Source organism: Saccopteryx bilineata, chromosome 5 (assembly GCF_036850765.1).
Source record: "Saccopteryx bilineata isolate mSacBil1 chromosome 5, mSacBil1_pri_phased_curated, whole genome shotgun sequence".
In the NCBI taxonomy this organism is placed as follows: domain Eukaryota; kingdom Metazoa; phylum Chordata; class Mammalia; order Chiroptera; family Emballonuridae; genus Saccopteryx; species Saccopteryx bilineata.
Window position 1 is genome coordinate 60,116,868 of NC_089494.1, and position 114,941 is coordinate 60,231,808.

At 51.2% G+C, this 114,941-nt stretch overlaps 10 protein-coding genes across 13 annotated transcripts; 1 reads left to right on the plus strand and 9 right to left on the minus strand.

Annotated features, from left to right (window-relative positions):
• Positions 1 to 3,066: 3,066 nt before the first annotated feature.
• HOXD1 (homeobox D1) lies at positions 3,067 to 4,798 on the minus strand. Its single transcript, XM_066280307.1, has 2 exons — positions 4,083 to 4,798; positions 3,067 to 3,707 (listed from the first exon to the last, which is right to left on the minus strand). Exons 1-2 carry the CDS (start codon positions 4,714 to 4,716, stop codon positions 3,394 to 3,396), a joined length of 948 nt encoding a protein of 315 aa, XP_066136404.1. The 5' UTR covers positions 4,717 to 4,798; the 3' UTR covers positions 3,067 to 3,393.
• Positions 4,799 to 19,326: 14,528 nt separating this feature from the next.
• Positions 19,327 to 30,340, minus strand: HOXD3 (homeobox D3). The gene is made up of 4 exons (XM_066279089.1): positions 30,026 to 30,340; positions 25,267 to 25,374; positions 24,091 to 24,714; positions 19,327 to 22,277 (listed from the first exon to the last, which is right to left on the minus strand). Exons 3-4 carry the CDS (start codon positions 24,629 to 24,631, stop codon positions 21,520 to 21,522), a joined length of 1,299 nt encoding a protein of 432 aa, XP_066135186.1. The 5' UTR covers positions 24,632 to 24,714; positions 25,267 to 25,374; positions 30,026 to 30,340; the 3' UTR covers positions 19,327 to 21,519.
• On the minus strand, positions 25,281 to 42,495 carry HOXD4 (homeobox D4). 2 transcript variants are annotated; one of them, XR_010731860.1, is made up of 3 exons: positions 41,049 to 42,495; positions 40,116 to 40,542; positions 25,281 to 25,374 (listed from the first exon to the last, which is right to left on the minus strand). XR_010731860.1 is itself a non-coding variant. In XM_066279097.1 (2 exons), exons 1-2 carry the CDS (start codon positions 41,467 to 41,469, stop codon positions 40,211 to 40,213), a joined length of 753 nt encoding a protein of 250 aa, XP_066135194.1. In that variant the 5' UTR covers positions 41,470 to 42,495; the 3' UTR covers positions 36,961 to 40,210. The 2 variants fall into 2 exon arrangements, 1 of the variants encoding a protein (XP_066135194.1); XM_066279097.1 differs by lacking the exon at positions 25,281 to 25,374 and having other exon boundaries at positions 36,961 to 40,542.
• A 16,978-nt stretch (positions 42,496 to 59,473) lies between these two features.
• HOXD8 (homeobox D8) lies at positions 59,474 to 65,246 on the minus strand. Of its 2 annotated transcripts, none has more exons than XM_066279096.1 (2): positions 62,724 to 65,246; positions 59,474 to 62,337 (listed from the first exon to the last, which is right to left on the minus strand). In XM_066279096.1, exons 1-2 carry the CDS (start codon positions 63,274 to 63,276, stop codon positions 62,045 to 62,047), a joined length of 846 nt encoding a protein of 281 aa, XP_066135193.1. In that variant the 5' UTR covers positions 63,277 to 65,246; the 3' UTR covers positions 59,474 to 62,044. The 2 variants fall into 2 exon arrangements, with proteins under 2 accessions (XP_066135193.1, XP_066135192.1); XM_066279095.1 differs by having other exon boundaries at positions 59,474 to 62,340; positions 62,724 to 65,223.
• Positions 65,247 to 68,617: 3,371 nt separating this feature from the next.
• Positions 68,618 to 71,697, minus strand: HOXD9 (homeobox D9). Its single transcript, XM_066279092.1, is given in 3 exon segments — positions 68,618 to 69,563; positions 69,901 to 70,703; positions 70,705 to 71,697. Coding segments are annotated over 3 exon segments (1,131 nt in total). The 5' UTR covers positions 70,791 to 71,697; the 3' UTR covers positions 68,618 to 69,321.
• HOXD11 (homeobox D11) lies at positions 70,035 to 86,501 on the minus strand. 2 transcript variants are annotated; one of them, XM_066279093.1, is made up of 3 exons: positions 85,415 to 86,501; positions 84,230 to 84,684; positions 70,035 to 70,147 (listed from the first exon to the last, which is right to left on the minus strand). In XM_066279093.1, exons 1-2 carry the CDS (start codon positions 86,208 to 86,210, stop codon positions 84,449 to 84,451), a joined length of 1,032 nt encoding a protein of 343 aa, XP_066135190.1. In that variant the 5' UTR covers positions 86,211 to 86,501; the 3' UTR covers positions 70,035 to 70,147; positions 84,230 to 84,448. The 2 variants fall into 2 exon arrangements, with proteins under 2 accessions (XP_066135190.1, XP_066135191.1); XM_066279094.1 differs by lacking the exon at positions 70,035 to 70,147 and adding an exon at positions 74,421 to 74,535.
• On the minus strand, positions 73,531 to 76,669 carry HOXD10 (homeobox D10). Its single transcript, XM_066279091.1, has 2 exons — positions 75,860 to 76,669; positions 73,531 to 74,535 (listed from the first exon to the last, which is right to left on the minus strand). Exons 1-2 carry the CDS (start codon positions 76,602 to 76,604, stop codon positions 74,258 to 74,260), a joined length of 1,023 nt encoding a protein of 340 aa, XP_066135188.1. The 5' UTR covers positions 76,605 to 76,669; the 3' UTR covers positions 73,531 to 74,257.
• A 6,134-nt stretch (positions 86,502 to 92,635) lies between the features above and the next one.
• On the minus strand, positions 92,636 to 93,594 carry HOXD12 (homeobox D12). Its single transcript, XM_066233449.1, has 2 exons — positions 93,021 to 93,594; positions 92,636 to 92,874 (listed from the first exon to the last, which is right to left on the minus strand). The coding sequence occupies exons 1-2, from the start codon at positions 93,592 to 93,594 to the stop codon at positions 92,636 to 92,638; spliced, it is 813 nt and encodes a 270-aa protein (XP_066089546.1).
• A 5,010-nt stretch (positions 93,595 to 98,604) lies between these two features.
• HOXD13 (homeobox D13) lies at positions 98,605 to 100,365 on the minus strand. The gene is made up of 2 exons (XM_066232537.1): positions 99,591 to 100,365; positions 98,605 to 98,855 (listed from the first exon to the last, which is right to left on the minus strand). Exons 1-2 carry the CDS (start codon positions 100,363 to 100,365, stop codon positions 98,605 to 98,607), a joined length of 1,026 nt encoding a protein of 341 aa, XP_066088634.1.
• A 9,247-nt stretch (positions 100,366 to 109,612) lies between these two features.
• Positions 109,613 to 113,509, plus strand: EVX2 (even-skipped homeobox 2). Its single transcript, XM_066278733.1, has 3 exons — positions 109,613 to 110,039; positions 110,907 to 111,175; positions 112,790 to 113,509. Exons 1-3 carry the CDS (start codon positions 109,613 to 109,615, stop codon positions 113,507 to 113,509), a joined length of 1,416 nt encoding a protein of 471 aa, XP_066134830.1.
• The last annotated feature ends 1,432 nt before the right edge of the window (positions 113,510 to 114,941 follow it).

Genomic DNA, 114,941 nt, shown 5'->3' on the forward strand with positions numbered 1-114,941 from the left:
CTTTGTAAACACAGTATCACTGTAATTCTGAGGGACAGTATTTGCTTTTTTTAGAACTGAATTCTCTTTCTTTCAATGATGGGCCTAAAAATAAAATTTGCAGAAGTCATTGAATTATTTCTGTAGCATTTTCATGTGGAAAGGGACCTCCAGAGGTCATCTAGTTCTTCCCGATCTCCAGCCAGGACTCTGCCTAATACTGAATATAGCTGTATAGTGATCTGCATTAAGAAAGCTTTTAAAGATCCCTAGGGTTGGTCAAAAAATAGCTAATATTGGCCTGATTCATAGAATAGCATTATACACATGTCAAAATGGCCACCTTCATAAAGGAAGACATCCATCAGAGCTAAGTGCTAGTAGTAGCTTTAAAAAAAAAAAAAAAGCTTTATTTTTTTTTAATTTTATTTATTCATTTTTAGAGAGGAGAGAGAGAGGGAGAGAGAGGAGAGAGAGACAGAGAGAGAGAAGGGGGAGGAGCTGGAAGCATCAACTCCCATATGTGCCTTGACCAGGCAAGTCCAGGGTTTTGAACCAACGACCTCAGCATTTCCAGGTCGACGAAAAAAAGCTTTATTTTTTCAAAGAAAAGGGTAGCAGATTAAGGAAATGTCCCAGTGTGTTGGTATTATGTTGTTGTTGTTTAGATGTACAAGTGAATGCTTATCAAAAAGGAAACATTGTCTTGTCAAAGACCACTACAGGGGAAACCCTGAGGTGGCCACAGGCAAGCTGATCACATTTCCTTTAACAAGTCCTTTCAAAACGCTACAGAGCTCAGAGGGAGGCTGTTGTTTCAAACAAGATCTGATCAGTAACAAGTTTGTGAAAGGCAGATGGTAAAATTTAAGAATAATACTGACAGATCTATTTTTTAAATGATATCCTTTCCCCCTTATCAACTGAGTTTGTGAAGGCTGATAATTTTATTTCTTAGACTCCATTAAACTGTGAATGCAAAGGACAGGAATTTCATTATAATGTCAACCTTCTGAGACAATTAATCACATTACTGTTTTGTATGGAAAGTAATCCTCCACAATCATCAGATCTCTGAATTATTGGATTTGAGGCATTACTCTAGAATCTAGAAATCCTAGCTAAAAGAAGAGCTGAGGTTTTTATCTGAATTATTTGGGCTTTTAATCATTTCAGTTGAATTATACAGAGAACTTAAAGATATAGCTATAGGTAGCTAGCTATATAGTGAGGAAAATGATTTTGTGTATGAACATTGCATTTTTTCAAATAGCATTTCTGTAAGATTACATAAAAGTTTGGTCAAGCACAGGTGCCTGCAGAATTGGGAGCTTGGGAGTTGGGAAGCTGGGTGGAAACAAGGTTAGAGAAGAGGCTTTTTACCATCCACATACCCTCATGCCAACTTTCCGACTGTGTGCTTGTACTTCTTCCTACAACTTTTTCCTGTACTTTCTTCCTACACAGAAAGATACCCCTGTGCTATCTCTTACAAGGCCAGATACTCAATCTGGGTTACAGGAAAGCAGGAAGCTTGAAATCATAGGCCAACCCACTCCTGTCTAGACTTAATAGCTGTACCAGCCTCTGTATAATACTTGATTTTGGAAATGAGAATTTAACCATTAAGAACTTGAATGTGCAGCTGCCTTTCTCAGAGAATATTACTCAACTAGCAAAGTCTTCACGTCACTTTTCCTCTTCCTTTTGTAAGATCAGGACACAAAAGAACAAGACCTCCTTGCAGTGTTCCCTCTGCTTTACAGCATTCCCACATGAGCGCCTGAGCTATAAGTTAATGTGCAGTCTACATATATGCCATAAAACTAGGGTATTTATGGTAAGTAATTCCTAGGTTACTTGGATATGTAGCTGGATAGTTTTTTTTCTCCCTTAACTGCTCAGATAATTGTCCCTAATTTGTTTGTGTACACAATATCTAGGAAGTGTTATTTTTAAAAGTCATCAAACTAAACAAATTCCCACAGCAGAATCAAGAAATATCAAAAAGCCTGACCTGTGGTGGCGCAGTGGATAAAGTGTTGACCTAGAATGCTGAGGTCACTGTTTAAAACGCTGGGCTTGCCTGACCAGGCAGTGGCGCAGTGGCTAGAGCGTCAGACTGGGATGCGGAGGACCCAGGTTCTAGACCCTGAAGTTGCCAGCTTGAGCGCAGGCTCATCTGATTTGAGCAAAAGCTCGCCAGCTTGGACCCAAGGTTGCTGGCTTGAGCAAGGGGTTACTCGGTCTGCTGAAGGCCTGCAGTCAAGGCACATATGAGAAAGCAATCAGTGAACAACTAAGGTGTCGCAATGAAAAACTAATGATTGATGCTTCTCATCTCTCCATTCCTGTCTGTCTGTCCCTGTCTATCCCTCTCCCTGACTCTCTCTCTGTCTCTGTAAAAAAAAACACAACAATAAAAAACAAAAAACTCTGGGCTTGCCTGTCAAGGCACATATGGGGAGTTGATGCTTCCTGCTCCTCCCCTCCCTTTTCTCTCTCTCTCTCTCTCTCTCTCTCTCCCCTACCTAAAATAAATAAATAAAATAGTAAAAAAAAAAAAAGTCAGTGATTCCCTTTAAAAAAAAAAAAGAAATACCAAATAGAAGAAATTGAATCAGCTTGAAAGAAAATCAAAATGAGAGGAAGAGAGTAGCATATTCTTTAACTTTTACTATAAAAAGGTCAAACCTTTTACATGCTATGACATTAAATGTCACATATATTCCTTTCAAGCAAACCTTTTAAAAAATATACATACTGTATATATTTACATTACAGTTTGAGTGGTGTCAAGGCGTAGTTCAGGTTCTAATTTTTACCCATCCAGTGGATTTCTTCGTCTAACTAAACAGCAATTGCATCTTTATTCAGGCACATGGAGAGGTAGAAACTGCTTCTTAAAGAAAAAGAAAACTGGAGTGCAAATGTGAAGCTCATCACTGAAGCAGCTTAGCTACATCAAGGAGGCCCTAACTAGCTTTGGTCATCTCTAGAAGCTGAATACACATAGCCTTGTCCTTTAAATTAAGACCAGAAAAACTTTGGGTAGATGCTCTTTTGAGCAAATCAGAGAGTTCGCAGAGCTCTGCAGCTAATGCACTGCCACTCTGCACCCAGGAATTGCATATGACTAAGGCAACATAGCAGCAAGGTTGGGCTGGCAGCTGGGCACCTTTTCCCTGATAAGACACATATCATACACATATGAGTGGCTTAGGAGATTTCAAGTTAATATCTGTACACCCACCGCCTGGAGAAACTCAGAAGTCCACTATGATGCTTCCTTTCCCAGGTGAAACCTGTTTCTAGCCAGGCCCACCTCCATCCCAAACTGGGCTAGTAAGTCTACAGTGGTGGGCTGACCTCTGACTTCTGCAGGCCAAGTGTCCTCAGCCTCAAGACTGAACCTCATGAGGACTCTTGGGCCTGAGAAGGGCTCCCCGGGTTCTTGCCTGAGAGGGAAAGTTGGAGGGAAGCCACAGGGGGGGCTGGGGGCAGAAGCCCTTCTCGTTCCCTTTTCTTCTGTTTCATCCTGCGGTTCTGGAACCAGATTTTGACTTGGGTGTCATTCAACTGCAAGGAGCTGGCTATCTCGATGCGTCGGGCTCGAGTTAAGTACTTGTTGAAATGAAACTCCTTCTCCAGTTCTGTCAGTTGCTTGGTGCTGAAATTCGTGCGAATTGCGCTGGAGTGGCTAGCGACTCCATACTCCGCGAGTTTGCCTGCAACAGAAAGACGGAGCGTCAGCGAGTCGAGACGACGCCGAGACAGAGCACTGGCGAGCAGTGAGGTTACAGTTAGAATCAAAGTCACACCGCAGCCCTCCTGGGTCTCTACTAACACAGTTGTGCCTGGAGAAATACTCTACGGAGAGAGTCCCTACCGCAATTTTCTCCATGCCTAGCATACTTTCCGAGCGTGTGTTCCGGGCACGCTCACTGGGATTCGTCTGCTTAGTAACACCTTGCAATGCGTTTCATCCATAAAACCCAAACTGCGGTCTAGAAGGACAGCTGCAAGGTGCTCCTAGCGCAGTTCCGCGCAAGGGGCCTCTGTCCTCAAGCCCAGGAGCGTCCGTCCCAGGCTCGAGCACTTACTTTTCTTAGGGCCGTTCCTTTTCACTTTCATCCACTCGAACGTGCTGAAAGCGGCGGGGAGGCCAGAGGCTGGGGAGGCGGACTTGGGGTAAGCGCCAGGGGCCGGGGACGCGGTTTGGAAGGCGCCGGAGTGGCCGTCGGCGGGCTCTTTGAGACAGGCTGGGAAGGGGCCAGGCTCGCCAACGGCCGCGTAATTCACCTGGCCTCTGAGAAGCAAGGAGCTGCCGTGGGAAAACACTGCTGAGGTGGCATAGTGGACGTGCGCTCCGCCGTCGTCGGCCGGCCGCCCGAGCGCGCACGGGAAGTCGTAAGGGGACCCGGCCCCCAGGAAGGCGTAGTCTGCACCCCCCGCCGCCGCAGGTGCGTCGTCCCGCTCGTAGGCACCCTCCAGGGTACACGGCGCGTACGACCGAGCGGCAGGGGGCGGCGCGGGGGTGGCCGGGGGCGAAGGCGCAGGTCGGGCAGCGGCCAGGGGCCGGCAGCTGACGAAGGCGCCGTCGCCGCTGCCCAGAGGAAAGGTGGGCTGCAGGGCCACCCGCCCGGCGTCGGCAGGGCGGAACTTGGGGGCGAAGCTGAGCAAGTCGCCGCCACCCCCGGTGCTGCCGCAAGACACGTACTCCAGGTAGGAACTCATGGTACTGACCCTCCCACCTGAGCGCGCAGTCCAGGTCTGGGTTGCGGGGACCTCAGGACCACCGCGCTGTGCGCTGCACCGCTTTTCTCCCCTAACAGAGGTGCCCTTGCCAAGCCATGGCGAGCAAGCCCGAGGTAAATAGTGGTCTAATATAGAGGCCGGGGTGGCCACGTGGCGTGGGCCGGCCAATGGGCGCATTCCCCGCACGGCCCCGGACTCTGCGCGCCTGCCCCAGCGCCAACTTTGTCGAACCTGCGGGAGGCCGCCACCCAGTGGACCCCGGCCCCAGGGAGAGCAGGCAAGGCCCAGGCGCGGCCTGGGAAAAGCGGAGTGAGGGCGCAGCGCAGGAGTCTAGGAGTCCTGCTCCCCGGATTAGTATTGGGCGAGGTGTGGGGAGTAAGGCAGGACTGGGCTCTCAGGTGAGGGGGCGAGAACTTGTTCTGGGTCGTGGGTGGCTACTCTCTAAGGTGCGGGTGTGGGCGTGGCGGTGTGGAAGGGGTTAAAAGGGAGCACAGATCTCGCCGGTGGGGACTGCTCCTAGCCTTTCTCCGGGGAAGATAGTTGTTCCTGTTCTTTTTGTTCCTCAGGACCTGTGCGCTTTTGGCTTTCTTGTCACTGGTGTTATTTCTCTCCTAAACCCAGAGCAGAGGTTTCATTCCCCGCCCCCCCCCCCCCTCCAATTTACGGGACTAAATTTTGTGCTCTAGGTTCTAGGTACCTCGGGAGGCACAGCCTTTTCACTTTAGACCTGATTTTCACGTTACTTTGCAGCATTCCTTTCAGCTTCTTCACTTCTTCCATTTGTGGCGGCCTCAGTGTGAGTGTTGGAGTGCCAGGTTTTGATTTGGAGAGAAGGTGAAGTTTCTGCCTTGTTCAGAAGTTTAGCTGATTTTCTCCTCTGACTAGGTTGACAAAATAAAGAATTTGCCCTTGTGATGGAGCCCTTGTCGTGCTTCTGTCTGGGAGGCTGGCACACACACTGGTGCTGGGCAGGCTTTCTCCCAGGCGCTTTCAGGGACTGGTCAGATTGCAACGGTTTGGACAGGCTTGTACCTCGAAGCAATTAAAGCTTCTGTTCCATCAGATAAGTGCTGCGTTGTCTCTTGCGAGTGAAATCTGAGGGCTTACAATGTTAATGGACTCACGTCTTTCCCTTGATAATATGGTTCTGTTTACTGAGTGTGGAGAGACGGGAAATAAAAGTGCAGTTGGCACAGGAAATAAAGAGTAGAAGGGTTACAAAGACACTATTTACATTGACAAACTTTCCAGCTTCCTTGAATATTCCTTTTAATGTTTCCCGCTTTGGGACTTAGGAAAATAACAAATTAAACATATAAATGTTATTTGCACACAGCAATAATGAAAGAGGGTGGTTTCCTAAAACTCTGTGAATAGAGTCTACTCTTGGCTTTTCAAGTGCCCTTGAGAACTTGATCTATTACAGCCTCTGAGTTATGGTGACCGAGGTTTTATTATTGTTTTACTGATCCACTTGTCATGAAAGAGCGATTGAGTCCTTGCCTAAAATTCCACTCTGAGGAAGTCTGGAAAATAGGAACCATTGCAGTCCAGCGAGCCAGTTCCTTACAGGGATATGAACTTGTGACTAAGCAAAGCCACACCAAAGTGTTACTGCTGGTGAGGCTGAAGTTGAGCCAAGATGGGGGAGGGTTGAGCCATGGTGGGGAGGGTGTAGGTAGAGAGGAACTAGCACCAAAGCTAAAAGGATCTGGATTTCCTGCACTGCTGTCACGCTTGTTGGATTTCACCGGGAAATAGAAATCTATGCTGAAAATAGCACTTCAAACTTGATGTTGCTGCTTCAGTTTTCTCCTGAAACCAATTAAATGACAAACATCCTAGTGTTTTAAAAGAGAAAAATAAAGTTCTGTCAGGAAATTATAGAGCTCTTCAAAGCTAACTCAGGCTTCAAAGGTAGACTCATTTCTTCATTGTCCTGCCTTTGTACCCTTAGTGCAAAAAAAGTATCAGCAAATCAGATGCTGCTGAGGTCCTAGTGTCCTCATAGCCACCCCTGGCTAGACATTAATAGCCAGTTTTAACCAGCATAATGTCCCAGATCTTACACTCCTATCATAAAACCCTAAGGCCCTCTCTCAAAAGATACTCATCAAATGGCAACTCTAGGTCCAGAGGCCCCAGGGGGGTCAAGAAGGAAGGGTGGCCTTGTAAACCTCTCTGAAGATGTCCAGCTGGCTGCGACCCAGGATATAGAACAGAAAACCCAGCCCAACTGTCTGGCAAGTCAGACAAAATCTATCAAATTTAGGACCCTTCTCTGTAAGGCTTCAGGAAATACAGACTGCTTGAGTGCCTTGGCAACCTCCATTGCAACAAGGACCAGGTTTTTGCTGCTAAGCATTTGGGACAAAGTTGGGTCCTTTGTATCACAATTAAACATTAACTTTGATGTGGTCATGAGCTGTCCACACTACACTGAAGCAAAATTCTGGAGATTAAGCTTTTGCTGATGGAAAAAATATCCCCAAAAAGAATGCTGTTTTTAAAAATTGAGTTATTTTGAGTCCTGGCTGGGTAGCTCAGTTAGTTAGAGCATCGTCCTGACATACCAAGGTTGTGGGTTTGATCCCTAGTTAAGGCACGTACAAGAATCAATTAATGAATGCATAAATAAGTGAAACAAATTAAAATTTCTCTCCGCCTCCCTTCCTCCTTTCCTTTCTGTCTAAAATCAGGGGTTTTTTAAGTTATAAAATTGGTTTGTTTTGTTTTCACAACTGTGGGTGAGGTGTTCACTACTTGAAAAGACTCCCTGATCATTGCACACACAGGGATACATTCTGTTCGATCTTCCCTCCCTCCCAGTCTTTGGCGCATCCTCCACCTTGGAATTCAGAGTTGTCGTCTCTCCTGGATAGTTCTTGACTTGCTCAGGTTGGCAGTCCAGACGCTGGTCATCTCAGACTCGGATGCAGCACATGTTTACTAAGTTCCTACCATGTTAGCGTATTTTATTAGGGGAGGGTTAGGCCGGGGGAGAAATAGTCACGAACCAAAGGAACAAGAGATTCATTTCTGGCACAGATGTTAGCTCTACTATAAATACATTCCAGAATAATCTGTGTCTGTAGTTTTCTAAGGGGAAAATGGAAAATATTGAGGGAGGTGTGTGTAGAAAGATGTGAATATAGGGTATTTTGAGTAACTTTAAAGTTTGTTTCCTGTATGTTCACAGGGTATGGAAGAAATGTCTTACTGATTTTATTGCTTGTTTAAGTCATGAATTCCTGAGGGTTACTTGCCCTGCTGGGCCCTGGTGCTGAGAGTTCTCAGCCGGAGGTGATAGCAGAGGGGCTGGATTGCCAGGTTGTGTTTGATGTAGGAATGCTTTGAAATCTTTCCCATTCTGATCACCACAGCAGCTACCCCCTACCCATTCCTCATGACTACTTTTCTTCTCCATTTCAATAACAAGCTTCTTTTCTCAAGACAGAAGTGATGGAGAGTGGCAATCTGGTCTGCTGTATGTTTACATTTGTTCCTAAGAAGCCTCTTGGCAACCCCTCTCCACAAGCCCCGCCGTGTTATCCTTTGAGACACTTGTACCCAAGCAGACCACAGCTCCAAAGCATGGAAAGGCCATTGCTTGTTGGAGTAAAAGGAATTGAGGGAGGAGGGCTCCCAGCATAGAATGAAAGGGATTCTAAGGACAAGAATTCTACACCCATCAGGAGTCTCATAACATGACCTTCCCTCTGGAAAACGGTTTAGATTTTTGTGCCATTCCCCAAGAGCTTCATGAATGAAAGATTCATGGGTCAAGCTCATGCCTAGCACACAGTAGGCATTCAGTAAGTGTCTGTTGTACAGAAACAAAGAACAGGCAGAATGTTTGTGTCTTCACTGTATCTAATATTAGCTGAAGGGTAGCCTTAGACTATTTGCTCCCGGAACTACTTCATGTGGGTAGGAATCACCATGGAAGTTTGTTTAAAGGTGCAAGTTCCTCAGCCCAACCTCAGAGATTTTAATCCAATAGGTCTGACTCAGGTGTCTATTTCTCTTTTTTTTTTTTTTTTATGAGTAATTTTTTTTTAATTTTTTTTTATTTATTTATTCATTTTAGAGAGGAGAGAGAGAGAGAGAGAGAGAGAGGAGAGAGAGATGGGGGGAGGAGCTGGAAGCATCAACTCCCATATGTGCCTTGACCAGGCAAGCCCAGGGCTTCGAACCAGCGACCTCGGCATTTCCAGGTCGACGCTTTATCCACTGCGCCACCACAGGTCAGGCCAGGTGTCTATTTCTTAGTAAACCTCTTAGGTGATTCTAAAGCAAGATTCTTTGAAACCACATTTTGAGAAATTCTGCTTTACGAGCCGGTTTGAGGGAGCAGTGTGGAAAGAGAAAGGGTATTCTGTGAAAGGAGCCCTAGAACCAGCAAGAGAAAAACTCCTGGCCAGTTGGAGCGTGAGTATACCTGAAAATGTCCATAGCCTGTCGGATAGTAGAAGCAGAGAGGTCAATGTCAAGGTCAAATTTAAGTCTAGTTGGGCCGAAGTTCTAGAAAATATTCTAAGAAGTAGTCAGGCCTGACCTGTGGTGGCACAGTGAATAAAGCATCCACCTAGAATGCTGAGGTGGCAGATTTGAAACCCCAGGCTTGCCTGGTCAGGGCACATCCGAGAAGCAACTACTGAGAGTTGATGCTTCCCGCACCTTCCCCCTTCTCTCTCTCTCTAAAAATTAATAAATAAAATCCTTAAAAAAGAAGAGGAGGAGAAGGAGGAAGGAGAAGGAAAGAGGAGAAGAAAAGAAAGGGTAGAAGAAAAAGAAGGAAGAAGAAAGAAGTCAGTAGGGGTTTCTCAAGTTTTGCTGACAAAATAGTGCTTTGCGTACTGCGCTCAATTCTGCTCCTTGCCACCTCTCTAATGTGGCTTTGATGATGCCAGTGGGATTTTTCTCTTCTAATCTCTCTCTCTCCCTCCCTTCCTCTCTCTCTCTCTCTCTCTAGTGAGAGAGACAGAGTCAGAGAGAGGGACAGACATACAGAAAGGGAGAGAGATGAGAAGCATCAATTCTTCATTGCAGCGTCTTAGTTGTTCATTGATTGCTCTCTCATATGTGCCTTGACCCGGGGGCTACAGCCAAGCCAGTGACCCTTGCTCAAGCCAGTGACCTTGGGCTCAAGCCAGCACCCATGAGGTTATGTCTATGATCCTATGCTCAAGTCAGCAACCCCGTTCTCAAACTGGATGCACCCACGCTCAAGCCATTGACTTAGGGGTTTCAAACCTGGATCTTCTGCATCCCAAGCTGATGATGCTCTATCCACTGCATCACCACCTGGTCAGGAATCTCCTAATCTCTTCAGAGAAAATGTAGAGTGGTTCTGAGGCAGTGAGAAGAGGGAAGGAATGGGGATGATGGTCTCAAGGGGAAGGAGCCAACCCTTATTTCTTTCCACCTTTCCCAAGTTGTCTGGAATGAGCATTTGAGCCTCAGGAATCCAGAGAGGGTAAAATGTCCCTTGGCCTAGGCTGTCACTCTTCCTCTGGCTAAAGGCTGGCCTTCCATAGATATTCTAGATATCAATGCTATAAGGCCCCTTAGAGGTAAGTGACATCAAACCCCTCATTTTAGAGAGAAGGGCACTTTACTCAGGTTAGAAGTCAAAAACCGTCCTGCAAAAATGCGGGAATCAACTTGGGTCTCTGACTCTCCACAGTCTGTTGCCTTCCCACAGTCTGCAAAACACAGAGAGTACGGCATCTCCTTCTTTGCACGGTGACGGCCTTGATGCTGAGCAAGCAGCCCGGTGATCAAGGAGGCACTCTCATTTCTGGAAGACCACACAGGCAGTGTGGCTGACGGGCAGGCCTACTGTCCTTTTGCTAAACCTGCGCCCTACTCTTCTGAGGTCCTACCTTGAGATACTCCTGCAGGAGAGGCCAGTGATGGGCCTGGGTCTCTAACCACTGTATCGCCAAGCCAGGGTCAAGATCCACTCATTTCCTGCTGAGCTTGATTAGCATCAGGGTGCCAGGGAGACAAAACAAGAAGTGCCCCCAAATTAATGTAGCTGGATAGAGCAAGTACAAATAAAGATGTTTGTAAACACACAAGGTACACCCAGGTCGGTTACACTTGTACTGATTATTTTTTCTTCTCATTTTTTTTTTCAAAAACTAGGTAATTCATTCAAATTTACATGGTTTGAGAGTTGCAAAAGGTACAAAAGAGTATGCAGTGAAAGTCTCCCACTCCTGTTCTCCTTCACATAGGAAACCAATTTTATATATAAAAACTAGTTTATTATATATCTTTCTAGAAATACTTTAGTCTGGAACCTTAGACCACTTAAGCATCCTGACAAGGACACGAGAGATATTTTACACACACACACATTCACCACATGCATCCACATTTTTTACACAAACAATAGCATATTAGACTTTTGAACCATGCTTTTCTCCCTATTATATCGTTTTTTGTTTTTTGTTTTTTTCTGAAGCTGGAAACGGGGAGAGACAGTCAGACAGACTCCCACATGCGCCCGACCGGGATCCACCCGGCATGCCCACCAGGGGCGACGCTCTGCCCACCAGGGGGCAATGCTCTGCCATGACCAGAGCCACTCTAGTGCCTGGGGCAGAGGCCAAGGAGCCATCCCCAGCGCCCGGGCCATCTTTGCTCCAATGGAGCCTTGGCTGCGGGAGGGGAAGAGAGAGACAGAGAGGAAGGAGGGGGGGTGGAGAAGCAAATGGGCGCTTCTTCTATGTGCCCTGGCCGGGAATCGAACCTGGGTCCCCCGCACGCCAGGTCGACGCTCTACCGCTGAGCCAGCTGGCCAGGGCCTCCCTATTATATCTTGATGGTCATTTCATTTAAATGCACTCAGAACTTCTGGCTCATTTTTACAACTTCATCCGTTCTACTGTATCCACCTGCCACAATGTATTTAGCCAGTCCCTTATTATTGGGCATTGAGCTTATTTTCAGTCTGTTGCTATCACAAACACACGTTCAAGTTTTTACCTATTAGAAAAATTCCTAGATGTGAAATTAGTCAAAAGTATGTGTGCTGGCAATTTTGATACATAGTGCCAAGCTGCTCTCCATAGAAGTGAAGCAGTTTCTAGTTCTAGCAGCAATAAATGAGAATTCCTGTTTCCTCACACATTTGCCAACTCAGTGGGAATTAGTTTTTTATTTGCCAATTTGATAAGTGAAAAATATCTTTTATTTAGCCTTATAGCATTTCCAGAAACGTCATTCTACTTGTCTTATTTAATCCTTCCATAATTCTGTTTAATGAATGGTAATACTGACGCTGAGAAGATAAGCAGCTTGCTGTAGTCACAGCCAACGTGAACGGCCAAGGTCAAACGTTCAGTGCTCTCTCCTATACTGCACTGTGCCGTAAGAAAGCGTAGGAGGTTCAAAAAGAGTGGGTGGCTTAGAGCGCTCCCTGAAAGATACATGATGTAAAAAAGCACAGATGCTTTTCTGACATCTGCTAAGAGGCCCCCTCTTTAGTGGTCTCATACCAAGACCGTACTTCTGCATGTATCCCCTGGAGAGTACCCTCCGGAAGCAGAGGGGCTCTGGTTAGCAATTTGATCTGACCTAGTCTTAAATATTAGCTTGGATTCAATATCTGGGAAGCAGTGGGATGTTGTTTTTAATTTTCCCGAGACTTACTTTTCACTGGCCACTCAGGACCCACATATTGATCAGCATGGATGGGTAAGAGGATGTTTTCCCTAGGTTTTAGCTTTATATAATAGGACACTCACTTGGACCTAGTGAAGATAATAACACAGGCCCTGGCTGGTTGGCTCAGCAATACAATAGAGCATCAGCCCTGGCGTGTGGAAGTTCTGGGTTCGATTCCTGGTCAGGGCACACAGGAGAAGTGACTATCTGCTTCTCTGCCCCTCCCCTCTCCCCCTCCCTCTCTCCCCCTCTGGAAGCTATGGCTAAACGGATTGAGCAAAGTTGTCCCCCCCCCTTGTGGCCTCCCCTCAGGCTAAAATAGCTCAGTTGCAGTTTGCAGGATAGATCTTGGGGGTGCACATCTGGGAGTCTGTCTCTGCCTCCCTGTCTCTCAATTAATTAAAAAAAGAAAGATACACACACACACACACACACACACACACACTGCTCTAATGATAAACTTATGAGGTAGATATCTTTATTGACTGTTTCGTTGATAATGAAATTGAAGGCCTGAAAGATTAAATGAATTGCTAAGGGTCATGCAGTATATCAGTTAACAAAGCAGAGAACATAAGGTAGACCTAAAATTGAACTATTTTCCTCTGCAAAGTCTTCCCTTCCCCTTCCACTATGCATTTTGGTGAATGACCTGACTACCCACTCAGGCCCTCAAAATAGAAACCTAGGAAATAACATCCATGACTCTTTCACTGGTTGCCCAGTCCTGTGAATTCTTCCTCCTCAATGTTTCTCCTCTTAACCCGTATTACATTAGTTCCTCCCGAGGCTGGATTATTGCAGCAGCCTCTTTCTTCTTCTTGCCTCCTATCTCTCCTTTCCCTAATCAGTCACAGTACCCCCAAGAGTTAGCCTTCCGAACAGACAACCTCACATTCCAGCTGCTACAGATTGAAATGCAGACTCATTTCCATGGACCTTCTACAACCTCTCTTTTCAGCCAGGTGCCCCACTCCAAACCACTCTCCTTGTTATAGGTCCAGACTTTGTTCTTTCTTCCCTCCCTGTTTTTGTGTGCACTGTTCTCTCCACCTAGTATGTCCCTATTTCCTGGGCCCAAAAGCCTTCTATACTTCAGGCACCCAAATTCACCTCCTCTGAGAAGGCTTTTTTGACACTACAGAACTGGTAGGGGTGCCTTCCCCCTTTTTCAGGAACATTTTAGCCACGCCTCTAGTACAGCCTTTGTCACATTATTTTAGCATGGGTTCTTTTTCTCCCCCAGTAGATAGAAGAGCACTTAGCATTAGTGACTCGTTTCTGTACCCCAGAGCCCAGAAAAGTGCATACAGGAGCTGTTCAGTCAGTATTGGTGAAAAGACAAGGACAGAGGGACAAGTTGTGAACCGAGGACATCAGGACCAAATATTTTAATTGCTCAATGAGTTCGGGACACTGTACAAGGCTCAATGTTTTAACATATCTATCTGAAACAAAATGATAGTAAACACTTCTCCAAAGCAAGTTTACAACCAAGGGGATGATAAGAGAAGAGGATTGAGGGAAGGGAGGAGAAAGCTAGGACTTTCTGTCCTTCAGAGACTATGGGCTGAGATAACACATTTACCCGGCTTCAGAAAATTCTCACCTGATGTCACTGAGAAAAAAGATAAAAGAGGGGATTGTAAAAGAGGGGTAACCTGGAACTTTCTTAGACTCTACAAAGAAGACAGTTATGTACCATTCAAGAGGGGGTAGAAGAATGCTTCACCACCCACTCACCCAAGTCTCCTGCTCTAAATAGCTCTAATGCTAATGACTACTGCCCCAAACTTGGAGTCTGTCCTTTTATGATGTTTCAAAAATGAACCTAAAAGAGCTGAAGTAAAAATGCTCATCAGCATGGTAACAATGGTTAATAATACTGAATTGTGTATTTGAAAGTTGCTAACAGACTAAATCTTAAAAGTTCTCATCAAGAAAAATTTGTAGTGTTAACTAAACTTATTGCGGTGATCATTTTGTGGTGTATACAAATATCGAATCATTATGTTGTACTCTTGAAACTAATACAATGTTATCAATTATACTTCAGTTTTAAACTTTTATATTATTAGAGTCCTGACCTCACATCAAAAAAGAGAGCCTGACCAGGTGGTGGCACAGTGGATAAAGCGTCAGACTGGGATGCGGAAGGACCCAGGTTCGAGACTTTGAGGTCGCCAGCTTGAGCGCTGGCTCATCTGGTTTGAGCAAAGCTCACCAGCTTGGACGCAAGGTCGCTGGCTCGAGCAAGGGGTTACTTGGTCTGCTGAAGACCCGCGGTCAAGGCACGTATGAGAAAGCAATCAATGAACAACTAAGGTGTCGCAACGAAGAACTGATGATTGATGCTTCTCATCTCTCTTCGTTCCTGTCTGTCTGTCCCTATCTCTCTCTCTCTCTCTGTCCCTGAAAAAAAAAAGAGAGAAAAAAAAAATAGGAGAAGCATATCATTGTGGTTAGTGTTTTGAGTATGTTTTTATTGTCATTTTGAAGGGCATTCAAGTTTAGTTCCATGCTCAACCGGAGTCTTATCCTACTTCCTTCCATATAAATACTCCTGCAGATAAATAGAACTAAAATAGTTCAGACTCGCCCTTGAATTCTAGTCCCTGGCAACATCTTTTTTAAAACTCTTTAAAGTGTCTGCAAGAACCTTCTGACCTATTAGGATTTTTCTTGTCTTGTCATCTGAGATGAATTTGGCCCTTTCTTGGGGTATTACAGTGTTTAAGAGTGCCACTTGGACAAGCAGAAGTGGGGGTGGGGGTGAAGAGGGTACAGAATCACTGAGGGTTCTGGGCAGGGTCCTGGGCACCTTGAGTTGTCTGAGGGCAGAGCTGGCTACTATGTGAGGAGGTCACTGGACAGTGCTCCCCTCGAGACTGACACAGCAGCGTGCTGGCCAGGCTGTGAGGATCCTGTGGGCAGCTCAGGATGGCCGCTCTCACCCTCGTGGCATTCATTCAGTGTGCCTGTGTCTCATCCACTTGCGGTTTCTGGTCGGTTACCAGCTGGCCCAGACTTGCTCTGAATAAGGAGGAACCTCTGTCTAGCGAAAAAAGTGCACAGCGGGTGATTGATGAACTTTTAATAGGACTAACCTTTCCTGCCCCCCCCACCCCCACCCTAGACACACACACTGAGAAATCCTTCAACCCAGCCTCCTCCCCAGACCTCCTGGCCAGTGAGATGGGACTCAGGCCGCCAGCCGCCAGCCGGTTGGGTGATTAACTCACCGTTTGTCTTTCCAAAGTGTTCCAGGTGGATTCAGGAACACCACCCACCCCTAGCCACAGCACCCTGCCGCGCAGGCAGCCAGCTGGAGCAAGCAAGCTTGCGTTGCGTGTCACTTGGTGGCGCAGCCCAAAACAAGTCTTTGTGCAGCGTGATGACTGACCGCCTGACCGCCCCGGGGGAAGTCTGGGCTATTGTTCCCCACGAGGAAGGGAGGTGCTCAGACTCAGGGTCCACGAGGAAGGGAGGTGCTCAGACTCAGGGTCCACGCCAGCCTCCTCCCCAGAGTGTCTCCAGGTCCGAGGACAGTTGGTAGCTTCCTTTGTTGTGTGTTCTCTGCCTGCCGTGGGGATGGAGTCGTTGCTGCCCCAAGGGGCAATAGACTGGGGGGGGGCAGCCTGCTGCTGCCTGGAGCTCAGTTCAACCGACCTAGTTTCCCCACTCAGCCCTTGCAGAGGGGGCAGGGAAGAATGTGGTATTTGTAGAGCAACATTCTTTGAACAATAGACCCATTAAAAGGCCTTCTCCCTGTCTCCTAATAAGCCAGGGATGCTCTTCCCTCCCTCAAAAAGGTCCTGGCCCAACAGGTCCTCCCTCCAGGCCTGGTTTGAGGCATGATTTCCCAGCAAAATAAATAAATAAATAAATAAAATAAAATAAAAACAACTTCATTTGTACCAGGTTTCTCTATAAATGCTGATTTAAATTAAGATCTCCTTAAAACCCTATTTTCATGATTTTCCAGGTATTATTCTTCCGTTAAAATGATCCAGACTAACTATAGTAACCAGCTGAGATATATTGCCACAAGATCTGCTAGAGGACTTTTGCAATATCTCCCACCTTGCAGATCTCCTGGGGACCCTTCACCTGGGTCTGCTACTACAAATGGTGGGACATTCATTTATCTTGTTTTTTCTTCATGTCTGGAAACCTTTTGTTCACCGTGAATCAGGCTGGACCTGGCCTGAAAGTAGGCCTTTGTAGGACTGTTTTTGTACCTTTCCAATTTGCCAATGAGATCTGATGGAAGTATTTAGGTATATAGGCTTTAGGCCAAATATTTAAGTCCATTTGGCACCAACTTTGGGTTCAATGATAAGGGCATTTGTAGCTGGAGTAAAAGACAAAGGAACAATGAGAACTGAGAACTAAGGTTTCATTATCTGTGATGATCCTCCGCACTACCAACTAGCACCACCAATGCAGTAAGTGCAAAGAATTCATCAACCCACCTTTTTTTTCTCTCTTCCAGGCTTTCTGTAAGAGAAATCTAAATAAGCCAAGCCTCAAGAGGTGGCAAGGGTGTGGCTGGTGATTCAGTCTCAGCTCCCTGTGCCCAAAGTGTCTAGAGATAGGTGTGTTCATCCTCTCTGGAAACTGGCATTGCTCTGAAGTGATCAAGCTATAGACCTGTGGGAAACTGGAGATTTCTGCGCCTCTTTATTTTTACTTGATACTCACAAACTTCTGTTCATCCTATTTTTTTTTTCTTACAGTTTATGAAAGAAGGGCCAAAGTAATGCCAAGAACTTCCAGATGAAGAGGACCTTTCTGGATCTGTAACTAGGATTAACCTATTCTTAACTTCAGGAAGAAGTTTCAACTAATTCTCATGATAAGACAAAACAGGCTTGTGACTATCCTTTGAATACTGAAGGTATAAGCAAGTGGCTGGCTTCCCCAGGTCCAGCGGAGAAACACTTTTTATTAGAAGTTGGGTTCCTTCTTTGTTATTCAGACATACACCCACACACATCCTAGTCACCCTCCCTAATGAAAAACCTCAACAGATGGAAAGCCCAGGCTCCTGAGCCTGCTGGCTGAGAAGATGCACTCCACTCAAGGGTCAGTCAGCTGGTACAGACTGGGGGAGGGAGAAGGGAGGAACTGGCACAGGTATAATTACTAGCTTTTAAAACTCTGATCAGCAAGGCTAGCGGCCCCTGGGGCCCAGGAAACCAATTTGGCTGACAGGTCTGATAGGGACTAGGCTTGGGGCTGTACCAAGAGAAAGTACTAGCTGTAGATTCTCTCCCTCCCTCTCATTTGAAAGCCTGTACAAAGAAATGGTACAAACGGATTGTTAACTTAATGATTCCATCAGAGGCGGATTTTTCTGTCAGGTCCTTGGATGAAGCTGAGGTCTGAAAGCTGAGGCAGACTGACTATGGACTTAAGTGCCCTTTCTTACTGCCTTTCCTGGGGCCAGCACCCTCTTCAGGCCCTTACTCTGCCATTTCCCCACCCCCATCGCTAGCTCAGTTGGGTCTCCCATCACTCCAGCTGGGTGCTGGCTTTCTCCTGGTAACCAGGGCAAGCTCCCAGTCTGCCTAAATCTTTTCCTACTGTCACCTCCCATTTTGCAGTGGGCTATTCCTGCTGGCTCACCTCTACCTTGCTTTAATTCACATTTGATCCTCTGAACAGAAGGACCGCCACTCCCCATCCATGAGGTAGGACTTGAGGCCCTACCCCCTTCTTCAGGCCTCAGGAGGATCCCCCACAACCTCCCTGATCTTCACCTCCCCCAAAGTGAGGTCTCTACAAGGAAAAAGTCAGAGCTAGTCAAGGCCTGAGCCAAAGAGCCATTTCCTCAAGGTGAGCTAATGAGGTGAACCTCCCAAAGACCAAGGCCCGTAGCTAGGTCAGGCCCTTCCCCACTTCCAGGGGTCGGCTCAACATTGCCTTTGTGTGGTCTTCCCGGCCTCCACGGAGCTCGTGGGGACACTGCGCACACTGTGGTACAGCAGATCCCAGAGGACAGGCGGCTCTGGGCGCCCTCAACCCCGAGGGCCGAGGGCCGAGGGCAGGCAGCCTCCAGGCCGTGGTGCGTTCCCTGTTTTCACGGCCTAGGTGGGAGGTTTGCTTCCCTTCCAACCTGCCCCTTCCCGCTGCAGCTCCTCCTAGAGAGAAGAGGCCTGGGCTCCGAGCGCCATTGCCGGGCCCGGGCTCCCCTCCCCCACTGCTCTTTCTCTGTTTCTCGGGGGAGTGGGGGCGGGCGCCTCCTCCGATAGAGCGGCTATTGTGACCTTCCCTGCAAGAGCAGGAACCCAGCCGAGTGTGTACCGCCTGCGGTGGCGGGGGAGGAGCCGGCTGTGTGTGCAAACCTCGGTTCGGAGGGGAAATAAATAAAACTTTGCAACCTCGGGCAGTAGGGCCCTTCAGAGGGCGTTTGGTTGTGTTTAGACTACGGTGTTTCCTAACACTAATTGCAGGCTCAAAAGGAGCAGAATTTATGGCGAAAGCCAAGGCGGCTTGTTTATAATTTATGAAGTTTTAAATGGCTGTGTGGCGGCCCCGCTCTCGCCCTCCCCAGACGCCCCACCCGCGCCAGGAGCGGCTCAGTGTGGCCCATCCAAGGCGTTCTCAGAGGCCTCGGGAAACCTTTCTCCAAAAAGCAGAGAGCAAGCCACAGATTGGGCCCAGAAGAACTCCTCCACCCAACTAGAGAGGGTGCCTAGAGGGCCGAGGGCGGCTGCGGCTGCCTGGATAGGGAGCCCCTACCCCCGCACTTCTTTCGAGCCTGAGTGTGAGAGGAAGCTGATGTCAGCCGGCCTAGACACCGTTTAAAGTATAATCCATGGAACCCCAAGCCGCAGATGACACTTGGGACCTTGCAGACACCCGCAGACTCAGCAGATACTCCTGCGGTAACAAACCGCGCTGGAAAACGCCTGGAGCCATGATGCATTATGTATGTTTATTATTACTTATGGTAGGAAGAGGAGGTGAGGGAAAACCGGGCTGAATCGAAACAGCCTAACAATTCATCTATTTAATATTTAGCCAGTTAAGAAAAGTTGTTATCCCTGCAAGGCAGCAAGCTCTTCTTTGATGTCCCTAACAGTTTAAAAAATAATTCCTTACAAGACAATTAGAAATTCTGCCTATGGACACAAATTTCATAGAAAACAATTTTAAGCCTTGAAAGTGGGTAAACTATCCCTCCGGTTGAAGTCATTTATTCCGCTGATACACCTCTACAACATTTATACTTTAAACCTGCTCAGAAAAAGGTGAAATTTAGCAAAAAGATAACCCCCTCCCACCCCCAATCTAACATGCCATTTAAAAAACAGCACAAAGGAACAAGGAAAACTAAATATTTTTGAGCGTCGTTATTTAGCAAAACACAAACATCCAAATAGAAACTATTGTTCCACCAGAAGATTAGAAGTTAAATTATTTCCACACAATAGAAATTTCACCTCGTGTCACTGGGGATGTAGTAGGGGTTGCATTATTTGTCAAACCAAATAAAGATGTGTGGGCCGACTTTGCAGAAATACAAAGAATTGAACCTTATCTGAAGGCGTTTTCCAAGTGCCTCCTCCCAGAGAAGGGGGTGGAAGTTGTCCAACCCTAGCTAAAGCCACGCAGTTATTTACAAAATGGTTATAAATCCTTGGAGACATTTTTTTGCCCGTTTAGTAAAAAGGAACAGGAGTAAACAAGGTCTTTATACTTATGTTCCATTAATGAAACTTTTATTATTTTACATTACAGGGAATGTTTGTTTTCTTTAGAAATTAACCACCAACCACTATAAAGGAAAAAGTCGTGACAGCACTTCCTAGAGAAAAGGCTTAGGTGCGTGTCTCCAAATGATCATTTCTTTTTCTGCACCTTAGCTTTTTCGTAGCTCAATTCTTCTTAGGATTTCTTGTGTCTTTTTGATTGTCAGTTTTCTTTCAAAGTTTACTTTTTATTACTTAACACAGAAAAGTGAGCTCTAGCCTTCCCAGTGTAAATGAAATCTAAAAAGGTCGACTTGGTGTCTCGAAAGAGAAGGGTAGAAATAGCAAAGCAGGAACAGCGCAAAGCACTACCCAAATCAGCTTTCTAGGTTTGCATCCTCAGACTTTTCCCCCACTAATGTCAATAGCTGGGATGTGATCAAGTATCTCTAGAACCAGTGTGTGCACTAGATTCCAAACACATGGAAAGAAATATTTAAAAGGGTCAGCGTATTTGGGGGCCTTCCACTGAGATTGTAGGAAAGATAAAGGCAGTGATCTACTTGCAAGTGTGTGTTAACACAGATACTGTTCCGACTGAGAAAAAAAAATTTTTATTCTAAATATTTGTTCAAATAGTACCAGACAATTTGAAATCAATAAACTGTGTCGAGTTGGAGGGCTACGGCTGTTAAGAAATGAGTAACGGGCGTCGTCTGACTACCCATGAAGAACAATTCGCGGTCTTAATCCTTTACATCAACTACAAACACCAGCCACGGTTACAACTGTTCAAAACTACTCTCTCAACTAGTTCAGACCAACGGGCCTGAAGAGATGAAATGTGGCCCCTGCGGCCTGGGAGCGCGTTCCTAAGCTGGCCGGAGAATTCTACAGATATACACATAAATACATTAAGACGAGGATAAATAATCAGAGAAACGAAATGACTCGCTTCAAATAATAAATACAGATTGTTGAGTCCGATGCAATCCTTACGGACGGGAAGGAGCTCATAAATTAAGGTCTCCGCAGCTAGGCTAGACACGGGCCGGGCCCGGAGCTCCCCCAGCTCCGGTCCCTGCGCGGAGAGCGCTGCCGAGGGATCTGACTTACCTTCGGGACCCCACTACCAGATAGAGGCCCTCGGCTCGCAGTCTATGGTACTGTCAGGCTTACCGAGGAGAATCCTTGCAGTTGATTTATGGCAAGTTACCCAAAGGAGGAAGCGCCTGGAGGGGAGACCCAGCGCAGAGCCTCGGGCGCCGCTGGCCCGAAGCTAGGGAGGCTGCGACCCGGCCGGGACGAGGGAGGGGTCGCCCTGCCCCGCGGGCCCCGCCCGCCACCCCGCCACCCAAGCAAAGGAGGTAATTGCGCCACGAGTTCGGGCCGTCGGCAGCCGCTACAGATGTGTCAGTTTGGGGGCCTCGGGCAGGCGTCCCTGAGACGAGTGGTGGGCCGAGAGATCTGTGTAGGTGGGGTGCGGGTCGCACGGTCCGTGGTGGTGGTTGCCGGGAATCTGCGCGGCGCAACTGTAGTCCACGCTCGCCGAAGACGGGTGCGAGAGGTGGCCGAGGTTGAAGACCGGCCCGGACGCGGGCGCCATGGAGTCGACGAAGTTGCCGCCCACGTACACCGGGCTGCCCTGCAGGTTGGCGCTGGCGAAGCCGCCGCTGTTGCTCGCCATGGGGTGGGGCTCGAACTCGGGCGCCGCGTAGCGCTTCTGCTGCGGCAGGCAGCTGCTGAGCGGCGCCGTGTAGGCGGCCAGGCCGTACATGTTGGGCTGGGACTTCGCGAAGGCGGGAGGCGAGGGCGCGTCGTAGGCGAGGCCCGGCACGGGCGGCAGCTGGCCCGAGTAGGCCACGTGGCCCGCGGAGCCGCCGAGCGGCGGGCTGCGTTCCGGGGACTGACCTGCTGGCGAGTGCAGGATGCCCTTGGCCTTCTGGTCCTTCTTGTACTTCATGCGTCGGTTCTGGAACCAAATCTTGATCTGGCGCTCGGTGAGGTTCAGCAGGTTGGCCATCTCCACACGGCGTGGCCGGCACAAGTAGCGGTTGAAGTGAAATTCTTTCTCCAGTTCCACCAGCTGCGCGCTTGTGTATGCGGTGCGCACCCGCTTGGACGCTGGGCCCGGCGGGCTCTTGTCCTCGCAGCTCTCTCCTGGACAAGGAGGGAGAGAGGGGACGCTGAGAGGGAGAGTTGGGGACACCCAGGGCTGGAAAGGGGTGCTTCCCTGGTTCCCTCCTCTTCCTTCTCCTCCCACTTTAATCCTGGGTGAAGTGGGGGAGGGACGTTTGAGAAGTGAGACTAAGGAGAAATTCACCGGCCACAGGCCTACCAATCAGTCGCACCTGAAACCGCCATCAGCCGGTCTGAGGTTCGATTCCCTCCGCTTAACCCCTCCCCTCCAGCCTAGTCCATCATCCCGTCCCAAAGGCCGCGGTGGAATTTAATGGGAGACTAGTAGCAGCTGGTAAGGCCCCACCTCTGTCACAGAGGGCCAGACTTCTTTGAACTCTCCTTCTAGCCTCTGCCGGGGGAGGGGGCTGTGGGGGATCAGACCCAGCCTGCCTTGCTCCGGGGCAGGTTCCTGGGCAAAGCACTTAGGGAGCCAGGCCTGAGGATGGAGATCCTAGCACCTCATTCCAGCCCAGCTTCACCCAAGAGCTCTGCGTCCAAATGCCCGAAGGTGGTAAACCATGAAAATACTGCCCTGGGGTTTTAGGGAATCTGAGGCCAGGCTGGGAGCATTTTGAATATTGCAGTGCTAGGACCAACAGCCTCAACACTGGTTTCCACCACCCCTGCCTGCCACTTCTCTCAGCAGCTTGTCCACTCCCTCTCTGGGAAGACAAATGGATTTCTCCTGAGAGGGAGGGCCTGCGCCTGCAGCTGGGAAGAAGGGGCTGGAAAAGGAGCTCACAGGCTGTGGAAGATACTCTCCCCTAGGAGCAGCATCCCCGGAGAGCAGCAGGCAACCCAGAGACCTGATAACAAGCTAGCTACATCCCAGGCTTCAAAACAGCCCTCAACCTGCAAGCAAGTACATCTACCTGAAGATAAACCACAACACAGAACACAAGGCTAGAAAATTTCAGAAACCAAGCAGGCTGAGAAGAGAGAGGTCGTGGGCCTCTGAGCTCCTGGCCCTGCCCATCTTCTTCCACAAATCTGAATGAACCCACAGAAGATCTTCTCAATTCTAGAGTCGCCCTTTCCAGGAAGAGAAAAACAAAACTGCTCCTGTTTCAGAGCATACTACTCTTCCCCTAGGATTTGCCCCTCCATGTAGTAGAGTTGGTAGGATGGGGAGAATTGGGCTGGGGTGGGTCAAATGTAGTTCCATAGTTATGCTCTGGTTGGTTTCAAATGCACCATTCTGTTATTTTATGGTGTTGGGCAAGTGACTTAATATCCCTCACAGTTAGTTTTCTTATCTATAAAATGAGGATGTTATCATAATACCTGCTTCAAATTTTTCTTTGAAAAATTAAATTAGATAATGCTTGTAAAGCACTTAGCATCGTTCTTAACATAGCAATCTATAGACTTTACTTATTAATTTAAGAGACTAGTATTCATGTGGTATGTACTACATAACCATCTGGGCTTAGGGGTCATACTTGTCTTCAGGTCTTAAAGAGACATTGGATGGAAAAAAAGAGCTAAGTTATGACCGGCAGCACAGGAAAGCAGATGTTAGGTCAGTATAAGGAAGAGCTGTCTATTAGTAACTATAAGACTTGCTCAGCACAAGCACCAACAGCCTGAAATGGAAGTGAGCCCCCTGTCACTGTAAGGGTAGGACCCCCAACCAGGGACACTAAAATGGGACATTTTTGTCTCTGTAGAAGTTTAGGCATATGCCCTTCTAGACATCCAGCCCTGAGTCTCTTGGTTCCTAGGTGAGCTAGCTTCTTGGGGTCAGTGCGGAGGGGACTTAGGCCAGGGATAAGCTCACTCAGAGAGCTACCTGCAGTGGCACAGCTGTTCTTCTGCTTGGAGTTCTGTCGGGACTCTTTCATCCAGGGGAAGATCTGCTTGCTGATGGTGGCTGAAGAGCCAGAAGCATTGGGTCCACCCTTGGTCTTCTTGGCAGGCACTCCACCTCCAGGATTGGGGGGTGAGGATGGGGGCAGAGTCGGTGGTGGAGGAGGGGGCTGTGGTGGCTGCTGCTCTGAGTTCAGACCAGGAGGCTGGCTGCCACCCCCCCCACCCTGGCTGTTTCCAGTGCCAGGCCTCATGCAGCTGCCATTGAGTTCAGCCCCCTTGTGGGCTGGCACTCGTAGAGGTGCAGAGCTCTGTATGGAGCAGGCAGAACCTGGGTAATCAGTGTCCAAGGAGTTGGCAGCAGCAGGGGGTGGATAACGCTGATGGGAGGTACTGTAGCCATAAGTGTCAGTGGCTTTGCTGTAGCCATAGCCTCCAAAGAGTCCTGGGTTTTCATAGTAAGCAGCCTTCTGCATCGTGCACTCAGGAAACTCCAGGGCCTGCTGACCCTGCTCAAATAACATTGACCACTACTGTCTCCTTCACTGCCACCTCCAATGTCTGCCAAATCCTGAGAGAGCTGGGGCAGCCCCAAGCTCCAGGTGACCTGCAGAGAAGAAAAGTGAGAGGCCCCAGCAGGACTGTCATTGGCGAGACCAATCAATACAGAGGGACTAGTTTAGACTCTCTGCTTCTCACTTAATAGTAAGTGATCTGGAGTTCTATGAAGTTCAATTTATTTGAACCTTTGGAAAAGTCTGAAAGAATTTCTTATAAGCATAAGGAAAGATTGGTACTTCTCTTTAGCTACATCCAAGGGAAGGGACTCTTCTCTTTTTTCAGATACAATTTTCTTTCTCCAAGAGTGTCAATTAAGCATTTGAAACTGCATGGAAAAGCACTTATGACCTCATACATATTAATGGCTGATTATCTCCCTTGACTTTGAGCTCCTTGAAGGCAGGGACTGACTGTGTCTTACATTCCAAACATCTAGCCAGTGCCCCATATGTAGTAAGTGCAATAAATGCTTGTTGAATGAGTGAATGAAAGAATGGGTTAATCAACCATTGGGTCATCTCAGGGTTTTGATAGGCAAAAGAAAGCCATACAACACATGCAGAACAGTCAAAGCTCTCAAAAAAGTTTCTTCCCCCACCTGGTTTCAAAATCACAGCATCCTTCATGAAGACCCAGATAGTCCACTTTCCGGTGACAGGGTGAGAATCAGCACAGTTAACTCTGTGGGTTAGCACTGTGAAATCCACTAGGAGATAAAAAACAAGAAGAGGACTTAAAGACTCCCAGAGTAATACTGAGGCTAGAAAAATGTTTCTTCTCTTTCACATGTTTTTCTAGACTCTTAACTTTTTCCTCCACTACTTTTACACGGATACCACTGAAATGGGTGAAGAGATTTAGAATTTCAAATGTATGGAGTATGATTGATTGAAGAATGCTTTATATTATGACTATCATTTTTATCCTGTATCTATTGTATAGATATTATTGACCTCTGCTCTGGATTGTCCATTCCATCACCACCACCACCAAACTCACAACCAGTGAGAGAGCCTCTTTTGGCATGATGAATGGACCCAGAATAAGAAGGGGGGGGAATAAGAAAATTCTATGCCTTTTGTATCTTCTGATTCTTGATGGGGGGAGAGGAGTTTTGTTCTCACTCACCCAAACCTTCTCCTGAAAGGCTCCTAAGGAGTTAAAGTATAACTAATACCATTCAACTACTTTTGTCTGCTTGATAAAGAAAACTCAGGTCAGCTTCCTGGTCTTACTTTTTTATTTCTGCTTTCAGGCAACTTTTCTACCCTACAACTCTCTGGTTTACATCATGGTCATTATGATGGACCACATTATCTAGACAACTGATGTGGCCTAACAAATTTGACCACTAGTACCAAAATTGCTCCTCCAGTCACTCCTTTACCCTCCACTGTCACAAAAAAGCCTAACCTGATTTTCTAAAAATTATTTATATTATAGCCTTTGTTTGGTAGTATTATTGCCCATTTTTGTTTTAAAATATAAGTGAATACGTCATTTATCTTTTTTATTATTAAAGATTTTACTTATTCATTTTATAGAGAAGAGCAAGAGTGAGAGAAAGAGAGCTAGAAGGAGAGCGGAGCAGGAAGCATCAACTCCCATATGTGCCTTGACCAGGCAAGCCCAGGGTTTCGAACCAGCAACCTCAGCATTCCAGGTCAATGTTTTATCCACTGTGCCACCATAGGCCAGGCCGCCATTTTATCTGGATAAGAAGAGATAGGCCCTTCTCAGTAGGATAACAGAATACTAGAATGTTGTATTTTAGTAGTATTTTCTATGCTGTTATTAAATGTATGCAATTAGGATATCTACCCAATAAAACTGGTCTTAATCTTTCTTTCAATTCATTTTCTATATCATCCTCTGACTCTTAAAGTTACTGAATATCAAATGGACAGCTACCTCCTCATCCTGTGATTAATATTTATATATATCTGTCCCTAGGCAAAAGCACCAGGAACTCTGGGTTTGGTTAAATTTCTGTACTTTTCTGGGATTCTGCTTCCAGTCTTTGGGCCCTCTGGATGTCAAAATGGTCGTATTTGACACTGAGACCACCATAACTCACTGCTGCTTCTGTCATTCCATTTACAACTATGGAAGCAAAACATCCATGCCCTCTTGCCTCCCAGGATGACCAAGTTTATCTCGATAGGTGGACCAGTCACATTAAAAAGCTTATGTATTTAGGAACTGACCAGGTATTTAAAACACATGGCTTTACATACATATTTGTTGCTATAGCATATTCCTAGAAAACACTCTGTGTGCAAATGTCAAAGGTGCAAATGCTGGACAGCTTCATGAGTAACCACAGAGTGTGTTTTCTGTTCTCATTGTATTAAAGAATTTCAAGGCACACATAATGATGATTCACCACCCCAATATCCACTCCCAGAAACCAGGGCAGTGTCCCTCTCCTAAAATTGGAAGGATTTTGCAACCTCTCCTCCTAAAAATATATAGTGCCCTAAAGAAGCCACCCCTCCTGCAACAGAAAAACAGAACCTGAGGATATTGTTACAGAACTGGTTTAAAAAAGAAAAAAGAAAAAAACACCGCTTTTTTCTTTCCAGAAATCCCTACTCCTTGTGAACTCTGCTTGAACCTAAAAAGCTGGAATGGGTCATAAATCACTTGGACAATGGTCAACTGTTCAGTGGCTCATCTTTTCGATCACCTCCCCCCCTTCTTTAAGGCTTTCTTTTTTCGCCCTCTGGTACCTCTGCTCATGTGGGCTCTGGGACCCAAATGCCTTGGGGTGAAGACAAGCTCCTATAGGGGGAGGGGCAGTCTTCCAAGTCCTCAGCTGCCCTGTCCTCTCACTCCTCCTCTCCTCCACCCCCCAGACTGGGGAACCGGTGGGACAGCCTCCCCAGAACCCTGCCGGCGCCATTCCCAGCTCTTTCTTGAGAAGGGGCGCCAAACGGAGGTCTGGGCCGTCCTTTCTCGAGGTCCCAGGAAGTTGCCCAACTTAGCTCAGAGGCCCAACCACAGTCAGGGCCCAACAGTGCCCAGCTGGGAGGAAAGCTGCCTGGCCTCTGAGCAACCACCACCCGCGCCCCTGGCTGCGTTGGCCCGCCGCGCCCACCGCGCCTCCCAGCCGCTGAATCCAGATACTTGCTACTGCACTTAATTCTGCCCGGGATCAATACCTAATATGATACCGAATAAATAAAAGGCGCTCACAGCGGCCAGGGGACGGGGTTATTAAGCAGCTGGAGCTCTCACGGTGCATATCAATGCACCTGTCATTGTGGTTTGTAACAAAATTTATGACTGCGAGCCACGGAGGCAGTAAACGCTTCAGTAAGGAATGAAAAGAAAAACACTTCCCCAGGCCCGGCATTTTCAGAAGTGGAAAACAGGCTCAGCGTAGGAGGAAGCGCTGCAAAAGAAAGCCCTACTCCGCACTTTTCCCGGGCGCGCGCCCCCGGAGCCGGGGAATTATATAAAGTGGCCGAGGCCGCCTCTTGGAGCTGCTCTGGGCCGCCAGACGCTGGAAGGGAAGCGCGCAGCCTCGCCAGGACCGAAGGCCCGCCAAGTCCTGGGAACGACGGGAGGCCCGCTGGACGCTCGGAGCCGGACCAGAGCTTGCCAGCCCGCGGTGGTCGTGGAAAGGCGGAGAGGCTTGGGGAGGGAGGGGGCGGCCCTCTCCCGTCTGCGACTAGCACTCAGTGGTCGTAAATCACGGATGGGTAGTCAGTCTGTGCAAGTTGAAAGAAAAGGGGGAGGCGATGGTACTCTGGTTGCTTCTGTTAGTCTCAGATTTTTCTGAGGTTTGAGTTGCCCTCGTCTTCTCTCCGTTTTGCCTCAACCAGGGCATTAGAAACCCACAGATCTCTTTCTGGCAGACACGGCTCATGTTGGGTATTCTCTTTAATTCACTGGACTGAACAATGATTCTTCCTCCTGTTGGCTTTGCTACTTTGGGGTTTTGTAACTGCTTTTTTTTCAGGTTTGCTTGAAAGGGGATATATTTACCCCATAGCTTTCTGCCCAACTCCAGATCTCTCAGCCTCAGCCTCTTCTGCCCTATGGGAGCCCTGAATGGGCCTTCTAAATCACTATTTTAGCCCAGATAACTCAGTAGGTAATACATCCTGCATTTAAGGCACTAGGATCACCCCATTAAAGAGTCATAAATTTGAAGGCCGATGATCGGTTATCATGTAACAACAGGCAGCAGTTCACACTAAGGTGATCCACTTCAAAGCCGCCCTTTGTTTTATGTCTTGATGTATGAATCCTGATATGGCTTACTCTGAGTTGCAAAACAGATGTAAACGTAGTGGAAATTATTTTTTTTTAAATCATGTCACCTACCACAACTGTCTATGAGTCTGTATATAAGCATTTTCTCAAATTTTGTCTCTAACTCTTTTTGTAGGCTCTTTGGGTTTCTTTAGAAATTCTGTTCAGGCGGATGTGGAACAAAATGGAAAACTCCATGGCAGCCGGTTCTTACCAACACTCACAGGTCAAGAGGCTTTACCTCCTTCAAAGGTGTCAATAATCAATGCGACTCTTATAAAATGTGCCTGCAGCCTCAGGGTGTCTTCTCTCAGGCAGAATAGAGACTCGGTTAGCTCCTGGGGAGCGAGTGGCCTTTAACACCGAAATCCTCAGCTGGATAGGGGAAGGGTGTGTCAGACCTGAGGAAAGGATAAGACCCGTGGTCTTGGGATGGGCCACATGGGTCAGAGGTACAGGGAAACCAGTCCCTATCCTCCTGTTCCAACCAAACTCTAAATGCTCCAGGTTCCCTAGTCCCCCAGGCCAATCTCAGTCTTCTCAGAGCACAAGAGAGGGATTGTGTAGAATTAGAGTGAGAGGGGGGCTACAGCTACAGCGCACCAGAAAAGGATGGTGAACATATAGACAGGCCTGCATGAGTCCCAGTGAATGGCTGCCCAGGCAGCTCAGGCAGACCCAGAGAAGAGGAAATTGGGCGCTATTTCCCGGTTTGTACATTATATATGGATAATTTTCCTGAGTTTATTTTATTCCAGTAAGTATCCACCACACTCCTCATCTGAGTTTCCCACACACCTTGTTAGAAATCAGGCTGCAAACCGCCTAAGAAACATCTCTTCCACCCTCACCCCCAAACAGTCCGAGCTGCCCACTAATGCCGGTGTTCAGTGGGTACCCGCCCTTGTCAGGTGAAAGTAGAGACACAATCCTCTCTCTTGCATCTGCCCTGTGCAATTTGTTGACTCAGTAGTTTGTAAACACTAAACCGCGCTGGGAAAGCCCCATACAACGCATTCCGGGCCCTTCGAAAGAACAGTGCGGGCAGCCATAAGCCTTTGAAGTGACCTTTGGCTCACGCAGCAATAACTCACCCTTAATGAACACCCAACGGAAGCGCCTCGGAGAGATCCCGGCTCGGTAGAGATCCTAACATCACGCCTCAACTTCAGCTTCCCAGCCGGCCGGGATCCAGGGGGTCCACTCCGCTGAGCCAGCCCCAAGGATTTCGCGATGGAGGCGCTGGCGATGTACCCGGGCCAACGGCCTCGACCGGTGAATCCCGAAGCTGCTTTATATGATACATTCACGTGGGCGGACGTCAACTTTCGCTGCTTGATTTTTATTTTATTATTATTATCTTAAAAGGTTCTTTAAAAGTAGGAGCTTCCCCTCAGAAGAAGGGCTAAATTTTCACCCAGGGCCACGATTCCTGATTCCCGGATGAAGGTAGCTAGATTTTGTTTTCCCAGCCACAGAGGAACAGGGTAAGTTTGCGCCTGGTCTTTCCGGGGTGTGCGGTGCGCTCTGTGTGCAAGAGGCTTGGGGAAAGAAAAGTGAACCCCAGAGTAGACAAAGGTGGGCCGTCCAGAGCCCTCACAGCCTTCCTCTGAGCTCCCTCCCCAACCCACCCACCATCCAGCACCGGCAGACTTCAGCCTCCTGCATGTCCAGAATCCAAGGTTTAACCAGGCTGGCTCTGAGCCACCAACTCAAGTACCATTTCCACAGCCAAAAACTGGGGAAACTGGAGGGAATCCCGTCTGAGAGCTGTCAATGAGGAACTAGGTCCGGATAGGCCCGACCCTACACCCCGTCTCTCACCAGTACCCTGGAAAAGTCTTTAGGGTAGGAAGCCTTTAGGATAGGGTGCGGATTATTGAAATTTTCAAGAAGTTATAAGTGAGTGCTCCATGGGGCCAAATGAAATGCTGCTCGTAGTAATTGGATTCAGCTGACTAAGTTGGCAGGCGCGCAGCTCCAAGGCAGCAAGCGAAGAAAAATGTCCACTGACTTTAAGTTCTGATGGAGCCAACCACAGGCGATTGACAAAACAACTTTACTGCTCTCCTTTGATGGCGACGCCCCTGGCAGTGGGTTCCTCTCTTGCTGATGCCCGGTCCCAACCAAGGATAAGTCAATGCTCCTTGCTTTCTGGGTCCCTTCACCACAGAGGCCCAATCTGACCCAGCCTGTGGCATTCCCATGAGCTTGGAGCCCTTCACTTGGACTCAGGTTGCTGCCTACTGGGGCTTTGCCCCCCCCCTTAAAAGACTTGGGATAGATTGTCCTGCCCCCCCCCCCCCCGCCAGCAGCCATAGTACATAGTAAACAAAAGGACGGATAGGATGCAGAAGTCAAAATACAATTTAGCTTTTATTCCTGGTTCTTGGAGAGAACCCAGAAACCCTACACCTTTTCTCTGCCACTCTTGCTGTCAAAACCCTAGATTAGTGAGGAGGAGTGTGGAGGAGCCTCCCAAACTATTCTGTGGAGTTTAGGGGTTCTCTTGAATTTGGGGAGAGAATCTTGAGTGGCACTTTAACCTTCCAGGAAAAAAAAATTAAGCCAAGAGCAAGAGATAAAGGCGTACCTATGTGGAACTAGCTCCCAGAACAATGCAGGGAGCTGGATGGCCACAGAGTTTATTTTAAATACATATAAATCAACCTGCCTGCGCCCAGCCGTGCAGCCCAAGACACAGAATTAATATGACGCTCCATCTTACTTTGGCAATGACAGTGTAAAAAAAGTTTTTTTTTAATTCATTTTCAGCCCATTCTCATAACTGCACATTTACCCCCAAACACTTCCTTCAAACCCCTACCACTCACTGACCCTCTCCTCAAACTGCCACCTTCTTCTCCCCAACCCATGCCACCCGCCACCTTCCAAGCCTGGCAAGGTAGTGTGTCCTTCCAACCTTTGAGTAGGCGGAGAGCATTCCCACAAAGCGCGCCTTGTTACGATTAATCACAGTCCTCGATGTATATGTAGAAGTGTATCTAGGTCTTTGCCGGCTTCCTCACCAATTGGCAATAATCAAGATCACAGATTACACAAAATGAATCATATTTAGTATCCCGTTCAGGGCAGCAAGCCGTCCCGTGCCCAAAGATTTCCATTTTGTCATGCAATTGCTTACCTGGATCCCAATTTATCATAAACCTGGTGTCCTCGGCCTCAGAGTGGACGCCAGTGGGGGGTAGAGCTAGCCTTCCCCCTTTGTCTGCAGACAACACTGTCCCAACCCTGGTCTTGCGTGCTCGCTGACGCGGCCATATACCCGAGCACACGGAATTCCCGGTAGAACGGAACCAGGCTGAGGTTCAACTACCAATAGACGCAGGAGGAACGAGTTAGTCCCCGAGCTGGCTTCGCCGGCACCGCGAGCCCCTCGGTCCACCCGGCCGCCTGTCTGCTCCCGGGCCCAGACTGGTGGCTACCGCGCCCCCACCCACTCCTGGGTTCCTGCCCAGTCCTCCCAGACCCCCCAGAGCTCAGGGTTTGTTTTGCTTTTGGAATGTGGTCCTTTCTGGATTTGGAGAGAGCCCCGGAAACCCCCTCATAGTCAGGAAATACAGACGCTGCCTTCAAATGCGAGCATATTTGTTCACGTGACCCCGAGGGAAGATTGTACTGATTGAGGCTGAAACTTTCACACCATCCAGCCCCCGAACACAGCCAGGCCTGGGGGCTGGGAGGAGGGGCGGGAGGCGTGGGATCCGGGCACCTTCTCAGCGGCAGACTTGAGCGGTTAGGATGAAGGAAAGCTCCCATCTCGCTGCTGGGGACAGACCTAGTGCCAGCCTGGCCGCGGACAGCGGGTTGGGGGCGCTGGGGATCTTCCCTCCTGTGAACTCTGACCCTGGCCTAGCCTTCCACGAGACTGGGCCCGGGATGGAAATTTTAAAGCCCGCCTGACTTAGAGGCTTCTCTGCAGGCGGCTGTGGAGCACCAGCTGCTTAGGGTTCTCTTTGCTCCCCGCCTGCGCCCAGCTCTGCGCCCTCACGCACCGGGGCGAGGCGCCGCCTCGGCGGACCCACTGCGCTCCCCGGTCCCCCGCGAGGCGGTTACCTTGTGGCACAGTGCAAGCTCCGGCCCTAAGGGGGGGGCCTCCCGCTCACAGACCAGGCCGGGTGCCCCACTACAGTCACGTTGCCACCACTTGGGGCCTTGGCTCGGCCCGCGGACGCGGCAGAGAAGCGGCCACTTGTGGTAGCCAGGACCGGGCGCATACACAGCCCCCAGGATCCAGAACGGCTTCCCTGCTCTGCACCTTGCTGACCCCGCCGGGCTCTGCCAGCCTGGAGCAGCCGGGGTGCGGAGCTGCCTTTGCCGCGACCTGTCCGCCTCCGGATCTGAGCAGAGCCCACGGAGCCGCAGGACCCGCGCCTGCCAGGCCGGGCCTCCCCGCTTCCTGCGGAGCCTCCGAACAGGCGCGGTCGGGTTAATCTGGGGGAGGAGGGAACTTATGTTCCAGAAATAATAAATCAGGACAGGTTCCCAGAACTCTTCGAGTGGTTGGGTGAAATTCAGGTAACAGCTCTGCCTGTGGTCAGAAGAGCTACGCTGGGCGGCCGGGGGCCTGCTCTGGCCTCCAGCTGCGGGTTCCCACGAGCCCCGCTGCCTGCCCGGCCTGGCGTGTGCACCCCGGAACCCCACGGTGTGCGAGGGTCGCCGCCCCTTCCCTGCAGTCTCCATTCCACCGCCAGCTCTGCTTTCCGGCGGCAGTGAGCGCGGAACAGAGGCCCCGGGGCCGCTCGCAAGGTCTCGGACAGGCGAAGGCGCCGGCGAACGTGCCCCGCAGCCGCGGGAAAGCCGGGAGCCGGGAGAGAGCGGTGTCCGGTCCTGCGGTGTCCGGTCCTCCGCACTCCCCGCTCCGCAGGCCCAGGAACGTCCCGGGGGGCAGGGCGGAGGTCCAGCCCCCAGATCTGTCAGAGGGCCACTCTTCTTGTTCACCTCGCCCAGCCTGGCTGGAGGCCCACTCAGGACGCCCCTCGGAGCCGAACTCGGGGTGCCCCATGCCACCCCCTCCCAGGGGGCCCCGTCCGAGGGACCCCGCCCCCAGCCTCCCAGCCAGCCTGCAGCAAGTGTTCATCTCCAGCTAAAGAGGGGGCCCCTTGGCGGGAATTTGTCTCCAGGAAAGGATCTAAGCTTTCTTCAATCGGAGCATATGTTCATAGAGCAATAAACCGGAAAGATTTACAGTCCTCGGCCGGCCCCCAACAGCCTCGCACCCTTTCAGGAATTACTTACGATGATTTATCACACCAACACGGGCAATTGTCACACTGATAAAATAGCCCGGACGGTGCCCGCCGCGCCCGGGCCTTGGGAGGCTGCTGGCTGCTAGGCGGCCGCGGGGCCGAGGAGGCGTGTTTATTTATTTATTTGTTTGTTTGGCGGGTTTCTCCTCGGGCTTACCACAAGATGTGGAAGTGGGTTGGAGTGGGTGGGGTTGGGGGTGGGAGGGGAGCCAATTATTATTGAGAAAAAAGGCAAGCAACTCGGAGAAAGCACCCGGAATCTGCACTGGAGTTACTTGCAAAGCACATAAACATTTGTCATCTTTGAATAATTGAATTAATGTGTTATTGTTTGAATGTATAATTCATAACGGAGGAAACTTTGTCTCTGTCTGACGGGGAAATATACACACACCAAAAAGGAATCAAAACACACAGAATCCCAATCCCAAAACAACCAGCGACACCGCCAGCCTCCTGCTCGCAGAAACCCTCGAAGCCAACGAGAGGGAAGGAGGCGAATAAAGAGGCTGTGTCCCCGGCCTCCTGGCGGGAGCTGCGGGCTACCGGGAACCGCTGCTGCTCCCAGCAGATAGACCCACGGCTGGGCAAGCCCGAGGTGCTGGGACCGGACGGGAGTGGGAGAGGTCTGGGAGCTCGAGTCTCCTCGGAGTGCAGAAGAAAAAAGGCTGAAATGCGAGCGAGCAGGAGCGAGCGTTGCGTCTTGCCTTGTCCTCTCCTGCACAATCGTCCTCCTCTCCCCTCGCGCCCCAGGGTCTCCCCCTACTGAGGCAAGGGCTTCTTCCCTCTGCCTTTATTTTTTATCCCCCCCCCTCAAATTAAAAATACCAAAATAAAAGGAAAGAAGGGAAAACTTTCTAGGGCGACAGTAGCAGTAGAGCTTGGTGGGGAGGGAGGGGAGTGGAGAAGCCACTCGGAAATCGTTATCTGTTGGTTAAAACCTGCCTGGGGTAAAATTTCAACTCGATTTTATAGCCTCCTATTATGACGCAAAGAAAAATTTACGACCCTCACTTGAAAAGAGGGCTGGGGCTTTTTCTCACCGGTTTAAGAATAGGCAGCAGATGCCGTGACAGCGACCATTGTTCCCGGTAGACACAGGCGACCGCAGCCCCGGCCGCGTGCGCCAGGGGCTCCCCCAGCCCAGCGGCTTTTTTTTTTTTCCAACTCCTGTTGTCTCGGAGCAGCCCACAGGCACCCTCGCCCCCTGTCCCCTCGCCCACCCTCTTTCACGCTCAGACATATAAACTCGGCCGCACTCGGTAATTTTTCATAAGTGCAAAGCTTTGTTGAACCAAAGGTCACCATCCAAGCCACTAACAACTTCTCGCCAGCGCGCAGCTCCAAATCAGGAAGCAAAGGGAACTATTTGTCAGCGGCTCTGACAACTAAATTCATTAAGGATTTAAATCTGAAGAAATAAAAGTCGCCAAAATATTTACCTGCGGGCTGCGCTCCGTCACCCGGAAGCGGGCCGGGGGTGGAGGCCAGGGGCGCCGCGCGGGGGGCCACCCTGGGCGGGTGACATTCTTGGGATCCCTGCACTTTCCGAGTCGGAGAGAGCCCTTTGCGTGGCAGATTAATGACGACTCCGTGTTTCTTAAGGGACGTGCTGAATTAATTATTTCGCCAATCACGTGGTCAGGACTTGTAGAAATCTATTCTTATCATCTTCTTCGCACTTTGAAAATTCTCCGGGTTATGAAAGGCCCTCCCGCAGCTGCCGGTGAGCCGGGGCCGCCTGCCTGGGGCGGGGGGCAGGGAGGGCTCCCCAACATGGCGGGCTGGCGGGCAGCGCCGTCTGCTTGCCAAGGGGCCCCAGTTACAGTACTGTACTCTAGTAGTCTCAGTTAGGAACTCGCTTCCTCCTCACCCCAGCCTTGATTCAATACACACAGCCTTATTGATGTATTCGTGGGCACAGGAGGAGCCATTAGCCACAAGACAGGCAAAGGACAATCATAAAATGTGTCTGAATATTTAAACTTCTGTCTGCACGCTTATAAATACACATGTCCACGCATCTGAGGGGAGCGCTTCCATATATTAAGGATACATGTCTGATTTTATGCATCCCGTTCATTTCCTGTCTGGAGCAAACACCCCCTACCCCATCTACTGTGGAACTCCCGCCTTGGCTCCCCTTCAAAGCCAGGCCAAAATGTGAAAAAGCCCTCACGATAAAAATAGCACACGCTCCTTTTTATAGTGGGGAGTGTTTATTGTCTGGAGAGCAGAGAGGGTGCAGGGGGGTGGAGAGACAGGTGCTGGAGACCCCAGTGGAGCTGAGCAGCACCTGAAAAGTAGGAACCCCAGACTGGAGGGCAGAGGGGTCAGGTCTGAGCAGCCGCCAGCCTGTCCCAGCTTGGCCCACCACTCAGCTCCTTACCCCTTCTCTTAGAGTTGGGGGGTATGGAGGTCTCTCACCCACCACATCACAGAGACTGAAGGGGGGTCTAGGGCTGACTGGAACCATGCAGAAAGGCAACGTGGAACCTCCTTTCAGGCCAGTAACTTCCTATGACCCAGCAGCCTGAATTCAACACCAGGCTTACCAATGGTCACAAACTATGGTGGTTGACTTGGGAGTATGTATGTGTGGGGAAGCGTGTCATGATAGAATTGCTAAGCCTTACACAGTTTTAACCTTCGTATGCAAGGCACACTGAAGAAAACAAATCAAATTGTTTGTATTTAATGTTAGCTTTCTGAAGACTTAATGAAGAATGCTTCTGTGGAGGCACCAAACAGGAGGGAGATTTCGCTATACCTTTTATTACTTCAAATATAGATCAGTGAATTACATCAAAACTACAGGCAACAATTAGTATAAATAATACTTTAATCAGTGGCAGCAGAACATTGGTCAATTCTATTTAAAAAGCATCTCGTGTGAACAGACACCATGGACTGACTGACAATGTCATCTCCCAGCTGCAAAGGACAAAGTGAGATGGGAGTGTGAGGAGCAATGTCCTCACAAACACTGCATTCCCCCTAGTCAAAACCTCCGTACAGCTTTAAAACAGAACAGCAAAACAAAGACTTCTGGCTCATATTTGGGGGAACAAAGTGGAAACAAATAAAAGCAAATGGGCACTGAGACTTTCCACATCTAGCTTTCTCCAAAGCACGTTCCCAGATGGAAACTCATTTCCTTCCCTGCCCTAGGTGGTTGGGGGGGTGGGGATGGGGGGCTGCTTCTTCCCTGCCCCACTCCTATGGGCCCAAATGGACCCTGGGGTCCAGTTGAGACCCCAGGGTCCTGGGCTGCCTTCTGGGCAATCCAGGCTCCATTAACATTTCAAAAGACAATCCCTGAAAGCTGAGAGGGAGAGCTGAGGATTTATAAACAAAGAAGTTGTTTCTCTGATTAAGTTACTTTCCTAAGTAATGGGGCTATGTTTGAGAATGAGCTTAGATTTTCCTCATAAAAATGTGCCTTTTGGTTTTCTTCTGTGGCAAGGGTGAAGATAATTAAGTAGTTTTGGTATTTGGTCTAAAGCTAGGGTAAATAACCTGAACATTTGGGAAGGGGGAAAATCTATATAATAATCTCTAATATACAGGGGTGGGCAAAAGTAGGTTTACAGTTATGAGTATGAAACTTTATTCTTGTATTATTAATTATTGTATTATTTAGTTGTATTACAACTGTAAACCAACTTTTGCCTACCCCTGTATATGTAGCTGGATGTTGTGGAAATATATACTTTGTTTCCCCTCCCAAGAAGAAGTTAAATGTATTCAGAGATTTGTGTTTTAGACAAGAATCTTAGCAACTTTCCAACTTGCCTAAGGATAGCGATTCTTTTCAGATGCTACATCCAAAGACCAATCTCCATGTTAGAGGGGAAAAAAAGGGAGAAGGGTAGTTAGAGTCCAAAAGGTTAAGGGTTTAGAGGTCAGTCCTCTCGGCTGAAATACAGCTAATCGAATAGAAAATTTGTCCTCTGGATGAACCTGATTCTGTAATTTAGCCGAACTTCAGTAAAATACCTTTTCAGCTTCTCAACGTGAGGGCATTAAAAAAAAGACATCTTGACTATGTATGAACTCTGTGCTTTTTGTCATAGAAACAATGATGTGAATAATGCAGGAATATCCATCTTTAATATCCCGACGTGCTGATATTCAAGTATTGCCATGTGCAAGTCTGAGAGCCAGGCTCACCCCAAGGAGGAACAAAGAGCTGTCCCCAGGGTCTAATACAAAAGACCAAGGCTTGGAAGATACTTTAGAGAAGTGGAATTTCAGCCTAGGGACTCCAGTGAATACCTGCCCTCAGCTCTCAGGAGACAATCAAAGAACATCACTTCAGAGAAAGTCTTTTCTTTCCCCTACACTTAAATGTATTTTTAAAATTACACTGAAATCTTCTAAAGTGTTCTGAAGCACTAAAGAAATAACCCCTATTCTGTTTCTCTTTCGAACTCACCCTTCCTCCCACCCACTTTTGTCACTTTTCCATAGCTACAACCTGGGGTTTCTTTTTGGAGATCAGGAGACTTTGGGATTTAAACTTTCGAAGCCTTGTTTCATTTGAGTATATGAACTCTGGTCATTACCTTTGACTCTCTTCCTCTTATCCACAAAGGCCAACATTTTAGAAAAATGAGCTTTGAACCCTTCCCAGGCAAGGCATAAGAAAAATGACTAAAGAACATCTCTCCTGTGGTTTGAGAATGATTGTTTTAAACCACTATTCTCAAGGCAAGGAGGAGGGCCTGAAAACTTTTGTACTTTTACGATTTCTGTTTCTAACCTAATGTGTTAAGAAAAACTTTAAGATTCATTTTAAAAATAAAAACTTCAGGGGGAAAAACCCTATGATCAACCTTTGTGGACTTCAATTAGTTTTTTCTTTCTTTTTTTAAAGTGAGATTTCCTCTACTTCCCACTGCAAACCCCCCTCACCCATATAGGCCATACACTGATTCCTAGAAAATATTGCTATATGGGCTATTTGGGCATTTGGAATCCAGTTGGAACAGAAAATTCAGTCATTATCTAATGACCCAGAACATAGAGGTTTTGTTTTCTTTCCCCAGAAGGAAAATGTTGGACCATTTGTTTCTTTCTTTTTTTCCCTTTCCCTCAATCACCCAGAACTGGTTGTAGCACAGTGCTGAAAAAGCACATGTGAAAATATATTTTCCAGAACTCAACTGAGAGTGGACCCTTTGATTCTCTCTGGAAGGATTAAGGGCTCCTACTCTCATTTCCGGGGAATGGGGAGGGGGTGGGCTTCAAAATGCCAGTTACAGCCAGAAGTAAGTCTGCACCTCTCTGATTCTTCTCCCTGAAACTCGGCCTCTTTCACCATCTTAAGTTTTTTGGCATTAAGATGTCAATTATATCTGTACCTTATTCCCCAACAAATAAATATTTAAGCAAATATAATCTAAACATAAAATAACCCGTTTTCATTTCTTTCTTAGACTCATTTCTTTGGGCATGGGGCCAGTGGGAACAAAATATATACATATATATTTTCTTCGCACCGAAAATTATATAGACAACCCAGAAAGTTCAGAAATCCTGGCCCAGCTCTCCTGCTTCCACTGAAAGCACCTAGCACAGGGGTGGGCAACCTGCTGCCTCAACTCCCCCACATTATTAAACCACCAAGATCCCTGGAGTGGTGGGGTGGGGGTGTGATGTTCAAATTCAAATTGGGATAAAGCATTCAACCTTCATTTGCAAATTCAAATTCCAACAGCAGAGATTTTCATGAGTTTAATGACTCACCAAGGTTTTATGTTCTCAGTAGCTCCTGCCATATGATAATATACTTAGAGAACCCCTCCCCCCCTCCCACTCCCATACCCGCTCCGGGGAGGGGGCAGCCCTCGGGCAGGATGCTAACCTAGTCCGAGGGCGGCCTGCAGGTCCCAGGTCCACCCTACAGTACCTTAGAGCCCAACGAGGTGACAGTAGGCTCGGCCTGCCCCCGAAGCTTCGGCTCAGCCGGGAGTGCAGGGAGGGATGGGACCAGGGTCCCCACTTCTATAAGGTCGTCAGGTCCGTGTGGTGGTCCTTGGCCAGTGGCTGCAAATGCTGGCCCAGGGCAGCTGAGGAGCAGGAGGAGGACGACGAGGACGAGGAGGACCTGCCTTTGGTGTTGGGCAGCTTATGGTCTTTTTTCCACTTCATCCTCCGGTTCTGGAACCAGATCTTGATCTGGCGCTCCGACAGGCACAGGGTGTGAGCGATCTCAATCCGACGGCGCCGTGTCAGATACCTGTTAAAATGAAATTCCTTTTCCAGTTCTAGGACTTGTTGCCGGGTGTAGGCTGTCCGAGACCGCTTAGGCTCCCCGCCGGTGTAGTTGGGGTTCACTGAGAGACAAAACAGACAGCACGGTCAGGTCAGCCGCCCACCAGTTAGGCCCCTGGCCAGCGCTGCTCACTTCCTGGCGCGCCGGAGGCCCGAGGCCCTCCCCGCTCCGGCCGCTCGCCCTCCCTCCCTCTCCTGGCCACACACTCCCTCCTGCCCAGCCCTTCACACTCCCCCCCAGGGGCAGGCAGGGTCCTCAGCTGTGCTCCCACCTCCCGGCCCACCAAAGCTCCAGGATTCCCAAGCATTTTGGAAAGCTCTCTTTCCTCTACCCTCTGCTCTGAAAATGGAGTCCTCCCCCACCCATCCCCATCCCCACCCCCTTTTCTTGCCCACAGACACGCAGCCGGCCACATGGCCCAGGCCTGCTCCTCTAGCTATAAAAATTTATGGAGAGAGTCCTTGAGGCTCCCGGGGAAGCTCTCCACCCCCCACCCCTCGCACCCCTCCCCGGGCCCAGGCCGCTGGGCTGAAGTGGGGACTGGGCGGCCGCCGGGCCGCGCCTTACCGGAATTCACGTGCACCTTCTTCATCCACGGGTAGACCACGGCCGGCTGCTTGAGCGCCGTCCCGGGGGGCGGCTGCTTGGGGCCGCCCGGCTGGCTGCAGGCCCGGGCGCCCGGCAGGGGCGGGGGCGCGGGGGGCGCGGGGCACGGCTCCCCGGGGGCGCCGTAGTGGCCCCCTGGTTCCTGCGCGTGGCCCCGCGTGGGCAGCGCCGAGCCCGGCCCCGGGCCGCCGCCTCCGAAGGTCTGCTCGCCGAAGTCAGGCCGTGGGTAGAGCCCCGGGCTCTGGAAGTCGGCACCCTGAGCGCCTCCGCCGTAGTAGTCAGCTCCCTGCTCGCCTAGGTAGCCGCCCTGTAGATACTCCTCGCAGGGAGGGAACTTGGGGTCCACATACTTGGAGTTCACCATATACGAACTCATGGCCATTAATTTCAGAAGGTAGAAAATACTAATTTTTCTCGTGTTGTCTTTTTTTCTGCTTCCATAGGGCCCTCCTACTTGCTGTCAACTGAATAAAGTTGGCGGCCATGTGACCAGGCCAGCCAATAGCGAGGAAGCGAGTTTATCACCGGGTTGGTGAGCATCTCATAATTTTAACAAATTTAACTAAATAACATACGTGTAATCAAGTGACTCGCTGTGTCACATTCGAGGGCCCCCACCAGAGGTTAATGTACTTCTCACCCCCAGTCCCGTCATTCCCCGAGGTGATCCCAGCTTTGTCAGCCACTGACTGCTAACCTCGAGTGCCCTCTCCACTCGCCGACCCGCCTGCACACAGCCCCCCAAAGTGCGCACAGTTCAAGGGGAAATGAATTCCCACGTCTGTTGGGGTGCTGGCACCAAAAGGCGGGTGGGCAAGGGAGCTTCTGAGCTGGACAGAGTCCACAGCAGGCAGGGCTACTGCCAACCCGGCCGCGGGAACGGGCTCCGCCATACAAAGGCGAAGTCCCGGCTTTGTCTTTGTCAGGGTCACCCAAAAGTGACCACACTCTAGCTGGCCTGAATCATTTTAGGCAATGAGTAACTGCCACGCTTCCTGCGACTGCTCCAGCTGGGAGTTTCCAGCCCGAGCCAGGCCTTGCAGGTATGGCAGGAGGCACCCGCTGCCTCAGTTCATGCGGCGGAGGGGCGCACAGGAAGATGGTGAGAGCACCCCATGCCACCCAGTGGGTCCCTAAGGACCCTGAACTCCTTTGCAGTGTGCCTTCTCCCCACACAGTAGTCAATGACCAGTGAGCCCCTCATTGGGCACCCTCCAACCTCATGCTCCTTGAGGGCAGAGCTGGGGCTCCCTGGCCTCCTACCTCACTCCTCAGTCCCACAAAACCTAGGTTTCTGGCCCTGAATTCATGTAACCAACTGTAGGTTTACACAGGAGCCTCTGTATAAAGGTGAAGGGTTTCTCGAAGAAAAGGGTGTTCTGTGTCACCAAGCTCAGTCGATCCTCCTGGATCCCAATGTAATAAAAGAGAAAGAAGCCATTGACCCAGCATGGCTGCCTCTGGCTTCTCCTTCTGACTCAGGCTATTTCTGAGAAAAGTGAAGTTTTTGCATCGACCATATATTCCCCTAGAATCGAATCTGTGACTATGTAGATACCACACAAATTCGGTTCTACAGGGTATATATAGACAACGTTACTACCTCCAGGTTCCACCCAAATCAGGTCCCCAGACCGCTGCCAGCCTTGGCCTCTTCTTCAGAGCCACCACCAGCCTCACACAGCCATCTGCACTTTCAGAGACGGTTCAGGTAGCCTGGAGGGCTGGGAGGCAATTTGCAGCAACGAGCTCCCCGTCTTTGTGCCAGGGCCAGGGTTACCGAGCGGCCAGAGCAGCCAAGGAGCAAGGGCAGTTTTCTTAGGGAATAAAAAATCCACCCCAGAAATGGTAGTTTTATTATCCCCAAGCTCCAGATCCAAATGTCCCCCCCCCCTTTATTAGTGGTATTTTTCAGGAAAAAGTAAAGGCCCTCAGAAGCAGAAAAAATGGCGAGAGGAATATCCTCTATCCATTCTTTTTCCCACCGCGGGGACAAACCAGGTTGGCTAACAAAACTAGTTCTTCCAAAAGTCGCGCATTTACCTTCCTGGTCCCTGAGCCTGTCTGGCTCTCTGTCCTGCTGCTGCTGCTGCTGCTGCTGCTGCTGCTGCTGCTGCAGACCCCCGAGGCAGGCATTTCTTTCAGGCTTCGAGCTGCCCTGGGCTGGGGCCAGAGCACTAATGGTGAAGGGCAGGGCGAGGGGTCATTCAAAATCATTTAGAAACATATCACAAAGTTTCATTATTTTTGCTTTGCCGACAGCAGCACAAGAGTACAAAAGTTCACGAATTGTATGCCGGCCCCAGCAGCTCAGTGCTGTCTGTGGCTCACCCCTCGGTTTAGGGCCCCAAGAGCACAGATGCACTCAAGGCCCGGATGGATTCAGGGGCAGAGGGATGCCCCGGCTTGAGTAGGGCTTTGAGATCCCTAACTATAGGTTGGAAGTGTTAAAATAATTTTTGTTTTGATTTTTTCCCTTATGATTCAAAAATTAGTTTCAGCTTGGTGGGGCAGAGCAGGGAATACCCCTCTCTGCCCCCCAGCCTGTCAGAATTGGCTGCTGCTTCCACTCTGCACTTTGCACACTCCCCTCATCTCACTCCATTGGTTCCAGTGCTTTGGCGATTTTGTAGGGATTTCCTGGAGCCAATTCTAACAAGAGCTCTGATGCTGCCCCAAGCCCACTCCCCTTGTCCCAGGGAGGAGGTTCCTCCCGATTTCCCCTAATACTGGGTGCTCCCACACACCCTCCTTCTTGGGGACACTGGGCCTAGGTTTTATCCAGACAAATTGGGGGAACCTGCTGGGCCGGGTAGGGACCCGGCCGGGATACACATTTTCATATTTGTTAGACGCTGTGACCTGCATTTCACCTTATTGCTCGACTTGTTCAGACAGGTCAAAGCCAACGAGTTATTGATGAACAAAAGCGTTAAATATTCACCTCCCACACAACTGCTCATACAAATGCTTTTGATCTCTCCAGTTTTTGTACTCTGGTCAGCTACCGGGTGCAAAACGTGGGTTTTTAAACAAGGAGCATCAGCCAGAGATCAGCACCCAAGAGCCAAGGCAGCGGCAGAAAGGGGGAAGCCAAGAGGATCTTGGGGTTACTGTATTTTCCAGCCTGAAACCAGAGCCCGTTTCACTTGAGCCAGCCTGGTGTGTAGAGGGGACCTACGTCCTGGGTGAAATCTCCACTTCTGGGGGTGAATGCAACCCCCATGGAGTCAACTAAGCTGCCCAAACTGATGGCAAAAAAACCTGGCCCAAAGCCAAGTGCCAGCTTCTCCTCCCCAGAGAGAGGGTATCTGACCAGCAGGGGGGGGGGGGGCCTGGTTCCTGCAGCCTTCGCACCCGGCTTCGCTTTGCAGTGAGGGAGGGGTCGTTGTTTTTCCCCTTGGTCATCCCACCACTACCTTCATCTTAATGAGACAATCTCCCTGACACTCTACGGGGCCTCCTCAAATGTGTACCTGTCTTCCGAGGCACATGCAACTCAAAAAGATCCAACTTCGGAGCCCAGGGCCCCCAAAATCTATGCCTCCTCCTTACCCTCGCCAATCACCCCCATATTTGCCTGCAACACCAGCGGCTCTAGCGCACGCAGAGATTTTAGAATTGCAGCTACTGAGAGGCAGAGGTGAAGGAGAAGGGCTGTATTCCTCTCTCCTCTCTCCTCGCTCAGCCACTCAGCCGGTGTCCCCAACCCAGAGCCCAAACCATTGAGGCTGGGCAGGAGCGAGGAGGGACTTCCACCTAATGCAGCTCTTTCCAGAAAAGGCCCACTCCACACAGCCGCTGTAGATCGTTTTTCTTCCTTTTCGCTTTTTCTTTCTTCTTTTTATATAAACACACACGTGAGAAGATTGGGCTAGGCGGGACTGGGTAAAGCTGGGCTGGGCTGGGTTGGGCTGGGCTGCGAGGGAGAACGCTTTGCCTTGGTGTTTGGCAGGTTGGTTCTAACAGGAGGCGATGTTAGCCGAAACTTAATAGAGCGGACTGCTAATTAGCTGCAAGCTCTTAACAGCAACGTGCTCCCCTATGGAGCTGCACCTGTACGAGCTGGAAAGCCCGGAAGGTCCAGCGAGACCCAAGAAGACACGGGTGAAAGCCCGCTGCACTTCCCCTTAGTTAGGTGACTGTGGAGTAGGCCCCAAAAATCTTTCCAGGAGCTCAGCTTAGAGCCTCCACCTCCAAAGCGAGCTCCCCTCCCCGCGCGAGGCCCCGGGAGGCAGGGCCGGCCTTCCACCCGCCCACTGCCCTGGCCTGGCCCTGGCCCGGCCCTGGGCCACCACCTCCCCAGCCGGCAACACCGCCTCTTCGCCATTCGGGAGAACCGGGAAGGTACTTACAGCGGCGGTCTTTCCTGGTCCCGAACCTGTTGCAATAAAAACGGGGTTCACTTAAATTCCACAGTATAATAAAGCAGAGATAGATGTAACACAGAAAAATGACAAGGCCCAGACACCCTCACCAATACCCAGACCTCCCTGCTTCGGGTGCCCGCCCCCAGGAACTGCGCCAAGTTCTCCGCGGAGCGGGAACCGCGGTGCTCAAGGGCAGCCCCGCGGAGAGGAGAGTGTGGCCACATCACCACCCCCGCCACGCACCCAGGGGCAAAGCCTCACTGCTGCTTGGCCAGACTCAGACTGCTTGTAACAGGGTTTCCCCAGTGGGACACGGGAAGCGAGCAGAAAATGGGCCTTTGTTGTGGTTCCTTATGCAGAATGGGCTGGGTGGGCGCAAGTCCACTGGGGAGGGGGCAGTCGCTGCATCTGTCCGCAGCCCCAGCTTCCTGCCTGCCTTGCGTTGGGAGCAACTCAGCCCCCTTTTCCAGTTTCAAATTGGTTTCAAATCCCCCAGCCCCAAACTAGCGCCCCCCAAACCTGTCTTCTTCCCAAAGAAGGACCAGCCAAAGCTGGGACTCGCCTTCCCACTGATGCTCCAATTCAAAACAAAGAGCAATTTCCCAGGGAAATGAGGACCCAAATGATAACCTGGGAGGAGAATGGGATTCAAGGTAAATGGCAAGTCTTCAGATCGTTATCCGGCTCTGCGGATGTGGCATCGTTCTGTCAGCACTGCAGCTGGAGACACCACACAGCAATCCTACAGAGCGGTGGTCCTCACAGGGGCTGGGGTCCAGCTTCAACTTTTCAGTCTCCTGGTTCTATTCTAGTATGGTAATCTTCTCTGAGAAACCTTCGAGGCGAAGCCACATCCATCCTCATCCTTTCTCTTTCCACCAAGACTACCACTGTCTCATTCCACTTCTGAAACAGATGCTCCGTGTGGGGAGAAGAGAGACGCGAAGTCCCGCTTGTGAATTGGGAACCCTCAATTCCTAACTTTCTGTGTCCAGAGAGAGAGAGAAGAAAACCGGGATTTTCCTTCTATTTGTTAATTTAGGTTTAGGCTAAAGTTTAGAATTAACTTTGATGGGACTTCTTCCCACCCCAGGTGAAAAAGAGAGGCAGAGAAGTCCCCCACCCCTGGAGCTGTCCTGGGAAAAAGTAGTAAATGACTTACTGGTTTTCCCTTCTAGTGGGAAGGGGAGCTGGGAGTAAAGTGCCTCCTTCTGAGCCAGGCGCTAGCTGGAGCTTCTCACTTTCCTATCGCTGCTCCAGGATCCCAGCATCTGCACTTGTATGCTCTTAACCTAATTTATGGTGGGAATTATATTTTGGCTTGTCAACTCTCAAGCCATAAAACAAAGTTTATTGGAATCACGTGCTCGGAAATAGCCATTCAGGTCCCATCTCTGCAGAACCATAAATAACCTTTGGCTTTAAACTTTTATTCACTAAATAAAGGTTCACTGCAACTGTTCCCCCACATTTAAACAGTTCCAAATATCCAGCATGCAAGGGGGTCATATTCATATCAATACCCCAGGCTTTTCAAATAGCATCTTTTCAGAGACGTCTGTTTAAGTTGGGAGATAGTACTATTTGGAAAAGGCTGGTTGGTGGGCATGTCTTATGATTCTTTGGCTGCATTCACTGTGAGTACCTTCAACTCCTTTATTTCAATCACTTTCTAGCTCTAGATCTGGTAAATAAATAAAGAGGAAAGTCAAAGGCAACTTTTTGCTTGCTTATACCTGAGATTATTTGAGATTTTGTTCAAGCGTCAGTAGAAAAAAGAGTGACTGGGAGAGGCTGGGTGGGCGTGGGGGTGGGGTGGCAGTTGGAGCTAACACTTGGCTCTGCATTGTTGTGGGTGGGATCAGCAGAGTTGAAGGTAGCCACATGCCTAGAGGTTTCTATAATTTGCTTAGATCTGAAAGGAAAGCCTTTGCAAGTGACCAAACTGCTTAAAACAGCAAGACTTGGGGTTTGGGAAAGTGAGAAAGTGGAGAATAGCCCCATCGGAATCTTTGGTAACTGAAGCTCTAAAGAAGGTTATAAAACAATAAAACAGCCATAGTGTGAAGGGGAGAGGGTGTGAGGAAGCAAATGAGGCTCTCAAGGAACCCAAGCCCAGGAAGTCAGTTGTCCCCACTCCCACAGTGCCCCAACCACAGAGCTCAGTGCTCATAATCTGGGGCCCAAACCTGGGTGCGTCCTCCCCCTCCCACTCCTGGACTGCCACTCCCACCAGAAGGAAAGCTTAAGGGAACAGGGGGGAGGGTGATTTCCTGCTGAGAAAGCCCAGAAAAGGATCTTGGGCCTGATGGCTGCCCTACCTGAGAATGTAACATTCTGTGATTGGGGGAGGTGGGGTGGGAAAGATGCCCCAGCTCCCATCAACAGAAGTAAGGACAAAAAACTGATCCCCAGCATCCTTTCATAGGCTGCCACAGTTGCCACCAAACAGTGTGAGAATGTATGGTTTTTAATGATTCTGATTAAAAGAATAGATGTTCTGTGTAGATTTGTAGAGCACACATACATACATGATTTCTAAATAAAATTCAATTGCAAAAGGTCTCACCAGCACATCCCATCAAACCCATGAAAGAGATCCCTCTCCAGAAAGATTTCTTTGCATCCTAATTTCCACCCATTCTCCATGCATTTCTAAACCCATTTCCTGATTTGACTTTCATTAGCTAGAAAGCAGGGGGCTGTTAGCCCAGACTGGATGACAGCCGCTTCTCCATTTCCCCCTACTAACCACTTTGGAGGATTTTTTTTTTTTAGGTGGATCTTTTCTTTTATAGTTGGCAGCATCTGTTTTTAAAAGGAGAAAAGATCAATCCTTTAAAAATGGTTTCTTACTCTGTTAGCACTAGGTGATCAGCTTCAAAATTAGTCCCTGTGAAACCACTGTAAAAAATAAAGTTTGAGGGGAAGGAAAAGTTTTTTTCTTTTTCTTTTTTTCTTTTTTTTTTTTTCTGAAGCTGGAAACAGGAAGAGACAGTTAGACTCCCGCATGCGCCCAACCAGGATCCACCCGGCACGCCCACCAGGGGGCGATGCTCTGCCCCTCCGGGGCGTTGCTCTGCCATGACCAGAGCCACTCCAGCGCCTGGGGCAGAGGCCAAGAAGCCATCCCCAGCGCCCGGGCCATCTTTGCTCCAATGGAGCCTTGGCTGTGGGAGGGGAAGAGAGAGACAGAGAGGAAGGAGGGGGTGGGGGTGGAGAAGCAGATGGGCGCTTCTCCTATGTGCCCTGGCCGGGAATCAAACCCAGGTCCCCCGCACACCAGGCCAATTTTTCTTTTTCTTTATGTTAATAAAACAGAATTAATCAAAGGCTGTATAGCTTTCTGAACAATTGTGATGAGCTTCTTATAGGGGTGAGGTGCAGTAAGGAGAAAACCAGGCTGAGTGGGTAGTGTTTGATACAATGCCTGGTACCTAGCTAGTTCAGTAGATATTTTTTGGAATGAATGATAAAGAACGGTGATTGGAACTAGCTTGCAGTCTTCACTGCAGCTTAGAGAAGAAGAATAAAATTAAACAGCCTACTCTATATTTAAATAATAACAGAAAAGTAACCAGCTATGCATAGGGGGCAGGTTGGAAAGGAAGGAAGACAATGAAGCAGACATTTTCAATTACTTTATAATCTTAGGACAGCCAGGAAACATGATTAAGGAGAGAGTGTCTACCTTCCTTCAATCTTCCCTTGCCCACCTCCACTCTCCCCCTCCAGCCCCAAATATTGGGTGCTTCTGTAGATGAATGAGAGAGTGGGAACGGGGAAGGGCAAACTTTGACTAGTAAGAACTTCATGCACCAGGGGGACAGCAGACTGGTTTGGGCTCATTTGTTGGGGTTTCCCAAGGACTTTCAATGGTTGTAGTAGTAGTTATGAAAGAGAAGGTAAGGGAGGAGAGCTTGAAGTCTTCTATTTTCTTTATTGCTTTTTAGAGAGAGAGGAAGGGAAGAAGGGGATGAGAGAAAGAGAGACTGATTTGTTGTTTCAGTTATTTATACATTCATTGGTTGATTATTGTATGTGCTCTGACCTGGGATCAAACCTGCAACTTTAACATGTTGGGATAATGCTCTAACCTATTGGACTACCCAGCCAGGGTCTGACGCCTTCTTAAAAACCTGTAGAGAATTAGTTTCTGGGTCATGTGAGACTATAGGCACTGTCCTTCCCTGCTTGTCTGGAAAGAGCCAGTTTGGGGAATTCCTCCCAGAGAGATCCCATGAGGTAGAGCCCTCATAGGGCTCCTCCTGACCCAGAAGCCAGAATAGCTCTAGGGAAGGAGAAGAGTAGAAAGGGACCTCAAGAGGCATCAGCTACACTCTAAATGTAATGAGGTCTGCCTTTTGCCCACCCTAAGGGCCCCTACCATGTGGTCCCAGGAAAGAGTATTCTGATCTTGACTTTTAGGAGGTTTCTTGCCCAGAGATGGTATTAAGCTTTCCCCTTAAACTAAATGTCTGCACAACCAGAAGAAGTGTGGATGGGACTTTGGAGGAACTCCCTAGGCTAGGGACAGAGGGAGAAAGGAGCCTGCTCAGGCCTGGCACTTAGGGACACATGCTGGGACTGGAACTAAATAAGGGCTGATTTGGGAGTCCCAAGCAGGGAAGAAATGATTCCGTAGTTCCTGGCACTTTGCTCTATCAGTGAAAAAGGAACACTTCTCCTGCTACCCCCACCTAGTGGAATCCACTCATTGGAACTTTGGCTTCCTGTCCTCTGGGAAGAAAAGGTGACTCCGGAAGAAAACTTCAGTAGTGAGAGATGAGATCCAAAGAACGAGCCCTGGGGCAAGACCTTCTGGGTCAGGAGCTAGAATGGCCTTAGAGGTCGCAAGAGCAGGATCTGAGGTGGCTATCTAAGTCCTTTGAGAAGCAAGAACGGAGGTGATATGGCACAGAAGTTGGGGGTGGCTGGGGGTTACAGCACTGCCCTATGCCATGGGCCAAACTCTACCTGAAATGGTTGATAGCAGAAGAGATCGTGTGTTTTGAGAGAAAATATGACCCGGGTGTATTCCTGGTTAAACCAAGGGAAGCATCTTAGCCAAGGGTTGCGGAGGCCCTCACAGGAAAACTCTATTGGCAGAAGTCAGGGAAGCCAGGGCTAAGGGGGTGGAACTTGCTTGCAGGGTGTGCATGCATGTGTGTGCTTTAGCCTGAGGTAGTATTTATATAACTGTTTTTAAAACATCAAAAAATTTGGAAGAGCTGATGAAGATTTTGGGGAGAAGTTCTCTCAAAGACACACCTTCTTATCAGTATGGCCCAAGTCGGGAGCTATGGCTCAGCTATGGCCCTGGAACCTAGATCTTGGAACACAAGCAGATTAAGGAGTAGGGCACTGTTGCCCACTGATCTTTTGCTTTTCTGCCCTTCCCCAGATTTCAAGAGACTAAATTTCAAGAGTATTTTTCCTGGGGCTGTAAAAGAGGGTTCTTGCCTTGGTTGGTGTGAGTGATAGATGGTGGTGAAGGTGACTTCAGGAAGTGGGCAGTGAAGCTGTTCTCTGGCAAGGCCTAAAGCTCTCTGTAGGAGTTACAGATGTGTCTGTGTGGTTGTGAGACCTGTTCTACCTGACTTCTGCCCACTGAGAAGCTAGGGGTACTTTCTTCCTGGGTGTGGCCCTGAAGTATACCTGTAGACAGGTGTCAGACACTGAGACCCAAGGGGGCAGAGTCTATGAGGCCCACTACAGTGATAGGAAGAGTCCGAGAACTATGAGTTCCTGGGTCTGCCACTTCCTATGTGACCAAGCCTAGGTCTGTCTTCTCTGTAGAATTCAAGGATTGAGTGAATGAATTAGGTCTCTTTCAGCTTTAAAACTCTAGGCCTGATTAGTAAGCAGAAAAGAGATAGTGATGATAACAAACACATATTGAATGCTTATGTGCTAAAAAGATTTAAGTAAGTAACCAGTGAGTTAATGTATGTAAAGCAGTTCGAATAGTGCTTGACATTAGTGGTGCAATGTAAGTAAAAATTCTCATACAACTTTAAGGAATTCTCATTAGCCCTACTCTTCAAATGAGGAAACAGGCCCAGAGATCTTGCCCTACTTGCCCAAAGCCACACAGCAGATAAGTGTTAATGATTTGAACCAGGCAGTGGAAACCTACTTACTTCTTTAATATCTCCCACTTAGCAAGGGATAAATGTCCCATTCCCTAAATGTAAAGTTATTCAACCTATAGGATAGTTATATTAGAAAAACCCAATTAGGGAGTGAGCCTTGGGAACTATGGGGGTTCCTGAGTGGTAAGCAGAACTTGGTCCCTGGAGACAGAAGAATAACCATGAAAGCAGAAGAGACCCTTGACCAAGTAGTCTCATATGTAAGTGTGCATTTCTGATTGCCCGGGGAAAGACCGTTTACAAAATGTAGGCCCTGGACATTATGATTTAGTGAGAAAACTTGAGTGAGACCCAGGAATCTACATTATAAACAGGCCTTCATTGAGAATAGCCCTAAAATAGGAAAAGAGGGAGCAAAACTGCATTGCCAGAAGACAATGGAGGATCCAATGGGGTTGGAGCTTGTTGTTGAAGGTGGGTGCCACTGTTAGTGCAAGAAACGCCCCATGGAGCCTACTAAAGGCCTGAAATGGGAGCAATGGTGAAAGAAGGGCATGTGGGTGGTGTGAAAAAATGGTAGAGACGAGTATCTACAGAGTTCTCAAGCTGAAATGTCAGTAAATTTCGCTCTGGCTCTCAGAGGAAGCCCCCGGGGGATTCCAGGAAGCAGCAGGCCTTGCTCCAGGTGAACCAGAGCAAGGCTCATCAGCCGGCCAGAGGAGGCATTGAACACTGTGCTTTTGAAGGGCGCCCATTCAGGATACCAGGGATCGTGGGAAGGTCAAGTGTTAAGAACAGCAGCCCAGCATGAGAACGCTGTTTGGAACCCCGTGGACTGGGCGTGGCTTGTCCTTCCACGGAACCCAAGTTTCCTGCTTTTAGAAGCCAAGCGCGCGAAAATCGCGCCCCCTCCGGGAAGGCGAATGAAGTGAGGTAGCCCATCTGCCACCCAGGAATCTGCCTTCAGGATCCCAGGCGTAGGGGCAGCCTTAGCTGCCGGTCCTGGGAACCCGCTCCCTAGGAGTGGCGGCAGTGTCTGTGACCCTCCTCAGAGGCAGAAATCACTTTGAGAGCCTGGGTGGAGGGTAGATAGAAAGAAAAGTGGGGTCACGTGTCCTTCCCCCCTCCCCGCCCGTGCCCGCGCCCGCGCCTGCTCGCTTTCTCGCTTGCGTCAGGGGCAACTCAGGCAACGCAGCAGCCGCGAGATGCTTGTCCTACAGCGCCTCCTCCTGGACAAGGCTCCAGACAGCTGAGCAGAAGGAAGGCACCAGCCGATACTCCACGCCCGAGTTTCTTCGCGTGCGCGGAGCTCCCTCTGCACCAGAGGCTGTGAGCTCCTCCTTCAGTGTGTCCCCGGAGGCGGCCCGAGAAGTCGAGAGGTCTGTGAGGCTGCCTCCTATTGCCATGAATGCCTCCCCTATTAATTAGGAGAACCCAGAAGGAAAATCCTCCAGTTTTTCTGTTCACTTATTTATTTGACCGCTCTCTGCTGAGCCGCTGGACCCCGCAGAGTCCTCGAATATGCTGTGCTGGCATAACAAGATCCGGGGAATGATGCGGCTGAGGGACTGGCCTGAAGTTTGGCGGTCTGAACAGGCGCCAGAAGGAAAGGCCTTTTTCCAAAGCAGGAGCATCAGGCTGAAAAATATCTGTACACTTCCCCGAGAATCACAGATACAAAATGTTCTTTCAAGATAACATCTTGAAAGAAGATTTTATTTCCCATTGGCCACTAGTTCTGATTTGCAGACTGTTTCTAAAGTACAGATTAAAATTGGGGCGGAGTGGTGAGTCAAGATCATTGAAAATAATGTAGTCAAGGGCAAGATGTTTAGCCATATTTAGACTGAAGGCTGGAATAAAAGCGAATCCTAAGAGAGGGAGGAGTGGAGAGATCGGGTTATATTTTCCTGCTGAGTCCACTCGCCCCCTCCCCCCATCGGTGCTTTGCTGGTTGGATACCCCGGTTAGGCTATTTCACTGCACATGCGCCAGAGGCCGGTAGAGCGTGGGTGGCAAGCGGTTTGGACCTGTGCGGGTGATGTGCCTGCCATACATGCTCTGCTTCGGCGCCTGTTTGTAGCGGCGCTTAGACGCCTATCTCAGAAAGGCAGGAAACATACTTTTCTTTTTCAGGAAAATCTGCATTAAAAGCGCCAACCATCCTTTCTGATTTGCAAGCTCTGTTCCGCAGACTCAGCATAGTCGCCATGTTGCCAGTGAACATTCTCAAGGTTGTCATTTGGACCAGCAATTTCACATCTAGTGCACGGCGTCTCCGGAGTCGCCAATCAAGGCAGGGGGAGAACCGCCCTGCGTTCAGAGAGCACAGCTTCTTCATTCTGCACAACTATCGAGTCTAAGGGACCCGTTTCTAGAAGGAGGGGATCTGTTCAGACCAATTCCGGAAAAATGACCCTAAATTGGACTTAAAGCAGAATTCCGAGTTCTTGGTGGCTTCTCCCAGCTTCCGGTGCCCCCGCGTGCCCTGCCCCGCGGCCGCACTGCGGCAAGGCCTTAAATACCTCTAACAGCTGCCTGCCAGCCCAGAGTGAAATACTGTCTTTGTTCTGATGTCCCCTGCTTCTCAAGCTCAGAAAACAAAATTCTGGCGAAATATATTTATTTGGAGGAGCATCTGACTGGAAAACAAGTTTGGTTTTCAGCCCTGGTGCTTGGCCACATTTATAATAGCGAGCTTTGCTGCTTTTTTTTCTGGTCCTTGGAGAGAGCGCAAGCCCAGCTCGCAGCCTGACCCGTAGGCAACAAGGCCTGGACGTGCCATGGGCTGGATCCCTGATGTATAAATGGATAGGGATTCAGGCAAAGGACCCTAGGAGTTACACTCCCCAGCTTGTGAGCTCAAAGGATACAAGTGCTCTTTATTTCGTTTAATTTTTTCATTGGTTAACAGAGGCAATGGGGGGCATTTCCGGCAGTGGCAAAAGTGTTAACCAGTTCCTCGAGGAATAAGTGGCCTGAGTTCAAATGTGATTTGCAGATTATTCTTTAGATGCAGTCAGCCATTTAGTTCCAATAACTCTTAATGCTACCACGGGCTTAAAAAGAGCCCTTTAGTCCTCGATATCTATCTGCCCGTGACATCACCCTCTGCTGCGTAATTTGACCTGCAGCCTGCCCAGGTTCCTAGTCACTTGGGTGCACCCAGCCACCGAACCCAAAGAAAAGCAACCACAGCTCTGAATACCAGGGCTTGGCCATCATGGCTTCAGTTCCTCCCCACCCCCACCTTGGCCACAGCCGTTTAGGGGCTCCTTAGACTCTGGAGCTGCCAGCGAAGGGCCTAAAAGTCCCTGACCAGGGCCCTGATTTTTCAATAGTTAATGCTGTTTACTAATATGAAAGATTCATCTTAACAGCCATTGTACTACAGTAAAAAAAAAAAAAGTTACAAAATACGGACATTCTAAAATAAAAAATCACTCGGAATTTCTTATTTGTGAGAGATCATAGTGATCCGCGATAGCTTGGTAGACGTCAGCTGGCCACAAATTGTGGCCCTCCATTTTGAAACTAGCGTGATTTCATCGTTAATTACTAAAAATATCTTCTTACAAGGATGTCATTTACTGTTTAGAAATACCTTTACAGACAACATGATTATACTCGAATAGCTGGGGATACTTTAAGTTAGATTTTACCACTGGATGCTTTGTGGATCATACCTCGCGATGCGCAGGTCCACGCCATGCGCAATGCGGCAGATTGTCCAAAGGTTTTAACATTGTACTACGCGTCCATGCGTAAACAGGCAATAGCATTTGAGAACTACATCCTCAAGTACCTACCGTTCAAAATCCGTGGGAGAAAATGGCAATTTTTTTTTCTGTAAAGATTTTCTTTTGGCTCACAATGTTTAATGTTTCATTTCAGTAATTTTGAAATAGAGGGGGAAATGTTGCTATAGAATATTGATTTGTAGGCAAAAAACAACAACACAACAGCACATTTAGAGGGCAAAATATCTACCCTTTTTCTACTCTGGCAAATAAGAAACACACGCGATCTTTGAACATACACATGCTTCGCATTTCTGGAATGTCTAATAGGTTTGTAACCCAGGCCCTGAACCATATATTTCCTGATTCTACAACCTTCCCCCCAAATGCATCCATTTTGTGACATAAAACAATCCAAATTCACCTTTCAAATTACTAGGTGTGAGAGGAACCATTTTTTTACTTATTACAAGATTCACTAAGAATTATAAAACAATTTAAAATATTTAAAATTCCATCTCATACACAAGGCCCAATAAACCATAAACCCAAGAAATTAGTCAGCATCACCCACCAAAAGCCTAGATGAACAAACCAAGCACATCCCAGGTACACAGAACCCACCCCACCCCTATCCCAGCCCCAGCCTACAAAAAAACACCTGTTTGCCTTCCAGGTACCTCTGAGCACAGACAAACCTCCTAACACTGTACTACAGAGTGCCTTCAGGGGACCCAGCGCAGCCGAGCCACCCAGGAACTCCCCACACACTCCCCGGGGTGGGAACTGCGGGCTCTCGCCCCAGACAGTGGGGTCTTGTCTGCGCTCTCCGTTTCTCGGGATCCCCAGGAGAGAGGGGGCTTCCCTTCCACTTCTGCGCTCAGCGGGACCCCACCCGGGACCCCCAGGGAGGACCGCTCGGAGTTGGCGTGATGAAGGGACAGGGGGCACAGACAGCTGACCCCAGGCCCCGGGGAAACGCAGAGGGTCGGGCGGGACTCACCGAGCTGCCCCCGAGGACGGGCGCCCCGAGCTCCGCAGTGGCCGCGCCTGGGGCGCCAGGCGGGGCGGCTCTTACCCGGAGGCTGCGGGCCGGAGGCGGAGGTCGGCCGGGGAGGCTGCTGTAATCCATGCGGTGCGGGCGGTCTGCGGGCCCTCCTGAGCGGCAGGGCCCCGCCACGTCCGAGGAGGGACCGCGCTGGAGCCGCAGGGCTGCGGCCGCAGGGAGCAGGCCGGCGGGGGCTCCGGCCCTGGGGCTCCTTCCGGGCTCCCCGCCCGCCGGGCGCCCCGCGGCTCCGGAGGCCGCGGCGGCGCTGCTGCGGAGCGGCCGCGGGGCCAAGCCGGGCGCCGGGTGGGAACCGAGGCCGCCCGGAGCCCGCGCTCCCGCAGCCGGCGACTGCAGCCCACCTCTGCGGAGACAAAGGTTAGGGAAAGAGGGGGTGCGGCTCGGGGAAGGCAGAGTGGGGGGGGCACTCGCCTGGGAAATCAGGAAAAAGGCCGTGGAGGCGAGCGGCGCCTGCACATGACCAGCCGCAGCCAATGACGACCGCAAATAGGTCATAAAAAGGTCTATTACCAAGTTGTAAATTTTCTTCAAACAAAAAGGAATTTACTGCAATTCCTTGCGGATTTTGCACGTACAGCTAGCAAGCGCCATGTTTTTGTCCTCTTTCTCTCCTCTCGTTTCTCTTCTCTTCTCTCTCCCTCCTCCCATTTTCTCTCTCCCTCCCTCCCACTTTCTCCCTCTTTCCCGTTTCTTTCTCCTCCCCTTACTTTCTCCCCCCCCCACACACACACACAGACACAAACACTTTCTCTCTCCCTTTTCACCCCTTCTCTCTCACTCCAACCCTCCAGGTCTCTCTCTCATCTTCCTTCCTCTCTCCTCTGTCTTTCCTTCTCTATATTCTATTCCTCTACTCTCTCTGCCACCTTTCTGTCCATGATTCTGACTCGTTACCTTTTCTAAGAATTTCTTGTTTTGTTTTGGTATGCCTCTAAACAGCTGTCCAAATTGGCGTTGTGTTAGAGGGGAAATGAGTGTAGTGTATTCCCAGGCGCTTGCATTGGTGATCCTGGCAGTCACCACCCTCCAAATTTCCTGGAGAGGGGGGTGACACTCGGCTTCTCCTCCCCTTACAGAAAGGCCAGCCCCAGAAGGCAGCCCAGCACTTTTGGGTTTTGCCCCTCTCATCTTTTGGCAAGCCAGCGCCAGTGATCTTGCACAGAAAACCTGTGATCTGCAGGCCAAGAAATCCCACGCTCCTTCCTAAACCCTCTCCAACATAAATTGGGGTCCCTCCCATTTCTTGGGGTTTCTGCAGTAGGAGAGTGTCATAGTCTTTTTACAAACAGTCAGTGGGTTTTAACTTTTTTTCAGAGGGAACCATAGCAGCAGCCAGAGTTTTAAAAAATGTTCTCTCTCTTCCTCTGTCGACCCCCAGAGAGTCACCAACCAGCTCAAAGGCTGGGAATGGTTTTAGATACTTGTCAACTTCTCAGAAAAAAAAGGGGGGGGGGGGTTGAGCTCCCAATGCCTGGTCTTTATCTCAGCAGAAATATCTTTTTGGTCAGTCCTGGGTTAGAAGAAAAGCAATCTTTCTGGATCCCCTCTGAAACCCTTTGTTTGAAGTCTCCCCTAAGTGCAATTCTCATTTCTATGGAATTTAATTCTAGTTCCTTTCTTCCCTTGCCCCCCAAATGTCTGTCCATTGAAAAGCCTGCTCAATACAATGTTGCAAACAGGATTTATTGATTCAGGAAAAGAGCAACTCCTGTTTCATTCTTTTTTTTAAAAAAAAGTCATTTTTCTTCAAAGGTAGGAGTCACACTTCCCTTGCACTTCTGATAGGTGCTGCTCCAGTGAACCTCAGCTTAAAAGTGAATGTCCTTGGCTAGTCCTAGCATTCCCCTCATCATGAATACCTGGGCGTGGCCATCCAGGCTTCAGAGCCTGCTACCTGAAAGAAATACCCCCCCATTCTCTCAAGGGCACTGTCTTTGGATTTCTAGTAATATGTTTGTGAATATTTGCATTGGATGTCTATGTGTAAGTTCTCTGTTATTAACATCCTCAACACCCAGTGAGTAAGTACCTAAGTGGGTGTGCACCTAAGCAGGAAGTGCCTAGCACCCTCTGGAGCAGGCCATTTGTATTTCGTGAAAAATTTCCCATGACTTTGGATGTTTCTGATTAAGGGACTTTTGTTGCCATCTGCCAGCAAGTGTCATATTCTTTCTACAAAAAAAATCAGTGGGTTTTAGCTTTTTTTGAACGGAACCATAGAGCAGCCAGGGTCCTTTAGAATGTTCTCTCTCTTCCCCTGTTCACCCCCAGATGCCCAAGGATTCAGCAAGCATTGGGGAAGCAGAGGACACATCTTGGATGTAAAATAGCAATACATTCTCCACTGAAGAATAATAGAACAATGTTTTTAATTATAGAAGGATATGGGGCGAGTTGTTGGGCCCTCCCAAGCTAGAACTTTACACTGGTCTATTCATGTGGAACTGAACATATTGTTCAATTCTAAAATTTTCTGAGAAATAATCTCAATTGTCAGATTTCCTCTTCCCCTCTACTCAGATAAAAGCAGAGCTTTATGACCCTCCTTTTCAGCTTGGGGAAGAAGGCTGGGAAAAGATTCTTTGCACTGAAAAGGCAGCTATATTTGCACTCCCCCCCCCTCCACCCAGTGCAAAGATAAGGGATGTGTTGGGCTTTGTGGAACATCACAAAGTGGCAATCCCTGAACTGACTTCTCTCTAGGAACCATTGAGACTCCCACCCTCTTTTGTTTCTGGTCCTTGCAAACAGAGAACCTAAATCATTTAAAAGGCGTTGTTCTTTCATTCAATGTTAACATTACAGTGTTCTATTTTTCTCTAAACGGTTTACAAACCTCTCTCAGCAGATTCCCTAAGCAGTCCAAGGAAGAGAAGCAGTTGCCTGGGTTTGTATAGGGTTCTCTGAAGGCTTATGCAAATTTCTGCAGCAAAAAATGTTTGCCGCACCCCTCAGATATTTTGAGCCAATTAGAAGGGCATCTACTGGGCTTGTCACTGCGAGTCTGTCTGCATGAAACACCATGATGAGTGATTTCTAGCCACTGTAAGAAAGAAGGTGGTGAGTGTATGTGATGTGTAATTCCCTAAGCTCTTTATTAGGAGACAAATCTATGTTTTTCTCAGCTACAAAAGGAAACAACATACCGACATTTATTACCAACACTTTCCGCACATGTGTAATCTATGTATATATATAAACCCACCAAATCTATACCAAAAAGTAATCGTTTGTATATGTACAAATACACCAGTAATTGCAAGAGTTGTTTTCTGTACATGAACTACGATTTTACTATGTGGCAGGGGAATGACAGGGCCAGAAGGTACAGCACTTCCAGAGTGGCACAGACAGGAAATACGGGCATTTTCACCCACCGCTTCCTTCTAGAATTCCACATCCATCCATGTCCCAGGTTCCCCACCTGATAGTCTCGCTCGTATCAGTGGCTCTAAAAGTGATATTTGGGGAGTTTTCTTAAGTGGGAGACAGCAAATTTTGCTCCTAGAGGAATCCCTTAAACGGAGGGCAGCTGGAGGTTAGCCAGTGGTCTCTGGCCAGCTTACCCCCACTCTCCCACAGGCTGTTCCCTAGTCACGCTCTCAGGCACCGGGTATCCTTGCTCTGTATCAGCCAACAGAGTCTCAGGCAGCACACAGAGCAAAATGTTTCCAAATCCAGCATGCACGTTTGCAGCTGTCTCCTCTCCTGCAAGTGTTTCTTAAGCCCTGAACCACCCTACCACCCATGACTTAAAATTGTCTTTCCTGGCTCAGGTCAGCGAAGGCCACAGCCATTGTCTCTTCCCTGGATAGCAAGTCAGGTGGTGCTTTGCCTCTGCCCAGATCAGTGACATTTCCTTGGTCCTTGAAGCAGCACGCAAACAGCCCACCAATGCTTGAAGGTTTAATCCACCCCTGAAACTGTAGGATTCCATTTACTTACCTGTGCAATAAATGTCACTGTGGAAATTAAATGTACCTCTTTTTAAAATAAGGCACTTAGAAAAAGCAGGGCTCTTCAGTATCTACCTGACAAAGGTGCTTTCTCTTTTGCGGGGAGAAATGTTTACTTGAATAGCTCCTCTCCTGCCCCTCTTCCCCCTTCTCCTCTGTCATAAAATGGCAGCTGCAGGAGCAGCCTCAAATGGAAAATGGATATCTTGTTAATAACAGATCCCAAACCCCAGCATTAGTGCAGGCTCAGCAGAATAAACTGTGGTATAACCTGGACTCTGGGTCGTCCCCCACTGGGCCTACAACCCGAGTCCTTTGTGAAGTTCAAAGCTTTCGCAGTATCTTAGCAAGGTTATTTAGAGCAAGATGAAGCTAGGGTAGCCAGCCAGCCCTCTCCGGAATGAAAGTGAGCTTCCCACCACCCTGTATTTATTTATTTTTATAGCATGTATGCATGTAACCCCGACCTTTGTTTCTCAAGTAGGTGCTTTAGCAGAACGTTGCCTTCATGTGAGCAAAGGCAATTGTTCCTGACTCAGGAAAAGGGTTATTTGTGGCGCTCAAAGACACTAGCTCTAGAAAAAAAATCATTTCTTTATTAAGGAGCTAGCTATGTTCTGGAGTGGTTGTTTACACTCAGATTGTTCTGTATTTGCTCTCAGGGCTTGTTTCAAATGGTGAGGCCATCCTGGAGAACAACAGAGGACGTACCAACCGACATCTGAGATGCACATAGCAAGTTGGATCAAAATGAGCATGCAAACAGAGCAAAGGAAATACAAATAAATATGGCACCTACTCAAGAATAAAAGAATCACAGCGGCAGCCACAGCATTGAGAACTAACAATTTCAGTGGATACCAAACCGAGTTCAAAACGAAAGGAAGTTGAGAAAGTACAGGCATTCTACAAAGCGATCTGCCGGAGTGAAAAGTTAATGAATGAAAATGTTATAATTGGCTTTTCAAGTATTCATTCACTCTAGATTATTAAATTGTCATAATTTGTATAGGCTATAGGAAAATTATTAAATGTCAACTTTGACATTGCCCTGAACTTCTGTCACTGGCCCAACATTTTCCTCAAACTTAAGGAAGCTGCAGAGCCAGGACTACACATTACACTCTTCAGTTAACATGTGCTTTTCAAACATTTGGCCCAGACTTTTCCCAGAGATACTACGTTTACAAAATAAAGAAACCTCTTAGGAGTAAACAAAAGGCACCTGAACCATTATAAAAGCAAAGATAAAATACATAAATAATACATTTTAATCAAATAAAATAAAGTAAATATTCTGCAGGCATAATTTTTTAAAAAATTAATAGACTTCTTTTAATTTACTCACCATAAAGAAAAATTTTAAATGTTCAAGTGCACTTGATTAATAAAGTACTTTATATTCAATTCTTTAGTGCTAAATCATTAGGAAGTTTATGTTATTGAGGCAAATCACCAGCTCAGACATTAAAAACTACCATTATAAAAATTTTGCTATAAAGTCAGTATCAAATGACCCTTATATAGGGCAGCTCAAGGACTGTTTCTATCTGATACAAGAAACATTTAACACCCAAATCCCTCTCACAGCACAGAAACCTCAAGAGCAGTGCCATGAAGGTAGCTTGAAATACAGGCAGAGTCCTTCCAACAAAGAGAATTGGTGGTGTCCACCAGCATATGTTGATCATCATCTTTACTAGTCTGTGGCAAAAACGTAAAGGTAGAAGTTAATTCGTCGGGCCTTCAGTCCTGTCTTCCTCCAGCTCTTGGGCTTCCTTTTTAGCTTCCCCATCCTTCACCTCCTGTCGGGAAACCGGGAATTTGTCCTTGTTGTTCTCCTTTTTCCATTTCATTCGCCTGTTCTGGAACCAGATTTTTACCTGTCTCTCGGTGAGGGCTAGGGCGTGGGAAACCTCGATTCTTCTCTTTCTGGTCAGATAAGGGTTAAAAAGGAATTCCTTTTCCAACTCTAGGGTTTGGAAACGACTATAGGTTTGTCTCCCTCTTCGTCGACCAGGAGCTGCTGATTTAAAAATAAAAAAAAAAAAGAGGAAAATAAACGTTTTTTAAAATGTCATGGTGCCTCTGCCGGTTGCTAGAGGTTTCTGGAGTGGGTCTAAGGGATGAAATATGCACAACTCTCTTTAGCTCTGATATAAATATATAGATGCGCAGGCAAGAGAGAGAGGGGGGTCTTCACAATTATTCTGCCCCCATCATCTTTTCGTGGTTTCTACTTTAAGGGGGAAAGTCTGTATTACTTTATGAATAAGAGCCACTGGAGCTACACAAGAAGGAAAAGGAGAGGAAGAGGAAAACGCAGTTTTAAAGCTAGAACGTGAGATGAAAGCAGATTTCACCCCCTCTCCCCACTTAAAAAAAATAGAAAAACAACTGCATCCCAACCTTGCGGTCTCATCCAGGGAAACATTTGAGAAGGAGACGAACTCTGATTTAAGTGGTCTGGGTCCTCGCCAATATTACCACTAGACGATTTACAGTCAGGATATTGTACCAGCTCGGCCTCTTGCTGGGTCGTAAAAATCGGCTGTCTCTGTAAGTTATCGTATCCGTAAAACTTCGCGGGCTCCCCGTGACAGGCAACGCGGCCGCAGGGGGGCGGCGGAGGCGGGTGCGCAGGAGGAGGGGGCACGGTCTGGTAGGCTGCGGCCGGGCTGGCTCCGCCGGCGTGGAAGTAGTCCTGGCCGGGGCCCGGGCCACCCCCGCCACCGCACCCCGGCCCGGCGGGCGGTGGCGACGGGTGCGGGTGCGCGTGCGCCTGCGGGGGCGCGTGCGGGAAGCCGGCGGCGCTGTTGCCATAGAGCTGCAGGGCGGCGGCGTGGCGGCCGCCGACCTCGGGCGAGAAGTGACAGTCGTAGTAAGTGGGATTGATGGCCTCGCCCGCCGCGGCCGCCGCCTTGTACTTGGAGTACAGCGGGTTCACGAAGTACGAGCTCATCGGAGCGGCAGCGGCTGCGGCCCGGGGCCGAGATAGGGAGGCCCCGGGCGGGGCGGCGCGGAGCAGGCAGGGAGCGCGCCTCGGCGCGGCCGCACTGCCGCAGGGACCTCTGGGGCAGCCGCCCGAGCCGCCGGGTTACGTTGCTGCTGCCGTCCGCCCGCCCGCCCGCGCGTCGCCTCTCAGGCTCGGCTGCCGCGGGCGCTCGGCTACTGGGCACTCATGCCCGGCTCCTGTCTCCGCCGCCTCGGCCTCGCGCCGCCTCCGTTGCGGGTCGCGGGGCCTCACCCAGTCCCCGCGATCACCGCCCGTCTGGCTTCTCCCAGCGAGCGCCGGCTCGGCCGCAATATAATTGCCGGCGCCCGGGTGACCTGCCCTGCTGCCTCCACTGTTTCCTCTCAGGCACCAGGCGGCCCTCTGCGCACCGGGACAAGAAAAAAAGTGCACGCGGCCCACGGGGACACTGTTTGCCTTTGGTTTACAAACCCCCGCTCTGGAGGGAAAAGAAAAAAAAACACCCTCTGCCCGCCGCCACCTCACCTCAACCCCCCCGCGACCCCCTCCCACCGCTCTCGCCGCCGCCGAGGCTGCCGTCCCCGTGCGCCCCAGCGAGGCATTTTCGCACCACGCCACTGAGCCGAGAGGGAGCGAGATGGCAGCGAGATAACCGCGCGGATGGATCCGCGCGGAGGCGCCAACGTTGCTCTCGACGGAACTGCTCACGCTGACCGGGAAATGCCTCCGCCGGCCTTAAAGGGGGCCCGTAAAGCCGCACTGCCAAGGGCTCGGGTGCCCCTGGGGACCAAAGGAATGTGGGCCGCGGCCATGGGGCGGGGGCGCGGCAGAACCTTACACTTGGGGCGGGGGGAGGCAGGAAGGCCACTCCCAGGAGGCTGCAGAGCAAATGACTCTCTCCCCTGGCCCCTGGAGCAGCTCTGCGGAAGTTGGCCGTGGCTTTTGCATCTCTGGACACGAGGGCGCAGCCCAGGGAAAATGGGCAAGCAGTGTAGACGGACCGGACCGGATTGTGTATTTTGGGTTAGGTCCTAGTTTGATAAAAGGCCACAGGTGGGCCCCAAACCTGGCATTATCAAAGTGAATCGGAGTTCTTCTTTTCCAGGCGAGCAGACCTTGTGGAAATGAGATGTACATTTACCCTTGACGCACTGCACGCCTGGCTGAGGCTCCCAGGTTAATTGATATTTAATGGAAATCATGCCCATGAATATAGTTTCCATCATTTCACCCTTGATAGACGTCAGCGCCAGGCGCAGTGGGGAGGCTGAAGAATGTGGGAAGGGAGGCATTAACATTGCTGAGGGACTAAATGGAAAAGCGGACAGAAATGTTCCAAAGCGGGAAGGAGGACACACGCTGGGTTGCATGGTCGTTCCTCCGGCTGGACACGCGGCTCCTGGGTCTCAGCCCAGGTGTGGAATGGACCTGGGCAGGCGGTGGCCCGGGCGGAGCACGGGGGACCGATGCCTATGAGTTCTCCACCCCTCATCGAGCCTCGGGGCCGGCGTTCAGATCGTGCCGGCTCCAGGCGGCTGCGGGCGGAGCCCATCTCCGGCTTAACGATTCTAGTTCATCTGCCAAGCATAATTATTGCAGAGGGCAGGCGCCGGGCTTAGCTTTAAAAGTTACTAATTTTTCCAAAAGGGAAGAAAGAGGAGGCTCATCCTAGCTTGTTAAGTATAAAGAGAAGCGTCCCGAGTCATATGGGCTAGTCGAATGTGAATCGCAAAATATTCCTGATATTTGAAGCTCGCTCTAAAACTGCTTGACGTTACACCACCTTCTCTGCCCCATATTTCTCTCCCCCCTCTACTCCAGTCTTAATATCCAATAAATTGTGATAGGTTTCTGTTGAGTGAGTTTTTCCCTCGCCTGCTTGGACTTTTTCGTGCGTTCTTTAGGTGACCGAGCCCTTTCCCTTGGTAGATAATCCATTGTTGTAAGGGCACCAGGCCCACCGGCCTTGGGAACCAACTTCGAAAACACGCCCCTGAGCCTATCGAGGATGCTCCCGCTAATGCTGAAACACACCACGCAAATCTCTAAAAATTCCAGATGGTCCCTAAAGGTGCAGAAGCCCAGTGATTTCAACCCCCGCCTCCCCTCCCCGACACACACACACACACACACACACACACACACACTCCTTGTGAGATGCCCTAGCTTATGAGTGCGATCCTGCGATCCTGAGGTCTGTCCTGGGGAATGAATACCATATTTTGGAAATGGAGAAAATAAGGTAGAGAGGCATAACAAGATAATTTCTAAGACTCTTTCCATTGTTTTTTTACAGGGAATGACTAGAAATGGTTAAACGAATTGCTAATAAATCTTCAGAGGATATAGGCATGCTTTGGTTTTTAAAGCAGTAGAGTGCAGGAGACTTTTGTTGTGGGGGTGCTGGAGGGCAGGGGTTTGTTTTGTGTGTTTTCTGTCGCTTATCTCCAGGTAAAACTTCCTTTAAATCCTAAGGCTAACGAACGTATTCTGACAGTTAACGATTTGTATTTTAACCTTGCAAATACCCAATTAAAAGAGTATTGTTTTCAACAAAGCCTTGAAACTAACTTTGTAATTGTGTCTTTTTAATTTCACTGTTTTGTATGTGAGCCTTTGTGTGTTTAAACACTCAATGAAACTGGGTTTTGGAATGGAATGGGGGGGGGAGAGAAGAGTGAGCCCAGATCTCAACAATGCAAGGCATCTTCTAGAACTGTGTGATTTCTGGGGGTGAAAAATAAACACAAATACTACAAAATTCATTTCAAGAAAGCATTACAACACATTTCCTCTTGGAACAAAACACTTAGTTTTTCCTTCAAGCATTTTGTTTATAATCTGAATGGGGGAAAGAGCACGATTAACTTGGTAAATAAAGATCTATGCTTTTACAACCTTCTGTTTTGATAGAACGCATTAACTTGCCATCCTGCTTATGGTTTCAGCTGTGCCATAGTTCAGATTTTCTGAAATCCTGACTAAGCCAAAATTTTATCCCTAAAACATGGCTGCAGAATTTAATGGTTCACATTGCTTCTTTTTGTTAAATTTATCCTAATTTGGAATTAAAAATAAGATTGTAAATATTGTTAATCAAAACCTTCCTTCACCACAATTCCAGCTTTACGAGATCAGAGTGGAGCAACGGCGCCCTCTAGTGGCCATATGCTATCTCCAGCGACAGAGCTTAACTTCCCTTTATTCAATTCGAACCACTGCCAATCTATATAGTTCTTTAGTTTGACTGGGGCTTGGATCGCTGAGGCTAATAATACTTCATCCCTTTGATTGTCAACTAATCTGGTGCAGCAATCAGGGGCTCCTAAATGCCAAATATATTTTCTGCTCCTAAGAGCTTTCAGTAGTGTCTTTCCCAAAAGTTTCCAGCCCTTCTTTTGCCAGACACAGTAGGTTCTCATTTGGTAATCACCCACAATCACAGGTGGGCTAGATTTAACAAATCACAACTTTCTAAATATCAACTGCAACACGATTTTTTTCCCAGAGAAGCCAGGCACGTCAAAAACTAAGAAAATATGGAAGTTTATTTTGCTTTTTGTTTCTTTTAAAGCTGTTACTCAGCATTAAATCATGAGTATTTGCTATTTTAATTTTGTGATTTTAATGCTTTGGGCCAATTTCACTGGACAGTGGAATGGGGGAGAGAAACCAAATTAAAATCTTTTTGCTAGATCTCTGAGTGGTTGTCTGGAAAGGCCTTGTAGGGCCTGTATTCACTGGAACTTGTGTGCACAATAAATGCGATTTTACATTTATCTCAAAAGTCACAATGAATTGACTAAATATTCTACTTGATTTTTTTAAAGTAAAGACTTTAATCAGCTTAGGTGTTTAGTTGTTTCCTGCGAGGTTAATATTTTTTCTAATTTTTCAAAAGTGCTTTCCTACAACTCAGCAGTAACTATTATATTGTCTGTAAGAAGATATAATTTTCAAAAAAAATATTTTTGCTTCAGATTTTGGAGTGGAGGGCCAGACATTTTTGTAAAAAGGCATTTAAATAACAATTATTCCCCCCACGACCATGTGGCTGGGACACCCTCGGCCTGAGTAAATGACCCAAGATCACTAACCCACCCCCGAATAAAAGGCGGCTTTAAAAACAAACAAAAAAGAACAAGCTAGTCTGTGGCCATAGTCAAATATTATAAAGAGCCACCCACCGTAGACTAATTCTAATACCCAGACCATTTTAAAAATCAGAAATACATCATATCCTTCTTCCTAACCAGACACCCCCATTTTTATTTTCTAAATTCGTACACTTCCCGAGCCCCTGATTTCTTGGTCCAACACAGTCTTGTTTATACTTTATTGTTCAGATTTTAAGACCTAGTTTTTGTCTGCATTTTTTCTTTCCTCCTACAAACACAAACATCAAAATGAGACAGTTTCAAAGCGAAGCGCCGGGCCTGTCGTAAACTCATTACCTCCAGACGTCTCGCCGGCTCGATGGCTTTATGACACCTTGGCTCTTCCTGTTTTCAAAGGGCCCTAGGTACCGGGCTGGCCGCAGGGGCGGGGGGACGCGGCACCTTCTGCCGGATCTGGGCCTTGGCTTTCCCTCCCAGCCCCCCTCTGCTTTTCCTTCAAGTCCCTTCTTTCATCAGGAGCCCCCCGAACTCTGCCCTCGCCCCCTCTTCCGCCCAGCGCAGGCCGCCAGGCGCCGCCGCCCCTCGGGCCTGCAGAGCTGCGCTGCGCCCAAACCCTCACAATGACCTTCATTTTAGCCCCTGAACGCGGCCCTCAGCGGGCCAGGCTGGGAGCTGAACGCACACAAAACCTGGGTGAGGGGAGAGGGCGGTGGCACGGAGGTAGCTTCGGGAAAGAACCTTGACCATTTTGATCTCCTGAGGTCACTTTAGGGCTCCGGTGGGGAGGAGCGGGAGCTCCCAGCCGGACCGGCCAGCCCAGGCGACCTGGAGAAGCTGCTCCGAGGGCACAGTGGCCTTCCCGTTCTGGGTGGTGGGGGTGTCAGTGGCTGGGGCTCCCTGAGTCGGGGTACGTTGTGCCAAAGCCCCAGCGAAGGGTGCCTTCTGGGGCCCCTCTGCCCTCCGAGCGCCGCTGGGAGGCTGACACTGGGTCCGGGCACGGAGTGCGCGGGGTGCTGGAAGCAAACTGGGGGAGGGACGAGCCGCCAAGGCCACCCAGGTGCTGCGCGCCAGGCTGCGTCTGCCACACAAAGGGAGACTCGGGACCTCTCCGAGGGGAAGGCCCTCGGAGTTTTAGCAATGTAGGGGAGACGTCCCGTGAGGGTGACGTTTTACAGACAGAGAAAGCAAGCACACAGCGTTCAGGACCAGTGTCTGGGATCCATTCGATCAGGTCAGCATTTATTGGTAGGAAGCGGTAACATTTACAACTGGTCCTCGGGCAGGAGCCGGGAGGGCCTACACCCGCGGCTGCCCACGCGAGCCGAGCCCTCCTGGGGCTCCTCCGGTTCACTGAGAATGACACCCCCAGCCCCAGCCCCAGCGGAGGCCCTGGGCTCCTCTCTCGGCTTCCTTCCAGGCCTCAGCTGAGGGCCCGTGGGCTCCCTGAGGAAAGGGGGCTTTCATGACCGCTGGGCTACCTGGCTAGGCCTCTCCGGCCTCCACACTGTAGTTGCTCTGCCTTCATTCTCGGAAGTGGGGCCCGCGTGGCCCCTGCTTGCACAGCGCCAGGGGCTAAACAACAGCACTTTTCAGAAACATGGAGGACATTTACAAAGGAGAGGGCTGCTCAGGCCAGCGTGCACTCACAAAATACAGCATTTCCTAAGGAACCGACGGGGCAGGAAAGGAAGGGCGAGGGGCAGGACAGAGCCCCAAGCCCCTTGGTTTCTCCAACACATAAGCGAGCAAATACAGAGTCCCCCAAACACCTCACAGACACCAACCACACAGTCACTTCTACCTAAAAAAGGGGTAAAATGTCCGAATCGCTGGAGAGTTTCTGGAAATCAAGCACCCACAAAGAAAAACCCCGCTGCCTTTGCAGGGCAGAGCGGTCCGCCTGGCGCCTCGCGGGTCAGTCCCCTTTGGGGCATTTTTCCTTGCTCATCTTTTTCATTTTCATCCTACGGTTCTGGAACCAGATTTTGACTTGTCTCTCTGTGAGGTTTAGAATCCTTGCCACCTCGTAGCGCCGGTCCCGGGTGAGGTACATGTTGAAAAGGAACTCCTTCTCCAACTCCAGCGTCTGGTACTTGGTGTAGGGACAACGCTTTTTCCGGGTGGAGCGCGCGTGGATCCAGTTGGCGGCGGGGTTGTCTGTGAAGAGGGGGTTTGGGGAAGGGGACGAGGGGCGGAGGGGAGGGAGAGACGACAGGGTGGGAGAGAGATCGTTAAATTAATTTCACCAAGGATGGTCGCTTTTCACAACTTGGGGGAATTATCATAAAATCCTTAATGCCCGCGCTCTGTTTGCCGTACAAGCCGCGCGCCCGGGGTAGGTGGTTATGGGGAGCTTTTTTATGGATGTGTGTTGCTCGCCTACGCTGGGGTAGCCTGCTAGACGTTTTTATAGGTTAGTAAAACTATCAGTTTTGCACATTTGAGCCTTACAGGTTTCAGCAATAAATCAGGGGGCAATTTCTTTCGCACTTACTTGGGTCAAGTTGCTGCTGCGGCGGCTGCGGATGCTGCTTCTCCTCCTCCTTGAGCGGGCAGCCGGGGCTCGGGTGGTCGCCGCAAGCCGAGGGCTCCGACGCGCCGCCCGCCCCGGCCCCGGCCCCGATGCCGGCCCCGGGCCGGCTTCCCCCGGCCGCCGCCGCCGCCTTGTCCCGCAGGAACGAGTCACACGGGAACTCGGGGTCGCCGCTCCCCTGGGACTCGCGGGCCGCGGAGCACTCAGTCTGTTTGGAGGAGGAAGACGAGGAAGTGGAGGAGGAGGTCGTGGCGGCGGCGGCGGGGGTCGGGGCCGCTCCGGTTTCAGGCTTAATCCCGTAGTGGCGCCTGCTGGGTGGGCCGGCGGGGCCGGGGCCGGGGCCGCCGCCGCCGCCGCCGCCGCCGCCCGCGCCGCCCGGGAAGCCGGGCAGCGGGTCCATCCAGGAGCGCATGTACCGGCCGGGCTCGGAGGCGGCGGCCGCCAGGGGCGGCGGGGGCACGTACGGGTGGTAGAGGCCGCTCATCGCCGCCGCCGCCGGGGGCTGGGCGGGCACCGCGGACCACGAGGCGGGGAACACGGCCGATTTGGGGGCAAAACTACACGAGGCGAACTCGGCGGCGGCGGCGGCCGGGCTGTCGGCCACACCTGCGGGCCTGCCCTGCGCTCCGGGCCCGGGCGGCCCGAAGCGCCCGGCGAACGCCTCGTCGCCCTCATGGCCTATGAGCGAGTCCACGTAGTAGTTGCTGAGGGCGCCGCTGGAGGACATGGTGCGCCGCGCGCTCCCACCCAAGGTTACTCTGCCCGCCGCGGCGCTCCCCGCCGGCGCCCTGGCCGCCGACTAGTTCGCGGGCTGCAGCCGCCACCATTGGTCGCGCGGCCCACGTGATCATATTTACCAATACCGGGAGTAAATCAGTCCGCTAAACTGGGGGCTGCTGTGATTAAAAAAAAAAAAATCATCAACAACATAAGCGCCGCAATTAGAGCCCGCGGTCCCGGCCGGTGCGCGGGACTCGGCCCAACCGAGCGCCGCCGGCCGCGCGGCTGCTGGGACCGCACGCCCGCCCGCGGCCGGAGGAGGCGCTGGGGACTATTTGTCCGGCTCTTCCTCCGTGGTTCAGGCCGGTCCCGGCGCTGCCTGCCCAGCGCCCGGGCTCCGGGCTCCCAGCCGCGCGTCCCGGGCCCCCTGAGCGCCTGGCCGGACCCCGAGCAGCCGGAGCGCGGGCGGCCGGGCAGCCCCAGGCGCGCCGGGCCTCGGAGGCGGCCCCCTGGCGCCCGAGGGGAGTTCGTCTCCCTGTGCCTCTCTTCCTCCCCGAACCCCCCTCCCCGCACAGACCCACACACGCTCTCACAGCTTGTCGTGTTGTTTAAAACAGGTGGAAGACCTCTGTAATGATATTATGCCTTTCAATAAAAATTTTATGAGGTGCATTTGATTATAGATTAATGTGTCCCTAATAAAACGGACGGATGGAGCAGCTCGGAGGGCCTCCTCCCCCACCACACTCCCTCCCGCGCGGCCACACACCCCCGACGTGAGGCTGAGCGCCCGCCGTGGCGGGACGGCGAGCCGGGGCGGCCCAGCCCGCGGGCTGCGTGCGGCGGCGGCCACGGCCGAGGCTTCCGTCCGCCCTCGGGAGGGCCGGCAGGGAGGTCGTCGGCACCGCGAGGACAGTGGCGGCCGGGTGCCTTGTCCGCTCCGGGGCTGCTGCACAGGCCCTGGAAGAGAACACGCCACAGGGCAACACCCAGGCTCGCTCCAGACCTGGCCCCACGTCCCCACTCCCACCTGCCCTGCCTCCGAAAGGCCGCGTCTCCCGAGGCAGGGCCTGTTCTCGGGATTCCTCCTCAGAGGCCTCGGCTGAGTGCTGGAGATGGCTTTAAAATGCTCTGGTCCTTGGGCCACTCTCTGACAAATTTTTTTTTTTTTTTTTTTTTTTTTTGCCTCCAGAGGTAAGGCTAGGCAGCCTTGAATCTGAGGGAGATGCCCATTGTCACTCCCAAATCCATGGTACAAAGCCTCAAAGCCCCGGCTGGGAACCGAGACAAAAGCAGCCGGGCGCAGGCGGCGGAGGACAGAGTCCTGGACAAGTTGCCCAGCGCAGCTCTGGGAGGGCTCCCAGCCCACCTCGAGCCCCGGAAAGGAAGGGATACATGGCTATTTATGGCCTGATGGATTATTTTTGCCATTGGCTTTCTGATATTGTTGCAGAGGAGCTGCCTCTGCCTGTAGCACGGTTTTCCTCCTGGACATGCCCCCCTGTCAACAACTATGGAGCTCCCCACGTCGTTGGGGAGACGGAAAGTTTTAAATTGCCCTCCTCCTGCCCAACCAATGAAGGTCTGGGGGAAATGGATTCCAGTGTTCCCAGCCTGGCATTCATTCGACCGGCTCTCTCCCACCCCTAGAAATAGCTCTCTTAAAAGGGTTCTGTCTTGAAACAGCGGAAGGTTCTTGGTTTGAAGGAGGAAGTTTAAAACTCTGAATAAATGTGGAGTCTGCAAAAGACTTCCTGGAAGAGGGCAGGGCTCTAATGCTTAGAGCCCCTAAATTGGCTGTTTTTTAGGGGGAAAAAGGGAAGAGATGAAAAGAACGTGTTCTGTGAAGCTCCTTGAAGCTGTTGGAGACCCTTTGAAACTGCAGCACAACCTGGAGTAACAAATTCTCTGTCAGCAGTTTTCCCCAAGGCCTCTCCTTCCTTCTCCCTGGCAGAACTAAATAAGTCTGCACTCACTTGGGCTGAGGATCCTCCAATACACGCTGGTGAAAGCCGGAGGTTTCCAAACCATGGCAGCAGCGGAACATTGGACTTAATGAAAAGTCATGTTCATTTGCAAAATCTTTCGCCCTTTGTACATTTTCTTGCCTCCCTGATACAGTGTCTGTAACCAGTATTTTGTAATTAAACAGGAGGGAGATTAGGGGGAAAACAATATTTTTTTCCTTAAAAAAAATTCTTGTGGATCACTAAATTCATGTGGACTGAGTATAAAATCCTTGAACAAGAAAACCAGGACAAAGTGGGATGGGAGAATTCACCCCTCCTCTGTTTGGCTGTGACCTGGCTGTCTTGTGCTCGGAATGGGAGTGAAATGGGGGAATGGAGGAAAGGGGGGGGGCAAAATTGGATCCTATGCAATGCTAAGCTGCTGCTTGTCCTTGTTCCTGCAATGGAGTCCCAGCGGCTTCCAGGTGGGCAAGACTGGTTTCAACCCAGCCCCTCATGATGGCATGCCAGCCAGAAATGGTCAAGACCCCAGTGAAAGCATTAAAAATAACAACCAAAAACAAAGAGAGAAAGACACATAGGTAGGGAGCTTTAAGGAAAAACCAGCTTGGGCACAGGCTCGAGCTAGCAGGGAAACTCACACCCATTGTGAATTCAATTCAACCTTTGGGGGGTCAGGGAGAGTAGACTCCTCTTCTTCCCTGTCTATGGAAACAGCACACGGAGGCTGGATTATCACCATCCCCCCCCCACTGCCAAATTTCAGGACCCTAGGCCTCCTCCAGCTTCTCTCTCCCGTGTCCTTTCCCCTGTTCTCCATCTTCCCCACCACCACCACCAACTGCTCCAAACAAGCAGTTTAACAGGAAGATCATCTCACCAAAGGCTTTTATTTCCACCATAACAAATTTTCATTTTAGAAAGCAGAGGGAGCAAACTCGTTTCCAGAGTTTATTGCATTATACATGCGACCAGAACATGCACAGAAAGGACAGCTTGCTGTTAGACTCTACCAAACCACAGATGCACCACAAGGGAGAGGCAACAAGGCAGAAGTCGTCAATATTCCATCTCACCAAGGACAACTGCTAAATTCATTTGTGAAAAGATACATTGTGATGTGCTTTTTAGTCCCCCTCCCCCCAAAGCTTGTGGGTTTTCTTAATCTTTTTAAAATATACATATATATATATATGTAATTTAAGTACTTTTAAGTACTGATGTATTCAAAATGCCATGGGATCATGGACTAACCACACACAGACCTTTTGTGTTAGGAAAACATGAAAAAGTCACATTGCTGGATGGATGAATGGATTGATGGATGCTCTACAGTTCCAATAAGTTAAGACCCAAATGAAAATGCGCAGTAATAGTTACCCTGCATTACGATGGAAAAAAATAATAAATTACACGTGCTAGTTTTTTTAATATATATATATATATACTCATAGGGATTACAGATCACTTGCAGCACGAACAAAATGACCCCAAAGTCACATTCTAGCAGGAAAACAAAACAAAAAAACAGAGAGCAATGGTTTTGTTTCCGTCTTCCCAGTGCTCCAGCGCTCCGTCCTGGAGCTTGGTGCCCCCTTTCTGATCTTGGCTTCCCACGGGCCTCGGACCTAAGAGAAGGTGAGGTTGGCGGTGAGTTCTCGGATCCGGTTCTCTCGGCTCATCTTCTTGAGTTTCATTCGGCGGTTTTGAAACCAAATCTTGACCTGCCTGTCGGTGAGGTTAACGCTTTTACTGATCTCTAGGCGGCGCTCGCGGGTGAGGTACATATTGAACAAGAACTCTTTTTCTAATTCCAGCGTTTGGTGCTTAGTGTAAGGGCACCTCTTCTTTCTGCCACTCTTTGCAGTGAGCCAATTGCTGGTTGGAGTATCAGACTTGATTTCCTCTAACAAAATTAAAGGGAAAAGAAGAAAAAAAATCAAGAATTTTTTTTTTTCTCTCTCAGTCTTTTCAAATGTACCCTTGGCCATGACCTGGCTGACAGCCAGGTTGCTTTGGGAAATCTGATATTAAGCATTACTCACATGAGATGAGCCCTGGAAGGGATTTGTAATTGATGCCAGATTAGTTTAAATGCCCCAAATGACATGATAGGCCGGTACCTCGCCCTCTGTGTCAGGGTTCTCTCTCTCTCAACTTTCTGACCTGCACCAAACATGAGTACAATAGTAAACTTTCAGCATCTCCCCAGCAGCACTCTAAGTTAGTCTTCTCAGAACAGAACTGGAGTGGAAGCAGCAAGCCACCGCCTGGCAGGCCTACCGCCCTCCTGCTGCCTCAGGTCCCCAGGTCCGCCACTCCGCCTCACTTCTCCTAGGGCCCCGTTCTCTTTCCAAATATCACCCAGAGACTCAGTGCACCTTTTCTTCCCTGCTGGACATTGTTGAATAACCCAGAATTTCCTGAATTTTCATGTCTTCTTGTCCCCACACAAAGAGCCTTGCCCCAGAAATGTAGTTCCTTAATGAGGCGGGCCTTTGGGCACTGGGGGAAAGATGCAGGGAAAGGCTTCCTTCTCAAAACCCCCAGAGCCCTGGCTCTTTGCCTGGGCTCAGCCCTGAGGCTGGCCCTACTGGGCGGGCTGTGCAGACCCTATTCTCCCCCCAGGCCGCCCTTGCTTCCTTTGCAAATGAACTGCAAAGCTCAAGGCATTTCCCCCAGACAAAGCCAAGGTTACCAAGCCCCGAGGAGTCCGGGAGCCCTTTTCCACCCCCACCCAAGTACCAAATAGCCAAGCCGTCCCGCTCCTCTCGCCGCCCCCAAGCTCGCAGGATGCGGGGTGCATACACTTAAACACAAACACGGTGCCTTGGACCACCTTAAAATAATCGCTGGGTAAGAGGCAAAGCTGAGACTGCAAATCTGAGCAGAAGAAAGGAGGTTCTGGGGCCCTGTTTATGAGCCGCAGGTCATTTGCGCTCTTTTGTTGCATTTCAGATCTAGCTCAGGAAAAAGAAACCCGGCAAGCCCTTTCTCTGTCCACGCGCCATCGGCGTGGAGCTAGGACTAGCCAGGAGGGCCAGGGAAGCGGAGGAAAGGCAGGCACGACCTCAGCGCTGAGATGGCCCCCTCTAAAAGCTGGGAGGAGCAGCATCTGCCAGTCGGGCCCGCCTGAGCCGCCCAGGCTCTGCCCTGAGCACCCAGGTGCTCCCTTCGCCGGGCTCCCGGGCTGCACGCCCCGCCGGGGTGGCAACGCTGCTCATACCGACCTTTGCTTTCCTTCTCCTGCACTTCAGGGCTGGACACCGAGACCTCAGCCAGGCAGCTCCTCTCTTCCGGAAGGCCGCCCTTGGCCTCAGGGCTCTCCACCTGGGAGACTTTGGTGGCCTCCTGGCCGCTGGCGGGCTCGCTCATCTTCTTCTCCATCTGCAGCTGGGCGGCCGGGAGCTGCGGCTTGGCCGCGCCACGAGGGTTGAGCTGGAGCATGACTGTGGAGCTGCCTTCGGGGCTGTTATTGTACTCTTGGGTTTTCCCAGTGGCGTAGGTCTGGCTCAGTCTAAAATATCCAGGGACAGGAACCTCGGGGTTCTCAACGGGGCAGGACTCGGGGACCAGCCTCTGGTACGAAGGGACCTCGGCAGGAATGAGTTTGTTGCGCTTATCAGAATACATGCAGCAATTGGATTCTTCCTTAATGTTGGTGGTGAAGGAGCAAGTGGGAACTTGCTGTGTAACAGGTTGCTCTATTCGACAAGATCTGTTCGGGTCTGTCCAACTGTCTACTTGAGGTATATACGGATGCACATTCATACCCATATTTTGGTGGTTCACTTCTCTTTTGGCCAGAGACGGGAGCAGTCCACAGGTTTGCATTCCATAGGTCCCCATGTCTGCGCTAGGTGGTGGCATGTACATGCTGGCGCTGCTCGAATAAAAACTGTCACTCCTGCAGGCACTGATCAAGGAATCTACTAAAAAAGTATTAGCAGCAGGAGAGCTGTTGGGAAAGGACATTTTGGGGAGGAATTTGAAGAAGAGAGATTGTGTCCTTTGTAAGCTGACATCTCTAGGAAAACATTCCCCGTGTAATTGTGGGTGCCTCTGCCGACCACATGACAACCAAGCCAATGAGATTTGAAAATGGCCTTGAGCCGCAGCCTCCTCGCAGGTCACGTGCTCCAGAGCCCGGCCAGCGGGCCGCGTAAGCGCGGACAACAGCGACATCTACTACGCGTCGGAGATAGTGCGCGCTGAAGACAACCGGCCCAGTGCTCTCCGCCGCCCGCCAGCCTACCCAGGGCTCGCTCGGCCCGCCCGCCCCATTCGCGTCCCCCACTCGGGCCTCCGGGCCACGCAGGCAGAAGGAAAGGCTCGGCCGAAGGGGGCCTCGGGAGAACTCGCGCGGGGAGGGAAGCCGAGCACCGTGGCGCCAGCACACAGAAGCATTCCACGCACACACCCAGACAGAACGCTCCCGAGAGGGCCAGGGCCGGGGCCCGGGCGGGGGTGGGGGCCCAGGTTGGTTTATTTTTGTCCGGGGCAGCCTGGAAAGGTGAGTTTATTCCCCGGGCTCCGGGACATCCCACCGCAGAGGTCCGCAGGAGAGATCTCCTGCGCAAAGACGCAGCCAAGGTGTCCTGGGGAGCAGAGTCCAGAAGGGCCAGGGCCGCGAGGGCCGACAGGCCACCCAGCCGGCCCGCCCCAGAGCCCTCAGGACGGCGTGGGCCCCGGCCCCGGCTGCTCCTCAGGCCTGTCGGCCCGGGCTGCGGGTTCCTCCGCGCTCCGAGGGCTACTCCAGCCTTGGGCTCTCGGAGGAACCACACCCCGATCTGTGCGGGCCGGCCGCTGGCAGCTTCCAGACGGGGACAATCCCTCGCCGAAGCAGCTTCCTATCAGCGAAAGCGTCTCTAAGGTTCCCAGCGGAAGAACTAAGCCGAGGTTTCCCTCCCCACACACCCTGATGATAGAGGGCAGAGAAGAAGGAAAAGTGAAAGAAAATATATTTTTTTAAAGGAAAACTCATGACCTCAAACTCTAGAAGTTTTCTAAAACTGACTGGGCCGAACAGGAGAGATATGCAAAGGTGTCAGTTGGTTCTTCTGCAAAGAAAAATGTTTTCCTTTTATGGATTTTGTAAAAGCATTGGTTTCTGACAAGTGCGAGGTACAAAAGGTTGTGGAATTTATTAATACATATTAAGAAGAATCAAGGCGATCAATAAAATTCTCATCTACATTCTTGGGCTACTTGGTAATTTTCTTGCATCTGAAGGTTTTTAAAGAGTTATACCCGCCGTTGCCACACACGGGAAGATATTTTATTAACAAATCAATCGAGACTTTGTAAAGGATAAGATTAATAGTTAGGATTTAGCATAATGGCGTTCACTTTATGAATTATTGAAAATTATACTATTGATTTTTCCCCTTCACTACTAACCAAGAAGGTCAATTTTTTTTGTTTTAATACAAATCGTCAAATGTTAAAAGCTATACTTTTGTCAGAATAGAGTTTTATAGTTTTGGACAATCCAAATAATCTAAAATATTTGACACAGTTTTGCTTGGGTGAGGAGAGGGAGGCCAAGAAGAGGTGGGGGAACAACCTGAGTCTCCCGTTCTCTTTGGTGAGGGAAAGTTCTATAAAGAGGATTTGGTCTGGGGCTGTGGCTGAGCTCATTAAAGAACAACCACCATCACGCCATAGAAACTCCGAGTTTTATGAGAAACTTCTCCAACAACTTCCTCCCTTGTTCTCCGGCTGCAAACGGGTGAGCAGCCCTTTGCGAGCTCTGGCCTCGGGGCAGCAGCGGGGAGCTTTAACCTTGATTTCCACAGGCTTCCCCTGGCCGAGGGGCCGGGCCAGGGCGCTGAAGCCGTTTTCCGGCTTCCGGATCCCCTTCACTGCCTCCGAAAGAGGAAAGGGTCCCGCTAACTCGGAGGGTGAAGCGGTTCTCTGCTGCGGAAGGCATCGTGTTTTCTTCTTCCCACAGTGCCCTGTTATGGGCTGGCCTTGGGTTTCAGGCCCACAGACTGAACTTGTGGGCAAATTGGGTTTCCGCCTCAGCAGAACATTTCTTTGGAGCCCGATGGTAATTAAAACGCATCAGCTTTCTGGGGGACCTGCTTGCCTGCTTGCTCCTTCACAGAAACCTTTTCCAACAAACCCTTTGTCAGCCCCTCCCTAAAAGGAGTCTCCCCTGGCCTGGTGGAAAAAAAAAACAGGGGTTGGACACTATTTTCGGCCTTGGGATGGCTTCGCCTGTCCCCTCACAGTGTCCTTGCCCAAACAATAACCCCTTTTAAAAAACTCCGCGGTGGCAATGAGACAGACCTTTTAAACCTTTACGCAGCTGTTCAAATACAACATCATTGTCAGGTTAAAAGCCTAGTGCCTCTAACGGCTGGGGCTGCGGCTGCGGGCTGCTGTGTGTGCCCGGGAGTCTGAGGGCGCAACATTACATTACCTTTCGGCAGAGTTGTCTGTGTTTAAGCTTGGGGAGGGAGTGAGGAAGGCAGAAAAAGAAAGGAAAACCTACCTTTCCACTCTAGTCTGCTAAGGTCCCGTTCAAAGCTAACAACCACTGACCAGCACTCCGAAAATTGCTTTCTCACAAGGTGGAGATTACTATCCCAGCCACAGCAAAAGCGTGCCCAGTGCTGGACACAGTGCCCGCCGCACCGCTCTCGGCAGGCACCCTGATGCCGGCCTGGCGCTCCAGCATGGCCCTTTACCTCCTCAGCCAGGGGGCTGCCAGGGACTTGGCCGTCCAGGTCTCCCTACCCGCGCAGAAGGCTAGACTGTGTAATCTGATCGGGGATTTTATGCCCATCAAATGCCCTTTCATAATCTTTATTTATACAAAGAAAAAAACAGCTAAGCTTAAAAACAAACAAAAAAAACAACAACAGCGTTTCCTCGTGGAGCAGAGAGGTCTGCCAGAGCAGGCAGGCTCTGCCCTCGGAATCTGGGGGCCTTTCTGTGTCAGCTCCCTGGTGGCTTGAACTCAAAGTCACCCCCACGTTGGATTTGGTTTTAAGTAGGTGTTCAGTTGCAGGGGGGAAAAATATGTATCAGATATTTTTGTATGAATTATCACAAAATTCTATTTTATTCTTTTTCAAATTTCTGCCTTCAGACCATCTCTCCTTAAGGCTAGAGACTGCCAATATTTCAAAGAGATTTTATCAAAAAATTGAGCAAAAATAGTTTTAATATAAGAGATACCTGGCAGGTATCTCTTATATTAAATATAATATAATACCTGGGCAGGGGAAAATGGGAAGTTGGTCTGAGACCGTAAGGCTAAGAGAAAGCAAATGGAACGAAAAGGCAGTGGCTGGCAAGGCCAGCCTTTATTTTGCTTACGAGTATTTAATGTAGCTACATAGCCACATTCTCGATCATCTTTAGATCAGTGGGAACAGTTACCATTAATAATAAATCAATGTTGCACCATAAAAGAGATGAATATCCATGTTTGCACTAAGACATCTTTCTCCCTGGCACAGCTCTTTCCGTAGAAAAATTAAAAGGATCATGGCTTTATCAAGAAATTAGCATTTGTAATCAAAAAGTAGTTTGAATCTGCCCTCTCTTGTCACCAAGAAGAAGAGCAGAGGCCCCGGACCTGAGTGCATTTGGGGGCTCCTAGGTTTGCCTGGAATTTGGGCCCTGGGTGACCCCGGGGCTCTACTACTCTTTGGGAGCAGAATGGATGGAGACAAATTTTAAAAGCTGGCTCCCCAAAGTGCCCCTCGGGGTTGCACGGTGCACCCTCCAGCCAATGCGAAAAGAAATCAAGGGAGCAAATGGGGAGACTTGGGAAGCCACCACCAGTGTGAAGAGGGGTCTGTGGAGACGTGCAGTAGGCCTGGCAACCAGGGAGCCTCTTTTCGTAACACACAAAAGAGTCCTTACTTAGCCCATTTTCCCTCTACTTTAAGACAGGAGACCTTGGCGACCCAAGATACGTGACCACCCTCCACGAGCCGAGCCCCACAGCCCTGAACAATCACAATCGGGAGGGTCCAGGTTTGCCCCTCTCAGAAGTCCTGGTCCAACTCCCTGGCCTTCTTCAGGCCCAGCGTGGGCAGTGCGGGAGGAAAGGAGCCGCAGCCTGGGGGCACCGTGGTGCTCGGGGGGCTGCCAGCCAGGGCCAGGGGCCCACACAGCCACATCCCCCCGCCGGAGCCACCTAACGAGGAACACAACGGTCCTTGGGCAGGGGAGGTCTCACCCCGTGTGGATGAGGCCTGGGTCAGACCAGGGGAAATGTTGCTTCACAATGGCTAAGCTGGACCCACCGTCTGACAGACTGGAGCCGGGGTTCCCGCAGGGAACACCCGCGCCTCTGGCTGGCACCTCACTGGGTGCTCATGTCCCCTCAGCCACCCTGGAGCCCGTGCCAGCTCCCAGGGGCTGATCCGAGGCCTTTGGAGACAGTGGGGCCGCCCAGGCAGGCGCTAATCCCAAGGATTGCATGCGCTTCACAATGAACTTCGGGAAGAAGGGACAGCTACCCATCCTTAGAAACCCACATCCTAGAGACCTCTTGTTTAGAACCTCCCTCACGGTCTGAGGATGGTGACACGGGGACTTTGCCAAGGGGAGGGGTAGTAGAGGTGGTGGTGGTGAAAACGGCACCACGCAAGACAACTGCTGGTCTCCAAATCAAATTCCGCTATCGAGGTCAGCAGGCGGCTGGGAAGGGGGACCAGGGGTGTGTCCAATGCAAAACCCGTTTGCTTCCAATGCAATACCGATTCCACGACACCTACGAGTATAAATGTTAAACAGGGACAACCTGCCGCTTCCCGCAGACGCATCAGCTCAGCCTGGACCGGCGCCTCAACTCATCGTCCTTCCTGAGCCTCCCGGTCGCTGCTCGTGGCTCTTGGCGCCCGGCTCGACCTAGGGGGACAGGGGACTTCCTTGCCCAGAAAGACACCCCTCAGTTCCGATTCGTCCCATTTTTTCCTGGGACCACACTCAGCTAAGTTGTTGGCGCCCTGATCTGTCTTAAACAAAAGCCTTTTAATCTAATCATCGAAAGAGGTCGGAGAGCGCGCAGGGCAGACGTGGTTTGGGGAAGGGGTGGTCCCGTCCTCATACCGCTGTCCGCACTCAAACAAACAAGAATATTCATTTCCCCTAATTTAATTAACTCGCAGTGGCATGACCTATTTTGAAATGCACATATCAGTCATTTAAATTTTTCTCCTCAACACCACCAGGTTATAACAACAAAGTACTCTTTGCAACAGCTTTTTCTTTAAGGAGACAGCAATTAGGTGATCGGGGTTTTTTTTGGTTTTTTGGTTTTTCTCCCCAGAAATCTGGGTAGTTTTTTTTCTCTGTTTTTACACAACTACCCACACCTCGTAGCTGCTTAGGACAAGCAAACAGCAAACAAACACCTTAGCGGCCGCCTGTTTCTAACGGGCTGAGACTATTAGACTCCAGTAATGGATGATATGGAACCGCGGCTTCCCTGCGGACCGAGGCTTTCGGAACGTGAGCGCGCCCTCGTGTGGCTCTCCAAAGCCATGCAAACGGAAAATGGTACCTCTTGCCTAAGGTGGTGGACATGCAAGCTTGCTACATTTAGCCGCAGCTTAAAAAAAAAAAAAAAAAGAAAGAAAGGAAAAAGGATGGATTGAAAAAGAAACCAGTTTTAAGCTCCTGGAATGATCATACGAATGCTACTAGGTTACTGACATTTTAACGAACACCTAGAATTTCAAACAAAGGAACTCCCTTCCAAATGAAAATACTGAATTCTAGGCTTTGTTTCTACTGCATATTTCACCAAAGGTTGTGCGATGCTTTTAAATATGTATATACATATATATATATGTACATACATATATATATATGTATTTGTGCCATGTCATAGAAAGTGCAGTAATTTATTTGACAAGGTGACAATTTTTAAAAAATATAATGAAGGTGTAAGTCTAAATAGAACTTCCTTTCCCAGATGCCTGCTTTTAAAACCCAGGTTCTTCAATAGAGTAAAGGGGACTGCTCTCTATGACCCCCTTCAAAAACACCCCACCATTTCCTAGCCGTATTAAAAGCATTCTGGTAGACATTTTATTCTAACTAGTGTTTTTAAAAGAAGTCAATTGCTATTGAATTATACTAATGCTTGAAGGGAAATTAAGGTTATTGATCCTGAAATTAGGAATTTGCCTAGATTTATGGTGAGCCATCATATGATTCTGTGTGGCCATAAATGTGTGGGGATCAGGATGTGTGAGCATGTGTGTGTGAGAGTGGGTGGCGGAAGAATATCACAGAAGAACCTTAAGGCGCCTAATTATTCAGAAAGGTTAAAGGTGATGACCTTGACATTTTGGAAGTTCAAAGGCATACACTTATGCACTTATGTTTTTTCCTTCCTCCAAAAGCTTTGGCAAGTAAAAAAAAAATTGCATTTGGAAATGCATGCCTCTTCGGAAGAGTCATGTGGTGCTGTATATCTTATGGGTTTATTATTATCAGTTTTTGGATTTGGGGCTTATCAAAGGTTAAGAGTCATAAGATTCACTTTACTCTTTTCAGAGAAAGAGAAGCTTTTCTCACTCCTCTGGTTTATTGCACATTGCGGAAATCTCTTTTGGGCCCACCAGAAGGTGTATAATATAACCCAATTAAGCTGTTTAGAACTTTGGCTTTTATGGTGTTGTCTAGACAGTTCAAGGTTTTGTAAACAGCCTGGCCTGGTCCTGCAACATAAAGTGCACTGCACCCTCCACCACATTTTGTAACTTGAAGCGATAAATGTGGGGAGAACTGGGTCTGTAGCCCTGGGCCCTGTTTCAGGAAGGGGGCTTATCTTCTCTGCTCCCAACCTGCTGCGACACCAGCAAGGACCCCAACACCTCTCTGCCCACTGATAACTTCCTTTTAGCAAACGTTCTTGTCCTTGAAGGGTTCTAATATTGGTTTCTTCTTTTAAGGGAACTTGGACCCTTGACATTTTGCTAACAATAAATGTGGAGTTTCTAACCAGTCTTTTAAAACAGCTTTTACTTTCTCAGAAATTCTAAATGTACTAGACGAAGGCAGGCGAACTGTTGCTTCCTGTGCTCCTGCGGCCCCAGCTGTATGGTCTGGAGAAAACAGCACCAGGTCACATCTCAATTCAAGCTTTCATCCCTAATATGATTTTAAAAGCCCATATAAACCTAGCAGTGGGGATGGGGGTCGGTGGGGGGAGCAACTCTTATTTTTAGTGGAAATAAAAAGCATTTCACTTGATTTTCAGTTGTATGGGGCCAAAAGGTTTTGGCCACTAAGATATCCTAATCAGACACTAAACTTATTCAAAGAGGAAAATTCATACAGTGTATTGAAACTGTAACCTCCATTTTACTAGAAACCATTTATTCACACAAAAGACAGTGAGTTGTGCCTTGATAGGACAGACCAAAGGTACATTTCTGAGTTTAAATAATTTGCGTTCACCAAGGGGGAAGGACAGGGTCCCTTAAACTCAGAACAAAAACAAGTGCCTTGCAACCCAGGCCTAACTCTCTACGCATCCCACTGAGTCCCCACCGGGACCTGGAGAGAGGGAGGGGAACAACAGCACACGGGCGGTAAAATTGTAAAGGGACGTTTGCATTTACCATTTTCCCCTTATTAGGATCCGTTCGGCCATTCCCCGGCCTCGTCCGCAGGCAGCAGTGGTCGCTGGGAGGTCCCGAGGTGACAGTGGGAAGAAATGGTGGAGTTCCGCAGAGAAGAGGCGTCATTAAACCCAAGGACCTGGGGCCTGCCAAGAGCAGGCTGGTGGGGAGGAGGGTGAGTGAGTGGGGCTTAGGGGAGAGGGGTGCTTCCTGGAGCTCTCAAAATAAGGGATTTCCAGTGAAATACTGCAGACGGTCTCTGTTCAATTTCTTTTCCTTCATCCTGCGATTCTGGAACCAGATTTTGACTTGCCGATCAGTGAGGTTGAGCATCCGAGAGAGTTGGAGTCTTTTCTCTTTGTTTATGTACACGTTAAAGAAAAACTCGCGTTCCAGTTCGCGGATCTGGTACTTGGTGTAGGGACAGCGCTTTTTCCGGGACCGCTGGGGGGGCACTGCAAGGCAAAGAGACCCAGGGGTGAGAGAGGCCGTCGCCTGCCAGCCCCCGCCCACCCTCCCGCCCAGGCCCCGGCGAGGGCCAGGCCTCGGCCCTTTGGGGACGTCCCCTGCCGCCGCTGAAAGGCCCTGCCTGCGTCATGGAGGATGATATATGGGCGGGCACAGGCGACAGTGCGGGCGTGGACGCGTGTTCACACCCGGACAGACACAGACACACAGCCTGGCACCGAGGTGGGGAAGCAGAACGTGAAGCAGGTTCTGGACTGGAACCCAAGGGGAGAGGAACACCGGCGCGCTGGGACCTCTGCTCCGCTCCAGCCAGCGGAGTGCTTCGGCCCGAGGCCTGGAGAAAGTCCAGTTCAGGGAACCAACTCTCCTCATCCCACCCTGCTCCTTAAAAACTGGAGGCCTGAGTGTCCATCCTTACAAACTGGCTTGAAACCTTCCCTTCCTCTCTCCCTCCATGGTCTCCAGCACACACACACCCCAAACTAGGGGAGAGCTCTCTGCAGCGATTAATGTCCTCCTCGAAGTCTACCTTAAGCCCACCTAAATTGGTTTCCTATCGTAAACACGCTTTACAATGGTCCGGGAAATCTTATAGGATGTATAAACCTCTTCGAATGCTTATAAAGTAGCACATAAAACGGCGCAAGCGGAGGGAGGCCCCCGCCGCCCCCCCGCGCCGCGGCCCCGGGCCCGCCGCCCGCCCCGCGCGGTGCCTACCTGCGCCGCCGCTCTTCTCGGCCCCAGCCTCCCCCGGGGGCCCCTCGCCGTCGCCCCCGCTGCTCTCCGCCGGCCCCTTCGGCTCCGAGGCGGGGGGCGCCTTGGCGCAGGGACTGCCCCCGCCGCTGCCGGCCCCGGCCTTGGGGTCGCCCTTGTCGGCGGCGCCCTCGGGCTGGGGCGGCGCGGGCGGCGGCGGGGGCTGCGGCGCGGCGAAGGGGGGCCCGGGCGCAACCTCGTAGAACTGGTCGAAGCCCTGCGGCAGGATGCCGTTGCGGCCCACGGCGCTGTAGAAGTTGGAGGCGGCGCCCGCGGGGCCGTGCGGCGGCCCGGGAGCGGCGCACACCGGCTCCGGCGCCTTGAAGAGCACGTCCGGCCGGCGGCCCGCGGGCGGGAGCAGCTCGCGCTGCATGGCCGCCTCCTCGGCCGCCGCCGCAGCCGCCGCGGCCGCCGCCGCCGCCGCCGCGTAGTAGGGAGCGTAGCCCCCCGCGCCGCCGCCGCCGCCCCCGCCGGGGCCGCCACCCCCGCCGGCGCCCCCCGCGCCCCCGCCGCCGCCGCCGCCGCCGCCGCCGCGGTACGGCCACTTGGCGCGCTCCAGGCCGTAGTCGCGGAAGGCCACCTCGCGCACGGGCTGGACGTGCGGCGTCAGGTTGGAGGAGTAAGGGAAAGTCATCTGGCAGGACGACGGCTGCGACAGGAACGACGGCTTGCTGGCGAAGTCCGACGGGGCCACGTAGTAGGCGCAGCCGGGCAGGTACATGCTGGCTGCGCTCGGGCCGCACTCGTCAAAGTCGTTCATGGCTTCGCGGCGTGCGCGCCGGCGAGCCCCGCGCCGCTCCCCGCACAGCCAGCCTGAGCCATTGATCGCGCAAGAGGCTTGGGCCAGGATCAACTAAGCAAAAATCCCCACCGGGCGCTGACGTGCAATTCATCTTGATTGATTCTGGTGGTAATTATGTCACGTGACGCCATGGAGAGAAATGTCCTTATATCTATATCAGCGCTTGCCAACACGCCCCGGGCCGGCTCCTGGCGCCTAGACGCGAGCGCCGGGAGAGGATCAGCCGCCCTCTCCAGCCAGATCTCCCTCGATGCCCCCTGACTAGGCCGCTCCGCAGAACGGTCACCTGTGCGCCGCCGGTGGCTGCCACTGCTGGGTGCATCTGCCACCGCCGGGCTGGGCCGCCCGCCCGCGCCGCTTTAAGTACGCGGACCGAGGCTGGCGGGGCGGAGGAGGGAGGGGGAGGAAGGAGGAGGCAGGGGGAAGGGAAAGAAGCGGAGAGCGGAGGGGGGAGCCCGGCCCGGGGCACTGGGGCCTAGGTGTGAGGGTGTGAGGTTCCCACTCTCCACACCCCTTTCTGCAGCCACTCCCTCCCCCGCGATGCCGCCACCTTATGCAGCTTGCCAGCTCGGAGCTTGTTGGTTCTTGTTCACGGGGCGTGATTGAGCAGCTCTTGGGGCGCAAGGAGCCCTGATTTACGTATTTCTCTGCCAGGAGCTTTCACCAAAGAGTAACTTGGTTCTCTCCACTCCTGACCACGGGAGCGCGAGTGCCAGCCTCGAAAAGGCCACTCCAAAACCCTATCAGGAGCTCACCCGGGCTAGGGCCTCAGTGCCCACTTGGCCCAGTCCTTCTGTCCTCCCTCTGTCCCTATTTCTTTCTTCTTCCTTTTTCTCTACAGTCTTCTCACTTCTTTCTCCCCTGTTCTAATTGTCTCACTTCCTTCTCTTGTTTCCTCTTTCCTTCCTCTTATCTTGTCTCCTTTTCTCTGCCTCCTGATACTCTCTTCACCTTTCTCCTAACTGTGTGTCAAAGCCTCTGTCTAGCCCCTGCCGCCTCTCTGCCGTTTTCTCTCCCAGTCCCAAAGCCAGAGGGAAGCTCAGCTATCGGAGCTACCCTGCCCCCCCTCTGGAAGCTGGAGGGGTCTGATGAACAAAGGGTCTGGAGTCCTTTTCTCAGGGTGTCCAGCCTTTGGCTCTTCCTGAACCAGAGACAAACCATCCGTGCCTCTGCCCTCCTCGCCCTCTCTGTTTCCTGGCCTGGACAGGGACCAGCTTGCTTCATATCCAACCTTCCTTGCATCGGAGCCCCGCCAAGGCCTAGGCGTCCGCCATGTCTCCCGAGTCTCCTCCAGTGCCCTGGGCCCACACGGCCACTGCCCCTCCCTTTCCCCATCTCCCTCAGCTTGGATGGTATCTCAGCAGCTCCGGCCTCCTTGCTCAGCCCTTCTGTGCCACTGAGCGTTGAGAAGCCCCCTTCCACTTGCCCCGAGGCCTCACTCTCCTCGTGGCCGCTTCTTCCCTCTTTCCTAGCCTAAGGGTCCAGGCGAGGCCTGGGCTCCCGCCTCCCGACGAGCCAGCGCTTTCCAAAGGTAAATCAGACTCTCAGAAAGAAGCCCCTGAAATACCAAATCTCAGAATCCAGGGTAGGAAGTTGCCCCTCTCCCCAGGATCCCTCTGTCCCAGCAATCGGAAGCACTGGGTCGTGGGCCTCAGCCCTCCGCCCAGGGCAGGCGGCGCAGGCTGGGAGTCTGGTTCTCTCCCTGGCCCCCGGCCACCGCAGTGCCCGCGAGGGTGAGGTCTACCCCAAAATGCCGAAGGCAGAGAAAAGGCGGGTGGTCGGAGCTCATATCTGTTTTCTGGCCGACGTTCCCCCCTTCCTCTTTTAATCCTCCCTTCCCTTTTCCCTCCCACTTTGCGTTCTCCGCCCCCTCTTACCTCTGCTTCCCTCTGAATGCGGCGTAAACTGGTCGTGGGGACTGGAGGGCGAGGAATCTCCCCCACCCTCAGGACGCCCATCCTGCGGGCACCCTCCTCGCGCTGACACCCAGGCCCAGACTCCAGCTCGCCCCCTGCTCTCCAGCCAGACCGCCAGCAGTTATCTGATCCCCATCTCCATCCCTGTCCCGAACTCGGCCTTTCCAGCTCCTGGTCGACGCCCCGGGTCTCTCTCCTAAAATGGCTCCCGGGACCCTGCACACGGGCCCTGCGGCGGCTCTGGACCCGGGGCAACAGCGGAGGGCCCCCGGCCGGGCCTTTATGTATCTGGGGGTACACAAAATTCTCGGACCTTCTCTCTGCACAGGGTGGGGCAGCCATCTCGCTGACCCCAAAGGAGAGATTGCTGACCGCTTAGGAGGGAGATGGGGAGGAGGACGAACCATTCAAGTTCAACGACATGGCGCTGGCGGCTCCGGCTGGAACCGGGCTCTGGCGGGGGCGGGTGCACCGGCGGCAGCAGCGCGACAGTGTCTCGGGGAGCGGGGCCCGGGGGCCCCCTCTGCGCGCGTGCACGGCCCGACCCCCACACCCAAGCCTGTGCTTTCGTTCTGGGCCCAGCCCGCTTAGCCTTGTGGCTCCAGCTCCCTCCTCGATTTTCACCCCAAGCCCAAGGAAAAACGCAACCTCCCAACCCGCGCGTCCCTCCCGAGAACCTACCGTGAAGCCCCCGGCGCGGTGGCCTCGTCCTGGCCTGCGCGGCCCCCCTCGAAGCGCAGGGAGCCTGCCGGACCCTCCCGGCACCGCCAGCGGCTCCGAGAGCGGCAGCGTTCCGCGCAGCGCCCAGGCTCGATGCGGTCATTTTGAGCCACCCAAGATAAGACACTAACTTGACCTTAACTTTGTCAGGGTGCCCCTGGTATCTGGAGAACGTGAGCAGACACTGTCTGGCAGCTCTCGTAAAAGCTGACTGGGGAAGGGTTTCTGAGTCATTTCATTTATTGCCACTACAGTTCTGCAAGAAAGCTCTTCCTCCCTGCCAAACTTTAATTATTTATGCTCTTCAAGGAAACGAAAGAAGAGGAGAAACGCGGGGAGAACACCCATAGCCAGTCCCTAAATGCAGAGCCTTAGGAATGGGCTTCCTAAGTCAAGTACTGAAGAACAAAACAATGTGGGGAGATCATCTTTGTCCAAGGAAGATCGGACAGGAGCCGCGCCCCCCCCACCAAGGTGGGTGGGTGCAGCTGGGGGAGGCGGGGTGAGGGGCACCCCCCCACGCACACACACTGAATATTTACAGCGGTTCTGGATTTCTCCTCCACACCCCCACCCCCACCCGGCTTCCCGGAAGCCTCCCCAGCCCGCGCCCCTTGGGGAGAGCCCCCAGGCCTTAAGAGCGTCCCCAGTCGGCCCTCTGAGCTCCAAGCCGATTGAGTGCCAGACGAAGCAGTTTTTTTCTCGTTTAAAAACCTTTTTCTCGGTCAAGAGGCCTGCCTGGACTGCAGCATTTCGGAGAACGCATTTGTCTTTGTGAGAGGGAATGTTGAGCACTCAGATTTCAGCATCCTTTCTCTCGCCGCTTGTTTCTTACGAATTTCGTCGTAGTTTCAAATCCCTGCTGGAACTTCGGCTAGGAAGGGAGAGAGGACACCGCCGCCTTTGATTTTTGTGCGGATCAGTAAAAGGGGAAGATTTGAAGAACATTGCCGAAACCATAAGCGAAAGACACTTAGAATAATTTCAATCTCTTTAGGGAGTGGTCTCCATGAATATCTCCTCCCACCCCACATCCCAGGATAAGGAGAAAGAGCACGATGATTTAATGGTATATATCAGAAAGAACCGGTCTTCACATATTGTCTCAAGGCCTGGGTTTAAGTCCGGTTTCTCGGTCCTTTACTCAGCCCTCCAAACCTGAGGTCTGAGTATGGCCTCCGCCTTTGTTTGCATGTTTAGAGACCCAGCTCCTAGTACCACTGCCTCCTTGAGCCCCACAAGATGGAGAAACATTTCTAAAAATAGGGTCACCCCAGCCTTTTGCTTCCTCCTCCCCCCCACCCCCGTTGTATTTTTAAAAGGAACTGTTTAAAAAATATTTTTAAAATACGCATCAAATTCGCTCGAGGGAAAGGGCGTTGGAACCATTGAAAACTCCTTATCAGAGATTCAGTGTTTTTGTTAACTATCCCAGTTGCTAAAAGCTAGCAATTCTCTGTCTCTGAGCTAGCTGGAGCTGGGGTCTGCAAGAGGACGGTGAGCACTGAGCAGGCGCTGGCTTTCCCAGCCTGAAGGCCTGGAGGTGCAGAGGCCACACTCCCTAAGGGAGCTTGCTGGGCTGCAGGCAGAGGTGCCAGTGTGGAGCTTTTCCACAGAGCATAGCCTTTTCCAGAGAAGCCTGAGCAAAACATGGCAGAGAGAGATGTTTGTATTGAAATTTGAGGAACCTCATATCTTGGCGGCCCCCCTGACAACAGCAAGCTTTCAAGCTTGTGAATTTAGGCAAAATGCAGAAGCCCCTGCTTGCAAGAAGTTGAGGGTTTGCTTAGTGTGTGAGACACACTCAAATCTGTCCATGAATCCCCCTCTTTGGATATTTCACACGCATTTTGTTCATAGGCCACATTTTGTTTATACACCATTTCCTGACTGACTTGGAAGACATTTTCTTATTTAATGAACATTCAAATCAATACCTACAGTAATGTGCAACCAGAAAAGAAAAAAAAAACAACGAATTTCGTGGCCTGAAAAACATTACGAGGGAATCCAAAATGTTTTTGAAAAATCAATATCAGTCCCTTGACAGCTTGGCTGGGACCTGGTTATTTATTTCCACTCAAACATTTCTATATGTCTGATATATACAAGCTATTGTCTTTGACAAAATCAAAACAAAACAAAACATGCATGACAACTATTAGCAGAGAAAATGCAATTAGTCTAAACATCAGCTAAGGTCAGTTGGGCTGAGGCTCAGGGGCTCTTTGTGAGGTGCTCACTCTAGATCTAGGGCCTGGTCCTCCTGAACTAAATCATTGAACTTTGGGAAGGAATCTTCAATTCTTTGGCTGTTGTGCATCTTGCCAGGAGTTGGAGGTGGGGGCTACTTCTCTGAAGGACAGAGAAAGCAGCAGGATGGTTGGAGTTTAGGGAGTCCCTCAGGTTCACTGGGTTAAGGCAGGATGCTCCAGCACACCTACAACAACTCCATTGGGCATTCTGAAACCTCACCTCCACAAAGCAAGACTAGCAGGGCCCCTGGCCTCGCACACTTCACAAAGGCCAGACAGAGGTGCCTCGGAATGGGCACAGTGGTTGAGTCCCTGGTAGAGTCAGTGGGTGGTGGAGATGGGAGGGGAACACATCTGCTCCTCTCTGTTTGGTCAAGAACAGGTACGAGAGGCTGAGGATCTGAAGGGCCTCCTTCCCTGCCCACCCCCTGACTGGTGAAGGAGCTTCCACTTCTACCTGCAATGGCCCATTTCTGTAATTCAAGAAAGACATGCCGGACACCTTTACCCACCTCGACAGGAAAGCCATATTTATAGTTGGAATACAGGACCTCCGCCTCCCACTGTCTCACTCCTTTCTTCTGCCCCTGGACATTTTCCCCTCTTCTAATGCAGCCCAGCCTCAAAGCAGACTAGCAGCTCCTCATCAGCGCTAAGCTCTGGGGATCCAGTTACAGAGCTCAGTGCTCTGGCCTAGGTATGTGTGAGGTGAGAGAAGTAGGGAATTTTACTGATCTTGACTGGGCAGGGCGGTTTGCCACAGAGCCCCAGCTTCCCTTGTCTCGTTCATGGGAAGGAAGCATCCAGTCCATCCCACCCAGTTGGAAGAGCCAGTCTAGCCTTAACGCTGAGGTGTCTCTGAGTTGGTGCGGCCACAATCCCACCCCTTTCCTCCCGAAGGCTGAAGGTCTAGCGCAGCTTTTGTCCTCCCTGACCAGCCAGGGCAGACAGGAGAGGGTGGTGGTGGCACCGTTTTCCTTTTCCGAAATCAAGATTCTGGCTTTACTACAAGAGGCTTTGGCTGTAAATAGACACAACTGTGCTCCAGTCCTTCCCACTCTGCCCAGGAGGTCTTCCTAAATTCAAGTCCACTCTGAGTTCTAGCTAGGTGCTTGCTAAATGCAGAAAGAATTGGAGAGAAGGGGGAAAGGGAAAATACCTAAGTGAAAGCAAAAATCCAAGCTAAAGGGAGCTGGAGTGAGCTCAGGTGTAAATGCCTCAGCCAAAAGCGAAGACAGGTGACCACAGGCCACCCCTGAGGAAACTCAAGGCCAAGGTTGCGCTGCTGCTTCCCAGCCCCTCCAGGACAGGAGACAGCCTAGACGCAGAACTGGCCAGGCCCCCAAACGTCCGTTTGGCTTTTAGGGCTGCAGACGGAACTGGAGAGTACTGGGACCAGGGGACCGAGCAGAGGAAAGGCCCCAGGCCCAGGTCCTCCTCCACGCCAGGCTTCGGCTCAACAACGCAGGCCTGGCCGCCACCGGGCCCAGGACTAATAGAGCGCCAGCGCCTGCTCACGCAACACCACGCGCTTCTTCTTCATACGACGGTTCTGGAACCAGATTTTGACCTGCTGGTCGCTGAGGTTCAGCCTGTTGGACAATTCCTTGCGCTTCTGCCGGTTGATGAACTCGTTGAGGAGGAATTCGTTCTCCAGCTCCGCGATCTGCTGCTTGGTGTAGGGTTTCCGCTTCTTGCGGGCCCTCCCCGGGGCCGCCCCCCACGGCAGGCCTGCAACACAGCCCCGACCCGAGTCAGCCCAGCCCGCGCCCTGTCGCCGGCCCGCCCCCGGAGGCTCCCTTCCCCGAGGCTCTCTCCCCGGCACCCCGCCTCCCATTCCGGCCCAGTCTGGCCCGGGGAGCATGGCCACCGTTTACCGTCGGGCAGCGAAGGTCGCAGGCAAGAGGCGACGCCCGCTGCCTGCACTGTCATGTTCAAGTTGAGCGGGCCCTTGGCGTCGTCCTTGAAGCCGGCGGCGCAGGGGGTCCCCTCAAGCAGGGCCGCAGAGCCTGGCGCGGCACGGCCCACGCCCGCGTAGTCGTACTTGGTTGATTTGAGACCAGGGGCCGCGGAAGCCAGGCTAGACTCGGGGGCAAAGGGCGGCCGCGCACGGCCTCGCTCCTCAGGCCCAGCGGCCGGGTCGGGCGCGTAAAACTTGGCTTGCTCTTCGGGTCGGTCCTTGGCGCCCAGGGGCTGCAGGCCAAGAGGCCCGGAGCCAGCCAGGTAAGGCTGAGAGAAGCTGCCGAAGGCGGTGGCACCGGCAGGCTGCGCTGGGGCGCAGGAGGCGGGCGTCGTGGCCCAGGGCAGCGCGCTGCGCGGGTAGGAGATGGAGGGAAGCGCGGCCAGCTGGCCTCCATTCGGCCGCAGGTTGGAGAAGTAGAAGGAGTCGGGCGACTGCAGATTCAGAAGCGAGCCCACATAGCCCGCTCTGTAGAGACTGCGCTCACACATCTCCAACAAAGGGCTTCGGCTGCGCTTGCAGCAGTATTTAGTTACAACCAGGAATAAGAGGACAGGCTCAGACGATTGGACGAAACTTTGCCTGCAGGTTCTTCAAAGCCGGTCATTTCAGCACCGCCTACATCCCCCGACCCGTTTTCCCCCCCTTCAGGGTATTATGATAACACCCTCAATATTCGATGGCGAAGGACAAAGCTGCCAGGAAGAGCCAAGGCGCATTGAGCGAAAGAGAAGCCTCTGCGAGATTCCAGGCTCAGCGTCAGGAATCCGGGCATCAGGCACAGGGCGCCTTTGCCCGAGTGTCCCTTGGGACCCTTCTCGGTCTTGATTGGCTTTGCACTCCAGTTCTCTGCCGCTTACCTGGGCCAGGCTTGCTTCTACCAGTTTTAAGTTGCAGCTGAGGCCTTTTCCAGTACCGTGAGACTCTCGGCTTGTCCGAAGACTCCGTAGTTCTGTGGAGCAACCAGCTCCATACCTAGGCCTGAGCAATGCTACTCCTTCCCCATCCCTCCTCGTCCCTTCTCTCTGGAGAGGACTCTTTACCGGTGATCTGGCAGGAAATACCCAAGTGCTGCCTGAGCCCTGGGTCCCAGGCTGCAGGCACAGCCCCAGGGATTTGCTGATTGAGAAGTGCATCACAAACCCTCCCAAGTCTGGCGCCCAGGAGAGAAGATTCACAATACTCCTGGGTGCTTCTTCATACCAAGCCCCCTGCTCCTGGGGAGGCCGGGACCGAGCAGCTCGTTTGGCCAAAGGCTATATATACCTTTTATCTCCGGGAGTCACTTTGGCGACTACATCCTGCAAAACAGAAGTCCAAGGTGGTATCCACTCTGAGGCGAGCAGAGCAGGTTGAGCTCCCCGGACCTGGTGTGGAAGGAGAGAAGAGCCAGAGCCACAGATCAGGAACAGCGAGGCACCCAGAGGAAGAGGGCTAGCAGTACTCCTCTGCTCAGCGCCTCCAGGAGCGCGGGAGGCTGGCGCATTCCGAGGTCTGGAGAACACCGAGGTGGGCGGGGCAGCGCTCGGTTGCCAGGAGCAATGTGGCAGCCCCCCGCAGCAGGCCCGCGTTCTAGTCTGGCCAGAGGGCTAGGAGTCCTCCTCTTCTGCCTCTGGTCTCAAGAGCCCCAACGACCCCGTGACTGGAGCCCGCCCCAGCCTGCAGCCCGCCTCACGGTCCCCGAGCCAAGCTGGAATTGGTTAGACTGCCAGCTCCGGCACTGAGACCACACAGGCGCCGCCGGAGGGCAAGGCTGACCACCGCGCTGCGACTTTATTGTGTGAGTTATGGCGACCAATTGGGCGGCTCTGGGGAACGCAATCGTCCTCTTCCTCCCGCTCCAGGGCGGGGGTGGAGGGTGGGGGTGGGCAGGGCGGGGGCTCCCCAAGGCTGTGTCAGTTTCCTTAGCTCAGACAGCGAGACGCACTCCGCTTCCCATCCTTTATTGATGGGGGCGAGTGGGATAGACACAAACTGCAACCTCAATTCCTAGGGGCTTAGGGGACCCAGTCTCTCATTTTTGGAAACTCTGCTTTTGAAGAGCTACCGCCACGCCAGGCCCGAAAACCCCAGCTCCAGGGGGCCCTGCCATCTCCTCTCCTCCCGTCTCAGTATACAGAAATTCTCCGGTGTTTACAAGTCTATTCCGAACCCTTAGGCGGTCACACAGCTGCGGCTCGCCTCTCGGGACTAAAGATAGAAAGTAACTAAGTAAGAGAGAAAAAGAAAAGACTAGAACAACTAGACTTCCTTCATTTCTCCTTGGCTCAGAATGGTGCCCAGCCGCCCCACCTCATCTCCTGAGTTTATGATTTCCGAGGTCCAGCAAGCAAAGTTGTATGCGTGAAGCTGGGAGCTGGCAGCTGGGGAGGAAGTGCGGCGACGGGGGAGGAGGCAGGAGGCTTGTCTAGTAGACTAGAGAATGGGAAAGCAAATTTGGCCACGGAGCTAAACGGCCCGCTCTGCCAATGACGCGAACTGCCCAGGAGATGGCGAGCGAGCTCCACGCCTGGCGAGGCGCAGCCGCACGGTCAAGATCAACAGTGAAGGGCGGCGCAGCTGGCCTGGGGTCGCTAGCCGGTGCGGTCACGGCCCGCTGCCAGGCGTGTCCGAGCGTCTCGGGAAGCCGGAGATCGTGGCGGCAAGGCTGGCCGGGACAGCGAAGCCAGAGGGACTCGGCAGGCTGCCAGGCACGGGGAAGCATCGCAGCTGCCCCTTTGTCTGGCGGTGTGTCCCCGTTCCAAAGCCTCCCTCGCCTCTTGAATCACACGCAGACGCTCGGGCCTTGATTCTCCACCAGCGGCGCTCGAAACCTGCTGTGTTTCGGAGGCGCTCTCCTTGCGGCCTCTCAGTCTCCACCCGAAGGAAAGGCCTCTCCCCGAAGCTCCCAGCACAGCGCGGCTGCCCGTGGGCCTCCCTTCCAGCGCTTAGCCCACCGACCGGTTCCTTTCCTCCCTCCTCAATTCAGAATATAAAAGGAATTCGTATAAATAAATAACAAAGTTTTCATCTGTTATTGATTTAGCCATCAATTCAAATTCCACCGGGAGCGCGTTTGAGCGCAGTTTTAATCTTCAGCAAACCTCTCGTTTCTCTTAGGCCGAAGGAAACTGACGGGCAAACTACAGATGAAAGGAAAACCTCAAGGCAATTGCCCTCATCCACTTACAGGAAACCTGAGAAATGAACCCGGGAAATCGAGTGCAGTCCTGTAGTCTGGAAGTTGCAAGAAAGAAGGGGGCGAAATAACGTTGGAGAAGAAGGGATAACAGGCCCGTTTCGGGTGAATACATGTCTTGTGAGAAAAACAGATAAAGTTAGCAATTCTTCCCAAAGTGGAAGGTCTGGGACAGTGTGGCCCCATTTTCAGGGGTTCTTTTGAGCGATCGCCACTTCTCCTCCTCCCTCTGTTTCTCTCTCTCAGCGTGTATGTTACCGTCTCTCACTCATTACTAAAACAAAGTTGGCCGCCCCGCCATCAGTTGCAAGATATGGAAGAAATCAAGCCGGGCCAGAGAAAACGAAAGTAGCTTCGAACCTGGGAACTCTGTGCTTTCTCTGGCAGATCCGTAAAGAAGCCCGCCCGCCCGCCAGAACAGTTTACATATTGTGTAAGGTTTTAAACATCTTTATTGAGCTTACATACCAAAAAGTTAGCAACCACTAAATTGTGCCTCGGTGCTAACAATGAAGAGGCACCCTATTCCTAACCGGCCATTTTTCCCTGAGAAGCAAAAAGAAAGTTTGTAGTGCCTAAAAATTGCACCTAGAGTTTTCGGGTGTATAATTATGGTTTCAGTCTTCAATTGCTGTGTGCAGGCTGCTGGGAGAAGGCGATAAGGCATAAGCTGAAATGTTTCTTTTTCAATTGCCAAATATGGATATGCCTAATTTCAAGATCTTCCTAGAGTAGATATTTATAACAGCCTTGCTAGGAGGAAACCCTCCAAGTGAGCATGATTTTCTGTACCCAGGCACATACGTGTTGATTTAAAAATAAAACTGTTTGAATAAAATGATGATATTGAAAGAGAACTGAAATTTTATTCACGTCTTTGAGGTGATCTGGTAAAAAATATTATTTTAGACACCACAAGTTATATCCTCTTGAAGACATCACTGTTGATGTTAAAGCCACAAGAAGAGTGGGGAGGGTGGCAGAAGTGGAGAGTCTGGAGGTTCCAGAGACCAGAAATTGCGTTTTTTCTTAATTTATAGGGATCAACCATGTTTCAGATAACAAGATTTAATAATAAATAAGAACAGTTTCTAGATGCAACACAAACTTGGAAAATAAAACAAATGTATAAAGACTCAGAGGAAATGAGAGAGTTCTGTTTATTTGCATCTCCCTAGGAGTAAAAAGTGATTTTTAAATGCCTGAAGCACTGCTCACATATCCCAGCTCACAGACATTTCATCTACAAAAATAATCTCTCAGTCGTATAAATATGCAGCACTTTAAAAGTAGTTATCACTTTCAGAAACATCTTTTCTTCTTTTTCTTCTTGGACCTTAGAGCTCCACAATTTTTGCATTTGTTACATGTTTTACAGCTCTGAGAGAGGCCCAATGCATTTGTTCAGACAGTTGGAGTTCCTCAGTGGGTTCTGGATAAAAGTTCCCACCCATGGATGGAGGAGATGGCCTCAATTCTAGTTCCATAGACCAAGGAGGGAGGTGCATTTATTTATACCATCCACGGGTACCTCTGACAATTGCAGCCATTTAAATATTTGCACCTAGAGCTGGGGTAGTAAAGGTATCCATGAGGACCCATTATTTTCAAATTAAAGATTATAAAAGCATGAATCTAAAAGGTGTATTAAACACACACAACTACAACAGCAAGTGAAAGACCAAAGATGAAAAGATTGTCTTCATTCCAATATCAATACAAACCCTATTTAATAAGGTAGCTGCTTTTAAAGCCATCACAGTACCTCCAGCCTCCTGTTTTTAGACATTCCCAGTGACCCTTGAGCACTGCCTGCCCAGAGCTGTTTTCACTTGCTTTGGGGCAACTGCTGAGAGCGAATGATTCAATTACTTAATTACAGGACATGAATGACTGCAAATAGTTCTGCCCTAATGGATTATGAAGATAATCAGTGCTGGAAACAGGCATGTAAAGTGATTTTAAAAAATAAAACCCTAAAATCAGAATGGCACTTCTGAAATTCATTGGGGGGGGGGGTATACAAAAATACTTTAAGTCCTTTATACTGGCCTGGAGGGAGAAACAGAACATTAAAAACACCATAGAAAATAAACCTAGAAAAGAACAAAATCAATAATAAACAAGTAAGAAACAGAACTACACAGTCAGGTTGGGTAGCAAAAAGTTTAGAGCCAGATAAGGGGAAGAGAGAAAAACAATTCACAAAATTTGCCATTACTGGCAGGGGGTGGGGGGAATTAAATACATATTCAAGTCTTTCCAAAGGTCTTTTGGAGACAACAGGAAGCATTTAAACGCTCTGTGGCCAATCCGGCCCACATCAGGAGACAGTATCTTTCAGCTTGGAGACGATTTTCTTGTCTTTCACTCTTCTGTTTTGAAACCAAATGGTCACTTGTCTTTCGGATAGGTTCGTGGCAGCCGAGATCCGCCGCCTCTTGTCCTTGTTAATGAACTTGTTAATGGCATACTCGTTCTCCAGTTCTTTGAGCTGCAGTTTGGTGTAGGGCACCCTCTTCTTCCTCCCCCGACGGTAGACACACATGTCTGGCTGATTTAGAGCCACATCCCCTGGTATAAAAAACGGCATGGGAAATATTAGACCAGAATATCTGGAGCACCCAGCTGGGAATGTGTGTGCATATTTATGGAGCGGCTACAGGGGCTGAAGAAAGCCAAATTGTTTATATTTTATTATTATTTACATGTGATCAAGGAAAGATTATTTACACTTCAAAGTGAAGGCCTATTTGATGGATCATCATGGTTTCTCAAACCGGCACCTTAACAAGCCTGCGATTTTATGGCGTGGTTATAGGGGACGCTCATAAGGACAATTTCTGCAAATACTGGTTCGCACATACAAACCATATACAGACATTTAAAAAATGCAAGCTGTTTGTTCAAGCGTTGATTTCTTGTATTTAAAACTGGTTAACTTTAGCGGTTACTCTGGGGCATTCTTGTCCTTGAAAAGTAGGGCCTGACTCTTGAGACCTCTTTGGGGAGGAGAGACCAAGACCTGACTGAGTAAAGAGCACACAGAGACCTTCAACTTTAGAAGAAAAACAGGCCTGTGCCCGTACACAAAAAGAAAAGGGGCGTGAAAGAGGAAGTTTAAATCAAGGGAGGAATTTACAGATTTCACACTAACTGGCCGAACTGTTCCCAGTGAGTTAACCCTGGTTGGGAAAGGAAGACAGGCGCCCACTCCCAAGGAGGGGCATACACTGCAAGTCCTTTCCTTTTCTTCCTTCTTTCCCTCTTTCCTGTCCTTCCCAGTCCTCCGCCCCACCACCTCCCTACCTGGAAAGGATGATTTCCAGAAGTGGGAACCCTGTGGCTGGTCCTTGGTGCAGTACACCTGGCTGTTCCACCCATTGGCGAGCGTCCAGGACTGGTAGCCCTCCATGGAGATGTACGCCTCGTGCCGAGGTTCCCCGGAGCCGAAGGTAGAGACCATGTCGATGTAGCCAGGCACATGCTGGTAGGGGCTGGTGTAACCCTGGTAGAAGGACACCTCCTTGGCTCGCGCGGGCACCTCGTTGGCCGGTACGCTGCTGCTTGCCAGGCCCGACACGTCCATATACTTCTCCACCGGGAAGCCTCCCAGCGAGGAGTGCGGCGACGACTTGAGAGCATTTTGCTGTAAGCCCACGCCGTGCGACATGCGGCAGCTGTAGTAGCCGTTGCCGAAGTGGTAGCCGTAGCCCAGAGCCGGGGCGCCCGGGGGCGCTGCAGCGGCCGCCCCGGGCGCAGGGCACTCTTTGGCGGAGGGAGCCTCCGGGCGCCCTGAGACCACAGCCGAGGATGACGACGACGAGGCGGAGCCCGCCCGCTCAGAGGTCCCAGGGTAGGCGAAACCCGAGGCCGCCGCGGCCGCCGCGGCCGCCGCAGCCGCCGCCGCCGCCGCGCGCCCGGAGTGTGTCCCTGCGAACACTGGCGCCGAGAGGAAGCCGCGACACTGGCCGGGCGCCGCCGCCGCCACCGAGGAGGTGGAGGAAGAGGAGGCCGGGGCCGCCCCGGCGGCCCCGCCGTCCGCTCGCAACCCGTCCATGTCCCAGCTCCCGGCGCGGCTCATGGCCCGGCCTGGCCCGGCCCCGGCCCTGGCCCCGGCCCGGCGCAGGACACCATGGCGCGGCGCGCCTCCTCCCTCCTCTCCTTTCTCTCTCGTTCTCGCGCTCCCGCCCTCTTCCCCACTCCCTCTCTCCCTCTGCAAGCCTCCCGCCTCCCGCCAGCCCGCCCGCCCTCCAACAGGTTAGCTCATTGCGGGACGTTTATAAAAACGAAGTTCAGGTTGGGAGGGGGCCTGGGCCGGTCGGGGGGCCGCCTCCCTCCTCGAGGGCTCCTGCTCGGGGCCGCACCATTGGCTGCGCGGGGCCACGTGGGGGTGGGGGCGCGGGAGAGCCGGGCTCCCGGCCCCGGCCCCGCTGGACCCACCCACCCACCCACCCCGGCCCCCACCCCTCCCCAGCCCCTGAGCAGCCCACCTCCCCTTCCCGCCCTGCCCGGGACCCTGGCGTTTGCGCCGCAGCCACCCCAACGGGCTGACTGAGCGACCAACCATCCCAGGCCCTGTTTGCGACTGAGGCGGGCGCTGCGGCCTGCGCCTGGTCTCTACCGAGGCCGCTTTTGCCACCTCTTCTAGGCTCCTTGAGCTGCACAACTAAACGAAGGCCAACGACAGAAATGGTCAGAATGGTGTGCAAACAGATTGATTTTTTTTTTTTTATCGTGTTGCTTAAGCACTTGGATTAGCTGACCTAGACCCCAAACCTGAGGGAGCTAATTTTCCCGACCTTGCTACGGGGGCAAAGGCATTTCACGCATGTTATCCCGGGGGATGCTCCGAATTAAGACCAATTGGAGCAGACCCTGCTTATATACCATTGTCCGCCTGGAATATGCTCGCAAAGCGCCCTGTGGGCCAGGCGCAGAGACTTACAAATAAGTCAAGCGGACGAAAAGACTCGGCACGGAAACCGGACGATCTACCCCCAGCGAGAAGAGTCCGCTGTCTGGTCCACGCTATTCGCCCCTACACTCGGGTCAGTCGGGAGTCCTCTCCCGAGCTGAGCTTCCCAGGCCTGTCGCAGCCTCCCCTGGCGCTTAGAAAGAGTCAGCTTAGGGTTTCAGGAGAAAGCCACTCGCCACCCCACCCGCACAAAAGTTATTCACCTCTCCCGAAGCCGACTCGTCTTCTGCATTTTGCAGTCACCACCCACCCCCACCCGTCACTCACACCGATTAATTGAAAACTTCACTTTCCCAGGGGCCGTTGTTTCACTTTCTTTTCTAAGTTGCCAACTGCAGAGCCCTAAGAGTGGCAAACTTTTTTTCCAAGCAAAGTTGGGGCTCGTGATAGGAGCAGCTCCGAGGTCTGAGTGGGCTGCCCACAGCCCCGCGAGGATGTCAGGGATCACAGTCCTGACCCCTCTCCGTCCCTTTGTGTCATTTCTAAGCCGCTGAATCCCAGTTCACCAACCTCCATCTCAGCCATTAATACAAAACTGTGGCGAGAACTTTGGTGAATTTAACTTTCCACTTTAGGAACGACGTCCGAATGGCCGAGGGTTCTTGGGTGGGGGTAGGAACCCTCAGAGTGAGCCCATTTGAATCTGTAGTAGCAACTTCCCAGGCCAGCCCATCTGCAAGAAAATCACTCCCTGGAGCCTAGGATTGGTAAAGCCAGTTTCTCACCTAGCCCCGTTGTTCATGGGTCCAAGACAGAATCTGGATGGGGCAGAATAAAAGAGACTGGGCCTTCTACTGGAGCAGAGTAAAAGAGCCCTCTTGGGCCCGGCCTGGCATTGCAGGGTGGGCTGCTGGTGTTTGGAGTGTTGACACGCAGAACCCAGTAACCATAAAAGACTCAAATAAAGGGGAAAGTTATGAGAGGGGCGCTGGAAAGGAAAAGCGGGAGAATTTGATCTTTTTGAAGTCTTAAATATGTTCATGATCAAATTTGAGACAAGATGAGCCTAAGCCTTTGCAGAAAATTGTAGGTAATAGGAATTTGCTGATGAAGACAATTTTGGCTACTTGAGAGAAGGCAAAAACTAGCAATGGAAGCTGCACTGGTAGAAAGAAAGAAGAAAGAAAGAAAGAAAGAAAGAAAGAAAGAAAGAAAGAAAGAAAGAAAGAAAGAAAAAAAGAAAGAAAGAAGAAAGAAAGAGAAATAAAGGAGCCAGTGCTAGGAGAGAGTTACTGACTTTTTGAAGAGTGTGGCTAGATTCTCTTTACCCAACACTTTTGGTACCAAACCAATCATGGGAAGCTACTCTGGAATGCTCTTACTTTTCTTTTGTCTCCTTTTTTTTTCTCAGAAGGAGAAAACATAGAGATACTTGGACATTTTTTTTTCTGTGACTTCAAAAAACAAATTTGTCGAAATATTTCTAAAACAATTGGAACCAACAAACTTTCAGTCTCTTAAAACTAAATATTCCTGTGATTTTGTGCCCTGAGTCATCTGTGCAATTTTCTATCTGATAAATACTTTTAAAACTGATTATATGCTTTAAAAAAAATGAAGAAAGTGAAATTAAGATGGGAAAGAACTTGTCAAGTTTTGCTGTTTTCAGACAGTCTTTTACTATTTATTGGCTTGATTATCTGTGCAGCAAATTAAGTTCTGCAGGACTGGGAGGAAAGTCTGAATTCATGCCCTGGTTTAAAGATGCTTCTCAATGATGGTCCTGCCTCCAGTTCCCCTATGGGACTCTCAAGAGGACTTGAGGTTTCTCTGCCTAACCTCGGGAGTGCTCAGAGACCAGTGAGACTTTGAACAATAAGGAACATTGCCTCTTGCTATCCTGCTACTGAACCTGCTTTCACTATAGCCTGTAGTCTTAGGGGAGAGAATTCCCCTTAGAAAAGAGGCTCTGACTGGACTTTCTGAGGGCCCCTAACCCCGCAGTCCAGGTCATCCACTGCTTGGATTATAGTGCTGTGGTTGAGTACCAGGCCAAGTCGGGGCTGCTCTTTTTATGAACTAATAAGACACATAGTTTACAAGTGGGGGTGTTAGGGAAGAAATTTTGAGGCTGAATTTTTAGAAACATTTTACTTAGTTTGTATACCCTGTGTCCAAGCTGACTTCAGGTTTAAACTTAATAGGAATAATTTTCTTAAACTGATCAGAAGCACAGACTGTGTATGTTTGTGGATGTATTAGGTTGGAGCTTTAACAACATAAATAATCTTTGTTAAATGAAAATCTTTGAAGCCATAAATGTCTCCAAACACTGATGTGTTATTCAGTGAAACCAGTTTTGCCACTTTTTCTGATTTTGGTGAGAAACTCAGGATAGCCCTTTACTGTCCACAGTCCCACTCTGCCAGGGTGAGGAACTCAGATCAGTTCTGCCCTCCTCTCTCACCACTCACTCCCCTTCCTCCTTTCCCTCCACAAGCATGCTTTTTTTGGGAATCAGTTATGTTCTGAAAGTCATATTTTCTTTTTCTCCTCGTAGATGATCTTTTAAGTCATGTCCTGATCATGGGGTGGGGAATGGGTAGATCCAGGCTGTGATTTAGATTTATTGAAGAACACACGTTCCTCTGCTTGCCAAGAGCAGTGAACTCAATTAACCACATAATCGGTGACCATTGGGTCCGGGACAATAATAACCAAGTCTTATCAGAGTAGGGTCTTGAGACTCCTTTGAAAGTGTTATCCAGGACATCCTCCTAATTAATTGTAAAATGCCAAAAATTCAGTGTAGAAAGTCTTAATTCCAAAGTAAAGTCTTAAGTCCAGTGGATCTGGCTGGACAGTGTTCTTAACCAGGTCTGTGCCCTGACAACTTTGGAACTAATCTTCCCTCTGCAGACAATACCCAGTTCACTCGGGCTGGAAATATCTAAGGGTATATTATATATAAAACAAAAACAAACCTAGGGTGAAGAAAGTGGTCTCTAGCAAAAGCCAGACAGTGGAATCCTTAGTTGAGAACTTTTTAGGTCTGAAATGTATTCTGCTTGAATGTAACAACGGAATTGAACTTTATTAAGTGTAAATTATTTGCAAGAAAGAAAACTCTCATCAAACCCGAAGCGTTATTTGGTGAAACCAAGTTTGCTTTCCACCAGGCAGCTGGCCCTTGTTTGGGATGGAGAGAACTCCTCCATTCCTGGCGAGAATGAAGCACTTGGAAAGTTTTCCCTTTCAGAGAAACGTTCATCTCCCTGCGGAGGGGATGCCGGAGGGTTACTTGTTGCTCTTCTCAAAAACAAAAGCTAGGACCGAAAACAATTTTCTGTTTTGTTTACACCTCAAGCTGTGGGATTGTCCTCGAGAAACACTTGTCTAACAATATAATTTTTTACTGAAGACCAGAAAGTGCTAACTCTATCGGCCTTTTGGAGTGAAAGGGAATCTTCCTCTCTCTTCCCTCCTCATTCCTCAGAGCACGCTGTCTTTGCGGGGAATCCAGGTGTGGTCACCTGCAGAGTAAAAGGAGGAAGGTTAAGGAAATGCCCAATCACCAAGGGGCGGAGGTGGAAGGGCGCAGGGAGGAAGGAGAAGGGGCGAGTAGTCAGGCTTAGCTTCCCGGATGGGTGGCGTGCAGTTCTCTAGGCCTGGCGCTAGATGTCCCTGCAAGTTTTCCTGTCGCGTCTCAGGGCGCACAAGCTTCAGGCGGGCAGCCTGTTTGAGTAGCCTCAGAGTTCATGGAGAAAATATCCCTCCACCCTGGTGAGGTGCCGGACTGTAGGGGGAAGAGGGAAGAGGGAAGGGGGAGAAGAAATCGAAGCAGCCATAGAGATCTGGGAGAGACAGAGAGCTCCAGGCTGGCCTGCCAGTAATGTTGCCAGGAGTAAGCTGACAGTAAGGAGTCCAGCCCGGAGTCCCCAAACCAGAGACTTCCCTTATAAACCCGAGCCTCAAGCCGCGGGGCCTTCACTTAGCCTAAAGAAAGCGTGCACGGGATCCGTAGCCCAGGCTCCAGCCCTCTCGCTGACCACCACATCCAGCGGACCCAGTCTTGGAGCGCGCTTACGTCCAAAAGCAGGCCCTCGAGATGTTGGCCCATGGTCTGGGAGCCTTCCACTCAGAAGAGGAGAGCCAGGTTCCAGTGGACGAAGTACCCTTCCCTCCTCTCTGGTAGCATGGGCAAATTTTTATCTTCAGTCGACCAAGAAGTGGAGAACCCATCTCCTCAAGAAACAACTATTTAGTCTGAAGACCTGCCCCGTCTCCCCAAATTAGGTCTCTTTAATGTGATTCCTTTTTTTGAGCAGAAATTGCTTTTCAGCCCATTTGGGGAAAGTCGTTTGCATATCTTCACCCTTAATGCATCTTCAAAATTCCAACAAACTACCCGGAAATGGTGTGGATTATTGTCTTGTTTTACTAAATACTGTACCATGGCAGTGAGTAGGGGGTCTTGATCGCTCAAAAGCAGTGTCAGCCCTGGCCGGTTGGCTCAGCGGTAGAGCGTCGGCCTAGCGTGCGGAGGACCCGGGTTCGATTCCCGGCCAGGGCACACAGGAGAGGCGCCCATTTGCTTCTCCACCCCTCCGCCGCGCTTTTCTCTCTGTCTCTCTCTTCCCCTCCCGCAGCCAAGGCTCCATTGGAGCAAAGATGGCCCGGGCGCTGGGGATGGCTCTGTGGCCTCTGCCCCAGGTGCTAGAGTGGTTCTGGTCGCAACATGGCGACGCCCAGGATGGGCAGAGCATCGCCCCCTGGTGGGCAGAGCGTCGCCCCTGGTGGGCATGCCGGGTGGATCCCGGTCGGGCGCATGCGGGAGTCTGTCTGACTGTCTCTCCCTGTTTCCAGCTTCAGAAAAAAAAGAAAAAAAGAAAAAAAATGAAAAAAAAAAAAGAAAAGCAGTGTCAAAAAAAAAAAAGAGGGACATTTGATAATCCCATTCTCCGTCTCAGCGTCCACTTTCTGGGAGAAGTGCAAGGTTTAGGGATTTCATTAATAAACAGAACTGTGTTCATCTTCTCTCACAATCTTACACAGTCTCAATGTCTTTAAGGTAAACCTGAATTTGAAGACATATGCAAAATGAGAAAATCAACCAAAAATGTTGCCCAAAGCTTTTAAGTACCTTAAAACTTGGATATTATATTTTAAAAAATGTTTAAATCAGAGCAAATCCCCAAACCTGTCTGTGTGGAAGGTTTCTCATCTCTGAGAAAGGGATAATAATATAACTGCTTCCTAGACTTGCTGTGAGGTTTAGCCAAGATAATAAATGTAAAAAGCACTTGTAATTTCAGAGTAATAGCTATATACAATATATGTTGATCAATATCACCACTAGTAGTAGGTGTGGAATCTAAATAAATGAAGGGGCATTAAATATTGTAATGTAATCACTGCCTCTTATGCACCATTGTCTGCTAAAGGCAGTTTAGTGAAAAATGATAGGTGCCTTGTACTGTGAGCAGTCTTCCTGATGTTCTCGAATGTGCTTTTTGTAATATATAAATGCGCTAGAATACAAAATATTAGTGTTAGGGAAAAGGTGCTATAGCATTTCCCAAACCCTAATGAATGAAGGTGGTCCCAGGAAACGGTGTTTTCCCTTTTCAACAGACCGAGGTCCGGTTTGGCGCAGACTTTGAGACCAGATGTGAGGGGTCCCAGAGGGAGGGAGGGAGCGGGAGATCCACTGGCTGGGTGAGAGAAGGGTCTTTGTACCCACCCCAGCCGTCAGCAGCGACTTCTGCGATTGAAAGCGGCTCACTACCGCCGAAACCGCGAGGAAAACAGATGGGGGCGCCAAACGACAGCAATAAAGGCATCCGCGACTTCCGCCTAGGTCGCGCCTCCACCCAGGCCTCCCCCACCCCCACCCCGCCCAGACCGTGGCCCCATTCCCTCCCCCTACCTCCCTCAAGTATCCGAGCCCGGACCGAGGTGTCCTATTCAGTCCCCAAAGCAAGCGGGACTAGGGAGGTACCCTGTTCAATGTCCTGGACAGTGGCACCCCTCCGCTGGGCGCGGCCCAGTAGGAGCGGTGGAGCTGGGCGCCTGGACTGTGTGGAACGGGGAGGGTGTGGTGGGGGCCGCGGCACAGCTGAGCTCTGAATGCGTGAGGGGCCGCAAAGCCGGCTCGAGAAGGGCTTGTAGTGGTCTGAGTCGGGTGGCCTCTGGGGCAGGGGCAGAGGTGGACGCCGAGTCAAGTCCTCCTTTTGGTACCCGAAGCCCACTCCGCGTCCCGCATCCCCCTTCACCACCCCAGACACCGTGCGCTTATCCAGCTTGCCATTTCTCACCTTGGGGGAGAACTCCGTTTATTACCTTAAGGAGGTGGAATTGATTTTCTAAGCAAAGCTCACGTTGTTGAAATAAGTTGGCGCCGAGGGGAAAAGGAGAGAAACTTTTGGCATTGACTACGTATATAAATGTATATAAATATACTTCACACCTCGCCTCCTCTTACATTCCTGACGCGCCCCCAGCGGGTCCAAGGTTAAAAGGAAAGCGCCAACAGAGAGATGGACAAATAGATCCTGAATTTGCCCCTAACACACCCCGATGAGCTGGGTGTGGCGGCAGGGAGAAGAGGGGGGGTCTGGGCTGGGGTATGAGTTGGTGCCGAGGCGGGGATGCAGGACCCGCGCCCGGCGTCCAGACTGTCAGGGGCTCTCGGCTATTTCGGAAGCTCGCAACCCGACCTCAGTGGTCCCGTCCCGATCCTCCGCTGTCCCCGCCCGTGGCTGTGGGTCTCTCTGCCTGCGGGTTACTGGCAGGAGGACCAACACAGTGCATTCGGGGTCCGGGCAGGGTGGGGCGCAAGCGCGGGAGTCGATTTGCAACGGCCTTGAGTAAAGATTGATCTTCATTAAAATGGTTGCCACCGGCGTCATTATGACCATCAAAGTTATCGCCAAGAGGCTCAGCCGCCAAGCTCAGGCCGTGAGGAGCCGCAGCGAAACTGGTCCGCGACTGTCGGCGCCCGGAGTCCTCCCGGAGAGCACCGGGGGCTACAGGTAAGGGGCTGGGGTGGGGGCGGGGAGGCGGGAGAGAGGCGCGGGAACCGGGAAGGGCGGGCCGCGGGAGCGCACGGGAACAAGGCTCTCTTCTTTCCCCCATTTGACCTCGAAATCTGGCCATTTATTCTCAATTTGATTTGAGTAGCGAGGGGGAAAGCTGGCAACATAAAAGGTAGATTTGGGGCGGCCCATATGGCGCTGTAAATCGCGACCGTTTTTAAAGTTAGCTGTCGAATTCTGCTATGAAACCGTCCAGCCGAGTTCGTTTCCCCCAGGGAAAATGCGTAGGCGAGGAGCCTATCCATCAGCGAGATTATAAAAGTAAAAATCCGGGACTTAAAGTTCAGAACTCACTCTTCAAATGGTGTTAAAAAATCAGAGAAGACCTAATGATTTCCGTTTGAAGGCGCGGGCCCAGCGCACCTCCCCAGCCACGTAGCACTAAACTGTTTTCAAAAGTCTATGGGATCTCTCTCTCTCTCTCTCCCCCTCTCTTCTTTTCCTGGATGTGAGAAGAGCAGCCAACCTGAGGCGAAGAAGTGGGGGAGAGAGAGAAGTCGGCATCCTATTTGTTAAATAAAATACATATTTGGTTCTGAAATTCAAAAGATAAGTAATCCAGACAGGAGCGCAAGGTCTTCTCCTTACGCAACTCTTCCTACATCCTCCCCCTTGTCCCCCCTCACCCCCTCCCAATTGTAAATGTTAAAAAAAAAAAAAAAAAAAACCCACCTTCCCTGACGATCTACTCTGGAAAAATCAAAGCATTATCTATTATTTAACACGTATCTGTGTCCGAGGAAAAATGAGGAAGGCGCTGCATGATTAGGACCTAAGGGGCAACCCAGCAAACTGAGAGCGTAATGATGCCCCTAAATGAAGGGGGAAATGTGCCGCGGAGCGCTCTATTAATCAGACTGTCAATTTCATCCCCGAGGCCAAACCCCCGGGCGAGCAGCAACGGCTCTGAGCCGGCAAAGGACCGGAGCCTGCCTCCTCACTTCTTGTCTCTTCAAGCCTTCTACCTGGATCTATTTGTCTGCTCCGAAGCCGCCTTCATTACCCACTGACAGGAGCGTGTATTTATTTGCTTATAAACCTGTTACAATAAATGATTATTCGAACGGCGTCATTCGTACCTTAATGACGAGCGAGCGTTACTTTTTGATGAATGACATCTTGGGCTTGGAAGGATGTATGGGTCATTTTGACCAGTCATTCCCTCGCTCTGGCATCCCACAATTTTTCCGCCTCCCTCCAAAAGAGATAATAATATTTAGAGGCACTCGCTGGGGCTGAATGAGAATTAGCCCTAGGCGCAACCCATCATTAGGACGGGACAGCCGGACCACTGTGATATTTCTTAGAAAGCTGAGATGATGGAGAGAATAAGAAAAGAGATGATTCTGATGGAGAGAGGGCTGCACAGCCCCACGGCCGGCAAGAGGTTCTCCAATTTGTCCGACTCGGCTGGCAACGCTGTACTCGAGGCCCTGGAAAATTCGCAGCACCCGGCTCGCCTCAGCCCGCGCCTGCCGTCCGCCCCCCTGCACAGCGCCCTGGGAGACCTCCCTGCCAAGGGCAAATTCGAAATAGACACTTTGTTCAACCTGCAGCACCCGGGCAGCGAAAGCACCGTCTCCTCCGAAATCTCCTCTGCTGCGGAGGGCCGCAAAAAGCCGGGCCATTATTCAGAGGCGGCCGCCGAGGCGGATATGAGCAGCGACGTGGAGGTGGGCTGCTCCTCGCTGCGCTCCCCCGGCGGCCTCAGCACCGCGCCGCTCAAGGAAAACAATGGCAAAGGTAACCGCGCTGCCTGCGCCGCGCTCTCCATTCCCATCCTCCCAGTTCCTCCCGGGCCGCCGCCTGCCCTTCCTGGCGCCTGTGCCCCTCTCCTGCCCTCCGCGAGCAAGCTGCCGCAAGTGGGGGGGGGGGCGCCTACGGGGAGCCGTGCCTTCCAGCTCAGCCTTGAGTTTCAGAAAGGCGCAGGCCTGGTGCTCCAGGCCCGCCTGCCGGCTTGCCCTGTCTCTCGAGTCCGAGAAAATGTTTCTGTGCGCGGCTCTAAAAGCCGGCGAGAGCCGACCGACCTCTAGCCGGCCGCTGAGGAGCGCTCTGCACTCCACTGCCTCGGAGCTCCCAAGGCCGAGCGGAGGGGCCGTTCTGAGTAAGTCAGAGGGAGCCTCGCCAGGCGCCTCTGGGAGACCTACCTGGGTCAGCGGGAGAAAAAGAGTTGAAAAGTTAGGTCCACTCACTAATGGTTCTGGTTTGAGTGGCTTCCGGCTTAACATTTTAAACCAAACTAAAAGACTGTCAAAGAAGGGTTAGAGGCTGTGCAGAAAGCTGCCCCGTGGTCTCCAGACCATAGCGAACCCAGAGCTTCACAAACTGCACCTAGATGTAGACATTTTCCCTTGGCCAATATTCCCACTGAGTTGAGAATTCCAATTATTATTTTTTTAAAACACCCTAATTGAGTTCTTATTATTTGGTTACGAAGTGCTCTCCAAACTTTATTGATTCCATTAACGGCAGCGATTTGTAGGTGTGACAGACCCCATCGATTCAGGCAGCGCCTCGCTTCCTCCCTCGGCTTCCTCCATGCGCGCACAGCCCCAGCGCGGGGACCTCGGCCCTACAGTGACTCATGTGCTGTGGCCGTTTGTTTGCCAGGGTACACGGAGAGCGGTTCCGCCGCGGGTACCACGACGTCTGCGTCGGGCTCCGGCCTCGGCAGCCTGCATGGAGGCGGCGGCGGCGGTGGGGGCGCGGCACTGGGCGGCTCCAGCTCTGGTGCGGATCAGGTGCGGCGCTACCGCACAGCGTTCACCCGCGAACAGATAGCGCGCCTGGAGAAGGAGTTCTACCGGGAGAACTATGTATCGCGGCCCCGCCGGTGCGAGCTGGCCGCTGCGCTCAACCTGCCCGAAACCACGATCAAGGTATCCATTCAAATATGTGCCTGTTCTAGCCTCCCTCGGGGTGTCTGGGTTGATTTTTGTTTCTCTTTTCTGGGTGGCTAGATTTAGCTGGGATCTGGAAACCCACGGAGAAGAGTTACAAAAAAGAAAAAAAAAAAAAAGGAAAATTGGTATATTTATTTCTCAGTTGCCGAATGCGAAGGGTTGGCTGGCCTGGCTGGCCTGGGAAAGCCCTGGTATAGCGGAGCCGAAACCACAAATATTCGTGCTCGTCCAGGTCCCCCTAACCCCTGTCCATGGCTCCACGTTCCCGGCGAAGGCAAGCAGACTGGTCTTTGTTCCTCTGGTACGAACCAGACGTGGAACTTTTCATTTGCTCTTGGTCTTGGAGATTTATTTTCTATATAAATTGTTACAACACGGAGAAAAGGATATTGCATTCTAAAAATCGATTGGGTTAAGAAAGTAGTTTCCCAAACATTTTTCTCCTGCGCAACGGGAAAAAGACAACCTCCTGGGGAAACAGCGCAATGAAACGGTCCTTATTTAGATATTTTAGGTGATTAACTTTATACGTCCGGGAGAGAGAGATGGCAGGCTGGGCAACTTGGTGAATACTCATGGAGGATCTGACACTCTAGAAAAGCAGGAAACTCCTCAGGATAAGGGAGGAATGTAAAGATCTCCCTTTGGTTTCCTCAGGCTTTCTTTAATTTAGAAAATTATGACTTCATTAAATACAAGGTTGGGTGGGTAAGAAAGTCCTCTTCCTAGTTTAAGAGGATGTTATTCCCGCCACTTATTCGAGGCTAATGATTCCACAAAATCATCCCTTCAATATCAAAATCGGACCCGTGAACCTCCGGGGACTCGATACCTCGCGCAGCGACCTTTTTATATGATAAAAGCTGCCGCCGTCGCCTCTCTTCAAAGGCGGACTAGAATCCCTGTGAAAATCTTGGGATTGAAAGACGGGAGCGGGTGGGTGGCGGGAAGGAGAGGAACCGCTGGGTTGGGACGAGAAAACGCAGCAAAAAAGTAAGGGAGCGGTAGCAGTTGGACACAGGGTAGAAATCTTTGCGTTAAGAGGGTGTGTCTGCACTGCGCCCGCTCCGTCCGGCTGGGCGGGCGGAGGAGGCCGGGAGCCGGGCTGGTCTGAGCGCAGGCCGGGCGCTCCCGAGTCTCCGGAGGGTGGGGAGGCCGGAGCCGGGCAGGTCTGAGCGCAGTCCGGGCCCTCCGAGTCTCCGGAGGGGCGGGGAGGCCGAGGCCGGGTGGTCTGAGCGCAGGCCGGGCCCTCCGAGTCTCCGGAGGGTCGGGGAGGCCGAGGCCGGGTGGTCTAAGCGCAGGCCGGGCGCTCCGAGTCTCCGGAGGGGCGGGGAGGCCGGAGCCGGGCTGGTCTGAGCGCAGACCGGGCGCTCCGAGTCTCCGGAGGGGCGGGGAGGCCGGAGCCGGGCTGGTCTGAGCGCAGGCCGGGCGCTCCGAGTCTCCGGAGGGGCGGGGAGGCCGGAGCCGGGCTGGTCTGAGCGCAGGCCGGGCGCTCCGAGTCTCCGGAGGGGCGGGGAGGCCGGGGCCGGGCTGGTCTGGGGGCGCGGGCCGGGGCGCTCCTAACTGGGCCGTGCATGGCTGTCCCCGCAGGTGTGGTTCCAGAACCGGCGCATGAAGGACAAGCGGCAGCGCCTGGCCATGTCGTGGCCGCACCCGGCCGACCCCAGCTTCTACACCTACATGATGACGCACGCGGCCGCCACCGGAAGCCTGCCCTACCCCTTCCACTCGCACGTGCCGCTGCACTACTACCCGCACGTGGGCGTCACGGCGGCGGCCGCGGCCGCGGCGGCCTCCGGGGCGGCCGCCGCCTCGTCGCCCTTCGCCACCTCCATCCGCCCGCTGGACACTTTCCGCGCCCTCTCGCACCCTTACTCGCGACCCGAGCTGCTCTGCAGCTTCCGCCACCCGGGCCTCTACCAGACGCCCGCGGCCGCCGCGGGTCTCAACAGCGCGGCCTCGGCCGCCGCGGCTGCAGCAGCGGCTGCGGCTGCGGCCTCCTCGGCCGCCGCGGCCGGGGCGCCCCCCAGCGGCGGCTCCGCGCCCTGCTCGTGCCTCAGTTGCCACAGCAGCCAATCTGCCGCCGCCGCCGCCGCCGCCGCCGCCGCAGCCCTGGGCTCTCGGGGGGGCGGTGGAGGCGGCGGCGGCGGCGGCGGCGGTGGCGCCGGGGCCGCTGGGGGCTCGGACTTCGGCTGCAGCGCCGCGGCGCCACGCTCTGAGAGCGGCTTCCTGCCCTACTCGGCCGCTGTGCTTAGCAAGACCGCCGTCAGCCCGCCGGACCAGAGGGACGAGGCGCCGCTCACCAGATAACTACATCGCCGCCGCCAGGGGGCCGCGCCCACAGCGCCGAGTGTGCCCCGGAGTCCCCTCAGCACCCTCCGCGCCCCCCGGGCACACACGCGCCCTCTGCGCGCTGCCCACTGCTACAGCTGCCGCCAGGGGGCGCCCCGGCGCGGGAGGCCGAAGGGAGCCTACCGGAATTGGGGGGAAAGAGCCGGCGCAAAAGCGTCCCCCAAATTATTTCTATTTTTGTATTTGCTACGCAGCCGCCTCCCCTTCTCCAAGTATATTTTCTGCTGCCCAGGCCCACTTCCCGCCTCTGTCTTGAGCTCTTGAGGTCTCCTCTAAGACAATCCCCCTCATCCCCAAACCACCCCTCTGGGGTCTGGGGCCCTGGCAGTAAACCCTCAGGCCGCGGTTACGCGGCTGAACCACGTGGCCAGAAGCAACGGGGAACCAACAAAGAGAGAAGGGAATGGTGTGCGCTAGTGCTTTGTGCGGGAGGGAAGTCACTTCCGAGGTTCCTACTGCTGCCCCCCCCCCAATATTTTCTTTAAACGAGGGTGAGGGTAGGTGGCAATTTTTCTCTCAGCCTGAGCTTTGCTAGGGGTCCTGTCGGAGGAGAGCGGAAAAATGGGATGTCTGAGGAGAAGGCCGGGAGGGCGGATGGAGAGCGCGGGAGGCTGCGGGTGTGCTTGATGAGATGGTTAGTGCGTGCAGGAGCGAGGCCCACGAGGCTGCGGCCGCCTTCCGCGGGAAGGACAAAGCAGACGTGGAAGGGGCTCGCCTCCTCTCTTTAGACCAACCACCGTTCTCTTAATTTTTAATTTGGAACGGAGGAATCTAGAATATTTTATGCAAAAAGTAATAACTGAAGAGGTTTCCACAACCAGGTCAGAAAAAGAAAGGAATAGGAAAAGAAGGGGAAGGAAGATGGACAGATCGCTGGAGTATTTGAAGAAGGGTTTTCAGCTTAGTTTTGCAACTACCGGGTTCCACTTCATCTTGGAAATACTTGAATCTCCAGATATATGCTATTAGCCCGAGGCCTTTTCTTAGACACTTTTCTGAGTTCGAACTCTTTCTGCCTTGTCCCTTTCGCTCCTCGCTTTCCTATTCCTCGGGTAAAATGGTTCTGGCATATTTCTCACGCATGTCTACTGCGCCTTCGCCTCTGCAAAGCCACCGCTGGTTGTTGAGATCCGCTCTACGAACCCCGGCTACTGGAGGGGTTTCCTTGAACTTGAAGAAAGGCACATCAAAACTCACCAGTGTTAACTGCCACGTCAATTTTGATGCTAATAATGTGCAGATTATGACGAAAATTGCCAATCATACTCTCTGATGGACCTCCTTTGAATGTGGAATTGGAGAAAAGTTCCCCGCACGGAGACCTGCTGTCAAATACTAACAACCCGCTAAGGGAAGTCATTAGGAGAGACGGATAAGAGACTTGGTACAT

Excerpts from the sequence above, each read along its gene's own strand:
- HOXD11 (XM_066279093.1), bottom strand. The coding sequence starts at position 86,210 with ATGAACGACTTTGACGAGTGCGGCCCGAGCGCAGCCAGCATGTACCTG. Across the intron at positions 84,685-85,414 it reads CGAGAAGAGCGGCGGCGCAG|TGCCCCCCCAGCGGTCCCGG; the intron begins GTAGGCACCGCG and ends TTTGCCTTGCAG.
- HOXD4 (XM_066279097.1), bottom strand. The coding sequence starts at position 41,469 with ATGGCCATGAGTTCGTATATGGTGAACTCCAAGTATGTGGACCCCAAG. Across the intron at positions 40,543-41,048 it reads GAAGGTGCACGTGAATTCCG|TGAACCCCAACTACACCGGC; the intron begins GTAAGGCGCGGC and ends TTTGTCTCTCAG.
- HOXD8 (XM_066279095.1), bottom strand. The coding sequence starts at position 63,276 with ATGAGCTCGTACTTCGTGAACCCGCTGTACTCCAAGTACAAGGCGGCG. Across the intron at positions 62,341-62,723 it reads TCCCTGGATGAGACCGCAAG|CAGCTCCTGGTCGACGAAGA; the intron begins GTTGGGATGCAG and ends TTTTTAAATCAG.
- HOXD1 (XM_066280307.1), bottom strand. The coding sequence starts at position 4,716 with ATGAGTTCCTACCTGGAGTACGTGTCTTGCGGCAGCACCGGGGGTGGC. Across the intron at positions 3,708-4,082 it reads AAGGAACGGCCCTAAGAAAA|GCAAACTCGCGGAGTATGGA; the intron begins GTAAGTGCTCGA and ends TTTCTGTTGCAG.
- HOXD12 (XM_066233449.1), bottom strand. The coding sequence starts at position 93,594 with ATGTGTGAGCGCAGTCTCTACAGAGCGGGCTATGTGGGCTCGCTTCTG. Across the intron at positions 92,875-93,020 it reads GCGACCTTCGCTGCCCGACG|GCCTGCCGTGGGGGGCGGCC; the intron begins GTAAACGGTGGC and ends GCTGTGTTGCAG.
- HOXD13 (XM_066232537.1), bottom strand. The coding sequence starts at position 100,365 with ATGAGCCGCGCCGGGAGCTGGGACATGGACGGGTTGCGAGCGGACGGC. Across the intron at positions 98,856-99,590 it reads CTGGAAATCATCCTTTCCAG|GGGATGTGGCTCTAAATCAG; the intron begins GTAGGGAGGTGG and ends TTTTTATACCAG.
- EVX2 (XM_066278733.1), top strand. The coding sequence starts at position 109,613 with ATGATGGAGAGAATAAGAAAAGAGATGATTCTGATGGAGAGAGGGCTG. Across the intron at positions 110,040-110,906 it reads CAAGGAAAACAATGGCAAAG|GGTACACGGAGAGCGGTTCC; the intron begins GTAACCGCGCTG and ends TTTGTTTGCCAG. Across the intron at positions 111,176-112,789 it reads TGCCCGAAACCACGATCAAG|GTGTGGTTCCAGAACCGGCG; the intron begins GTATCCATTCAA and ends CTGTCCCCGCAG.
- HOXD10 (XM_066279091.1), bottom strand. The coding sequence starts at position 76,604 with ATGTCCTTTCCCAACAGCTCTCCTGCTGCTAATACTTTTTTAGTAGAT. Across the intron at positions 74,536-75,859 it reads GCAGGAGAAGGAAAGCAAAG|AGGAAATCAAGTCTGATACT; the intron begins GTCGGTATGAGC and ends TAATTTTGTTAG.
- HOXD3 (XM_066279089.1), bottom strand. The coding sequence starts at position 24,631 with ATGTTATTTGAGCAGGGTCAGCAGGCCCTGGAGTTTCCTGAGTGCACG. Across the intron at positions 22,278-24,090 it reads GAACAGCTGTGCCACTGCAG|GAGAGAGCTGCGAGGACAAG; the intron begins GTAGCTCTCTGA and ends CTCCTTGTCCAG.